The sequence below is a fragment of the Eschrichtius robustus genome, chromosome 18 (assembly GCF_028021215.1).
Source record: "Eschrichtius robustus isolate mEscRob2 chromosome 18, mEscRob2.pri, whole genome shotgun sequence".
Classification (NCBI taxonomy): Eukaryota; Metazoa; Chordata; class Mammalia; order Artiodactyla; family Eschrichtiidae; genus Eschrichtius; species Eschrichtius robustus.
The window spans coordinates 81,383,612-81,489,574 of NC_090841.1; the positions used below are offsets into that span (position 1 = coordinate 81,383,612).

At 50.0% G+C, this 105,963-nt stretch overlaps 4 protein-coding genes across 7 annotated transcripts in view; 3 read left to right on the top strand and 1 right to left on the bottom strand.

Annotated features, from left to right (window-relative positions):
• Positions 1–12,898, top strand: part of F10 (coagulation factor X) — an 18,618-nt gene extending 5,720 nt beyond the window's left edge. The window contains exons 3-8 of one of the 3 annotated variants that reach the window (XM_068526645.1): positions 4,772–4,796; positions 5,765–5,878; positions 7,207–7,338; positions 9,002–9,243; positions 11,211–11,328; positions 12,153–12,898. In XM_068526645.1, coding sequence (XP_068382746.1) covers positions 4,772–4,796; positions 5,765–5,878; positions 7,207–7,338; positions 9,002–9,243; positions 11,211–11,328; positions 12,153–12,733 — 1,212 coding nt within the window. In that variant the 3' untranslated portion in view covers positions 12,734–12,898. Of the gene's footprint in view, positions 1–4,771; positions 4,797–5,214; positions 5,545–5,764; positions 5,879–7,206; positions 7,339–9,001; positions 9,244–11,210; positions 11,329–12,152 lie in introns of those variants that run through there. The other 2 variants (XM_068526646.1, XM_068526647.1) reach the window with 2 other exon arrangements.
• A 2,737-nt stretch (positions 12,899–15,635) lies between these two features.
• PROZ (protein Z, vitamin K dependent plasma glycoprotein) lies at positions 15,636–25,668 on the top strand. Its single transcript, XM_068526769.1, has 8 exons — positions 15,636–15,760; positions 18,682–18,845; positions 20,127–20,151; positions 20,605–20,718; positions 21,672–21,803; positions 22,257–22,342; positions 23,844–23,961; positions 24,993–25,668. Exons 1-8 carry the CDS (start codon positions 15,679–15,681, stop codon positions 25,565–25,567), a joined length of 1,296 nt encoding a protein of 431 aa, XP_068382870.1. The 5' UTR covers positions 15,636–15,678; the 3' UTR covers positions 25,568–25,668.
• A 2,680-nt stretch (positions 25,669–28,348) lies between these two features.
• Positions 28,349–47,948, bottom strand: PCID2 (PCI domain containing 2). 2 transcript variants are annotated; one of them, XM_068526343.1, is made up of 14 exons: positions 47,868–47,948; positions 42,173–42,262; positions 40,308–40,381; positions 39,179–39,246; positions 38,093–38,132; positions 36,816–36,870; positions 33,925–34,028; positions 33,551–33,626; positions 32,856–32,997; positions 31,164–31,264; positions 30,122–30,195; positions 29,866–29,991; positions 29,024–29,147; positions 28,349–28,747 (listed from the first exon to the last, which is right to left on the bottom strand). In XM_068526343.1, the coding sequence occupies exons 1-14, from the start codon at positions 47,901–47,903 to the stop codon at positions 28,658–28,660; spliced, it is 1,200 nt and encodes a 399-aa protein (XP_068382444.1). In that variant the 5' UTR covers positions 47,904–47,948; the 3' UTR covers positions 28,349–28,657. The 2 variants fall into 2 exon arrangements, with proteins under 2 accessions (XP_068382444.1, XP_068382445.1); XM_068526344.1 differs by lacking the exons at positions 36,816–36,870; positions 38,093–38,132; positions 39,179–39,246; positions 40,308–40,381; positions 42,173–42,262 and having other exon boundaries at positions 47,868–47,936.
• Positions 47,949–48,353: 405 nt separating this feature from the next.
• Positions 48,354–93,391, top strand: CUL4A (cullin 4A). Its single transcript, XM_068526378.1, has 20 exons — positions 48,354–48,587; positions 49,268–49,383; positions 58,546–58,649; positions 60,536–60,605; positions 61,768–61,841; positions 63,998–64,160; positions 64,549–64,638; positions 65,606–65,688; positions 67,682–67,749; positions 69,950–70,068; positions 73,123–73,315; positions 74,631–74,735; positions 75,032–75,142; positions 75,225–75,310; positions 75,893–76,000; positions 85,569–85,682; positions 87,982–88,087; positions 88,212–88,384; positions 90,994–91,146; positions 92,149–93,391. The coding sequence occupies exons 1-20, from the start codon at positions 48,434–48,436 to the stop codon at positions 92,242–92,244; spliced, it is 2,286 nt and encodes a 761-aa protein (XP_068382479.1). The 5' UTR covers positions 48,354–48,433; the 3' UTR covers positions 92,245–93,391.
• The last annotated feature ends 12,572 nt before the right edge of the window (positions 93,392–105,963 follow it).

Below are 105,963 nucleotides of genomic sequence, written 5' to 3' on the forward strand. Positions count from 1 at the left end.
TAGCAAATTGAATAAAGCAATATATGTTAAAAAAAGAAGAATACACAATGACCAAGTGGGTTTATCTGAGGCACACAAGGCTGGCTCAGTATTTGAAAATCAACAGTGTAATCCACCAGTTTAAAGAAGAAAAATCCACACAATCATATCAACTGATAGAGAAAAAGCACCTGACAAGATGCAACATCCATTCATGATAAAAACCTTCCAGTGATTTCCCTGGTGGTCCAGTGGGTAAGACTCTGTGCTCCCGACGCAGGGGGCAGGGGTTTGATCCCTGGTAGGGTTACAAGATCCTGCACGCATGCCACAACTAAAAGATCCTGCATGCCGCAACGAAGACCCAGAGCAGTCAAAAATAAATAAATATTTTAAAATAAATATTTTAAAATAAGTAAATAAAACAATTATTTTAAAAAAAACCTTTCAGCAAACTACAATTAAAAGGGAACTTCTTCAACATGATAAAGATTATTAACAAGGAACCTACAACTGATATCGTGGTGAAAACTGAATGCTTTCGCTCTAATACTGGGAAAAAGGCAAGGATGTACATTTCTAATACTCCCAATTCAGCATTGTACTGGAAACCCTAGCCATAAGGAAGGTTTAACAATAAGCCAAGATAAAGAAATAAAACTCCCTATTTGCAAGTAACGTGATTATCTACATAGAAAATCCCATGGAATCTGGAAAAAATACTCCTAAAATGTATGTGTCTAGCGAGGTCACAGAATACAAGGTCAGCACGCAAATATTAATTGTATTTCTGTGTAGTAATAATGTGCAGTTAGAAACAAACAAAAAAATTAATGCCACTTACTGTTGCTCCAAAGAAAAATATCTATGTGTAAATCTAATAAAACATGTACACGACCTGTATGCTGAAATCTGCAAAACGCTAACGAAAGGAAGAGGACCTAAATAAATAGACATAGAATGTTCATGGTTTGAAAGACTTAACATATTAAAATATTGACTCTTCCCAATTTGATATATAGATTTAATGCAGTGCCAAACTTCCATCAGATAAAGACAAGTTGATTCAATATTTGTAATATGGAAAAACAAAGGAATTAGAATAGCTAAAACAATTTTGAGAAAGAAGATAAAATTGGAGGACTCACACTACCTGATAAAAAGACTTACTGTAAATCTACATTAATCATAGAGATATGGGACTTCCTTGGTGGCGCAGTGGTTAAGAATCCGCTTGCCAGTGCAGGGGACACAGGTTCAATCCCTGGTCCCAGAAGATCCCACATGCCGCGGAGCAACTAAGCCCGTGCACCACAACTACTGAGCCCGAGTGCTGCAACTAGCCTGCGTGCCTAGAGCCCATGCTCCGCAACAAGAGAAGCCACTGCAGTGAGAAGCCCATGCACCGCAACGAAGAGTAGCCCCTGCTCGCCACAACTAGAGAAAGCCCGCGCGCAGCAATGAAGACCCAACGCAGCCAAAAAAATATAAATAAATAAATAAAATCGTAGCGATATTGATGTGTGGTATTGGTAAAGGGATAAACACATAGATCAAAAGAACAGAATAGAAAGTCCATAAATAGACCCACGCAAATATGGCCAGTTGATTTTTTTTTTTATATTTATTTATTTATTTAGGCTGTGCCGGGTCTTATTGCAGCACACGGGATCTTCGTTGCCGCATGCGGGATCTTTAGTTGCGGCATGCGTGTGGGATCTAGTTCCCCTACCAGGGATCGAACCTGAGCCCCCTGCATTGGGAGCACAGAGTCTCACCCACTGGACCACCGGGGAAGTCCTTGGCCAATTGATTTTGACAAAGGTGCATAAGCATTTCAATAGAAAAAGAATTCTCTTTTTCAATAAATGGTATTGGAATAATTCTACATCTATATGCAAAAAAGGTCAGCTTTGACCTAAACCTCACAACTATACAAATATTATCTCAAAATGGACCATATAGCTCTAAAGATAAAACAGGAAACTTTTAGGAGAAAATTTTCATGACACAAAGTTAAGTTAGGCAAAAATTCTTAGACGTGACACCAAAAGCATAATCCATAAAAAACATATAGATAAATTAGACTTATTCTAAATTTAAAACTTTTGCTCTGTGAAAAACATTAAGAGAATGAAAATACAAGCTATTGACTAAGAAAATATTTGCAAATCACATATCTGCCAAAAGTTTTGTGGTCAGAATATATAAAGAACTCTTACAAGTCAACAGAAGAAAATAACCCAATTAAATACAATGAGCAAAAGATTTGAAGAGACACTTCACCAAAGAGGATGCATGGTTGGCAAATAAACATATGAGAAGATATTCAATATTATTAGCCATTACAGAAATGCAGATTAAAACCACGATGAGGGACTTCCCTGGTGGTCCAGTGATTAAGACTCCATGCTTCCACTGCAGGGGACATGAGTTCGATCCCCCTGGCCAGGGAACTGAGGCCCCACATGCCACAAGTTGGGCCCCCCCCCCCACAAAAACCAAACAAACCACAGTGAGATGCCACTACACACCTAGAATAAAAAACAAGCGCTGGTGAGGATGTGGAGCGACCACCACTCATACACTGCTTGTGGGACTGCAAAATGGTACAGTCAGTCTGAAAACCAGTTCGACAGTTTCTTATAAAGTTACCATATGACTCAGCAATCCCATTCTTGGGTATTTACTGTAGAGAATTGAAAACTTTTTTCACACAAAACCTGTACATAAATGTTTATAGCAAGTCTATTCATAATTGCTGAAAACTAGAAATAGTATAAATGTGCTTTGTCGGGTGAATGGATAAACAAACCGTGTTCCGCTGCACAGTGGAACACTGCTCATCAGTAAAAGAGAACAAACTATCGACACGCACAGTAACGTGAATGAGTTTCAGTTTCAGAGGCACTATGCTGAAAGAAGGAAGGTTATATTCACAAGGTTATATCACATGTGAGTCCATTTACAGGACATCCTCAAGAAGTCATGACTATAGTGACACAGAGCAGACTCGTGCTGGGCATTCGGAGCGGGGGCGGCCAGTGGCTGGCAAGGTTGGGGGAGACGGAGCTCTTCTGCGTCTCGGTTGTGGCGGTGATTATACAAATCTATACGTGTGATGGCTTTTATAGAATTGTACACCAGAAAAAGTCCTTTTTACTGTGTGATAAATTTTTAAATAAAAAATTTAAAAGACAGTGTAGTCATTTCTTAGGCCTTCTGTAACAAAACACCACAAATTGGGTGTCTTAAAACAACAGAAATTTACTCTCTCACAGTTCTGGAGACCACAAGTCGAAATCAAAGTGTCACCAGGCTTGGTTCCTTCTGGAAGGTCTGAGGGAGGATCTGCTCCATCCTCTCCCCCAGCTTCTGGGGCGACCAGCAGCCCTTGCTGTTCCTTGGCCGGTAGATACATCACTCCACTCTGTGCCTGCACCTTCACAAAGCCTTCTCTGTGTGTGGCCTGTGTGATATTTTATGTCTCTTATAAGGACACTCTCATTGATTGGGGGTCCACCCTAATCCAGTACGAGCTGTTCTCGATCCATAACTTAATTACATCTGCAAAGACCCTCTTTCCATTAAGGTCAAGTTCTGAGGTTGCACCTAAGTTGGGGCCGGGGAGTAGGGGGAGACACTAATTCACCTACTATAGATAGCAAAAAATTGTTTTAAGACTACGAACATTTCTTTTCAGTGTTACATAGGCTCTTGATGCCCTATTTTAAGCTAATTACCAATTATCTTTTTTTCCAAGTAACATAATGATTATTCTCCAAGCATCTGATCCTGTTTTGAATCTTTGACCCAGGTATCTTAATGTAAAACCACTTATTGATTGGCTTGGGGGTAGCAAATAGAGCAAACCATTTTTGGTACAATCCGTTTCTTGGTAATTAATTTGAAAATAAATTTTCAATATTTAACAAAGTTGTGCAATTAAGATGATCGAGCGTGGCACCTGGGAAACATTTTGTAATATTAAATGATTCATATTAATCTTAAATTGATATACATGTAGGTCTAGATGTAATATGTGTGAAGTATAACACTGATTCTTCATATAAAAGCTTGGATATAGGTATTGATTTAAGAGAGAGTAAAAAATTATATGATAATGTTGTATATGATGAAATTAAAATATTTTGTCTTAGCAATTACAATTATTTGTCATTATGAATTTATTACAGTGTTTGAATGTGATACATAAAGTTTACGGTTTGCTTCTGAATCTAAGCAATTACTTTAGAGATTTTACTTCAGTTGCTGTTGTCTCAGCACAGTTTCTCCAAACTGAGATTAGTGAAAAACAAACAAATAAAACCTATATAGAAACTTTTGTGGTTCAAGAAAAGTAATCTAATTTCGAATTACTTAACAGTTGAAGCAAATAATGTGAAAATCTTGATTGTGATCATATCGTTAGTGATTTTGCTAGGATGAAAGTTAGAAAAGTACATTTAATATTACAAAATGTTTCCCAGATGCCATGTTCAACTGTGTGAGCAGGCAAGAAAATGGACGCTAGGCCGTATTGGGATACGATCATTTATTACACAAACATGTATTGTATTAAAAAAAAAAAAAGATGAATGAAGCCACAGCTTTACAAATGCAGGAGATCTGAAAACATTTCCCTTTTAGATTGAATAGTTCTAGAGCATTTTGTTCCAGAAAATGACCTGTTTGGGAAATAGCCTATTCACTTGAGTTACTAGATTGTGGCTGTTATTGGTGTAAAATGTCTCTTTTCCATAATGCATTTAAAATTTTTTTTCCCTTTTAGAATGAATTCTGGAATATATACAAAGGTGAGATGTTTTCTATTTCAGTCTTGAGTGAGAGGGGTTCATCAGGGTATTTAAATCGGGAGAGATTGTATTCAAATTTTGAAGATGTTTCCTGAATTTCCTTTCTGCTCTTGTTTAAATTTTACTTATCTAAGACATTTCCCCTCTGAGTGTTTCCATAATAGTTATCGTAAAATAGTTTTTTATAGTAGCTTTATACTAATTCTAGTTTTGTTACTTATATACATTTAAATCAGTTCATTCCCATTTGAGGATGCCAAATTCCATGATAATTTTTTTAAACCCAAGTATTTTAGGTAGAAACAAAAAATAAGAGTCTGAAACACTGGGTCCTCTCATAAGGTAACCACCTTGATTTAATGCTTATAGCATCTGAAATGGTATTTGTCATAACTAATGTTTTCACTCTGGTAACAGTATTCAGATTTCTCAAAATGACAATTGGACCTATCTCTAAATTATATTGTACAAATGCCCCAAGAAATGTGAAGTCCCATGTTAGTGCTCTACAGGAGCTTTTCATTCTCCTTTTACACCCAAACCATAGAAAATAGGAACCCTCTTGTCGATGCCCAGCCCAGAAACAAGTGTCCAGCAATCACTTATCCGCCCTCCTTCCAGCTGACCCCATGTGGTCACCAGCACAGGGCTCCTCTCCGTGATGGAAAAACGTTGTCAGTGATTGTAAAAACAGTCAGAGGTCTCAGCAAAAACTGGAAAGCTCAGTCAGCAACCCAGCTAGATAGAGGTATCACGTGCACGTAGCCACAAAGCCAGGGAGGGGGGGGTGCGGGGGAGGGCAGTGGTAACGAAGTCCAGATAGGACAACTTGTTTACAGGAAAACAGGAAGAATCCCAGGTTCATTCAAGTTAGCTGAGAACTGGGCGCCAGAATCAACACAGCAAAATCGTTTCCACGATGAAGGGAATCACCTGCAAGCTCTGGTTTCCAAATGTTTTCTTCGCAGATGGTGACCAGTGTGAAAGCCGTCCTTGCCTGAATCAGGGCAAATGTAAAGATGGCCTCGGGGAGTACACATGCACCTGTTTGGAAGGATTTGAAGGCAAAAACTGTGAATTACGTGAGTTCCTCTTCTTGGTGTACCTTCAGGTCAGAGCCCCCTGCGGAGGCCAGGTGGGAATGCGGGAAGAAGCTAGAGGCCCAAGGAAACCCTCCCGGTCGCGTGGGGTTCAGCCTGTGCTCCGTGAGGCTGTGCCGCTGCAGGCCGCGGAGCACGAGTCAGAGTGCCCAGCGTGGAGGCCGGGATACCGGGCACTCCTCTGCCCCTCTGAGGAGCGGCTGTGGAACGAACGTTCCCGAAGGGTGGGGCCCCTTCACGTGGAAACGAGAACCGACGTTTCTTTCCTCGGAGGAGGAGGTTTCTCCTGCTTCTCCAGATCCTGGAAATTCGTGCAAACGTCAGTGCTGAATGCTCGGGATTGTCCAGTTATAAACATTTGGTACAGTTAATTCTGCATGGAAAACTCACTGAGCTTTCCTATACCGTGATTAATTTTTAACAAAACTTAGGTTAGTATTAGGCCAGTTTTCCCTGAGGAGACAGATTCGCGCTTCTTTGTTGATTTCTTAATCTGTAGTCTTTAGAGCGAGCTCTTCGATTGGATACTTCGGAGTTTCCCCGGTGGGAGTATCAGTCCTGCCCCCTTCCACCCACCGCCCAGAGCTGCTTCCCCAAATACCGTTTGGCTGACGCTGGAATGTTTTCTAAAGTTTCTTTAATGTTTGCCCCGTAACTATTCTTTCATCAAAACCCAGTGGAGAAATGTAAAGTCAGCTGCCAGGGCGGCATGACTGATGAGTCTGGGGTCTGATGTCCGGTGCACGCTGGCAGGGGTGACGCTGGCACAGTCCGGCGGTGAGATTCCCTGTGCCCGGCGCCTCGCGGGACCTGGACGGCTCTCCTGGGGGCTGGGTGGCCTCCACTCCTCTACAAGTGATGCGGCAGGCCGTGGGCGTTAAATAACGTGCCCAAATCACACAGCTAGAGGCCCACGGCCAGCTGGGAGACGGCCTGAGTCCGGGACGTGGCTACCACCCCTCTTTCCCGCCGCACGGGAGCCAGACCCCGTCTGGGGATGGACCCCAGGTCCTTTATGCCACGGGGTACCGAGGCCTCAGAGTGGACGGCGTGGGCTGCTCCCGGCTCGGCCCGAGCTCCCACCTCGCTGGCCAGCGCCACCACACCCTTCTTAGGGCTGAACTTGAGACCCTCCAGCCTCCAGGCCTTCCCTGGGCTTGTGCGGGCTCCCTGGCCCCCCGGGGCCCCACGTGGGCGGGGGAGGGGCCTGCCCGGGGCGCCGGCCCTTTGCTCCGGCTGGTGGGCACCGTGGCACCGGCGGGTGAGGGCACGTCCCGGGCCGCGCCCTCAGCTTCCCGGCTCTTCCGCAGCCACGCGTGAGCTCTGCAGCCTGGACAACGGGGGCTGCGACCAGTTCTGCAGGGAGGAGCGGAGCGCGGTGCTGTGCTCCTGCGCCAGCGGGTACGACCTGGGCGACGACGGCAAGTCCTGCGTCTCCACAGGTAGGAGGGGCGCAGGCTGGGCTCCCGGTGGGGCTCGTGGTTTGGAGACAGACCCACTGTTTCTGTGAACCGCCTGAGAAACGGGCCAGTGATGTCAGCTCTCCTGGGGGCACGTGGAGCGTGAGGGTAACATGTGGAGGCCCCTTTGCCCAGTGCCCGGCTCGCAGCGAATCCCAAGTGGCCACTTTGCAGCTGCCACGATGGCGTCCCCATCCCTCTCGGAAGGGCGGGGGCTGGGGAGGCTGGAGTTACAAGGGCCAGAGCCGTGGGCCGGCCAAGGAGCCGGGGAGGCGGTGCAGGGGCCGGAAGGGGAACCCAGGGCCCTCCAGCACTGTTTCGGGTTGTGTGGGTCCCCATGTTAATGGAATTTTTTTTCCTTGATAAAAGCCAGATGCCATGCATCTGGCCCAGAAGCTCACGGAGGGCTGAGTGAGGGCCTGGGTCCTGGGGGTCCTGGGGGTGGGAGAGGCCCCGTCTCACACCCCATGGGGAGTCCTGCCTGACCGGGACTCCTCTGCTGTGGGGCGGGGGCCGGCCACGCCCCTCTCAACTCGGGCTCCTTCTTGGGGGGACCCCAGCTCCTCCTCCAGTAGGCCCCAGCTGGCCCGCAGCCTTGGCATTACCTGGGGTGGTGAGGCATGCAGAGTCCCGGGCCCACTGCAGAGGTGGGCATATTCCAGGGCAGCGGCAATTGTGTAAAATTAAATCTCTCAACAGGTAGAGGACAGTGAGATTTACATTTCTATTGGTAATGAGATTTTAAACTTAAGCTGGTCCAAAACATATTTTAATTGAAGTCGTTGCTTGACTTGCTTGCAAAATTTTTTTAATTCCAGGAATAATTACAGGTCAATTTAAAATAAAGTCAGGTAAACTACTTCCTGGTGCAGAAAGTTCTGTTCTAAGTCATGGACGAGCTGATGCAGAATTTCAAGGGGGCAGTGGTCACAAATGTTAAGGCAGAGGCGGCTGGCGCGGGAAGAGCTCTCCTCCCGCCAGCGAGCCAGCACTCCCCCAGTCCACTCGCGGGCCCTGCGGGGCGAGCGCCACCAAGAACACACACGGGGGACCCGCCTCAGACCTGCGGCCCCCAGCTGCCCCGCCTGTGTCCTGCTTCGCCCCCGCTCTGCCTCGGTTCCCTAGTTGGTAAGGATACGAAAGGACGCTTTTTGGTATTTCCTGGCCCCGCCCCTTGCGTGGCGCTCGTAAGGGTCGCTGTCATCCTTCAGCTGTTGCCTTACAAAGCTCCGCACGCTGCTCCTCCTGCCCAGAACACTTCTTTTTCTTCAGCGTTTCATTAGGAAACGTTTCCAACACACAGCGGGGCTAAGGGAACTTTGGGGGTTGAGCGCCCCAGCCCCCCTTTCTGCCATCCTGGTCTCCGTGTACCAGTCGTGTCCCCCGCAGCCCCGCGGTCCTCCGTCCAGCCACAGCCACCCGACTTCTGCAGGCGTCCCAGTAGACGGTCCGCACGCTGGCCGGCCGGAGGTCAGGGCTCCCACCCGTAGCCCAGCCCCGAGCAGGACACAGGGCACCCCGCTCCCCAGAGGCCCCTCTCGGCCCCGTTCCCGGGGCCCACTCCTCCGGCTCCTCCTCGGAGTGGCCTGCGTGGGCCCCGCAGGGAGGCCTCCGCGAGGCTGAGGCCCGACTGCCCTTCTTCCAGAGCCCTTCCCCTGTGGGAAGCTCACGCAGGGACGCAGCAGGCGCTCGGCCGCCCACGGCAGCGGGGAGGCCCCCGAAGCAGGCGTGCCGGAGCAGTACGACGGCGGAGACCTGGGCCCCACCGAGAGCTCCCTCCACCTGCTGGGCCTCAACGGGACGGAGCCCAGCCCCGAGGAGGATGAGAGCCACCTGGTCCGGATAGTGGGCGGGAGGGACTGCGAAGAGGGGGAGTGCCCCTGGCAGGTAACTGCGCGGAGCTCAGCGGCCGGTTAGCTGGGTGGGGGGCCGTCCCGCCGGGCACCCGGCCCACGCGGGCCTGCAGCAGACTTGAGCGGGCAGCGGTGGAAGAGGCCGGGCCTCTGCCCTCCCTGCCCGGCCGCCCCTCCCGCCCAGGCAGAGAAGGGGCTCCAGCTCGGGCGGCAGGGCGGGCTCCGCGGGCGGAGGGCGGCGCCCCTGAGGCCTCTGCTTGCTCTTTGGTTTGACGGAGGCGGAAAGAGTTGCTCTCCTTGTTTCATTTCTAATTTGGTAGATTTTTTTTACCCAAACACCCAAGTCCTAATGAGGCAGACGGTACCTTAGCAAAAAGTATATCCATTTGTTTTCAAAGGTAAAAACTCACTCTTTGGTTGTTGATTTGGACTAAAGTTGCCAGACTTAGCAAATGAAAACACAGGTTTCCACTTAAATTTGAATTTCAGATAAACAATAAATAACTTTGAATGTGAGTATGTCCCAAATATCACACGGGACACACACTGAAAATGATTTGCTATTTACTCGAGTCAGATTTCACTGGGGGCCTCTATTCTATCCAGAACCCTCACTTGGACTGTAAGTTTTTAGTGTCCAAAGCCAAAATGCCTTCTCCTACAAGTAATATTCCCAGAGCTGCCCACAACCCTTAGGAATGACGTCAGCTGGCCCCCACCGGCCACAAGGCAGGTGTGCGTTTATCTGAATTATCACGAGCCCGGGCAAGGACACGCGGAAACCTAGTCACCACGCACGGAGAGCGCGCCGCAGGTCAGGGCTGCCTGGGCGCCGTGCGTGTGGGTCTGAAAGCGCCAGGGCCTCTTCTCTCCCGTGTGGCGTCACGGCCTACGAAGGGAGGGGAGCCCCCGCCAGATCCCCACGATTCAAGTTGCTGCGTGAGAGGGCCAGGAACGTGGTACCCGTGGAGCATGTGAATTCCCACAGGGCGGGGGCGGACACGGGGCTCTGAGAGGGGCTCGCGTGGGGCTCTCCGGGGAGCGGGCAGGAGGAGCCTCACGGGAGGGTCCCCAGACTTGGCCAGTTGCCTCATGTCCGTCTCCAGGAAGGACGGTCAGTGTCCCAGGTCTTAGGAAGACTGACCCTCCTCACTTGTCACACAAGTGGGGTTATGAGTTGATAAGTTATGCAAAAACATAAACAAAACATCACGACTTCGTGCTAGTCATGAAAGTCCTCCAAAGTTCTTTTAGAACTTGACATTGTTAAGAGTTTCATTAACTTGCACCCTCTCAACCCATGGCTGTTGCTTAGAGAAGGGCGAGTCCCCAGAGAAGGGAAAGCAGAAAGCGCTCTCTCCGCACTTGCCGGCCCAGTTCTTTGGGGAAAAGGAAAATAGGGGAAGGGTCTGTGCTCTCACTCGCCCAGTCAGCACCCCGTCCCGGTGGAGTGTTCCCCGCCCCACGTCCCGTCAGGAGCAGCCACGTGGATCCCAGGAACCGGCCTTGAACGGTAGTACCCGCAGCCGCGGGAGGGGGGTCCGGACCGTGCAAGCGTCCCCAGGCCCAGCGTAGCAAGTGTCTCATCCAGAGCCTGGCGTCTGCCTGGTCTGGGGCCTAATTCACACCAGAGACAACAGACAGCAGTTCTGCTGCACATAGAGCTGCAGAGGGGCCTTCCGGAGCCGGGAAATACAGGCGGGTAGGGCCTGGCTGGGCGAGTCTGGAGTTTGGGTGGGGAGAACCCCCTCAGCCGTAGCGCTGGGCCCTTGGCAGGGCCGTGGGGTCCACGGTGGGCCAGCTCCGAGCACGGGCGGCGCTGGGCAGCACGGCCCCGGGGGTGGGTGCTGGGGTGCGCTGGCCTGGCCCTCGTTCCAGCCCGAGGACCCCCACGAGTCCTCCCGAAGGGCAGGCCCGCGGTGGTGGGGAGACGGGGAGGACGCTTGGGCTACAGGTCTCAAAGGCAGGCTCCACCTGGCGCCTCTGGCCCTCCCGTCGCAGGCTCTGCTCGTCAACGAGGAGAACGAGGGCTTCTGCGGGGGCACCATCCTGAGTGAGTTCTGCGTCCTCACCGCGGCCCACTGTCTCCTGCAGGCCAAGCGGTTCACGGTGAGGGTAGGTGAGTGCCGCTCACCCCCTGCGGGGCCCCCCCCCCCCCCCCCCCCCCCCCCCGGTTTCAGAGGCACTAGGACTGATAGGCTGGCCGGAAGCGCTAGTTCAAATACTGAGGTCCCGAGGGGGAGAGGGAGGCCGGGGGAGGAGGGGCGCCCCCGCCCCATGCACGCAGGGTCCGCAGTGCCCTCTCCTCCGGGAAGCCCCCCAGAGCCCCCAGCCGTCTGAGCAGCCGGCACCGCTGCCCCACGTTTGCATCTGGGGGACTGTTTCCTAACGTCCCCCTTCTCACCACACCCTAGAGCTGCTCCATGACAATCCAGTGCGAGCCACGTGCCCGAGCCACGGCTGTAATGTCTAGCTTCCTAGTTACATTACATCTTCTAGCGTACGTTTTAAACGTCCACAGGTGACACTCATTTCGGTAACACACCTCATTACCCGGTAAAGCCAAAACAGTGTCAGTTCGACCTGTAATCGGCCTGTAAAGTACTCTTGAGCTATTTTGAGGTATTTTTCATTCTGAGATTTGGCGCTCATGGCACATGTGGGCTGTGATCAGTGCCCACTTGGCCCCGTGGCTGGGGGTCGGTCTGGCAGGTCAGACCCGGTGCCCAGCCCCACCCGCGGGCAGACCAGGGGAGGGTGGCCGCTGCCCCCGGCGGGGAAGCAGAAGGCTGTCACACTGGCCTCGCTCTAGTCGCCTGTATTTCACATTTCCTAGTGACCACGTGCCAATCTCTAAGCAGAAAAAAAGTGGGACTGCTTTAACGCGTCAGTGACGTGCAGGGCCTGGCGGCCCCACGCTGACGGCCACGCCCCCGTCCGCAGGCGACCGGAACACGGAGATGGAGGAGGGCAACGAGATGGCGCACGAGGTGGAGGCGACCGTGAAGCACAGCCGCTTCGTCAGGGAGACTTACGACTTTGACATCGCCGTGCTGCGGCTCAAGACGCCCATCAAGTTTCGCAGGAACGTGGCGCCCGCCTGCCTGCCGGAGAAGGACTGGGCCGAGGCCACGCTGCTGACCCAGAAGACGGGCGTCGTCAGCGGCTTCGGGCGCACGCACGAGCGGGGCCGCCTGTCGTCCACGCTCAAGATGCTGGAGGTGCCCTACGTGGACAGGAACACCTGCAAGCTGTCCAGCAGCTTCACCATCACCTCCAACATGTTCTGCGCCGGCTACGACGCGCAGGCCGAGGACGCCTGCCAGGGCGACAGCGGCGGCCCCCACGTCACCCGCTTCAGGGGCACCTACTTCATCACTGGCATCGTCAGCTGGGGCGAAGGGTGCGCGCGGAAGGGCAAGTACGGCGTCTACACCAAGGTCACCAACTTCCTCAAGTGGATTGACAAGTCCATGAAAGCTGGGCTGCGGGCAGGGGCCAGGGCGGAGCCGCGCCCCCAGTGAAGCCCCCCACCCCACCCCACCCCCGCAGCCCCTGCCTCTCCTCCCTCTCAGCACCGGGGCTCTGAGCCGGCTTCCCTCCTGCCGTGATTAGAGCCGGGTCGATTCTCATCCTGCTTCTGTCCTTGCCCCACCGAAGTGGGAAATGAAGGTCCATTTGGAACCCGGGACCCTGCCTTCCCGTCGCCAGCTGGGAGGTTTCAGGATTCGGGAAGTGCTACCCACATAGGATGGGCCAGGGCTCCCAGACCAAGTCTTAAAACTGAGGGGCCTTTTCTGTTCACAGCGCGTTTCTCTGTCCTGGAGGCCGCCAGCTGCCCCCCTGGCTCCTCACAACGCTGCTGAGTAAACCAGCGGGGTTCTGGGAGCACAGGGGCGCCAGGGCCAGCACCCCTCCCTGGGGTCGGGTGGGGCTTCCCCACGCCTGCCCTCCTGGCCCCCAGTCACCTCCCAGGAGAGGCAGCCTCCCTGGGAAGGCAGGGCCCAGAGGGCTCGTCTGGCAGGGGCATTTTAATGTTGACCTAAAGACAGGCTCTCTACGTGGCTTCACAGCCGCGTCCCAGGGAGCCACGGGCACGCCCCCGGGTGTGACTGTCGCCAGGCCGGGGCTCTGGAGTCTGCCTCTAGGCCACAGCCCAGAGCACGAACCCAGCTCTGGCTAGCCCCTGCCACCCCCCTGCTACCCTGCTCGCGAGGTGTGTGCTGGGGGGCTGCAGGAGGGCTGCCCTTCCTCCAGCGGTCACAGCCCACGTCGAGCCCTCCCGTCCTCACCAGCTCCAGGCCCTCAAGCCAAACGGCCAGGAAAACCAGACATGCTTCTAGAAAAAGCAGTCACCTCAGATGGGACCTGCCGTGTTTCCCGGTACCGTTTGCATTTTGCGTAACTCGGCTAAGCAAACTTTCAAAGTTCCAGTACGAGAGCCCCCGAGGTCACTGGCTGGGCAGTTGCGTAAACAGGAGATCTGCACGTTTGCAAAAATCAACGCAAACGGGCTTCCCAGAAACGGTCAAGCCAGTGAAGGATGGAAAGGCCGAGAAGGCCTCGGACGGCCAGGCCCTGCGTGCTAGGGACGGGGGTCTCTGTCCAGAGCAAACCTGGATGGGCTGTCAGCCCACAGGTTGCTTGGGGTCCGGAGAGAGCTCTGGGGGAGCCCTCCTTCCCACCAGGCTTGCATCTCTCACCAGCGGGGCCGAGCCCACGGGTCAGAGAGCAAGGGGAGCTGGGCACCTGGGAGCGGAGGGCAGAGGGGTCCCCACCGCCCGAGGCGCTGAACCTTCCCCGTCGGGAAACAGAGCTGGACTCAGTGAGGTTCCAGAGGGAATTCGGGCAGCGTTGTAGGGAGGCCGCTCGTCTGGGTCGCACGGATGCTGGTTCCGTGGGCCCTGGGACCACCTGCCTCAAAGCTCGTCTCCAGGTGGACCTGAACCAGGCCTGTGCCCTGTGGGCACGGTCGGTCTCGCTCCACTGCATGTCCCCTAGAAAGTCTCCTCCGGGGACAGACGTGAGCAGGAAGCCGACCGTGAGGAGCCACGGGGGGCGGGGGGGTTCAGGGTCTGACTGTCCCTCCCGAGGGTGAGGGACCGCTCACCTGTACCCGCGGTCCCTGAGGGGGGAGGGCGAAGACACGCCTGGGACAGAGCCGCGTTTGGAGGGGGGGAGGGCAGAGCGGCTGTATGGCTGCGGGGTGGCAGGGGGAGGGGGCGGGCTTAGAGAGCCGGCGACCTGCAGACGCAGGGTCCCTGGAGGCCTCCGCCCGCTGCAGGTGCAGCCCCGGGCCCTCGGGGCTGGAGGGTGACGTTTCCGTTCTAGAGGGACCCTCACGACAGCCACCACGAGACCCTGATGGAGGTACCAGAGCCCTGGGGAAAGTCATCCCGAGCGAGCATCGCCCGGCGCAACTTGAATTACAAACAGGACGGGGTAGCTCTGCATCAGGGGAGCCCGGGGCGCATCACCGAGCGGGGGTGTGTCCTCACCGACGACGCGGAGGGGAAGCAGGGCTCCTGCCAAGAACGCGGTTCAGCCCTGGTCGCCGAGGTGCCCACGTCAGAAAGAACAAAGCAGCTGGGAAAGCACGCTACACGAGCCTTCGAAGGAAACCAAGACGATGCGGGGGGAGAGGGCACCGTGCGGGTTCTCGTCAGGGACCCCTTAACGGGAGGGAAGCCCGGGGTGCGGGCTGCCGGCGGAGGGAGGGAGACAGACAGACAGACAGAGACAGAGAGTCAGAGACTGAGACGGACAGAGGCAGTGCGCCCACAGGCGGGGCCCGTGCTGACACGCTCGGTGAGGGGGGATGAGTTTGCTGTCCCCTCGGACGGAGGTCAGAGTGTCTACCCCCTCGTGGCGCTGAGCGAGGCTCTTCCCGAGCGTCCCCCAGGCCCGCTTCCCCGTGGCACTTGGTGCCCCAGGAGGGCTGCTCTCACCGGGAGGTGGTGGGCTCCCCAGCCCTTCACAGGAGCCCCGCTGGCCCGGCCCGGTGGGCGCCCGCCCCCGGGCAGGGGGCCGCTGCCCCGCTCTGTTCGGGTTACCCCCCCAAAGGGAGCCTCTGCGCCCGGCTTGTCCGAGACAGCCCCACCGCGCTGTGCCGCCTCATCTGCTCTGCTTTCCTTGACGGCGAGACGTGCCCCTGTGTCTCCCCGCCCCCGCGGTCCAGGCCCGGTTCCCCGGGGGACGGCTCCCGACCTCCGACCTCCGACCTCCGACCTCCTCCCCAGGAGCCGCCCCAGCTCCGTCCCTCTCGGCCTCGGCCTTTCATTTCTCTGTCTTCCCCTCTCTTCGCCTTAAACAGAAAAAGACAGGACTGAAGCCTCTATTTAGGACACTGAATTATCCGGTAAAATATCCAATAAACCCGCTGTCCTCCGCGGGCCGCCTTTCTCTGCGGGGTCGGTTTCCCGTCGCGCCGCGCGCCGAGCCGGGCGGGGCCTCTGGCCGCGGGCTGAGCATGGCCGGCCGCGGGCCGCTCGCCCTCCTCGCCCTCCTCGCCCTCCTCGCCCTCCTGGCCCCGCGCGGCGCCCAGCCCGCAGGTAGGCGCCACCTTGGGCATCCTCTCTGACTCAGGCTTGCGGGTGGGTGGGTGGGTCGGGGGCTTTTGCTGGGAGCCGAGGGCCCCCGGCGGGACCAGCATGATCTGAGCCCAGCTCCCGATCTCTTCGCCGTTCGTGACAAGTATGTTGGAAGTGACCGTGTCCCTCGGGGTCCCCGGGGGCCCAGGTGGAGCCGGCCGCCGGGTCCGGGGCTCAGGACTGGGTAGGGCACGGCTTCTGGGGGAGCCGGGAGGGCACCCCAGCCCCTCCATGCCCCCCGCCCGCGGGCCCCTCCCCGTCCTCAACCTTCCTTCGCATTCAGACCCAAACCAGCGGCCGCAGATGGGGGGCCCTGGAGCCCTGCCGCCCGCGCGGCCAATGCGCCCCCCGCCCCCCCCGCACCCAACCGGCGGCCAAGGTCAGGTCGCCAGGAGCTCAAAACACACCAGATTGCAGAGGTTTAGCACAGAAATCAGAATGCAAACTCAAATTAATAGTTTTTGTAACAACTGTTGTGTGTTGAAACAATTATTTTGGATCTATTGGGTTAAATAAGTATATTATTAAAATGATCATAACCTCTTTCCTTCGATGTCCTAAATGTCCTGGGACACTCGTGACCGCAGGGCCTGCATCCACTTCTCTCGGCTGCGCTGCCCACCTCAGCCAAGGCTCCAGCCACCGCCCCCCTCCCTCCCTCCCTCCACGCAGCAGACAGGGAGACAGGGTGACGTCAGATACCTCTTACAGTCAGTCGAACCTTTAGAATAAAACCCAAAGCTCGGAATGAGGCCTCAGTAAGAGACCCCCCCGCCCCGCCCCCGGCAGCACACAGCTCACAACCGCGTACAACTGTGCACAATCGTGTACGACGTAAACCGCTGAAGCAGCCTAACAAAACAAGGACTCGTGAAACCCTGTCCTCGAGGGGCCATAGATCAGATACCCAGAAAAACCCTCCCGGTAACACTGAAAGCAGAGTAAATATTTTATCCCATGTTTGCTACATGCCCCTGCCTGGCACAAGGGAAAAGACCAACGGGAGCAAAAGAATGAACGAGGCAGTGGAGCACGCCCACCACCCTTGGCTCCCCTGGGAACCCGGGACCTCGCAGCCCCAGGCGCAGAGCCTACACGGCCCGAGGGGACCCAGGAGGAGACCCCACCCCAGCTCAGACCATGCTTGGCACCACGTGGAGGAAAGAGACAAGCTCCCCGGCGGGACACTGGTGCTCGGTGGAGAAAGAGAAACCTCTCCGGAGAAGCAGTGACTGCAGTCGGCCCAGGGGTCTGCGGCGACTGCTTGTGACTGCAGTGACACCCCAACAATCCAGTGTCACGTCGGGGGGAGACATGGGTCCTCGTTGCCTCGGGCTCCCTTCTCAACCTGGGGCCTCTCATGGTAAAAGAAAAACCCAAACACACAAGGAAACAAGACAACCAGAAACTTGCAGGAAAAAGAGTAGAATCAGACTCACAAAAACCTTGATACCCAGACACAGAACACAGGAGACGTGATACAGATACGACAAGAAAACAGGAGGGCTTCCCTGGTGGTGCAGTGGTTGAGAATCTGCCTGCCAATGCAGGGGACACGGGTTCGAGCCCTGGTCTGGGAAGATCCCACATGCTGCGGAACAACTAGGCCCGTGAGCCACAACTACTGAGCCTGCGCGTCTGGAGCCTGTGCTCCACAATAAGAGAGGCCGCGACAGTGAGAGGCCCACGCATCGCGATGAAGAGTGGGCCCCACTCGCCGCAACTAGAGAAAGCCCTCGCACAGAAACGAAGACCCAACACAGCCAAAAATAAATAAATTAATTAATTAAAAAAAGAAAAAAAAGTAATTCTTAAAAAAAAAGAAAACAGGAGACATTAAAATGCCCAAACAGATGTGAAAAAGAATCAAACAGAACTTCTGAAATGGAAAAAATATTCATTGGAATTTTAAAATCCATTCAATAAATGAATCAACACAAAGCATTCGGGGAAAAGATTCTCCTTTACAGCAGAATGCCGATTAGTAAGTGCAGAAGGAAGGAGGGGTGTAAAGTCACTCTTCTGCAATTAAAATGGTAATAACTGATTCAGGAAAAACTACTTCATTGACGCTGAAAACACTCGGCTAAAGACTGTTGGGGGACAGGGCATTCCTATCCCAAAACATCTTCCTCACAGTGGAGAAATCTGTGGACACCATCTATGCAGTGTCCCCCAAACTTCATGTTCACCCAGAACCTCAGAATGTGACCTTAGTTGCCAGTAGGGTCTTTGCAGGTGTATTAATTAAGAAGAGATCATCCTCAGTTAGGGTGGGCCCTAAATCCAATGACCGGTGTCCTTATGAGGAGGCTCTACTCAGTCCTCCCCGCCGTGATCCTCATCCTCATATTCCAGAATGACACTTAGAGCTCCAGCCATCACATCTGTGTCCCAGGTAGCAGGATGGAGGGAGGGACAAAGAAACGGCCAAGGGCCACGCCAGTTGTCTTTTTCAAGAAGGTTCCCAGGAACCTGCTGCCTAGCCCTTCTGTTTGCATCTTGGTGGCCAGCGCTCAGCCATGCGGCCACCCTTAGCACCAGGGGAGTCTGTCTGCGCAGCCGTGTGCCCAGCTAGAAATCGGGGGCTCTTGTCCTGGCAGAGGACTGCCCAGGGGGCAGCCTCTCAAGCCCGGTCTCCACCCCTTCCTCGCGGGCTCCCACCCTCCTGTTCTAAGCTCACTCCTACTCACCTGGCTGCACGTAAGGGGCCTGGGGCCCAACGTCGTGGTGAGCAGGAGGTAAACTTCTTCCCGGGTCTGAGGGTCAACCGCTGGGTCTGCCCCTCCCAGCACCGCAGAGCCTGGCCCTCAGGACGCGGGTGGGAGTTCTTGGGTTGCCCACCCACGCTGAGGCGCCTACACACCTGTCTTGCTCTGCAGTGTTTCTTCCCACCTCAAAAGCAAATGAAGTTCTGGTGAGATGGAAACGAGCCAGGTCCTACCTTTTGGAAGAGCTCTTTGAGGGAAATTTAGAAAAGGAATGTTACGAAGAAATCTGTGTCTATGAGGAAGCAAGAGAAGTATTTGAAAATGACGCATCCACTGTATGTATCCCCCCTGCCACAAACTCACACGCTTTCTGATTATTCCGCTGCCTTAGAGGACGTATTTTCTCAAAGAGACTAAACTAAATTAATTAACCTATTTACTTACCTGGGAGGTTGATCTAATCTTAATTGTACAGATGAGGAAACAGACACACAGAAGTGAAATCACTTTCCCCAGCCAGTTAGTGGGGCACCCGGGATGGCAGCTCAGTCCCACCACCTAAACTCTTTCTTCAGATTAAGCAAATTAGCACATTGAGTGGCCGGACTCCTCACAGAGGTCATGCAGCTTGACAGGACTCTGACAGAATTTAGTATTTTTAATAGAGATGCAATTGTTTCAATGTATCAGCAACGCAAAGATCCTCCCTAGGATGCCTACATGGTAAGAATATCTCTCATAATCTATAACTTGGATTACAAGCGACAACACATACACTCTAAATAATACAACTGAGACCTTGCCATTCTCAATTACTCATAAGCTTATCAATCAGGAGACAGAAGGGCTGAATATTTGTGTGTAAATATTTCAGAATAGTACAATATGTAATAAAGACTTCCCAGTTTTACATATTAAAGCAGCAATATTTAAAGGTGATTGTGAACAAAATTTTGACCCGTTTCTCTAATATATTTTTAAAGTATTTTAAAATCATAATTTCTTAAATGCCCATGTATAAGAAAATGAAATAGACCATCTTTAATCAAACTAAGAGAAATTAAAACTTCCTGGTAAAGTTGTGCTTGAGTTGTTAGAAGTCCGAGTATGATTTGGGGAGATGCAATTACTTATATGTTTACCCTCCAGGCCTTAAGTCTGAGTAATTCTCCTAATTTTAGGTACCGCCACCCCAAATTAACATCCCCCCGCATACACACTTTAAAATTTTTAATCCTTGTTGACTTGGTTTATAAAAACAGAAAAAGTGATGTGAATTTTTTACATCTGCATCAGGCACTCTGCAGAGCGGGGCCATGGAGACAGGCCCGGGAGGGGAAAGGGCCTCGGGAGGCCGTGGTGTTTGTGCCATGTCTTAGACTGTTTTCCCTTCCTCAAATGGGTCACTGTAAATAAATACTGAATGGGACATGGGACATGGGTGTATTAAAGATGATATTAAGTGGATGTAAAGAATTTTACATTCTTTGTTTCAACCAGTATTTTCCTATGAAGTGAATAAAATCAACATTTTCTTATTTTCAAGCCCAGCCACAGGAGAAAACATGGAAAAACAGATGTCCCATTTGTAACACTTTTATGTTTCTCTTGTACAGGATGAATTTTGGAAGACGTATCTGGGTAAGTGTCTCCTCCACCTACTCCAGAATTCTCTCCTCTTCTCCTCCCTTTAAGGTCAGGGGAGGCAGTTGGCTCACGAGGGCTGCTAACTTGAGGCCAGTGGATTCCAGATTTCGAGCCTTGGGCTCCTGGGACCCCTGACCCAAAGGAAGGGCCTGGCACTGCCTGAGGACGAGGACGAGGACGAGGGTGGGAAAGGCCCCGGGGTCCCGCCGGGATCAGGGGGAAGCTGGAGCGGCCTCCCGGGCTCCCTTGGGCCTCGTGCTGAAGGGTCAGACCCGGTTGAGGAAGGCGAGGCTTGGGCGATGCTGGGCGTCCCTGCGGGGACCACGGTGAAAGGGGAGCTCGAGGAGGCGCCGGCGCTGGTCACGCGGCCGCCCAGCGAGGAAAGGGGGTCTTGGAGGGACGTCGGAGGGTGTTACCCGCAGGGTGTCCTCACGTCCCTATCGGCAGGCGGCTCCCCGTGCGTCTCCCAGCCCTGCCTCAACAACGGGTCCTGCCAGGACAGCATCCGCGGCTACACCTGCACCTGCGCCCCGGGCTACGACGGCCGGGACTGCGCCTTCGGTGAGCCCCCCGGCCTCCGCCCCGCCCCCCCCCGGCCTCATGCCCCGCCCCCGCCCCTCCCCGGCTTCATGCCCCGCCCCGCCCCCCTCCTGCCCCGCCCCCGGCCTCCGCCCCGCCCCCACCCCGGCCGCACCGAGCCCCGCCCCGGGGATGAGCAGGAGGAGGCCCGTGGGAACCCGGTTTTCCGCCGGGAATCACACCTTGTGAACGGCCCCCTGTTTCCCCCATGGGGTCCCCTCTTCTTCCTCCCAGCCCCCCGCCCCGTCCAGACCATTCACGATCTACTCTCCGCTCTCCCGGGGCCCGGCTGACCCCGCTGGGGGTGATGGGCCTGGGGGGCCAGCCTATGAGGGGGCCGCACCCGGCTCTCTGGGTCGTGGGTGCGTGACCCGGCCTGCAGCTTCATCAGCTGATGTCCCTTCAACACTGTGAGACTGTATCGGTGGGGGGTGGGCGGCGCCAATTCCCGTCAGCGGTCGTTGGTGCGGCAGTGAACTCGCTTAACGCTCCCGAGGGTCGCGGAGCCCGTTTCCGGGACGAACGTTAACGTCCAGCCTGGATCCCTGGCTGAGCGCCCCGCCCAGTGCTGTGTGGACGCCCCAAGCGCAACTCGCGCCAAAGCAGGGCTTCCGGCTTCATCCCGCACGTGTCCCCTCCCCCGTCCCAATGCCCACCTGGAAGAAGCCCCTTAAAGGGAGCGGCTGCTGCGGCGGGAAGTGAGCCCACGGCCGGGAAACACGGATCCTTGCGAGGGACTTGCAGACCCGGCCCCGCAACCGAGCCGCTGCTCTGAGGACGCAGCCCTGACTGCTCCACGCCCCTTCCTGACGCGGGAGTCCAAACGCTCCCCTGGCGACGTTGGGAATGAAAAGCCAGAGTCCCGGTGCGCAAGGAGATTTCAGAACGGCGATTTCCAGGGTAACATGTCCGGTTTTCCCTTTTTCCCTTTTCAGCTAAAAATGAATGTCACCCTTTGAGGACGGATGGGTGTCAGCACTTCTGCCACCCGGGGCCGGGGTCTTACACGTGCAGCTGTGCGAAGGGGCATAAGCTGGGCCAGGACCGCAGATCCTGCATCCCCCACGGTGAGTGCCCCGCCCTGGGCCTCCTCCTGCAGGGACCTCTGACAGGCCACCTCCTTCTCCGTGGCTGGGCGGGGGGGGGGGGGGCTCCTCCTCCGTGGCTGGGCGGGGGGGTTCTCCTCCTCCGTGGCTGGGCGGGGGGGGGGTCTCCTCCTCCGTGACTGGGCGGGGGGGTTCTCCTCCTCTGTGGTTGGGCGGGGGGTTCTCCTCCTCCGTGAGTGGGCGGGGGGCTCTCCTCCTCTGTGACTGGGCCGGGGGTTCCCAGTCCCCTTCTGGGCTTGCCCGGGGCCTCCGCGGTCTCTGAGAGCAGGTCGTTTAATCTCACCTGCTCTGTGTCTACACGAATTATCTCAACCTAGTGGGCATCCAGGAATAGGCTGAAGGGTCAGCGCCACGGATAAACCCGACGTCTGCCCTGGGAGGCACTGACTTTTCTTTTCCTGTGGCCACATGAAGACAGGTGTGCGTGCGGAGCCCTCAGCTCTGAGTGCCTTCTGACGTCACAGGGATGCGAGCAGGACCTTCCGACTTTCCCGTGGCAGGTAACAGAAACATTTTATGAACGTGTTTTAATCTTTTGTTACAAATTTCATCCTATTTGTCATCTCCACCGTCTTTGATTTAGGTGAACTACTTACAATATCAACATCACACTTCAAAGCACTTTCTCATTCTGAACTTACAGCTTCAGTGTCTTCATTATTTGCACCAAATAAAAACAGAGTTTTATTTACAGCCATCCAAGGCCTTTCTTGGAGTCCAAAAACCGTTTCCAATGTCACTGCTCTCGGAAGATAAGCATCCTGGCAGCGCTCGGGTGGACATGGTGGGTCCAGAGCCAGAGCAAGGCCTGGGCCCTGCTCACAACCAGCTGGCCGGAGTCCAGCTCCACTGCCATGTTCAGGAAACTTCTCTTCTTTGGCACTATTTCTGTTATTTTCCTGTTTCTCCCTTGCCTGGTTTGGAAGCCAAACATTCTGTTCATCCAGTGACAACTCTTGCCACTGAAACGTTCGTATCTAACTTAGCAATACCTGAAGTTATTATGTTTACCCTTCTCCCAAATTATTTCAAGCACCTCCCACTAGGCTCATCTGCTATTTTGACCAATATTTTCTTTTCTTGCTTTTTTAGTAACTCCACAAAATAAGTATTATTTTTAATCATACCGCCAACATGGGTTTGGATTTACCTACGTTTTGCATTTTCCTTGCATCCCAGGCCCCTAATGCAGATCATCCCCTTCTGCCTCGTCTGTCCTTTAGAACAGCCCTGTCAATAGAAACACAATATCGGCCACAGACGTAACTTAAATTTTCTAGTAGCCACGTGCATAAAAGTAAAAACAGGTGAAATTAATTTTGATAGTGTGTTTTACTTACCTCAATACATCTAAATATTATCTCAACATGTAATGAATAGTAAAAAATGAGAGACAGTCACATTTTCTCTTTCTACTAAGTCTTTGCCTTCTGGGGTGTACAGCCTTTTACTCTTGGAGCACATCCTGGCTTGGACCAGTCAATCTCAAGTGCCCAGTAACCACAGCGACCACCACGGTCGACAGAGAGCTTTACAGGGCCCTTTGGTGAAGGGGCCGCCTCAGCCCCGCGTGCGTGCGCGTGTGCGCATGTGCAGAACGCGTCTACTTCGCCCTGCTGCTCGCAGGCAGGCGGAGCCGGGCAGAAGCGTCCGGCCGCTGGGTGGAGGCCCGGCCAGACGGCGGACACAGCTCAGTGACCAGCGGACCCGAAAGGACCGAGGGAGGGGACATCAAGTGAGAGGCGGGGTGGGGGTGGGGATCTGTCCCCAGCGGGACCGTACCTTTGCTGTCTGTCCTCCTGAGCGTCCGTCCATCTTCCAAGTGTCCGTCAGTCACCCCTTCCCGCCCCTCCCCTCCGTGCGCTGAGGCGGCCTCAGCAGTGGGTGGGCTGGGCTGGGCTGGCTGGAGGGGTGTGCGCCCATATTCTTAACCACGACACTATACTGCCCCGAATCCTGCAAACTGGCACCAACTCTTTATTGTCTGTTTGGTTTTTAAAGGTAAAACTAACAAATTCCGAAGGAGAAGACTTCTGTGGAGGTGTTCTAATACAGGACAATTTTGTACTGACAACAGCAAAATGTTCACTCTTGTACAGAAACATTAGTGTGAAAACAAGTAAGTATTTTATCATTCTTTTTAATAAAAAAATTTATTTATTTATTTATCTTTTAATTTTTGGCTGCGTTGGGTCTTCGTTGCTGCGTGCAGGCTCTCTCCAGTTGCGGTGAGCCGGGGCTACTCTTCGTTGCAGTGCGCGGGCTTCTCATTGCGGTGGCCTCTCTTGTTGCGGAGCACGGGCTCTAGGCGCACGGGCTTTAGTAGTTGTGGCACGTGGGCTCAGTAGTTGTGGCTCGCGGGCTCTAGAGCGCAGGCTCAGTAGTTGTGGCGCACGGGCTTAGTTGCTCCGCGGCATGTTGGGATCTTCCCGGGCCAGGGCTCGAACCCGTGTCCCTTGCATTGGCAGGCAGATTCTTAACCACTGCGCCACCAGGGAAGCCCTATCATTCATTTTTATAAGATCACGTTGGAAGTAAAAACTATCCTATGTAGAAATAAAAATTTTAATCTAGAATTTTTGCTTCTAATGCAGTACAGACTGAGCTTATCTTCCTACTAGTGAGATCACTCATAAAGTCATAAAGCAACGGGGGATACCTAGTGGAACTCTGGGCACAGCAAGCAGACAAACGCGGAATATTTAGTCTAAGGAGGAAACCACGGCTGATGAAACTGTCACTTAACTTGACACCGACATGGAGCAGCTCAGATCCCCGTCCGCCCCGGGGCCTGGGCTGTGCTGTGAACTGCTCCACAGTGATTCCCAGGACCCGCAAATCCACGCTCCATCCCCAGACATTTTTCAGTCAACAGAACGTCAGCCTAGAAAATGACATCAGAAAAGCCAAGCTCTGATTGGCTTGGAGAGGTTCCTCCTAATTTCTTCCTAGTCTTCCGACCGGTTCAGCAACCCGCACTGCGCTCCGCGCCCGCGCCCGCGCCCGCGCCCCCGCCCCCGCGAACACCTCGCTGGGTTTCCTAGAGGAGAGTGTGGGAGAGGCCCCTCCGTGGGGTAGCCCCTGTCCCCTGCGCGCAGGAGCCGGGCGGCGGGGCGCACGGAGTCACCTTGACCCCCGGCCTCCTTCCAGGTTCCCGCTGCCGGGCGTGCGAGGCCCCGCCGGCGGTGGAGGTGAAGGGCGTCCACGTGCACACGAGATTCGAGGCGGACACGGGGGACAATGACGTGGCCCTGCTGGAGCTGGCGCGGCCCGTGCGCTGCCCCGACGCCGGACGGCCCGTCTGCACTGCCGAGGCCGACTTCGCCGAGCGCGTGCTCCTCCCGCGGCCGGGCGTGCTGGGCGGCTGGACCCTCCGCGGCCCCGAGCTGGAGCCCGCGCGGCTGCCGGTCACGCACGTGGAGCCCGGAGAGTGCGGCCGGGCCCTCAACGCCACGGTGACCACGCGGACGGGCTGCGAGCGGGGCGCGGCGGCGGCCGGGGCGGCGCGGTGGGCGGCGGGCGGCGCGGTGGCCCGGGAGCACCGCGGCGCCTGGTTCCTCACCGGCCTCCTGGGCGCCGCGGCCCCCGAGGGCCCCGGGCCGCTCCTGCTCATCAAGGTCCCCAGATACGCGCTCTGGCTCCGGCGAGTCACGCAGCGGCCGAGCTCCGCCAGCTGGAGAGGCGACCACGGTCACGGACGCGACAGGGAGCCGGTGCTGGGGTGACAGCGCCCCCAGCCCCTCCCCCGGGACCCCTCGTCTGAGCAGAGCCCCGGAGAGGAGGGGGGAGGGGCGCGCGTCCAGCAATAAAAGCAGAGCTGCCGGCACCGCACGGCGCTTTCCTGAAACGCCAGGGAACAGGGGGCTTCAGTCCAACTGCGGTCGCGGGGGCGGCGGCGTCACAGCGACCTCCCCGCCTGCCCCGGGAGGGCGGAAGGGGCGGGGAGCGCGAGGGGCTGGACGGCAAACCGCGGGCCTCTGCGCGGGCCCGACCCCGGGGCGGGAGCCGCGGAGCGGCTGGGCCGAAGGGCCGCAGCCCCACGAGGAGGGCGGCGCAGGGACCGCGCGGCGAGCCCCGCGGCCCCGTGACGCCGCCGCCTCCCCCCGCGCAGACGGACCGCGAGTCCAGCCCGAACCGCGCTTCCCGCAGACCCGACCCGGGGGGCGCGTGGGTGCACATCACGTCTATTTCCCCGTTAATTTCTAAGCCGGAGGTGCCCAGTTCCCCCGAGGGAGGGAAGGGCTCTCACGGCTGACAGCTCCGCGGCCGCCACGGCGGGGCCCCCGAAGGCAGCTCCCGCCAAAGGCACAGGCGGGGGCGGGCTTCTTCCTGACCCGCTGCTGGGGAGCGGAGGATTGTTTTAAGGGGTTAAAACTGTGACTTATACACTCTCCTCACTGGAAAACGGAGTTTAAACACAATTCAGATTTTTAAGTAACAATTCTTAAACTTACACAATGCTTGTTTCATTTCTGATATTATATACTTCAGTAAGAAGTATAAGAGTTAGCCTTTTTTTGGCCAATCTGCAGATGCACTGGCCCATTTCTTTGAAAGGACCTTGGCAAAAATAAATATGTGAATCTGACACAAACTAACGGACAGGGCAGTGGAGGAACAGGAGTGGACTTTGAAGTCTTACTGAAGTGTGGCTGTGTTATCTTCAAACTGCCATAAGGTCATCAGGCCACTGCTCTGAACGGCTACCAAGGATTTAAAATCCAGCGGATGAGCGCTGCAACTTCTACATAAATAATTCTGTAAAGATACCTGCAATCTCGCTGATGGCATTAATTTGCCCTACAAATCTGGATTTGCTAGAGTAGAAACCCTACCTGGAAATTATGACAAACACACACAGCACAGGCAGAGGTAAGAATCTCCCTACAGCACTTATGGGCTCTATAAAAACAAGGACCACTGCAGAGAAAGATACAGGCCTGCAACGCAGCTGAGACGCAGAGGGCCATGCGAAAGGAAAACTGCTCTAGTCACGTGTATAGCTTAATAAATGGTTAGAAACCACACGAGGTAAGCACATCAAAACAATAAAACTCAAGAAAAGGGAACTTGATTAGATGGCCACACCCATTCACGCTGGGGTACAGACGGGCTGCTTCCACATTTGGGGGCGGTGCGAACAACCACGCCAGGCCTGTGTTCACACAGGCCTCCAGACCAGTGGGAACGCAGGATGCTCGCGCCCGAGGTTCTGTTTCTTTCATCGCCAAGTACGACCTCGTGTTGTGGTTCACGGTCAGTCCCTGATTTTCGGTGTCACAATCAATCTACTGTTCAAGAAAATACCTGAAAGTGCTGAAAATGCCCAGCTTTCTACGCTATGAAATCCAGGCACGCTCCCAGAAGTCCAGTGCTCACCCTGCAGCGAGGACGCAGCTCTCGTCCGTGAGGCCGTGCCTGGCCCCGCGGAGCAGCGATGCCGTGACAGCAGTGCCCCGGGAAACACGGACTGTCTCCCCGTGGCCGCCTGCGCCTCCCCCAGGCCACGCCCTCCTGCTCAGGGAACTGGTGGGGGGAGGCGGCTGGGGGCCTGACACCCACGGCAGGCCGTCCCCATGCCCAAATCTGGACGTGCCCAGGGCGGAGGGCACGCTGTTGGCTCGAAGCCCAGCTCACAGGAGTGGATCCAGCTCAACCTCTTCTTTGGGGCCCTTGCTCTCGGAATGCGGCTCCATCCCACTGGAGAGGCCCACGTGGAGCCCGGCTGAGCGCCAGTCAGAGCCCCGGGCCGACGCCCTTCAGGGTGGGTCACTCGTGCAGCCCGGGAGAGCCCTGCAGAGGAGCCACGCGGAGCACACTGCACACTCCTGAGCCAAGCGGGACACTCGGGCTGGCAGCCGGAGCAGCTGACGCAGGGGGCCAGATGGGAGGCCTCGGCGGGGTGTGTGTGTGTGTGTGTGTGTGTGTGTGTGTGTCTCCACGTCCCACAAGTGGGACAGTCGGGCTGGCAGCCGGAGCAGCTGACGCGGGGGGGCCAGATGGGAGGCCTCGGCGGTGTGTGTGTGTGTGTGTGTGTGTGTGTGTGTGCCTCCACGTCCCACAAGCGGGACAGTCGGGCTGGCAGCCGGAGCAGCTGACGCGGGGGGGCCAGATGGGAGGCCTCGGCGGGGTGTGTGTGTGTGTGTGTGTGTGTCCACGTCCCACAGTGGCTCTTCTCCGCACAAAGGGCACAAGCAGCCTCCAGGTTTGGTGCCTTTGCAGCGATGAGCAACTATAGCCCATGACATTTCCTTCTTTAGTAAGTTTTGCACAGACAGAGGAAATACGCATACTCTGAAAAAACAGCTATGACACCTGGAAAATTTAAATCAAAGTAAATTCAGTTTGTAAAAAGAAGCATTAAGTTAACCCAGCATTTTGATCACACAAAATGTTCAAATTTAACATAAAAATAGACGTATCCCAGAAGATATGGTAAAGAATACGCCTTTTTGTATAAATTCAGATCGAATATGCCTTTTTGTATAAATTCAGATCGAATACACTTTTGTATAAATTCAGATCACCTTTTTTTATAGAAAGAGTTAAAAGATGCCTTCACGAACAACACTCACGAGAAGTAAACAGTAGCTGCCTCGGAGACCGTGCCCCTCGCGTGAGTGTCACCAGCACCCCAGGGCCAGCGGAGACGGGCTGCGCTGAGAAGGGGATTCCAGGCCTTTGTGAGGTGCATATTCGTCAGCCGTGATGTCAGAGACACTGAGGTCTCAGCATCCCCAGGAAAAGACCCGAGAGGCTCCAGCTGCAGAAAAACCAGGATGGCGCGCTCCCTGTCCTCGGGGCCGGGGGCGGGGTCAGCACACCGTGGACAGCGGGGGGAACGGGTTCTGCTTGCTGACGACCAGCTTCTGGTGCTGGTGCGAGATGTAGCCTTTAATGTGACCCTGTGGGAGAAGGGCAGAGGCGGCGTATGTTTCTGGGCCTGGGTCTCGTCAAGCCCGCGGGGGTGAAGGACCTGGTGCTGTGGCACAAGTATCCCCCCCCCCCCCCAGTCACCGTGCAGTCAGCTCCCTGGGAGGACAACGAACGAACACGCGCAGGGGAGAACAGAGAAATACGTGCCGTGTGCATCCACCCCACCCGCACAGAGCCCTCTGGGAACAAGGAAGGCGTCAGAGCTCCCGGCGAAGACGGGGCCCAGGGGAGGCGCGGCCACACACCATGTAGATCAGGTTGGCCAGGATGCACTGGACCTCGGCGATGTCCACGTCCTCCACCTGCATGAACTTCAAGGCAACCAGGAACGCATCCAGAGACAGCTGGTGTGTCTTGAGTAACAGGTACCTGGAAGAGGGACAGAGCTCACGCTCATCAGGGACGGGATGTGAGGACGGAGTCAGTAGGAGAAACATCTGCTGAGAAACCTCTGTTCAAGAGGAACAAAGCATCTCCCACCTGCCAGATACACTTGAAAAATAAGAGCTTTTCGTTCTGACTTTCCAATTTTAAAAAGCCACTAGTACAAATATACTTTACGTTAACTGAATATTTGCTTGAATCTCAGACGCACGTGTTCTCACACTTTAACATCCTTAAAATCGAGAAGCACCTTACGATGGACAGTGTCTCAGGTGTGATGAACTGGGGTCCTTGCTAATTTTGATATATTCCTCACAGCCAGAAAAAGTCTGACTTTGACTGAAGTTTAACTGAGAACCTGCTGGGACCAGGCCTCAGAGAAGAGTCAACTTCCAGAGTGACACGGAAGGAAAGAACAACCTCTGACGGACAGGGGTGGTGGGGAGGGTCAGTGGGTCACCAATAGAGGACACGGGCAACGGGTCCCACACTCCCGGCAAAATGGGAAACGCCTGGTTCTCAGGGCTGGCGCTAAAACGTCTGTTACAAGGTCTTCACCGCAACCCGAGTTATTCCTCCCGCAAGGGCGGGCGGACCTCCGCTCCCTCACCCGTGCAGCCGTGGCGCCAGGGCCCAGGGCAGTGCGTGGGCTGCGGAAGATGGATTTTATCCCACAGGATGAAAAAGAAAGGACTCTGCTTACACTTTCTTAAAAAGATTCCTGTAGGTGATAATCTTCAGCTTCTCGAGGATGAGGAAAATGCCGCACCGGATGAAGAAGGTCTCGTGCTTGGCCAGAGCCTCGTTCAGGAGGAGGAGGTTGCCTTCGCTGGGCGGTGGGACAGATGCACAGACACAGTCAGAACAACGTCCAGGACGAGAGTGTTCCCTCACAACATGAGGACGTCTGTGATTTTATCTTCCAAGAGGTCTCAAATGGAAAAGGAAAAATACTCTACCTCACAGCTTTGGTCACCTCCGCAAACTGCATGAGATGGTACTTCCTCAGGAGCTCAATGGTTGGCATGTGACCCTAAGAGTAAATTTCCAGAATAAGAACCCTTTCACTTTTAACCAAATTGTCTTCGATAAAACTCTTATCAAGGAAATAAGTTTTAAAAACTTGCAAACTGCGTTTCTTAGGCTTTCTTCCTAAGTTGCTGAACGAGAACTGAAAGCGTCCTAGTCTACTGGAAAAAAAAAAACAAAAACAACGCTGCTCTGGAAATCAGAAAACCTAGCCAAAACATGGTTTTGTCGTCAGTGACATCTGACCTTGACCTCGACCTTCTCATTACTGTCTCGTAGGAGGCGGTGACACCTGAAGCAGTACTAGGCTACAATTTAGGAATTCAGAAACAGCTTCCAGAAGAACCAGCTGAAAAATCTAAAACTGGTTGTTCCCGTGAAGTCAGGTTAGCAGTGGGGAGGGAGGTGTGACACTGTCTCTTTCCCACTACAAGTCGCCCTGAACTAGGTTAAGTATGTGTGTGTTGTTTTGATAATTTTTAAAAATTTTTACATGGGAGGAAAGGAAGCTCTATCTATTACTTTGAGAACGTTTTAGTCAAATAAGTTGGCAGCTATTTGTCGTTTCTTTACAAATATCAAAACCAATTTTCAGTGACCAAGTAAGATACCTACAGACGGGCTGGAATGACCTTTTTCTTTCTTGGTTAATCCACTTCTATAAACTTAGATTGTTTAGGGGAAACAAAAACAATATGCCCTTAGTTTACTCGTCTTATACATGTTAAACTTTTGAGGTAGGGAACTTCAAGAGAAAGGAAACACAGGCAAGCCTTTCCAGAAGGATCTGGAAGTGCCAGTCGCGGAAAGAGCGGTTTGGGCCACACCCAAGGCTCACTCCTCCCCAATTTTTGGGGTGCGCTCATGTGCAGCTCGGACTGTGACCCATCACACACCACTGGCTGCGCTGCAGAACATCTGCCCACTTCCTGTAGGACAAGAGGACCCGTGAGAGCCGCTGAGATCGCTTACCAGGAGCATCTTCACAGGAAGCAGGTAAATGAGGACCATCCTTTTGTTCTTCTGGCTCAAACGGTGGCAGTGCTCAAAAGCAAAGGACAGGTACTCCTCAGCTGCAGAGTCAGCCACAGACATGGTCACCACGGTCCCCACCCTGTGCCTGATGCTGCCGCCCACCCTTACGTGAAGGCCCGAAAGGTTTCAGGAACTGCAGATATCGACCGTCAACGTTAACAAATAATTTCCCGCCGTGTCAGGTATTCAAAAATACCACTCGGTGCGTATTCAGAGGAAAAGCACAGCAACGCCTTCAGAGACTTCAGCTGAGAGTACAGGTGACCCCTGAACAAGGCAGTCCGAGCTGTGCGGGTCCACCTGTACACGGGTACTTGCAACGGTAAACACTATGTTACCACGTGGTCTGTGGCTGGCTGATCCGTGGACGTGGAGGAACCGTGGGCACAGGGCTGACTGTGAGTCACACGGGGCTTAACCCCCTTGTTGTCCAGGGGTAAACTGTAATTTAAAAGCTTCTCTTCTTGGACTTCCCCTGTGGTGCGGTGGTTAAGAATCCGCCTGCCAACGCAGGGGACGGGGGTTCGAGCCCTGGTCCGGGAAGATCTCACGTGCCGTGGAGCAACTCAGCCTGTGCGCCACAACTACTGAGCCCGCGAGCCACAACTACTGAGCCTGCACTCTAGAGCCCGTGCTCCGCAACAAGAGAAGCCACCGCAATGAGAAGCCCGCACACCGCAGGGAAGAGTAGCCCCCTCTCGCTGCAGCTAGAGAAAGCCCGCGCACAGCAACGAAGAGCCAACATGGCCAAAAAATAAATAAATAAATAAATTTATTTTAAAAAAGTAAGAAATAAAAGCTTCTCTTCTTATGCTTGATATTTAAAGGAAAAAAAAAAAGATGGGGGAACTAACCAAGAAAAGCCCTCTTTCGAAAGCTGTAGATGTATTAAAAATTCTGTGAAAGAAAATGAAAAGTTGGTCTACACAACCCTACAGAGTAAAAAAACAGCACTTATTATGAGAGCGCTGTTATTTTTGTTATTGGAGCATCCACGGCCGTTGACACATGGAGAGGAGGTGCTCCTTACGTCTGGTGTGTTGCCTGAAGTCACATGCCTTTGCGTGCAAATAACTGTCGGAGAAGTGAGTTTAGAAAGTCTGGTCTGAGGACGAGAGAAGAATCATAACGGACCACCACATGCCAGCTACTCGAAAAGTTCAGAAACAAAAAACGTGGCTTCCCGTTCTCGAGAAAGCTAATGACACAAGCCACATAACGTGATTTCACGAAAGCGCAGCTCTGACGCGGCACCGATCCGCCACACACGGCCACAAGCGCCGAAGATGGCACCAGTGCAAAGCTCGTCCACCGCGGCTGGAGCTGAGCTACGCGCTGCCGGATCTCCACGTCCTGGGCCAACGGGACCAGCAGAGGCCATGGGGAAACACCAACTGTAGCCTGCGCCGGAACACCGGTGCCCAGAAAAGGACATGCTGGTGCCCGTCTCAGAGACCTGGCGCGGAGAGAGGAACTTCCCGTGGGACTTTCCCTCGTGGAACCAACGTAGTGTCAAAAATAAACACAGCCTGGACGCAGCCAACACCCGCGGTCCACCTTCAGCAGTAACAGGAGGCAGTGACCATGTGCCCTGAACCCAGCCCCAGCTGCTCAGAAGCAGTGACACACCTTGCTTGAAGTCGCTGTCGAACATGGCCTTCCGCCCCACGTAGTACCTGTACGTCACCCGCTGGGCGGTGCTGTAGTCGTCCTTCAGGTTGGAGCTGTCGATGGCTCTGATGAGCGGTTTACACAAGTGGAGCTTGTTGATCTGTAACGAGCAACCGTCTACCCTGAACAGCATTGTAAATAAGTAGGCAGGACAGACGTAAGCTTCTGGTTACGAAGTGCATGCCTCCTTGCGGCGGGATTCCCGTCATCAGAACCGACGGCTGGATGCTAACCTCGCACCACAGCCGCCCGGCCTGACCACGCCCACCGCGGAGGGCGCCCCCGCACGGGGTCGGACCCCGCGCCCCGCGCCCGCGCCCGCGCCCGCGCCTCTCGCCTGGCCGTCCCCGCACCGACACCGGTGTGAGGCGCTGGCACCTCCCTTCCCCTGGAGCCGAGCGCGTGCCTCGCCGGGCGGAGGCTAAGAGGACCACGGGCGTGAAGCGCTGACAGCAGCCCTCGCGCCGGGCAGCCCCTGGGCGCACGCCAGCTCCCAGGATTATGTGAGCAGCCGGGGGGGGGGGGGGGGGCGTGGGGGGGACCGCTTCCCGGCCATGCCCGGGAAGCTGGCTGACACTGAACAGAAGGGCTGTCTGGGAAGACAGGCGGAAAGCAGACCCAACAAAGAGACGCAGCGCTCTGACAGCATTTACCTTAAAATAGATCTTGAATAACTGATTCACCAGAAACAGCATGCCCCACTTCTTGGAGTCCTCTATGCCCGCACGGCTACGGGGAGAACGGTTATGTTAAAGCTGCCCAGGAAGTAAAGATGTCACGTGTCAACGCAAAATCAGCTTCCGCAACAAATTAGCGTCTTAAGATAGAGCCCCACGGCTCGAGTCATGTGCACGGAAGACTACAACGCCACGAAAGAAGACGTCTTTAGAAGTGCTACATGTGTGCGGAAGCATAAGAGGTGGTTCTTTTCTCTTATTTCCTTATGAGACAATGGACTATTTGAAGCAAAAGCTAACAGCAGTCGTGGGGCTAAGGCCAGCGCCGGGCGGGGTGGCGGGGCGCTCACGTGTCGCTGGCGCAGACGCGGAAGCAGCTCATCAGCAGCTCGGCCGCCTTCTCCAGCATGTCCCCAACTTTGCTCTTTCCTTTCTTTACCAGCTGCTGATCTGCCTGATAGAAGATAAAAACCTTTACTTTTCATCTCCTCTAGACGCCTCGATTAAACAGAAGATCACGGCACAGCTAGAAGCAAAAACGTACAGCTGAGGGTCGTCCCCAAAGGTTCTGGCGAGACCATCTAGCCTGTGCTACTACGTTTTCCAAAACGGGGGCGTCTACAGCGTGTTCCAGCTCTTCCACAAATCAAACTGCTCTTCAACCAATTCAAGCCCGTAAGTCGGTCACGGACTCCTTGAGCCTGTGCCATGCACTAACTAGCCTTTTCTTACTTGGCCGCGAAGCCCCATCTCCCACGCGCGACGTTTGCATGGTGCAGAGGACGGCAAGGGACGGGACTGGCGCCTGCCTGGCGGCCCCAACAGAACTCGAGGCCACTGTGTCCTGAACCCCGCGCACCCGCGTCCTCCCATCAACCAAACAATACAGCTAACTTCACTTTAGAGGGTCAGTGAGGATGCAGTAAATATTAACATTAGTAAGTCTTAGTCCTTGAATACATGTATTTTTAGAGTTCTTTGTGATGAAGCAGGAAGTCCACCTACAGCACGTCTGTTTTTAAGGAAAAGCACTGGGGCCACTGTCGAGGCCGCAAGCTGGACCATGGAACAAACAACCTCAAAGCCTGGCCAGCCAGCGTGGGCCACTGGCCAGCGCGGGGCTCTGGAAAGTGAATGAAGCAAGCCTGTCACTCCCAGGCAAACACTAACCATTATCTGCTGCCGATGACATTTGCACTTTTAAGACAAACTTAGAACTTTGGAAAACTTGTATTGACCACCAAGAGCCTAGCGGCTTTCCATTGCTTCATGACTTCTCTGATGAGGTCACTGGAGATATTAACAAATGTAGAGTTTTCCTGGTTTTTGTTTTTTCACGTAATGAAATATGTCAACATTTGGAACATCTGGGTAACTCAGTGAACCAAAATTCTCCAAATGATCAATGTACAACATTACAAAATCCTACAGGGGTAAAAGATCCATTCACCGTGCAGGACACACCAGTGGGTTTGGATGTAACAGGAAACGGTCACTGCTAAGCTTCAAGAGGCCACATTGTAACGAACCTTAAAAACTACTCTTGGGCTTCCCTGGTCGCGCAGTGGTTGAGAATCTGCCTGCCAATGCAGGGGACACGGGTTCGAGTCCTGGTCTGGGAAGATCCCACATGCCGCGGAGCAACTGGGCCCGTGAGCCACAATTACTGAGCCTGCGCTTCTGGAGCCTGTGCTCCGCAACAAGAGAGGCCGCGATAGTGAGAGGCCCGTGCACCGCAATGAAGAGTGGCTCCCGCTTGCCGCAACTAGAGAAAGCCCTCGCACAGAAACCTAGACCCAACACAGCCATAAATAAATATATTAATTCATTTAAGAAAACAAAAAACAAAAAACTACTCTTGTAGTTTTAAAAGGTGTAGCTCAGAGAAGGGCATCTACGATCACCTGAAAAGGCTACCAGAACAGTCCTCCCACTTCCATGTACATCTACGTGAGGCCACACCTCATATATTCAACCAAAACAAGGTACTGCAAAGAGTGAATTCAGAAGCAGACATAAGAACCCGAGCGGCTTCTGTTGAGCCATACATTAAAGAGATCAAAATGGAAAAAAATGCCACCTTTTAGTACATTTTGTTCACTTTGAAAATAGTTTTTTTTTAATTTAGAAAGTCAATTATGTTACCACATAAAAGGTTTATTATTTCAGGTGAACAGTATTAAAAATTTTCCCAGTTAAAATTTCTAATACAGTAAGTATTGATATAACCCATACGAACAGAAGCTTCTGGGGGTCCTCAATAATTTCTATCTAAGTTACTATATTTTTCAGTTCTAAAATTTCCATTTGGTGCTGCTTTATATCTTGCATTTCTTTGCTGAGATGTCTCCACCTGCTTCAAGCGCGTTCGCACCTGCTCCCAGGGTTTTATGGCGGCGGGGGTGGAATCCCCATCCCATCCTCAGTGTCGGGTGCTTGCTGACTATCTCCCCCATTCAGAGTCTCAAAGGCCAAGAGTCCCGATTCCTGATATGACAAGGGACTCTCGATTATATCCTGGATGCCCGGGATGTCATAAGACTGTGGCTCTTCTTGTTTCAGCCAGGCCTGCGCTCACACCATGCCACCCACTGCTGACAGGGCTGGGCCTGCAGGCCCCGGGCGGAAGCAGCTGGGATGCTCCCCGCCCCAGAGGTGGGGTGGAGGGGAGGGAGCCGCGTCGTCTCTGCCTGTCAGTGTCCCGGGGTTTCAGGCTTCGCCAGACCGAACCAGGACGCCCAGGAGACGAGAAGGAAACAAACGCAGGGAACTCGCTGCTCTGCCCCTTCTTCTCTCCACCTCTCAGAGCCACGCTGGCCTTAAAACTCCCAGCAGGAGGGAGAGAAACACGTGCCTACCATGTCTTGTCCAGAACCAGAAGTTATCAATAGTTTTTAAAACTGTAAAGGGGTGTCAGGACCAAAAAGTTAAGAACTGCTGCTCCCAAAATGGCTTATGCTGACCCCAAGGGGAAATCGACTCATAAAATCCTCCTCGTTCCAGAGAACCCTCAGCACTCCCTGAATCTACACCAGGGAGAGGGGACGAGGCGCATCTCCGCAGCTAACGAGAGCGCGGTCCCTCATGCGTGAGCCCAGCCACCCCCGTGCCCTTGCTCTCCACGCCGGATTCACCAGACCCCACGTGTTCCTCAAAGTTTGTGGAAAGAATGACATGAAATTAAGCAACAGATAGATAACGAGTTTGGGTTTAAAACAACAGTGACAGAAACTGAACTTACATTATTGGCAAATATTCGAAGGTCAAGTGCCACTGCATACATGACAGGCAGAGCCCTACGGGGCAAAAACAAGTACATTTGAAGAAGCTCTGAGGTCAGAGGTTCCATTACCAGAGGTGGGGACGCCAGGGCTACCATCCAGAACGGGGGTCACCAGCCCACGCCCGGGGGCTGCTATGCTTTCCCTCCCCCTCCTCCTGGGCAGGCGGCAGCCCCTCCCCATCTGCACGGAGACGCGGGAAGTCCACGGGCTCAGCCCCGGCCGCACCCTCCCCCTACGCTGGGACAGGAAGTCTCCCTCCCCTCAGCCCCTACCACCAGCCAACAGCTCCACTAAGACAAGACGTGGTTCACAACGATCTCCTAACAGGGCCCGAGGTATGTAACAGACCAATGCCATAAAACGACTTTTCAAAATCTAGCTGGCAGTGTTAATTTTATGTGTAAGAGAGATCTTCACTTAAAAAGGGTTTTTTTTTTTTTTTTTTTTAGTAAAAGGTATTTGCAAGCCTTCAGTTATTTTAGTATAAACAAAATTTCAGTATTTACCAAGATTTTTAATAAATCATAAAATAGTTTACCAAGGAATTTAAAATAACCCAGTTATCATGTATTCTATCATCCCAAATGAACTGTAATTGATCTACATCTTTTATCCAAGTTTAAAACCAAAAGTAAGTTCAAAATTGACAATTAAAGGGAAAAAATAATATTTAATAAATATTTGGGGGCATGGAATGGCTGAAATACTTCATATTTACAGAAAAACACTGCAAATAATCTGGCTCACCTGCCATTTAAGTTTACACTGACTATTAAAACTCCATTATCTGTGTTGATATTATCACGTCAACACACAATATTACATACCAACACAGAAAACACAATTAAAACTTCTGCTTTTAAAAAAGAAAAAAGTGGGGCTTCCCTGGTGGCGCAGTGGTTAAGAATCTGCCTGCCAACGCAGGGGACACGGGTTCGAGCCCTGGTCTGGGAAGATCCCACATGCCGCGGAGCAGCTGGGCCCGTGAGCCACAACTACTGAGCCTGTGCGTCTGGAGCCTGTGCTCCGCGACGGGAGAGGCCGCAACAGTGAGAGGCCCGTGCACCGCGATGAAGAGTGGCCCCTGCTTGCCGCAACTAGAGAAAGCCCTCACACAGAAACGAAGACCCAACACAGCCAAAAAAATAAATAAATAAAATTTAAAAAAAAAGAAAAGAAAAGAAAAAAGAAAAAAGTCATTTGCTAATTTCCAGCTGTTTCTGTTTGTACTTACCAGTTTTCTTCTTTGTGGGCCTGAAATGCCCGTAGGAATGATGTAGTATATTAAGGAAGGTCCGACATAAAAAGTTCAAGTCATGCTACAACTGAAAGACTAAAGAACAACGAGAGTTCTAAATTGTAAGGGCTATAGCTCACCACTTAAAAGATTATGTATAACAGCAGCAGGTTCTTGAAGGGAAAAAATACATAAGCCCACATTACAAACGCCTGAGTATCATTAGGTATAAGTAAATACATTTATGTCATACATACTTTCCCCAAAGTAAGAAAAAGACTGTTATAAGATTTTTAAAAGTGGCAATTTCACACATTTTATTTGGTTTCTCTGAGCCCAGATGATCACAACTTATATATAATGTGCTTTAGAATCTGTAGTGTCAAGTTTATTTCATTGATTACAGAATTCCTGCATTCAAAGGAGACTTGGCTGGTCAGTAACCAATTCTCTTCTATGTATATTAAGCAAGATGGTTAAAAAATTGGCAACTAAAGGGAATTCCCTGGTGGTCCAGTGGTTAGGACTCGGCACCTTCACTGCCGGGTTCCACAAGCTGTGCGGCTTGGCCAAAAAAAAAAAAAAGCAACTAAAGTCTGGAGATACATATAAACAATACTAGAATACTCACTGACCAGGGCCTTAGCCATAAGATATCACTTAAATGATTTAAATCAGAATTGGCTTGATTAAGGCCCTCAGTGACCACAATTCAATGATGCTGTGTGTGGCGTCCACTCTTCCATCTGTGCCCGGATCTGCAAGTTCTTCTATTTCTCCAAGGGGACTAACCCATCCCTGTAACTATACTGACTGTTGGAAAGGCAACAAAATATTATTCTTCACAATAGAATTAAATAAAATCCTTAATCATAACCAATGTTCTTCCCTACCATATAGGTGACTGGACACCAGTCTGAAGGCCATGCTAAATTGAAGTACCTGAGTGGAAGAGCTAAATGAGCTTCTCCTGCTTTCTAATTGAAGGTGTGACTAAAACTGGCCTGATGTTTCAAGATCTTAGCCCCCAAGTAACCCGCTGTATCTGTCAGACATTGAACAGTAACGCACACGACAAAAGATATTGGACAATGACGGTCTGGCACTTGTACGCCTCTATGAAGTCGTGGTTCCCCGCCGCGTACGTGCACCTGGAAAGGAAGCGGTGGACACTGAGGACGGCGGGGCAGAAAGTGCGCGTCCTCGCTGAGAACCAGCATGAACCCCGCGGACCGCACTGCTCACTCCCAGCACAAACGCCCTGCTCGCAACCGACCCAGCAGATTACAAGGAGGCTCACAAGAGACCACAGGGTACAAGAGGAAATCCCACGCTACATGCTGGGCCTGTTCTTTCAAGTCCCAGAATGAGAAGCCCAGCTGCAGAGGTTCCACTAACAACACGCAAATGGCCCTTCTTGGGCATCAATGGGCAAGGACACTCTACCCAGACGCCCGGCTGGCATTGTCACTCTCAGTCAGTCCGTCCCCAAATCTGGCGCCTCATCCATGCTGCAAAGAGCTAGGAAGTTGCTACAAGAAACACAGCAGCACTCCAACTTTTCCAGAGATCTCAGGGGCCCCGCAGGTCTGCCCCGCCCTGCCCCCGCACCCCAGCCCGCTCAAGACGCCGGAGAAGAGGGCAGGCACGAGGACAACCAAATACCACACACTTTAAGACCTAGAGCTTGCCTGAATCGAGGCTTTAGAGGTGAAAACGGCAGACATGACATGTGAATAAAAAGCAGAATTTCATCTGCTCTGCTCTGCTCCAGTTTCTTTCCCAGTAAGGCCAAGAGGTTAAAAACCGGGCGTTTCCATGAAAAACGCAAGTCGATAGTGGGCGCCACATCCTACTGCACAAAAGACCACTACACAGCCAGTAGGATGAATATCAAATGCTTTTTAGAGCATTACACAGAAGACACACACACATCCATGATTACCATTTCATGCTAACTTTTGAAAACATACGTGGTCCCTGAATAAAAAATTTATTAAAATTCTAAAGTATTTCATTTTATTTTTTTTTAAGTATTTTAAACTTCACAAGATTTTCATAGGTGTTACCAAAGTGAAATTACAAACACACTTTTCTACTTTTTCAAAGGAAATTTTTCACTGCTTCAAGCATAAAATGATGGTAAATAAAACCCCTAGTCAGTTCAGCAATTTTCAGATTTGCTTGTTTTTCTTCCTCACTCATGGATTACCTTAAATGAGCTGCAAACATTTCATCATAAGGGGGTTCCAAAACTTGTTGACACTTCTCTTCTGGAGAGGCCATCTAAATGATCGTAAGAAAAATGGTAAAAATAAAATTAACTGGGACAGAAAGAATGCAACATGTAGGAAGAGATTCAGACAAACCTTTGTTTCAAAAGAATTTACACTTAACAGTTGATAGTAACTCTTCACACTTTAGCACTTCAAAAAAAAAGGTTCATTTCTTCCACACATATTTATCAAGCACGACCTACGTACAGGGCAGGAGATGAACACAATTCGCTTTGTCTACCACAGGCCAGGAAATACTCTAGGCATGTTCATATACATCTTAATCTATTTATTAAGCAGCTACTATGTGCCTCGTGTGAGGTCGAAGGAGCTGGAGACAATGCCTGGGGGAAGGGGGGTCGGGGGGTCAGGAATCGCTCGTGCTCACTTCCTGCTGACAGGACTGCCCACTCAGGGTCCTGAGAGACAGCAGACATTCACCTCGAACTTGCCCTCGCCTCTCAGTGGCCAAATTCTGGATAACACGAGCATCACAGTGGATTATGCAGTGCACTGAATTTAAAAGAAAGGGACTCAGTGAATCCACACTGATACAGCTCTATAATGAGACAGGGAGAATGGCAGCATGGGAAGGATCACCACCTTACAGCCCCTGACGAAACAATCAGGCAGACAACGGGCCCAGCGAGGCAGCTGTCACATGGAAGCACGTGGAGTTCTGGAGCGAAGGAATCAGTCTTAGGTCACAAACGGGCGAGCAGACGTGTACCAGGGACAACCTGCCAGCAAGCTGAACCCGAGTCCCATCAGGACTCCGAGCACTTTCTTTTTTTTTAATTTAATTTAATTAATTAATTTTTGGCTGCGTTGGGTCTTCGTTGCTGCGCGTGGGCTTTCTCTAGTTGCGGCGAGCGGGGGCTACTCTTTGTTGTGGTGTGTGGGCTTCTCACTGCAGTGGCTTCTCTTGCTGCGGAGCACGGGCTCTAGGCATGTGGGCTTCAGGAGCTATGGCACGTGGGCTCGGTAGTTGTGGCTCGCGGGCTCTAGAGCGCAGACTCAGGAGTTGTGGCACACGGGCTTCATTGCTCCGCAGCATGTGGGATCTTCCCGGACCAGGGCTTGAACCTGTGTCCCCTGCATTGGCAGGCGGATTCTTAACCACTGCGCCACAAGGGAAGCCCAGGGCACTTTCTTTCGAAAGAAAAATTTAGGTCCCTGATAGGACACTCCAACATTGTAACGGCTATCAACGAGGAAATGGGTGTTACAAAATATCAACAATATCTTCCACAGAATCTATTGCTTGGAGAGCATTTATCATCTGAATCAAGAATGCGTATATTTTAGAGCAGGGGCTGGCAGATGCTCACATAAACGGCCAGCCAGGAAATGCTGCAGGCTCTGCAGGGCCCATGTGCCTCTGTGGCAGCCAGCGCGGAACGCAGGCGGCTGTGCTCCAACAAAACCTCACTGGCAGCAACAGGACACGGCTTTGGGCTCCAGGGACAGCCAGGCCTGGGCGGAGCCCGAGCCCCACTGCCTGTCCGCTGGATGACCTTGGATGACCTGGCCCCGCTACTGCACTTCTCTGAACCCCAGAGAGTCGTGTGGGAATTAAATGCAGGAAAACGAGCACAGATCTCAGCACAGACTCTGAGACACGGTGCTCAACTGATGCTCAATGAATGAACTGGAATTAGACAAACTGTGAAGGAACTTGGCAATTTTCAAACAAGAGTGGCAATATTGGTTTCCTTCCTACTCAAAGTCTAAACTTTTCTCAGGAAGGCGGTGACCCTGTAACCCTCTCAGACACCTGTGCGTGTGGTGCCACACCTACCTGAAGCCGTGGGTTGGCAACATGAGGGTGCTTGAAAGACACCAGCTCTGCAAGGGATGACCCGTCTCTGGTGTCAATTGCTTCATAGACCTGAAGCGTTTGGAAAGAGAAGAGCTAAGTGGAAAATAAAACACTCTGTCCTAATGGAACCTAGACAGCACACTGCACACCCCTAAACTTTCCCTACTTTGAAAGGAGTCACAATGTAACAATCAGTACTCTCCTTAGCCAGCAAATAATCACTGCATTTGAAAATGAGATCTCCTGGAGGCAAACAGGTGACTTACCGTTAAAAACAATGAAAAAGCAGAAAAAGCCAGCGGCTTATTATTTGCTTATTAATGAAGGTGAATTATTCAATTTTACTCAGTCATACTAACAAACATTTGAAAATCCACTTATACAGCTTATGAAGAAGAAAAAAGAGCTTGAAAATCACATATGTCCAAAATTCAAAGCACTTCCACTCAACCTAAATTTAAAATAAAAATGGGAAGGCAATGACCAAATAAATGTCACAGTCACACAATAGGACGCCTGAGTGTTGTGAAAGAGAATCAAATAGATCTACTTGTGATAACATGGAAAAGTGTCCACAACATACTTACTGTTAATTCCAAAAAAATAGTTGCAGAAAAACTGTACAACTTGATCTTGGAGAAAAAGAAAAACTAAGTATCGATATGACGTGTAAGCACAGGAAGAAATGTGGGGCCCCAGGCCGCACCAGCTGACCCCTGGCCAGTGGAGTGGGAGCCGGGGTGGCCGAGGAGAATTTTATTTTATATATTTCTATACTGGAGGCCTGCGTTACAGCAGAAATTTTGTAAATAGAAAACCAAATGATATTTTAAACTTATATTTATCAAAAAATGACATAAAAATCCTAACCATATAAGTGAAGACAAAGCCAAGCATAAACCTGCACGTACTACAGCATCATTTATCCACAGAAAATTAGGTACGGAAAGTATATGCAGGGGCGACGTGAGAGGACACACGAATGCACACCCACGAGAGGTGCTCACATCACCGCCCACCAGCAGGGTTAACACTGAAAGGCCGACCACCCTGAGCGCTGCTGAGAACACAAAGCGCCTGGAACCCCAGCCACCGCTGGCGGGAGGGCGAAGGGGTGCAGCTGCCTGGGGAAACGGTGAGGCACGCGACCCTCCCACCCGGTGACCCGACGGCCAGGAGGAACGGAGGCCCATGCTGCCTGGACACCTCCAGGACCCAGCTCCTCGTCTGCTGCACACGCAGCATCGACTGGGAAAGTTTCACCACCGTCTCTAAGGCATTTCACAGAATAAAGAATTTGCCACTTGACTATTCAACAAACTACATATGCGCTTATATTTTGAGCCAGCAATCCCACTTCTGGGGATTTACCTCACAACAAGAAACAAGATATTCGTGCAGGCTTACTTGCTGATGTATTATAATGAGTAATCACAAAATACACAAAATCAGCGCCCCTGCCTCCGAGAAGCTGATAAAGCCCACGACATTCCCGTCACAGGGGGTGTGACGGAAAACAGAAGGCTGGCGACAGACTATGGGCAAGTCTTAAAGAACTGATGCACTGCTCGGCAGACACTAGAATCACAGGCAGGCCAGTCACCCGCTCTGGTCACCGTTAATGTGTCACGCCCCAGAACCTTTGGCCCTTTCACTTAACACCCGCACTGGACCCTGCGGCCGGACCCCAGGTCAGCCTGTTGAGCAGTACCTGTGGGCCTGGACCAGGGACTGCAGACCTCACCAAGTGAAGCTCACTAGCTCTGGGCGCTCCCAGGAGGAAATTCTCTTCCCGGGATGCTGCTGGTCACCTTGCATTCTCCAGGTTCCAAGCTGGTCCACAGGGGGATCATCTACTCATGAACTCATAATCCTTTAAAAATATGTTTTCTAGCTCCAGCCACTGAAAAGGCATAGAATTAATGACTCCCCAGTAGCAATGGGTACACCTAGCACTCAGGTTTGTTTTCTAAATTCTATTCCCCACTAAGAGGAACCAGAGCTCCCTGGGGAAAGGGCAAATCCAGCACTGGGACAGGGAAAGAACTAGGTGAGCCTGGAGTATATATTATTGTGCCAGAAAGCAAGGCAAGGCTCAAAGAAGGACAGAGGCATGTCAAAAAGCCACAGAATGGGGACATATGTATAACGGATTCACTTTGTTATAAAGCAGAAACTAACCCACAATTGTAAAGCAATTATACTCCAATAAAGATGTTAAAAAAAAAAAAGCCACAGAAACCAGTTTGAATGGACTCCCAGTGGTCAAATCTGGGACAATTCGAGCTTCAAAAAGAATAATAACATTCCCACTATTGGTACTGGATTATAACTAGGCATTAAAAGTAATCTATAATGATGCTTTCAAAAAGAGGGGCATAGAGGAAAGCATTGTTTAACTGCTGAAACACTAGCTAGTAAATGTAGAAAGAACGATAGGCAATCACCACTTGGCAACCACTAACGTAATAACTGACTTGGGAAAACCATTTTGTGGGAGGGTGTAGGGAACAGGACACTCAGTGGTTTTCAGGGTCCGTCCAACAGCCCACAGGTTAATCGCAATGCGGAAAGGTACCTCAACGGCGGAGTCATCTGATGGGCAGATGCCTCCTTAACCAAGTGGTCCCGTCAGCATCCCCAGCACTGGGAGAGGCCGCAGGAAATCCACACGATCCGACTGAACCCGGATCTAATCATCAGGAACAGCCAAATAAAGGCAGCTGGTGAGGCATTTACAAGTCACTGGGCCTGGACACGTAAGAAAGGTTAAATGTCATAAAAGCCCCCTTCCCCAAAAGGCAAGAGGACTCTTCTAGAAGACTAAAGGGCAAAGCACCCCAATGCCATGTGATCTGACTGGACCCTGGGTTTCAAAAAAGAGGTTCCAAAGAAGATTGGGGGTGGGGGGGTGTGGATTAAACTACGGATTCTACACTGGAAAATGCTGATGTTCAGTTTCTCGGATGCACCAAAGGCGCTGCAGTTACACAGTGGACGGCCTGGGTCTCAGGCGCACGCTCAGGAAGGTGAAGGCCACGGGATCACCGGGAAGAAGCGCGTGGGCCCAGAGGGAAGGATGAGCGAGCACGGTGGGTACACGCCCGGGTGAGGGGTACACACCTCTCCATTCTATTCTTTCAACTTCCCTGTAGGTTTGAAATTTTTCAGGAAAAAAAAGTTGGAGGAAAAAAATTTTAATGTAGACACAGCTTTTAAAAAGTAACCTGCCGTGTGAAATAAGAGTTTGTGTAATGGACAAAAGAATGAAATAAAAGACACTAAAAAAAAATAATACCAGCCCTCAGAGAGATACTAGAAGTGATGGAGAGATCCACCTCGGGGAGAAGCATGCAAACTGATCTTTTTCTAAGGAGAACAACAAATCTTTAAAGTAAAATATATGGGGAAATGTAAGGTAAATTAATTCAAAAAGAAACTAAATGGAATGCCTGCTGAAACTCGAGTGCTGAGCAGAAAGGGGGTGTCGCCGCGGGCCGGCTATTCAGAGGCAGCCCTCCTGGGCCCTCGTGCTGGGGGTCCCACACTACAAGACTCTGACCACTGGCTCTTTCACTAGGGCCGTTACTCAGGGCTGTTCATGTGACGAGTTACCTTGAGAAACGAGATAATGTCTCCCCCATCCCAACCCTAGACAAAAACCAGGCTTGCTTACTGCCTGCTACAGGACAGGTAGATTCCCCAGGTTCTGTCTCTCTCAGGTACATGTGCAGCCGCCCTTCTGGGCCTGTCACATCGCCTGTGGGACTTCGGGCCCAGGGAACCACACCAGCACGTGATGCTGTGCCGCTTGCCACACAGAGTAATAAGGTCCCTGGTCTCTGACCCAGGAATCGCACGTGTTCTGCCAGCATCCAAGAAACTAACAAGAGACCTCATGGGCTACTGAGGGTAAAATCAAATCCCAGACCCAACAGCTAATGGAAGTTATCACAGAGACCACGGGAAATGAACGACATACGACTTGTCCACAGGTGGTTGCTGGCCGAGGATGTTGCAAAGGTGAGAAATAAGTCCAAGCTGACAGAGTCACTGAGATTCAAGCAACAATAAACTTTGGAAGCTAAGGAATAGGCAGGTTCTGACTCGGACAGGAAGTGGCTGAAGCTTGGGCTAACAGAGGTAGTGAGCTTGGTGTCACAGTGTGGACTCTGGGGCCAGGACTCCCAGTCTGAATGTGCCACTTACTAGCCCAGTGACCTTGGAAAGTCACTTAACATCCTCTGTAAAATGGGGCTTTTGCAATGGACCAACCTCCTAGGGAAACAGTGGCGATGACGCGCTGCCGGGTACCACGGCGCCTGGCTCTCGGTAAGCCTTCGCCAAGCACTCATCGTGCCTGGTCTTCTCACAGCCACCCCGCTGTCCCGTGGGGTGGAACAGAGAAGACAGACAATTACAGGAGATTCTCAGAGTGCTCCTCTGGGAAGGCAGGGAACAGGACCGAGCGGTAGTCTGGAGAAACAGAGGCACAGGAAACGGAGACACAGGCCAGCACGAGTTCTAGCTCACTGCTCACTAGAACGCGGAGGTCCGAGCACTGGTACATCACTCGGCCTCACGCCCCTCCACCTGCCTGCATCTATCCAGCCCACACACTGTGCTGCACACCGCGTGGCTCAGACACTGTTCAAGGCACACACAGTGCCCCTCCCCCCAAACCCTGGGGTTAGGTGTGGGCCAGAAAACTGTAAGAGATTTAGAAATATACAAAAGATACAAATATACAGAAGATAAAAGTTATAAAAAAGCATGAAATTCTGGAGAGGCTCTATATTCACATTGGTTCTCAAATGTCTACGTACTTGTTCAACTTTAAATAAAAACTGATATTGAAAAATGTTAACTCTGCAAAGGTAAGGCCAAGGTGGACTTTTCCTTAAAGAAAAGGTCTTAGGCCTCATTCAGAAGACTGCAAACGAATGTATATTTGTAAGCTTTAAGTTAAGATTAAACCATGTATCTGTTTTTTCATGATTCCCGTTTTAACCAACTTTCTCAACTAACCAAACAACTAATGGTTCCAATCTTGTTACACTATATTCAACTGACAACTAGATATCTTGGCCTGGTTGTCAACAGACACCTCCAACTCGACACGTCCAAGACTACATTTGTTTTTCCCTCCAAATCTGTCCTGCTCATCTGTTGCCCAACTAGAAACCTGGTAATCATTCTTGACTCCTCCCCGTCCCCCAACGGCACATCCTTATTCACCAAGCCCTGGTAAAGTATCCTTCAGATATTCTAAAAAGCCCACTCCCCCTTTTCCTCATCCCTATTACCACGGTTCTAGTTCTGCGAATTAGCACAGCTCAGAGGGAAGACTACAAGCTTTGAATCCATAATTACCTATGTTTGCGCTGTGCTGCTGCGTTCACAGGCTGTATGGACAAAACCCTGAGAGACACACTTCCCAAAGGATGTAAGCAGCGGATCGCTAACACAGACCGGCTCGCAGCCGGACCACTTGCTCTGTCCCCCCGTTACTTCCACCACTTTGTCCCCCCTCCCCACACGCCCCTAAACTGAGAGCGCGGCCAGGGGCTCCAGCGCAGCCGGTGGACAGACTCGCCCGGGCTCCCGCTCCGGCCCGCAGGCCAAGACAGCGGGAGGACAGCTGGCAGGCGGCCCGCTGGCCGAGGAAAGTTACCTGCTGCAGGTACTGGTTGATGGTGATGTGCGCCATGACCGCTCCCGCCGCCGCCCCGCGGAGCTGCGCGCCCCGTCGCCGCCGTCGCGTCACTTCCGGGCCGCGGTCCGGTCCCGGCCCCGCGCCGCCGGCCCCGCCTTCCGCGCACGTTGGTTCCGGAGGCAGCGTGTGCGCGGGAGTGCGAGCCCCGGGTCGGCATGGCGGCGCGCCCGGGCTGAGGAAGGTCGGGGGCTGCGCTGCGACTCCCTGCCCCCCACACGAGGCCGCCTCGTCGGCGCCCCGGTGCCCAGGCCTGCCGGGCCCTCGACTGTTGCGGGTTCCACACGGACCGCGGCGGACGCGGACTGCGGCGCCCGCGAGCTCGGGGCTGGGTCGGGTCGGGGTCTGGCGCGCTCCCGAGGCCTGCGGCGCCGGGTCTGGTCAGGGCGGGTCGGGCGGCGGTTGTGCCGGGCCGGGCGGGGCTGAGGGAGCGCAGCGGAGGGAGGGCGAGGCCGGGCGGCGGAGACCGAGGCCGAGGCCGAGGCGGAGGCCGGGCGGGCGGCGGGCGGGCCGCTGCGGCCGCGGCCATGGCCGACGAGACCCCTCGGAAGGGCAGCTTCTCGGCGCTTGTCGGACACACCAACGGCCTCACCAAGCCCGCGTCCCTCGCCGCGGCCGCCGTCACCTCCAAGCCCGGGGCCGCCGGCGGCTCCAAGAAGCTCGTGATCAAGAATTTCCGAGGTGGGTGCGGGGCGGGCGGGCGGGCGGGCGGGGCTGGGGTCCCTCCTCTCGGCCGCTCGGGCTGCGACGTCGGCGGGGCGGCGCGGGCCGGCGGCGGCTTCCCCTTGGTCTGTACAGTTGGTCCAATGGCATTGAGTGACGCCAGGTAACTCAGGTGTCCCGGTTCGCACGGCCGAGCCGGACCGAGTAGCAGGACTGAAGCTCTTCGTGATGTAATTTAATTACTTGCTCCACTTCTCACCAGCTCTGTCGCTGTCACTGTCTCAGAGCAGGCGTCTTCGATGCAGACACACCAGTTACAAGCTTATTCTTCGCCTTCCTCCCAGCTTGGAGTAGTTTCAGTCGACTTTAAATGTTGTAGAGAGCTTAACTATTCCACGTTTATACGTTTGTGAAACCCACTTGTTACGTAAAGGAATACTGTAAGATTTGTAGGATTCCTACGTGTGCTTATCCTAAGTATCAGTACTAGACGTATTTGTTTAGCCAATCGAGGATGGGATGGTTGCATAGTCTGTAACCCAAGAAATTTATAAATATGGTACTTGCATTGGGAAAACCTAATTTTTGCGTTCCTCACCTATGTGTATTTTAAGTACTTTTTTTGTGGAATAGTTTTTTAAAGATGTGTGATTCTTAGCATGGATGCCATTACCCACTGACTCCATCTGCATTTACAGACAGACCTAAATTGCCTGATAACTACACTCAGGACACCTGGCAGAAACTTCATGAAGCAGTGAAAGCCATACAAAGTAGTACCTCCATCAGATATAACCTGGAAGAGCTCTACCAGGTAAGGCTCCACATGTGCAAAAAGCAGAGCTTGTTAGAATTCTCACTGAGATGTAAACGCGCAGTTTTCTTAGGGAGAACTTTAAGACCTGAGGGGGCCAGGGTCCGGTTTTTCACTTACCTGATTGTTTCTTATAGTGTCTAAATAGCACAATTATCCAGCTCCAGTGAAATGTGACCCAGACGTGGATTTTGTGCTTCTCGGTGTTGTTTCAGAGTCAGTAATGAAGGGGATAATAGAAATCGACTCTGCCTGCAACAAGAACAGTAGGAGTTCTGTGGCAGCGTGTTCCAAGTGGAGGAGGGTTTTCCGTTTTTGGTGGTTGTGGGATTTTTATTTCATTTTCAGGCCTCAGCTGTCTAGAAGGGTATTTAAAGTTAACCCATTACAGGAGAGAAATGCGTTTCTAAGAGTCACATGACTTTTAATATTTTCCAAATATGCAGCAAACTATTATTATAATTCCATTATGTTATATATGAAAATCTGATTATAGTTTGACTTGTTAATGTGGATTTTCCCCTTTTCATTGTGTTTTGTGATTAATTGTTGCAGTTAAAATGTGCAGACTGGTTTTGTTACATTTAATTTGAGATAACGATGTTCCTTTTCTAACACCAGAAGAAGTGATCAGAAGTACGTTTCACTGTTGGGATATTTCAGTTACACACAGACTGGTTTTCCTGATATCTTGTTTTTAAAGAATGACATTCGCTAACTAGTCTAATATTATCTACATTTTAGGTAATTTGATAACACAATTTCTACTAAGAGACTTAAGTTAAAAAATTTTTTTCTGTTTACATAAGTGATTACGTTATAAAAATTATGCAAACTACGAAAAGTGCAAAGAAGAAAATAAAAATCACCTATATTCCTACCACCCAAAGAAGACTACCATTGACAGTCGATGGACACCTGTCCCTTCTTCGTCTTAAGTTTGTGTGAGGTTACTGTATTGTTTAATCGACTTAATTACAGTGAAAAATATGTACTTCAACAAGTTTTAACAAATGTATCCAATTGTATAACCACCACACAAGATACAGAATGTTTCTGTCACCCCGAAAAGTTCCCTGAGGCCCCTTTGCAGTGGGTCCTGTCCTGTGCCCTAACCCCCAGTCCTTGGCAGTCACTGATGTGCCTTGTGTCGGTATGTTTTGCCATCTCTAGAATCTCATGTCAGTGGAACCGTGCAATTGTGCCTAGCTCCTTTTGCTTAGGGTAGGGCTTGTGAGTTAGGCGCGTGCATGCGTCCTGACAGTAATTTGTTTCTTTGTCGCTGAGTACTCTGGGACCACCAATTAGTTATCCTGAGGTGATGGACGTCTGGGTGTCTAGTTTTGGGTTGTTATGAATAAAGCTGCTGCAGACATTCATGGGTAAGTCTTCGTGTGGACAAAAATTCTCATTTCTCTCGTATGAACATCTAGAAGTAGGTTCTCAGAGTAAAATGGAAAGTGAATTTAACTTTACAAGACATTTCCTAACTTTTGTGGACAAAAATTCTCATTTCTCTCGGATAAACATCTAGAAGTAGGTTCTCAGAGTAAAATGGAAAGTGTGTATTTAACTTTACAAGACATTTCCTAACTTTTTCAAAATGGCTTCACCATTTTGCCTCTGCCAGTGGTGTGTGAGCGTTGCAGCGGCTCCGTGTCCTTGCTGACACTGGGTATCGTCAGTCTTTTAAATTTTTGCTATTCTAGTAGGTGAGTAGTGGAATTTCACTACGGTTTTAATTTGCATTTCCCTAACGATATTAAGTATCTTCTCTTGTGCCCGTTGCCATTCCATACACCTTCTTTAATGAAGCGTGTGTTCAAATCTTCTGCTCATTTTTTATGGTGGTGTTTATTTCCTTATTATCGAGTGTTTGAGTTTATTATGTGTTCTGAGCGTGCATCCTGTACCAGGTATTTGCCCTGCAAATATGTTCTCCCAGTTTGCAGCTTGTCTTCTGATTCTCTTTTAACTATGGCTTTCAGAGAGCAGACGTTTTAAATTTTGATGAAGTCTTTGTATCAGTTTGGTCTTTTATGGATTGTGCTTTTAGTGTCTCTCTGAGAAGTCTTTGCCTAATCTAAGGTGGTAAAGATTTTCCCTTGTATTTCCTTCTTTTAGCGTTTTAGGTTTTACATTTAGGTCTGTTATCTGTTTTGAGGTGAATTTTTGTATTTGCTGTGAGGTATAAATCCAAGTTCACTGTCTTCCCTGTGGAGGTCCAGTTGGTCCAATGCCGTATGTTGAGGTGTCTGTCTTCCCCAGCAAACTGCCTTTGCTCCTTTGTCAGACGTCCTTGCCCCTGTGAGTGTGGGTGTCCTAAGTCTCCAAGTCTGGAGCGCTGGCCCTGCAGCTTTATCCTTTTTTGGGTAAACTTGTTTTGGGTGTTCTAGGTCCATTATATTTCCATAAGAATTTTAGAATCTGTTTGCCAATTTCTGCAAAAAAGCCTCCTAGGATTTTGGTTTGGATTATGTGTAATTGTAGGTGAGCGTGGGGAGAGCTGCTATCTTGACAACACTGAACCCCCCAGTTGACCACAGGGGACAGCTCTCGCTTAGTTAGGTCTCAGCAACGTTTTCTAGTTCTGCTGTGCGGGTCTTGTACATCTTTTGTGAAATTTATCCCTAAAGCATTTCATATTTTTATGGTATTGTAAAAGGTAGTATAAATTTTAATTTCTGGTTGTTGATAGTACATAAAAATACAACTCATGTTTATATATTGATCTTGTATATTGCTGTCTTGCTAACCGCTCTTATCTCTAGTAGCTTTTTTGTAGATCCCATTGGATTTTCTGTGTAGACAATCATGTCACCTATACACAGAGATAACTTTACTTCTCCCTTTCTAATCTGCATGCCTTTTATTTCCTTTCTTGCCTCATTGCACCGTATAGAACCTCTGGTGATTAGTACGATGGTTAATAGAAACGGAAAAAGCAGACATCCTTGTTTTGTTCCTGGTCTTAGGGGAGAAAGCTTTCAGCCTTTCATCATTGAACACCATACGATGCTAGCTGTGGGTTTTTCAAAAATACCCATTATCAGGTTGAGGAAGTTCCTTTCTGTTCCTAGGTTGTTGAGAGTTTTTATCAGAAATACATGTTGGATTTTGACAAATTCTTCTGTGACTGTTGAGATGGTCATGTGATTTTTGTTTTTTAGTTCGTTAATTACATGGATTGATTTTTCAAATGTTAAACCAGTCTTTCATTCTGGTATAAATCCTACTTGGTCATGATGTATTATCTTTTTTATGTACTGTTGGACTCAGTTTGCTGACATTTTGTTAATTTTTGCATCTGTGATCACAAAGGATATTGTATTATTCTCGTGTAATGTCTGTGTCTAGTTTTAGTATCAGAGTAATGCTGGCCTCATAAAGTGAGTTGGAAATGTTCTCTTCTTTTCATTGTCTAGAAGACTTTATATGGAATTGGTATTATTTCTTTTTTGGTTTTTTTTAAATAAATGTATTTATCTATTTTTGGCTGTGTTGGGTCTTCGTTGCGGTGTGTGGGCTTCTCATTGCGATGGCTTCTCTTGTTGTGGAGCACAGGCTGTAGGCGCATGGGCTTCAGTAGTTGTGACACTTGGGCTCAGTAGTTGTGGCTCGCAGGCTCTAGAGCACAGGCTCAGTAGTTGTGGCACGCGGGCGTGGCTCATGGGCTCCAGAGTGCAGGCTCAGTAGTTGTGGTGCACGGGCTTAGTTGCTGTGCGGCACGTGCGATCTTCCTGGACCAGGGCTCGAACCCGTGTTCCCTGCATTGGCAGGTGGATTCTTAACCACTGCACCACCAGGGAAGTCCAGAATTGGTATTATTTTTTTCTTAAATGTTTGAGAGAATTCCCCGGTGAAGCCATCTTGGCTTTCTTTGTGGAAAGATTTTCAACTACAAATGTCATTAGTAGATATAGAACTATTCAGTTTATCCGTTTCTTTAAGTTCACTCATCTTCTGCAATGTCTAATCTGCCACTAATACCATCTGGTATAATTTTCACCTCTGCATTGTTTTCCTCTCTAGGTGTTCAATTTGAATCTTTTTTTGTATCTTCTCTTTGCTTAACTTTCTCTAACGTGTGGAACACAGTTATAGCTCTTTTATGTCCTTGTCTGCTGATTCTGTCAATTCCAGGTTGCTTTGACTGACTGATTTTTCTCCCCAGTAAAGGTTGTTTTCCTACTTCTTTGCATGTTTGATAGCTTTGATTGGATGCCAGACATTGTGAATTTTGACTTGTGTGGTAGATGCTTTTGTATTTCTCTGAATATTCTTGAGCTTTGTTCCAGACTTGGTTAAATTATTTAGAATCAGTTTGACCTTTCAGACTGTTGCCTTTCAGCGTTGCTAGGCAGGACTAGAGCAGTGTTTCGTCCAGGGCTAATTGCCCTGCTGCTGAGACAAACCTTCCTGAATCCTCTGCCCGGTGTCCTGCTGTGTTCCCGCCTGGCTGGTGGGAAGTGTGTGAGCACCAGAGCCCAAGGTCTCCAAACTCTCGGGGGTTTTTCCCCTCACCTCGGCGGTCTCCTCCCACATACGTGCTGGACAGCCCTCTGCTGAGCACTGGAATTGGACCTGAGGTCACCTCCCCTCGGGGCCTTCGCCCTGCAGACTCAGGCCTCGGCCCGGGGCGACTGCTCTGTGGCCTGGACGCTGGATGCCAGAGGCCAGAGTGGTTGGTGCTTGTCTCTCTCCTGTCTGCCAAGGCCACGGCCTCTCAGAGCCCAACGAGCAGCGCTTCGGAAACTGCTGCTTCGTGTATTATTTCAGCGAAGGCTGAGTCCGCTTCCTTTACTTCGTCTGGACCAGGAGCAAGAGTCCCACCGAGTGCCCAGACTCAGAGGCTTTTGATTTAATGAAATATTACGTCTTCCAGCTAGGGTTCATTATTGCTCTTTCCCTGGAGATTTGACTGTCTGGTATCAATTGCCCATCAGTTTTCTTAGTAGAATGACTTTGCTGGACCTTTTACCCAGGATGTGTTTCATAATAGTCACCATAGATATTATTGTAAACAGTGTTTCCAGATGCCCTGGGTATCGTGGGTGTCCGTGTGGGTGTATGTGAGACCCTGAGGGCTAGGGCTGCTTACCCCCAAAGTGGCACTCATTCCAGGGGACGTCTCAGGAGGGCCCGTGTGGGGGGCAGTGGATGGGCTTTTGGACGCAGGTGCGCGGGCGGGCGCCTGGTCACTCAGAAGTTCTAGCAAGTCTAAGTACATCTCTGCAGAGTGAGCCGCTCACATCTTGTGGAGCGAATGGGGTGGAGATAGTAAGTGATGTCACGGTGAGACTATCCTGGTCTCCAGTAGAGTGGACAGTGCACTGGACCTGGTGTTTCAGAATAAAGCCTCAGTTTCTGCTGAGGTGGTGTGGTATATAATTTGCCAAAGAATCTTATGTGCAAGGAACAGTTCTCACCAAAGCTGGAAAGGTTTTTTGTTTGTTTGTTTTTGAGGAGGTTTTCAGGATTATTTGAGGGAGAACTTCTTGTTTTGATGTTGATCAGTTTCCCAAAAGTGGGGTCTGGCATCTCCCCGTGCCAGGTCTGAGGAGGCCTCGGTGGAGGGAAAGGTCAACTCCAGCCTGTCTGCACAGCCTACCTGCAGTTTCTTAGTTACTTTGTTTTTGTTAGCTAGAAAGGGATATTCAGATTACATGAAAAAGTCTTAGTAGATACACACCCAGCTGAGAGTCATTCTCTTATTGTAACGCGAGGAGGAGGAGATTTTGAGTGCATAGATCTTTTCTGAATTTAGATCTGAAATCTCAGCTTGCTGAAGAAAGTATATCTTGTGTGTCTTAGGTCTATATGTTTTAGTCCTACTTGTCATCTCAATGAGGCAACAGAAGACAGAAGACTACATTTTCAAGAATGGTTTCGGGGAAGGCTATGTTGTTGATTTCAGACTAGTTTTTTGTTTGTTTTGTTTTTGGCTTTTTTTAATTATTGAAGAACAGTTGATTTACAATGTTGTGGCAATCTCTGCTGTACAGCAGTGACTCAGTTATACACATAGAGATATTCTTTTTTAAATACGCTTTTCCATTACCATTTGTCCCAAGAGATGGGATATAGTTCCCTGTGTTATACAGTAGGACCTTGTTGTTTATCCATTGTAAATGTGGTAGTTTGCATCTACCAACCCCAAACTCCCAGTGCATCCCTCTCCCTCCCCCCTCCCCCTCGGCAACCACAAGTCTGATTTCTATGGATTTCAGACTAGTTTTGATGCACAGAATCAAACCTGTCACAGAGAACTTGCGCTTGAGAAAAGCTGTGCTGCTGACCTTGAGTCACGGGGTAAATGTCTCCAGGAAACCCTGTGCCTGGTGAGAGCTCGGTGAAGGAGAATGGAGTGGAGTCAGGTCCTGACGGATTAATAGGGTGGGTGAAAGTGATGCAAGCGGGTGAGGAAGCCCAGAAAATGGGAAACAAGTAGACACTTTATTTGATGGACCAATTTGAGAATGTAAATTAATCAAGAGTGAATTCAATGCATAAGTTATTCAAAAACAGAGAATATTCAGGTTCAAATATCTTAGGCCTAATAGGAAGGATTTTGTCAATTCAGCAGCTTTGGTCACTCAGCGAAATCAGTCATTTGTACGAGGGCATCACGTCCGGCATTCGCAACGGGGGCCGGGAGGGTGGACGTCTTCCTGGGACACCGCCCCCCCTCATTCTTCGTCCCACGCTCAGGCCCAAGTCCTTGTCTCCTTTTTACGTTGCCCTTTGCTCGTTTCTTGTGGGTGGGAACCGCAGTCCTGGTGGCGGCTTCTCCTGTGTGGTGTGCTTGTCGCGTTTAGACGGGCCTGCCACCGAGTAGGGTAACCCGGGGCCCGGCTGCTGCAGGAAGCCGCTCGTGGGTCCTCGGGATAGTCCACGGGGGCGTGGTTTCCCCGGGCGTGGGGGCAGGGCTTTGTTTTTCCTTTTTCCCCTTCATTTACCTAAGTAACTCAGAGTACTTGCCTGCTCTTTCCCTTACGGTTTCTCACTCTGAAACGTCCCGCTCCGCCCTGACGGCAGCTGTCGCCGTAGCTACTGGCACCCGAAGCGTGTCGTTGCCGGTGCCGCGTGGCTGTTTTGCTCCCTCAAGGCCCTGGCGGGGATCCCCACGGAGGGGCGCGCCCTCGCAGGCATGGGTGTTTCGCTGGGACACTGGTCTGTCCTGAGACAGATAAGCGTGTGCAGAGCGGGCGTGGTGGCAGGGCTGGGAGGCTGGGGCGAGCAGGTGTTTCCACTCGGCTGCGCTGGTGTGAGGAAAACCTCTGTGTCCCAGTGCTCGGAGGGCCCAGGTCCTGCCGCTCCCCTCCTCCAATGCCTGGATCCAGAGGTGTGCTCGGTGCCAGTACCGGTTCCGGTCACGTGAGGTGCTTCGTACACCACGAGGAGGCATTTCTAAGCGTCCAAGTGTGACTGAATCTCCTGAACGTGTTCTGGGGAGGGCCTCCTGTGTTGGGCCGCTCCTGCAGCCCCAAAGAGCCTGCGGCGTCCCTGCCCCCCCCCCCCCCCCCGTGGGGAGCGAGCCGGTGACAAGGTGCCTGTAACATGAAGACGCCAGCAGTGACTCAGCAAAGACCCGAGAGGTGACGGCGCCCCCAGCACGCCTGGGTGCCCCAGGGCTTGGCTGGTGGTTTTAAGAGGCCTCCAGATTCTCAAAAAAGAAATCTCAGTGGGCTTCACGTAAATAGTAAGCATGTGCTCAACAGGACATATATATACGAGGGAGAGTTGGCTCTAGCGTTCAACCAAAAAAGTCACAACTGGGAAAAGATTGTTTTGAGGACATTGACACCTGGTTCAGGAATCGGAGCATTCAGAAAATGGTTCTAAGATGTCCTTTTATGAAGGACACGTACCACTAAGCTTATCTTGATTTTTACCAAAGAAAAATGTTTTCTTCGTATATTATATTAAAAATTTACTTGGTAATAATTGTTTGTAATGATTAACTACTGCTGCAAAGGCCTTTGTTAGGAGGTTATCTTGGTTTTTTTTTTAAGAAAGAGACAGTGGATCTTGGGCTGAATTATAAAAACATGAAGCTTTTGGGAAAGGCATTCAAGGATGTAAAAACAAAATGTGGATGGGGATCCCTTGTTCTAAGTAAGGCAGAATGTAAGGGAAAGGTATTTTTAGTCTCTTAATTATTGTTATTAGTCCATGTTCTCTTTGACCTTTTATAAATATGCATGTGTTTTATGTATTATATATTTCTTTACATAATTATTAATATCTACAAAAATTTAAGTTGCCCTTTTTTCCCCTCGGGAATATAGTATTTGAGTTAAGATTCCGAAGTGTCTCCATTCTGTATATCCCCCATATATTTTAAAATAGTTCAAAAATAGGCAGTAGAAAAACTACATTTCTGTTTACAATATTTCGTATTTGGATTGAATCAGATGCTGATTTTGTACATGAGATTTGACAGAAAATTTTATTGGAACTGGTAAGAACATACAAGCATTATTCCTTTGATGTGGATCAAAACAGCTAATGAAAAATATTTCTGCCTCAAAACCTTGTTTCTTCATTAATTTGAGGCAGACTTGGCCCGTGTTCCTTCAGCTTATTTGGGACAGAATCATCAAACTCATGAGCGTGAAAGGAACTGGAATTCGTGTCGTTCTCCCCCCACTGGAGGGTGGTCACCAGGGTCTGGAGCAGGGATTTCCGGCTCTGGTTTCACATTGGCGATCGTCAGGGTCAACTCACACACCTTCCTGTGGCTCCACCTCAGACCAAGGAGTCATCCAGACACAGGCCGGGGGGGCTCAAGCTGCTTTTGAGTCCTCGGGGGACGGTGTGCAGCCAGCTTGAGAGGCTGTTGAAGAGGGAAGCTTCCAAGTATCATGAGAAGCCCAGACAGGCGGGCCCACCTGGGGCCTGGGTGTCCTGGGGCTGTCAGCGCGGCGCCGTCCCATCTGCACTCCAGGTTCACTGTTGTTACGGACCATTTTTGCCAAACTTTTACTGGATTCTGGCGTTCCAGCGATAATTGCCCTTGACCATGATAACTTATTTGTGGATTACGTAAGTGGTGGGCGTGGCTTTGTTACGATTAGAGCTGTTTGTACAGATGGGTTGCTTTTAAAGAACAAATTTGTCGTTCACAGTGAATAACTCATTTATCTCTTTTGTTTTCAGGCTGTTGAAAATCTTTGTTCTCACAAAGTTTCCCCAGTGCTCTACCAGCAGCTGCGCCAGGTCTGTGAAGGCCACGTCCAAGCACAAATCCTTCAGTTTAGAGAATATCCTTTTTATGGCTTGTGAAGTTCCTATTTATTACCTAAGTATTTTGAAACTGAACATTAATAGGATAAAGAACTAATGAGTATCCTTAATATTAAAGCAAAAGCTTTTAAAATTCTCTTTTATTTATAGAAACAAAACCTTACATTTGTATCATACAACCCAACGTAACAGATTTTTTTAGGTGGAGTTTTTACTGTTTAAATTACTTGGCTGATCTGATTAAAGTCAGAGTGTCCATTTATCTAGTCTGTTTTGGAGTATTTAGGAAGAGTTCTGAAAAACATCTTAAGGTTTGAGTGCTGCTATTCTTTATTCTTGTTTTTTAAAAGTCTGTGTTAGTTTTCTGTGATTATAACCAATTCCCACAAAGTTGGCCGCGTGAACCAACCCCGGCCCGTTGGCTCACGCTCTGCAGATCGGCTCGCGGTGGGCTCGGTGGCTCTCGGCTCCGGGCCTCGCCGGCCCAGATCACGCTGGATATTTGGTCCCGACGAAGCCTTGCCCCAGGTGGGGCCCCACCTGGCCGCAGCCCCCGGGCCTCCCAGCACCTCAGGTTGGCTGGCGTGGGCTTGACCCTGTGCAGCCTTGCCTTCGGGCCCCCGCTGGCCACGGAGACCGGTCAGGGTGCCGCCACGTGGTGAGCGCCTCGGCTCGGCACTGGGCACCGGAGCTGCCGGGCCGCTGCCGAGGTGGCACCTGCCTACGTGTGCTTACGACGCAGGCCTTTTCAGACTGTTCGTGGAAGGTCTGATACTGTGAGCCATTATAATTGTGAGCAGTTGTAATAGTTCTTCCAGAATTACTTGTTAACCGTTCAGCTATTCGGTCTGTGCTGTGACTCGCTCTGTTTTTAAGTTAGGAGCAGACCCTCGAGAAAATGAGTGAGGCGCTTGGCTGGGACCCCTGTGGCTGTGGTCAGTGCGCCCCCAGCCCCTGCCCCTCCCAGCGGCCCCACCCCCGCCGGGCCTCCTGCCGCTGAGGACCCCAGCGCCTTCCGATTTCACACGCCAGATACGGGCTGCTCTGTGTTGCCTCCTCTCTCCGTGCTCAGAATGTCGCACGTCACCTCGCAGCCGCGCCGAGCCCTGTGCCTGCTGCACCTCGGCCGAGGGGTGGCGCTGAGGGGTGCGCCTGTGTCCGGTGCCGCGTCCGGTGCCGCGGAGCTGAGACAGGCTGGAGCAGGGCTGAGGCCCGGGAGGCCGGGTCCTTGCCTCCTCCAGCTGCCTGCGCACCCGTGCAAAGGGTGTGACGGTGCGCCGTGTGGCTGGGTGTGAGGGTGCTGTGTGGGCCGTAGGCGGTGTAGACGTCGTGACCGTGGGGCTTCGATGAACCCGTGCGCGCAGTGCCCGGGTGCTTGGCGAGGTTTGCCCTGGGAGCCCGCACCGGGTGTCTTTTGCTGTAAACAGCGTCCTGAGAGTCAGGTCGTGCACGTGGTGCACGGATGAGGCGTGACGTCCGTCTCTGTGAGACCGGAAGTGACAGTTGACGCTCAGCCCTTGTCCTCCGTCTGCCCGTCCCCTGGTGCTGTTCACAGTGACTGGCTTCCTCGCCTCGGGGACAGCATCTCCAGAGCTGCCCTCTGGGCGGGGCCTTTGGTCCACCCCCCAGCCCACGAAGCCGCAACAGGCAGTGGGGTGAAAGGGAAACGGGGAGGGGCAGGAAGAGATGGAGGACGGTGAGTGCAGGCAGGTTCATCACAGGTAGGCAGGGAGACACGGAGGCTGGAAACCACGTGTGTGGTTTCTGAGCTTCTGCCCTTTCAATATTCTGATTACTAAATAACATGTACTATTCGGAGGCGAAGAGAGCAGAAAGTAAGGGGTTAAAATTGCAATAAGTAAATTGGCCGGTGTTTCTGAAGTTTTCCTTAGCAGGTCTGCACAGACTCACTAGATAGTGTTTTGTTTTTAAAGAAGATTAACACATGCTGGCAGGATCACTGCAGACAAATGGTAAGCCTGCTGACACGCTCCCTGAGGGGGTCTCAGTGCACACGCCCTTGTGGGGCTTTTCCTCCAGCCTCTGGCTCAGCTGGGTGGAAGGCAGATCTGAGTAGCTGGGAGTATGTGCCCCCTTTGCATCCAGCTGTGTTGTTTGTTTTTCTTTTTTAACAAAAGCGTGGCTCCATCCATCTTCCCTCAACCCCCAAGGAAGGCGGGGCCCGGTTGGGAGCTGGGATGGGGAGTTCTGTTCAGGTCAGATGCTGCCATCCAGCTCCGACAGAGCTGGACAGTGGGTGGAGAAGAGTGGGGACGGTCTGCTCTTCTGGGGTGGGGCTGGCTGCGAGCTTGGCCTTCAGGCCGACCGCACAGGTAAATCATGGTGCCTGTGATTCCCCGTGGGTCTCTGAAGTTTTCCTTGATCTCAGTTTATGCCTGAGAATCAAGCCTGAATTCCATGAGTTTACTGTAACTAGACGACCAGGCTTAGACTTAGTAGATCTATTGATTCTAATTAGATTTTATGTATATGAGTTTTCAGGGTGACCTGACTGAAAATTATGTAAGTGAGAGAAAAGATAGTATCAATAGCTTTCCTAACTAGGTTGAATTCTTTTGTTTCCTGACTGAGGTGAGTAGGCGACAACGAATGAGTCTCTCTTGGGCCAGGCACCAGGGGAAGGTAGAAACAGGTGAATGTGCCGGGAAGGTTCTCTCTAGGTGTGTAAGCAAACCTCCACGACACAGTGTGGGGCGCTCGCTGAGAGAGAGCCCTGGGGCCACCGCCCACCACGTGAGCCTGCAAAGTAAAGTCGAGTACACACACGTGGCTGAGAGCCTCATGCCGAAGTGATGAGCCGGAATGCTGGAAAAATTCAGCTTTAGAGCATCTCCCAGCCTAAGGAGATTCCCCACGTCAGTCAGGAAGTGACTGAATTTCAAAGGCATCTTCGAGGCGAAGTGCTGTACAATCCCTACAGTCAGATTTTCTGGATAAAAGAGATGAAAAGCAAACACCAAGGGGAACGTGTAAATTCAGGGGAAAATCAATCATGAGGGTCTTGAAGATAAAAACATCTTTTCATTGAGAATCATGTTAGATGTGAGACAGCTAGGGTTGAATGTTTTGTTGGTAAGGTACGTAAATAAGTCAAGTCCTCCTCTTGCCCTCCAGATCATGATCAGAAGTATCTTCCTGTTTCTGGATCGTACTTACGTGCTTCAGAATTCCATGCTTCCTTCTATCTGGTGAGTGTCCCCCGGTCCTGGTCTGTGGTGGAGGCTGCGGCTGACCTGTGTGTCCGATGGTTGACTTGATGACACGTGCCAGGGTTGCTGGCACACAGGCCTGCCCCTCGGTGGCTCTCGGCCCGGAAGCGTCTGTCACCGTGAGGGGCAGCTGCCAGTCCAGCACGTTCTCCTGCGGGCCTGGAAGTGCCTTGTGAAGCCAGTTTCTGTCACCTCTTCCACCTCTGATCTGGGAAAGGCTGGGGAGCCGGTCACCCTCTGATGGCGCCTCCCGGTGCTCTGCTGACCGGCGGGCACAGGGCGTTGGCGTCCATCTGCTCGGGGCAGTGTTGAGTCGGGAATCCCGTGCCCACGTTGCCCTGGGTCCCTGGTCCCCGACTTCCAGCGTCATCCCGAGCAGCTCAGCCTTGGTGACGGGGCCTGTCTGTGGTCTCGCCCTCGGTCCTCCTGGCCTGTGCCCACATGGACGTTCCCTCCCGATTCAGCATGCTGTGCCCTCTCGCCACCTCTAAGTGCCGTTCTGTAAAGTCGCTTCCTTTTCTAGCTTCCTGGCCGTCCGTTCACTCTGACCCAAGGCAGTGCGATTTCTCCTTCTACCACCGGGGAACCGCTTGTCTTTGTTTCCTGTAACCCACGCATGGGGCGGCTGGGGCCCTCTCTCCTCTCCGGAATTCCACGTCCCCTCTGCTCCTCTCTCGTCTCAGCCCCGACTCCTGCACGTCTCCTACTAGACACCCACGAACGTCTGCAGGACAGATCTTCGTTACTCAGAGAAGCAATCAGTTTGGAAAAGCTGCTGACGACAGGAAGTCACAGAGCTCCTCCTCTGTGCGGGGCTCTGTCCTAAGGGCTTCACCACCTCCTGATGGACTTCATCCTTAGTGCGGCTCCGTGAGGGATGACCGTCCTCCAGATGGAGAAACTGAGGCAGCGCGGCTGCCGCCGCAGGACGTTCTTCTGAAGCCACACTCTCAGCTCAGGCTCCAGCAAAGCCGCCAGGATGTGCCCGCGGCTTCCTCCTCCCTCGGCGCGCCTGGGCGCAGCAGGCTTCCCTCCCCACCTCCTCCCGTCTCAGCTAGTGGGCCGCTCCCACGGACTCTGCAAAGCTCAGGCCGGGGCTCCACTGCACACCCAAGTTTCTCACGCAGCCTCACAGCGATCCCTGCCGTCCTGCACGAGCACACTTGCTTCCCTGCCTGCTGCAGTGGACGGGGGCTGGTCGGGTTCATGCTCTGGGCAGTGCCTCCAGGTTAGACAGCAGGGTTACGTTATAAACTACGTTTAGACTATGGAGCCTGGCGAGCTGGGCACAGCAAGCTCCTTGTAATCTCTCTGCCTCAGTTTCTCCATCTGGAGGACGGTCATCCCTCACGGAGCTGCGCTAAGGATGAAGTCCATCAGGAGGCGGTGAAGCCCTTAGGACAGAGCCCCGCACAGAGGAGGAGCTCTGTGACTTCCTGTCGTCAGCAGCTTTTCCAAACTGGTTGCTTCTCTGAGTAACGAAGATCTGTCCTGCAGACGTTCGTGGGTGTCTAGTAGGAGACGTGCAGGAGTCGGGGCTGAGAGGAGAGAGGAGCAGAGGGGACGTGGAATTCCGGAGAGGAGAGAGGGCCCCAGCCGCCCAATGCATGGGTTACAGGAAACAAAGACAAGCGGTCTCCCGGTGGTAGAAGGAGAAATCGCACTGCCTTGGGTCAGAGTGAACGGACGGCCAGGAAGCTAGGAAAGGAAGCGACTTTACAGAACGGGGCTTAGAGGTGGCGAGAGGGCACAGCACGCTGAATCGGGAGGGAGCGGGCTGAGGGAGTGCGATGGACTCTGGTTTGCACCCTCAGTTCTGTCGTCCTGTGGCCAGGGCCACACAGGAGGAGCAGCTGGAGGATGGCGGCAGGGCAGGCGGAGGGTCCCAGGGCTCCCGGGCAGGACGGCGGGAACCCGCTGACCCATGCAGGAAAGAGGCAGCATTGATGAGGAAAGAGATACAAGGCACACCAGACTGTCCAGAATGAACGTTTTTCAAAAAAAGGAGTTCTTGACACCTGGACCAGGGAGTTAGCAAGTCAGTAGCTCGGGGGTGATATTCGTAGTGTAGCTGGAGCTTCACCCAGAACTTCTAAGAAGTGAAACTGAAAGTCTCGTCTTCTCTGTTTGTACAGGGATATGGGATTAGAACTATTCAGAAACCATATTGTTAGTGATAAAATGGTTCAGACGAAAACCATCGATGGCATCCTGCTGCTGATCACGCGGGAGCGCAGCGGGGAGGCCGTGGACCGGAGCCTGCTGCGGAGCCTGCTGGGCATGCTGTCCGACCTCCAGGTGGGCACCGCGCGCCCTCACAGCTCACGGGGGAAGCGCTGGGCCCCGCCCAACTGCTTGCACCCGGGGGACGAGGTGTCAAGGATGTCGGTGTCGGAACTGACGCCGTTAGAGTATTGGTAGGCAGTATGGGAGGGGAATGACTCGGCTGGCACTCACCCGGAGCCGGGGAAGGGGCAGCTTTTGCCGCACAGACGCAGTGCCCTGGGAGGCGGTTGGGGCCTGGGAGCACCCTGGGCAGAGCAGGGGGGCTGGGCGGGCCCGGGCAGCTTGTCGCGGGCACAGGTCACGGCAGCCGTGCGCACTCGACATGGGGCTGCACCAGCACTTCAAGCTGAGAGCTAGGTTTCTTCGCTGTAATTGGTCGTTAACCCTGCTCATTTTTTAGGTGTATAAAGATTCATTTGAACTGAAATTTTTGGAAGAAACTAATTGTTTATATGCTGCAGAAGGCCAAAGGTTAATGCAAGAAAGAGAGGTGAGACAACGAAATGTTTCTGAATTGCCTTATTTCATCTTCATAGATGTGCATCTAAGTGTGATTTCTAAATGTTTGTCTCTTCATGCTGGCAAACATCTCACTGAAAATCTTCCGAAAGCTACAATCTAGTTTAAATTCCTAGTGATGAGCTTCTTTGTGACTTTATTAAGGGCTTAATTTTTTTCTCCTAATTTAGAAACCCTTCTATTGCCCCCCGCCCCCAATAAAAAAGCTAGTGAAACAGCTTCTAAAATACATGAAGGAACTCAAGCTGAAACAAGAGTTTAAAAGATAATTCTTAAATATGAAAGAGAAACCTGACGTGTTAAAAATTTTCATCTCTGTGAGGCATTGAAAAGATTACCCAAAAAGCCACGGGAAAAAAACGTGTTTAGTAGTAATAAGAACCCAAAAACTTGATAGCCGGTTTCTCGGGTATCAGAGCCCAGCCCAGCAGGAAGCCCCTCGGGACCGTCACAGGATGGGGGGTCAGAGCCTCAGCGACCCCTGTCATGGGGCCTTTGCTGTGCAGGCAGGTGACCCTTCACCCCTGGAAACTCAGAGTGTGTTTTGAGATCTCCTGCGGCCACTCTCTTTGGGGCCTCAGAGGAACAGTCTGTTGATTGGCGTTTACCAACCCCGCCAAGCGTGGGTCGGGGGGTGCCGTGACCTGTCCCCGGGCCTCAGTGACGGGAGGACCCTCCCCGGGAGCAGGGCGGGACCGTGCTGTGCTGCCTGCCCCCATGCCAGACGTTACCTTCAGTCTCCAGGATTGGGTTGAAGGAAACCTCCTGCCATGTATCCCCCTTCCCCTCCTCACCACGCCCACTCCTGGTAGTCTGTTAACATTTTGGCCTGAGTGTACATTTTGCTTTTTTTTCTTAAATAAGGAAAACAGTGTTTCAGCTTCTTGGGTAACAAGAAGGTTTTTGTTGCTGATGTGTTTAAATGTTGTGTTTGGAAGGTTCCAGAGTACCTGAACCATGTGAGTAAGCGCCTGGGGGAGGAGGGTGACCGCGTGATCACGTATCTAGACCACAGCACACAGTGAGTACCACTCCCGCGCTCAGCTCCGTGACCCGCAGCCTCTCGTAGCCTCACTCGCTGCTCTCTGAACCCGAACGTGTTCTGCTCCAGGGACAGTTTGCTTGTTGTCTGTGATCACTCAGCACTTGTAAGTCACGCTGACTCGTGGCCTGTGGTGAGTCATGATTCAGGCTGAGATACTGGGTATTTTCTATAGACAATTTATAATTTATGTTGTAAACGTATAATAAATTTATAGAAGCTTATGTTAACGAGGTATCGTTGAATATAGGCAATTTCGGTTGTAAAGTTTTGTTGGACATGTGATATAGCTGTAATTTTTCCTTATAGTACTCAGTCACATTATTTTTTCTTTTAATATTTACTCATTATATTTGTTTTTGGTTGCGTCGGGTCTTAGTTGTGGTATGCGGGATCTTTTGTCGCAGCGTGCGGGCTTCTTTCTAGTTGTGGTGCGCGGGCTCCAGAGCGCGTGGGCTCTGTAGTTGCGGTGCACGGCCTCAGTAGTTGCAGCCCATGGGCTTAGTTGCCCTGCGGCACGTGGGATCTTAGTTCCCCGACCAGGGATCGAACCCGCGTCCCCTGCGTTGGAAGGCGGATTCTTAACCACTGGACCGCCAGGGAAGTAAGTCCCTTCTCTTTTCATCCAAATTTTTTTTTTCTCTAAACCTGAGGTCAGTGAGTAGCTAGGGAAAAGTACAAGGGCAGGTTTTGTGAATGTCTGCGTCAGGCACGTGATATTTGTTCAAGTGAGGAAGATTAGAGCAGAAACCTGAGAGACATAAAAGAGAGATGTTTTTAAGAGGGAAAGTGCTACAATGTGCAGAACGTGGTGACTCGCGGGGGTGGGGGGAGGGGCCAGGCAGGATGAAAGAAAGGGACAGGATGTGACAGCTTGAGAACATGGAAAATAGAGGGTCGTGAGGCAGAGGTGAGGCTGCTCTCAGACACCTGGAGCTGGAGATGCCGTGTGGACCTCAGGTGCAGGGCGGTGCCGTCGGGCCGAAGCGGGGTCCACGGGGGTGGGAGGGTGCGGGGAGGTGGAGGAGACTGTGTCCAGCGCCTGGCGGCGCTGGGCACCTCGGCCCCTCCTCCCCGCTCTCCGGCGTGCAGGTGCTGTGTTATAACTGCCCCCTCCCCAGTCTCGCTTAGGAGTGTCTGAGAGTTAAGCAGAGCAGAGGGTGGTCCCCCTCTGGGTTAGGGTTTCGAGGAGCGCTGCCCGAGGTGGCTCCTGTGGTGTCGGGCGGTTCAAAGGTCACCGAGTGAGAAACGGTTTTCAGAGAAACAGGAGGGAGATGGCAGATAAGGGAGCCGCGGCAGCCTAAGGGCTGCGCTCCGGGTGCCCCTTCCCGCCTCGCCCGTGCGCACCACCACCTTTGGGACGGGCACCGTGGGCATCGGTGCAGGCCACACCTCTGGGCCCTCCGTGCCTGGAGCCCGAGTGCCTGCCGCACCTCTCTCGGGGGTCGCCCTGAGGTTCACCTGAAATGGTGCGGTGAAAAGTTCCTCAAAATGAAGGCCAAGGTCAATACGCCTGGGAGTGAAGCGGGGGCTCTGATCTCCTAAAAGAAGAACTGAGCGAGCAGGGGGTGATGAATCAGGAGTAGCAGCTGTGTGTCCTGCGTGACATTCCCGCGGCCTCTCTGAGAAGTCAGATTTTGAAGAGTGATCCTGGGGGAAAACGGGCAGGAAGAAGTGAGGGCAGAGGGGCAGCTGTGGGTACAGGAGGCCGTCTGTGGGACCCGGGCGGGGCAGGGTCGCGGGCAGCCCGCCCGGGTCAGCCTTCGTCCCCAGGTGCGGTGGGCGAGGGCGCCTCCCGTTCGGTGCTGTCCCCCTCTCCCGGGGCCCCGGTGACCTGAGTCTGTGTCAGCGTCGGCGATGGCTGGGCGTGTGCTGACTTGGGCTCATCTGCGTGGATGGGGGTCCCCGTCCTCCACAGCCGACAGGCTCTCCCCTGCACTTCCTTCCTGACACGCCTCTGTTTACTTCCCAGGAAACCACTGATTGCCTGTGTGGAGAAGCAGCTGTTAGGAGAACATTTAACAGCGATTCTGCAGAAAGGTAGGTTTTCCCAGCTCTGTGTCTCTGCACTGATTGCTCGTCCCTGATTTGGTAAGAGAGTTAGCGGAGCATTGTAAGCACGCGAGGACACTTGTTGTAAGAAGACAGACACTAAAATCATCGGAAAAATGATGGACACTAGCCCCTGAGGGGAAAATTGATTACACACAATAGTGAAAGGCGCGCGTAAGAACCACGGTTTAAGCTAAAATCACGTGAAATCCTCTCCGGGCTGAGAGGTTGGTTGCGAGAGGCCCTCTGGCCGGCAGACGGCCTGGGCTGTGCTCACAGGCCCCATCCTGTACAGTGACATCCCTCCTGGGCACTGACCCGCAGGTGTGGACACGTGCGGTCTGACAGGCTGGGGGCGCCCGCGGGCTGCATCCCTGCCCTGCGTGCAGCTCCGCGGCAGACGAGCTGCTGGAGCCATGGTCCCAGGACAGAGGCGGACCAGGCCAGCGCGGCATACGGCCAACGGTGCGGTTTTAGCGCCGTGCTGTTAGAGGTGATGTGACGTTTTCACTCCCACCCTCACTGTAATGAGCACAGTCTAACCTTCTTGCACACTTCAGTGCTTAGTGTTGCTTTTTATATCATTTACTGTTACGTTTGAAAGTCATTTTGGAGCCACGGGATCTGTTTCAAGCTATTGGAAACCTTAAAGTCTAATTTTGGGAAGGCCCAATAGCTCCCAAATGCGTCTGGTTGGGGTCTGCTTTGCCGGATGGTAATATTATCTCTAATGAGACACTAAACGTGGGGCTTCCAAGTGAAACCAGAATGAAGCCGAAAGGAGAGAATTAGTGTTCGTGAGCATCTGCTGTACTTCATGTAATGCCTTCGGGTCCTAGAACAGCCCCAGTTTACAGGAAAACCGAGCGAGACACTAGTGCCTCAGATCATGGCCCGAAAGCCAAGGGCCAGGGTGCGAATCTGGTGTCTCCTGCTCACATCACACTGGAGCCCACACACTGGCTACGTTTCCACGTGGATGGGGCCTCGATTTACTGTCCACCTGAAACAAGTGTCCTCCGATTTCATACTAGGTGTTTATTAATAAAAAGGAGTCACTTTTTTGGGGGGGCGGGGGGCCACGCCGTACAACATGAGGGATCTTAGTTCCCCGACCAGGGATCGAACCCTCACCCCCTGCAGTGGAAGCACAGAGTCTTAACCACTGGACCACCAGGGAGGTCCAAAAAGGAGTCACTTTTAGAAGAAAAGGGAACTTCAAGTAGACAGTAGAAATTTGGATGAATCATTTCAGTGTGTATTTTGATAAGCAAAATTGTTTCAAGAAAATGGTAAATTATATATATGTAAGAGCATAGTCTAAATTTTATTAAAGGCATTTGAAAAATTAAAAGCTATAATATTTGAATTTTTAAGTCATCGTTCAACGTTTCAGTAGATCAGTTGTAGAATAAGTTATCTGCATCAGTAGATCAAATCGTAATTGAGAGAAATACAGACATTTGGAGCCTTGCTCAGGGTCCGTCAGCACAGCCGACGCGTTTGTGTGTCTTTGACGTGTGGACAGCGTGCCTGATTTACAGCAGAAGCTGAGGCTGCAGTCACGTGACTGGCTCACAGCTTCTCTGCTCTAACCTCACTGCCTCCCCACAGTTATCAGAAAGCAGGTGGTTAGAAAATCCTTCATGAAGCTCTTCTGATTGTGGTGGTTTTAGAAAATCTTTGTAAAATGTTAAAACCTGAAATAGTAAAGACCTAAGAAAATGCTGTTAAGCACCTCCCAAGTATCTGATAAACAATACATGTTTTCCTTCCACAATTTATTATACAGGTGAATAAAATAAATCAACTAAAAGATTAGATTTGATAGCTTATCTTAGGCACATATACTTTCTGGCTGATGGACTAAATCAGAAGTGACTTGGGGTCGTAAAGCTCCCAGGTCAGAGAGTTGGTGTGAGCGTTCTTCGGACCTTTGCTGCATTAGCCAAATAAGGGGCCTCCGAGCGGGGAAGGGGTAGGAACTACACCTCCCAGCGTGGTGCTCAGGGAACAAGACTCACCTGGTGGGCTGCGTCACGGGGCCTTGCCCGCGTAGGAACCAGCCGACCCCTGGGTTTCCGCGTCCGCAGGGGCCCTGTGTGCCGCGAGCCCCGGCCCAGCCTAGCTTTTGCTAGTGCCACCTTCCCACCCACCCTGCCGAACTAACATTGCCGTGTGATCTCAGGGCTGGACCACCTGTTGGATGAGAACAGAGTGCCCGACCTCACTCAGATGTACCAGCTGTTCAGCCGTGTGCGGGGCGGCCAGCAGGCGCTGCTGCAGCACTGGAGCGAGTACATCAAGGTGCGTGGCCGTCGGTCGGGCTCTGCGAGGGACGGGCGTGGGGCCGCCGTCACCCATCTCCCTCCAGGTCACTCGTGCTCAGGATTTTCAGGGATGAATACCGTCTGGGTGTAAACACGTTTTAAAAGCTGCCATTTGGCCGTTTGTTGTCAGCGTAAGTATTGGGTTGGCCAAAAAGTTCCTTCGGTTTCCAAGTAGAAATAAAAGACACATTTTTCATTTTCACCAAGAACTGTATTGAACAGCTTATTCACTGTTTTGTTCCACTACCTTCTGCCATTTTTCAAGCAACTTCATAATTCCGTCGTCCCAAAACTTTTTACCTTTTTGAGCAAAGAACTGTTCAGGTGCCTTTCACTGTCTCCCAGGGAATTGCATTTTTTTTCATTAAGAGAATTTTGTAAAGACAAATAAATGGAAATCTGAAGGTGCAATGTCTGGTGATACGGTGGATGTATCAGAACTTCCCAGCCAAGCTGGAACAGTTTTTGCCTGGTCATCATAGAAACATACGGTCTTGCGTCATCCTGATGGAAGATTACGTGTTTTCTGTTGAGTAATTCCAGACGCTTTTCATCGAGTGCTGCTTTCAGTTGGTCTCATTGGGAGCAGTACTTGTTGGAATTAATCGTTTGGTTTTCTGGAAGGAGCTCATAATAGAGGACTCCCTCCCAATCCCACCATATATACAACATCACCTTTTTTGGATGAAGACTGGCCTTTGGTGTGGTTGGTGGTGGTCCATTTCACTTGCCCCACCATCTCTTTACTGTACAGTATCCACTCATTACTGTACAGTATCCACTTTTCATCGCCCGTCACAATTTGTTTTAAAAACGGAACGTTTAAGTAGAGAATTATATGCGGAAATACCGTCAAGTAGGTTTTTTTCACTTAACTTACGTGAAACCCAAACATCAAAGCGATTCACATAACCAAGCTGGTGCAAATGATTTTCAGCGCTGGATTTGGATATTTTGAGTATGTTGGCTGTCTACCCCGTGGTGTAACGTTGACTGTTCTCAGTTCATGTCTCGACTGGGTCGCTCTCAACTTGAACTGGTCTGCTCGACCGTGGGGCGTCGTCCGGCAAGAAAGCTCCAGCACAGAACTTCGCAAACCACTTTCGACAGGTTCGATCGGTCACAGCACCTTCTCCATATACTGCACAAATCTTTTTTTGTGCTTCAGTTGCGTTTTTACCTTTCTTGAGATAATAAAGCATAATATGCCGAGAATGTTGTTTTTTCTTCCATCTTCAGTATTAAAATGGCTACACAGAGATTCACCAATTTTGGTAAGTCTTTTTTTAAATGCACGCTGATATGACAGCTGTCACAATACAGTCTAACAAAATTGTTTTGAATGAAGTTAAAGACAGCTAAGTGCTACTAGAGCCATCTTGCAGAAAAAACTGAACGAACCTTTTGGCCAACCCAATGCTAGCTGAGTTCTACAATCAAGATTTTCAAAAGTTGTTTTTGTGAATCTACTGTATAAACGTGATCTCATGCCTTTGCTCAGTGGGAACTCTCACACGTTGTGGTATGTCAGGTGGGTGTGTATGCTACTTTGTTTCCTAGAAATCCAGGACTTATTACGGAAGCATGTACTTGCGGGTTTCTGCGTGTGTATGCATGCATGTGCACGCGTGTATGGTTATCAAAAGGCAACAGGAGAGATCCTTGTGGTGCTGGCTGCTTGGCCTCTTGGCCGTGGGCGTGGATGACACACACAGGTGATGCCTGCCCAGGTGACGCACGCACAGGGAGCTGCAGGCGAACACAGCGACCCGTCGGGGTGGGCCGGGCGGGCTGTGTCACGGCCAGTGTCCTGGCTGGGGCGCTGCTCCGTAGCTTCCCCCAGGGCACCGTCGGGGAGACGAGGCTTAGTGTGCGCGGACGTCGTCGCTGTTTGTGCCGCACGCGAGTCTGTGACTGTCACGGGGAAACTTCAGCTGAGGAAAAAGATAAAGGAAATAATCAGGCCTGAAGTTGCACGTTGGTCTGCGTGTGGCCAGCTTGGACACACGCACACGCGCATGCACGCACACATGCCCCCAGGATATTGTGCGGTTGCATTGAGCTGAAAGGCATAAGCGACTCACGCTGGGTCAGCACTGGAGCTTTATGTTAAGAAAGGCCAGTGGAGATTTAGGGTTTTGCCGACCAGTAGTCCTGAGAGAACAGGAGCAGGTGCTGAACACGGGAGTTCACCTTTGCAGTGTCCATTCTTGGCAGGGAAAGTCAGTGTGTGAACACGGTTCCGAGGGTCCACTAATGATAAGCAGTTACGCTGTGACAGCACAGTTGTTTCCTCACAAAAGAAAGCTGACCCTCACGTGTCGTGGTCTTACGTATGTTATTTTAACATCCTGTCAGTATGAAAGGGTACAGAGTGAAGAGTGAGTCGCTCCCGCCCCTGCTGGTCATGCCCTGTCCCTTTCCAGAAGGTCTTTATGCCACGTCATTTGTACCTTTTCACCAGCGATCAGCCTCCACGGGCACCTTTGACGTGTAACTGTGTGTGTGTGTCCTGTGAAGACGTGTCTTACATTGAACCACGGTTGTGTTCAGCGTCTCTTCAGCTGGTAGTTTTTCATCAAATAGCGAACTGTTGTTGTCACGCACAGACTTTTAGTAATGTTTAAGTAGCATCTTTAAATTAAAAATACAGGCTAAAAACCAGGCTCTAAACCACCCACGGTTAGAAGTGAAAGGGAAAGAAAACTATAGTCAGGAAGTCCAAATAGGTGTATCAGGTTAAGGGGGTTACTTTCTATTTGAGGAATTTATAAGTAAAAGTTCTTAAGAAAGCAACAGACATTTCCCCAGTAATTGATAAATTCTTCCAGAAGCAGAATTGTAACCCTAAAGCATTAGTGGCATATCCACTTAATTTTTAGAAGGACTAAATTTGTGAAACTTTTGATATTATTTAGTGTTTTATACCAGGAGTGATTAATTTATATAAAACTGTCATGATTGTTGGATAGCAGGAGAAAAATTGTGTTGTATCAGAAAGCTGTTGATGACTTGGGGTTTGTTTTCGCAGACTTTCGGGACAACGATTGTTATCAATCCTGAAAAAGATAAAGACATGGTGCAGGACCTGCTGGATTTCAAGGACCGAGTGGACCACGTGGTAGAAGTGTGCTTCCAGCGGAACGAGAAGTTCATCAACCTGATGAAGGAGTCCTTCGAATCGTTCATCAACAAGAGGCCAAACAAACCTGCAGAGCTGATCGGTAGAAACACATACTCCTATACCTTTTCTTAACACGGGAAAATAAAGCAAATCTCAAGTAGATTTTTTCCCCAAAAGTTCAACTTCCTTATGGGGAGGGCAGGGAACATGCCTTAACAGGACACACCTTTTCAAAAAACCACATACACAGGTGTGTGCTTATAGATATATTAAATACATACGTAAGTGCGTGGTACTTTCATAAGGGTGAATGTAGTTGTGATTTCGTAAGGAAATGGAGCTTGACATCATAAGAGAGGAAGGGACATAAAGATTTATCCTAGTTTGCACTACTCACAGCTCCAGAGTTGTTTTTGTAAGGATGAGCCTTGATTCTCTATGTTGACTACAAGCCAGTGATTTCTACTCAGAAGTTGGGTTGAGGTTTGTTACATATGAACGTTATGAGGTCATGAGGAGAACTGTCAGTCTCTAGATAATACTTAACTGGAGATGCTGTTTAGTCACTGTCTTTGTATCCTCCAGTCAGTATTCAAGTACGGTAGAATTGAATGACATCTCAGGAGGTAGCATATTTTAAGATGAAACAGTTTTAAAATTATCACTTTATATGATTATTTCACGATAACATCAAAATATTTTAGGATTCACAATTTCATTAGCGAGTAAATTTTTTTTTTTTTTTAAATTGACAGGAGGCAAAGGGCAGGGAAGGTGTGACGCAGACTTGGGCTGTTGAGGGTTGTTGAAAATGTGGTGGGAACGTGGGGTTCACTGGGCAAGTGACTGCTTCTGTGCATGTTCAGAATATTTCATAATAAAGAATGATAAGAGGAAAAAAGCAACAAGAGGAGACATTTAAAGGCAATTTAATTTGGCCTTTGATCCACTTTATGGATTGCGGTTTCTCTAAAGGTGGGTTCGGACTCTTGGGAGCTTGGGTTCTGCCTTCCTTAAGCCAGGTCATGGTTGGTTCGTGTATCTTAGAAACAAGAAGCCCAAGCAGAACTGCTCTGTCCCTGCATTGTCAGCCCTGAGAAAAGTTCTTTCTCTTGAGAAAGTCTCACCCGGATGTAGCACACCACATCTTGAAGACAGGGTACTGCAATTTCTGGAGCACTCATGTGTCATGAGCCCCAGCATGGGATCAAAGTGTTTGTTCTTGGTGCCCTGAAAGTACAGATCTTAGAAAATCAGGTGTTTGCCTTTTTGTCTCATAATAATATCATTTTGGAAAGGTTCCAGAGTGTTACTGTTCAGTTTTTGCGTGGAGAAATTAAAGATCTTCCTTCATCTATTTAGAATATGTATTACATAATGAATGCTTATTTTTCAAATAATTTAACCTCTTACAGCAAAGCACGTTGATTCAAAATTGAGAGCAGGTAATAAGGAAGCAACGGACGAGGAGCTGGAGAGGATCCTGGACAAGATCATGATCCTATTCCGGTTCATTCATGGTGAGCGGGGCTCGCGGCATCTCCTCACTGCCGGGCACAGAGGACGCGGTGTCCGCAGAGCGTCTGTAGTCGGGCCCCGTCTTCTGTTGAGAAAAACGGGAATGTGTCCGCTTCCCTGTTACCACAGGGACTAGGGTGACGGCTGCCACGGACTGAGTGAGGTGTTTGTGGGGATTCAGTGGGTAGAGCTGGCTTGTGTCAGGGTGGACGCCCCGCTGGCCGTTTCAGCTGTCGAGGTGAACGTTTGCATGGTAGCTATCTAATGACTTACGTTGTTCTCACTTGCTCGTAAATAGGTAAAGATGTCTTTGAAGCATTTTATAAGAAAGATTTGGCAAAAAGACTCCTCGTTGGAAAAAGTGCCTCCGTTGATGCTGAAAAGTCTATGCTGTCGAAGCTGAAGCATGGTGAGCGCGTGGGGCGGGGGTGGGGCTCAGTGCCCGATGGGTGTCCTCCCAGGATGCTCACCTGCAGCCCGTTTGTGTCCAGAGTGCGGGGCCGCTTTCACCAGCAAGCTGGAAGGCATGTTCAAGGACATGGAGCTCTCGAAGGACATCATGGTTCATTTCAAGCAGGCGAGTGGTGTTCTTGTCAAGTAAAACAGCTTTTTAAAAAGTATCCTATTTTAAACTGTGAGAAGTGATTATGTAAATTATGTACATAAGTATGTGAATTATGTACAATCCTCGTCCTTAAAAATTACACCGTTAACGTTTCACATATTCAAAAAACTTAAATTCAAAATGAAAAAGAAAAATAATCCCTGGGAATTCCCTGGCAGTCCAGTGGTTAAGACTCCACTCTTTCACTGCCAAGGACCCAGGTTCAGTCCCTGGTTGGGGAACTAAGATCCCGCAAGCTGTGCAGTACAGCCAAAAAAAGAAAAAGGGAAAATAATCCCTAAAATTGCACACTAAAAATTTGACTTAAATGAGTTTAATGATCCTTATTTGATACAAGACTAAAGAAGAGAAAACATTTCTAGTGACTTTAGAACAGGGTGTGTGGTTTCGGTGAAATATGTTCCAGGGACTAAAATAAATGAAAACACAAGGTAAACTGTACTTTGAAAATGACACCATTTACTTTTTAATGAATTAATTCCTTTTGGTGATATTCTAAAGTAATCATTCTGTCCCGATTTTCTTTGTTTTTAGTATATGCAGAATCAAAGTGACCCGGGCTCTATAGATCTGACAGTGAACATACTTACGATGGGATACTGGCCGACGTACATCCCCATGGAAGTACATCTAACTCCAGAGGTAAGCGTTTTAAAGCCCGAATGCCCTTTGTTATTCATATACTGGTGCTCCAGAGCCCCACGGACCTCACCCTTGTAGCACCCATGCCAGCACAGATGTGCTCTCTTTCAGGGAGTGTTTAAATCACACACTCGGTCAAAACCCCAATCGTCCCTGTCTAAACAGTGTTTGCAGTGGACGCTTTTTGTCTCCATGTCCACCGGCCGCCCATCAAGAAGGTGCTGGCACAGGCGCTTTTTTAAAAAGTTCCTGCGTGCGGAGCCATGGGCCTCCTTGTCTGGCTGCTCCTCCCGCCCGTTGTAGACAGCGCCAGGGTCCCGTGAGGGGCAGGGGACGGTGCGTGTGTCGGCCGTCACTCTGGTTCTCTGGGGACGTGCGGGTACTGGAGAGAACCCTGGGCTCGGGCACAGAATGTGCAGAGAAGGAAGCAGCACCCGGACCACTGGTTGGGGCGCTGGCTGGCTGGTGCCAGGCCTCCAGGAAGAGAGCTGGGCATGGAGCCCTGGACCCTGGGAGCCGGGGCAGAGCGCTGCCTCTTGGAGCCCTTCTTCCCGTTTCCAAGACAGTATCTTTCTTTAGCGGTTCTTCTGTTTCTGACCCCACTAGTCAGTTGCCTTTGTGGTTTTCTTCTCTTTTTTCCCTTCGCGTCGGTCCTGAATGCGGATGTTCTCTGGAAGCCCCCTCAGCTTCCTTCCCCTTGCGCACATACCCCACTCAGCCTCCAGCCTATGTGTCCGCTTGCCCCACGGGACCTCCACGGCCGTGGGCTCGGCCCTCCCTCCCTGAACCTCTCCACCCGATGGGAAGACTCTGAGGCACCCCACATGCACCCGGTTCTCTTGTGCTCCCGGGCCCAGGTGTGACCCTCCCAGTGGAACCTCTTCTGCAGAAAACCGCCATGCCCCCCCACCATCTGGGAGACACTCGTCTCCCCGGTCACCTTCGCCAGAAGACACCCCTTACCTCCTCCCCCCGGGCCTGCCCTGCTCATGGTGCTGCAGGTGTGTTCAGTTGTTGTATCAAAATAGTTCAGGCTGAGAGAGCCTCATGCACCAGAGGGCAGACAGCAGAAGCAAGAAGAACTACAGTTTTGCAGCCTGTGGAAGGAAGACCACATTCACAGAAAGGTAGACAAAATGAAAAGGCAGAGGACTTTGTACCAGATGAAGGAACAAGATAAAACCCCAGAAAAACAACTAAATGAAGTGGAGGTAGACAACCTTCCAGAAAAGGAATTCAGAATAATGATAGTGAAGATGATCCAGGACCTTGGAAAAAGAACGGAGGCAAAGATCGAGAAGATGCAAGAAATGTTTAACAAAGACCTAGATGAATTAAAGAACAAACAAACAGAGATGAACAATACAATAACTGAAAGGAAAAATACACTAGAAGGAATCAATAGCAGAATAACTGAGGCAGAAGAACGGATAAGTGACCTGGAAGACAGAATGGTGGAACTCACTGCTGCGGAACAGACTAAAGAAAAAAGAATGAAAAGAAATGAAGACAGCCTAAGAGACCTCTGGGGCAACATTCGCATTATAGAGGTCCCAGAATGAGAAGAAAGAAAGAAAGGACCGGAGAAGATATTTGAAGAGATTATAGTCGAAAACTTCCCTGACATGGGAAAGGAAATAGCCATCCAAGTCCAGGAAGCACAGAGAGTCCCAGTCAGGATAAACCCAAGGAGAAACACGCCGAGACACATAGTAATCAAATTGACAAAAATTAAAGACAGAGAAAAATTACTGAAAGCAACAAGGGAAAAACGACAAATAACATACAAGGGAACTCCCATAAGGTCAACAGCTGATTTCTCAGCAGAAACTCTACAAGCCAGAAGGGAGTGGCATGATATACTTAAAGTGATGAAAGGGAAGAACCTACAACCAAGATTACTCTACCTGGCAAGGATCTCATTCAGATTCGATGGAGAAATCAAAAGTTTCACAGACAAGCAAAAGCTAAGAGAATTCAGCACCACCAAACCAGCTCTACAACAAATGCTAAAGGAACTTCTCTAAGTGGGAAACACGAGAAGAAAAAGACCTACAAAGACAAACCCATAACAATTAAGAAAATGGTCATAGGAACATACAGATCAATAATTACCTTGAACGTGAATGGATTAAATGCTCCAACCAAAAAACACAGGCTTGCTGAATGCATACGAAAACAAGACCCATATATATGCTGTCTACAAGAGACCTACTTCAGACCTAGGGACACATACAGATTGAAAGTGAGGGGATGGAGAAAGATATTCTATGCAAATGGAAATCAAAAGAAAGCTGGAGTAGCAATACTCATATCAGATGAAATAGACTTTAAAGAATGTTATAAGAGACAAGGAAGGACACTACATAATGATCAAGTGATCAATCCAAGAAGAAGATATAACAATTACAAATATATATGCACCCAACATAGGAGCACCTCAATACGTAAGGCAACTGCTAACAACTGTAAAAGAGGAAATCGACAGTAACACGATAATAGTGGGGGACCTTAACACCTCACCTACACCAATGGACAGATCATCCAGACAGAAAATTACTAAGGAAACACAAGCTTTAAATGACACAATAGACCAGATAGATTTAGTTGATATTTATAGGACATTCCATCCAAAAACAGCAGATTACACTTTCTTAAGTGTACATGGGTCATTCTCCAGGATAGATCACATCTTGGATCATAAATCAATCTTTGGTAAATTTAAGAAAATCAAAATCATATCAAGCATGTTTTCCGACCACAACGCTCTGAGATTAGAAATCAATTACAGGGGAAAAAACGTAAAAAACACAAACACATGGAGGCTAAACAATACGTTACTAAATAACCAAGAGATCACTGAAGAAATCAAAGAAGAAATCAGAAATTACCTAGAGACAAATGACAACGAAAACACACTGATCCAAAACCTATGGGATGCAACAAAAGCAGTTCTAATAGGGAAGTTTATAGGAATACAAGCCTACCTCAAGGAACAAGAAAAATCTCAAACAATCTAACCTTACACCTAAAGGAACTAGAGAAAGAAGAACCAAAAAACCCCGAAGTTAGCAGAAGGAAAGAAATCATAAAGATCAGAGCAGAAAGAAATGGAATAGAAATAAAGAAAACAATAGCAAAGATCAGTAAAACTAAAAGCTGGTTCTCTGAGAAGATAAACCAAATTGATAAACCATTAGCCAGACTCATCAAGAAAAAGAGGGAACGGGACTTCCCTGGTGTTGCAATGGTTAAGAATCCGCCTGCCAGTGCCGGGGTCATGGGTTCGAGTCCTGGTCCGGGAAGATCCCACATGCCATGGAGCAGCTAAGCCCGTGCACCACAACTACTGAGCCTGCGCTCTAGAGCCCGCATGCCACAACTATTGAAGCCCGCGCGCCTAGAGCCCATGCTCCGCAAAGAGAGAAGCCACCGCAATGAGAAGCACGCGCACCGCAACTAGAAAAAGCCCGTGTGCAGCAACGGAGACCCAATGCAGCCAAAAATAAATAAATAAAATAAAAACAAAAAAGAAAAAGAGGGGGAGGACTCAAATCAGTACAATTAGAAATTAAAAAGAAGTTAAAACAGACACAGCAGAAATATAAAGCATCCTGAGAGACTACTGCAAGCAGCTCTGTGCCAATAAAATGGACAACCTGGAAGAAATGGACAAAGTCTTAGAAAGGTATAACCTTCCAAGACTGAACCAGGAAGAAATAGAAAATATAAACAGACCAATCACAAGTAATGAAATTGAAACTGATTAAAAATCTCCCAACAAACAAAAGTCCAGGACCAGATGGCTTCACAGGTGAATTCTGTCAAACATTTAGAGAAGAGCTAACACCCATCCTTCTCAAACTCTTCCAAAAAATTGCAGAGGAAGGAACACTCCCAAACTCATTCTATGAGGCCCCCATCACCCTGATACCAGAACCAGGCAAAGGTACTACAAAAAGAGAAAATTACAGACCAGTATCACTGATGAATATAGATGCAAAAGTCCTCAACAAAATACGAGCAAACAGAATCCACCAACACATTAAAAGGATCATACACCACGATCAAGGGGGATTTATCCCAGGGATGCAAGGATTCTTCAATATATGCAAATCAATCAAGTGATACACCATATTAACAAATTGAAGAATAAATACCATATGGTCATCTCAATAGATGCAGAAAAAGCTTTTGACAAGATTCAACACCCATTTATGACAAACACTCTCCAGGAAGTGGGCATAGAGGGAACCTACCTCAACATAATAAAGGCCAAATACGACAAACCCACAGCCAACATCATTCTCAATGGTGAAAAACTGAAAGCATTTCCTCTACGATCAGGAACGAGACAAGGATGTCCACTCTTACCACTATTATTCAACATACTTTTGGAAGTCGTAGCCATGGCAATCAGAGAAGAAAAAGAAAAGGCATACAAGTTGGAAAAGAAGAAGTAAAACTGTCACTGTTTGCAGATGACGTGATACTATACATAGAGAATCCTAAAGATGCCACCAGAAAACTACTAGAGCTAATCAGTGAATTTGGTAAGGTTGCAGGATACAAAATTAATGCACAGAAATCTCTTGCATTCCTATACACTAACAATGAAAGATCAGAAAGAGAAATTAAGGAAACAATCCCATTCACCATTGCAACAAAAAGAATAAAATACCTAGGAATAAACCTACCTAAGGAGATAAAAGACCTGTACTCAGAAAACTGACACTGATGAAAGAAATCAAAGACAACACAAACAGATGGAGAGATATGCCATGTTCTTGGATTGAAAGAATCAATATTGTGAAAATGACTGTACTACCCAAAGCAATCTACAGATTCAGTGCAATCCCTAACAAATTACCAGTGGCATTTTTTTATAGAACTAGGACAAAAAATCTTAAAATTTGTATGGAGACCCAAAAGACCCCAAATAGCCAAAGCAGTCTTGAGGGAAAAAAATGGAGCTGGAGGAATCAGACTCCCTGACTTCAGACTCTACTACAAAGTTACAGTAATCAAGACAATATGGCGCTGGCACAAGAACAGAGATACAGATCAATGGAACAGGATAGAAAGCCCAGAGATAAACCCACGCACCTGTGGTCAACTAATCTATGACAAAAGGAGGCAAGGATATACAATGGAGAAAAGACAGTCTCTTCAATAAGTGGTGCTGGGAAAAGTGGACAGCTACATGTGAAAGAATGAAATTAGAACACTCCCTAACACCATACACAAAAGTAAACTCAAAATGGATTAGAGACCTAAATGTAAGACCGGGCACTAGAGAACTCTTACAAGAAAACATAGGAAGAACACTCTTTGACATAAATCACAGCAAGATCTTTTTTGATCCACCTCCTAGCGTAATGGAAATAAAAACAAAAATAAACAAATGGGACCTAATGAAACTTAAAAGCTTTTGCAAAGCAAAGGAAACTACAAACAAGACGAAAAGACAACCCTCAGAATGGGAGAAAATATTTGCAAACGAATCAACGGACAAAGGATTAATCTCCAAAATATATAAACAGCTCATGCAGCTCAATATTAAAAAAACAAACAACCCAATCAAAATATGGGCAGAAGACCTAAATAGACATTTCTCCAAAGAAGGCATACAGATGGCCAAGAAGCACATGAAAAGCTGCTCACCATCACTAATTATTAGAGAAATGCAAATCAAAACTACAATGAGGTATCACCTCACACCGGTTAGAATGGGCATCATCAGAAAATCAACAAACAACAAATGCTGGAGAGGGTGTGGAGAAAAGGGAACCCTCTTGCACTGTTGGTGGGAATGTAAATCGATACAGTCACTATGGAGAACAGTATGGAGTTTCCTTAAAAAAATAAAAATAGACCTAACATTTGAGCCAGCAATCCCACTACTGGGCATATACCCAGAGAAAACCATAATTCAAAAAGACACATGCACCCCAGTGTTCATTGCAGCACTATTTACAATAGCCATGGCGTGGAAGCAACCTGAATGTCCATCGACAGACGAATGGATAAAGAAGATGCGGTACATGTATACAATGGAATATTACTCAGCCATAAAAAGGAACGAAATTGGGTCATTCGTAGAGACGTGGATGGCTGTAGAGACTGTCATGCAGAGTGAAGTAAGTCAGAAAGAGAAAAACAAATATCATATGTTAACGCATATATGTGGAACCTAGAAAAATGGTACAGATGAACCAGTTTGCAGGGCAGAAGTAGACACAGATGTAGAGAACAAACGTATGGACACCAAGAGGGGAAAGTGGCGGGGGGTTGGGGGGGGTGTGATGAACTGGGAGATTGGGATTGACATGTATACACTGATATGTATAAAATGGATAACTAATAAGAACCTGCTGTATAAAAATAAATAAAATAAAATTCAAAAATTCAAAAAAAAAGCCCAAACAATTCAGGCTTAGAGGAATTTGCAAGAACGGTTCAGAGTTCCCAGTACCCTCCCCCGCTCCCTAGCGCCACCAGGTGTGCCCATCACACTCCCCATAATGTGCGTTGTTTCCTGGTCCATTTGAGAGTAGGTTGCATTGTGTCCTTTAACCACAGTACGTTAGTGGGGCTTTCCTGGGAGTAGAGCCGGAGGACACTGTCAAGTGCAGAGAGTTGACGTGGATGTGCCGCCCCCATCCTGCACGTCGCCATATTCCGATTTTGTCAGTGTCCCAGCTGCGTCCTGCGTGGCGCTTTCTCTGGTTGCCAGGCCCAGCCCAGGCCCCCACGTCGCCCGCGACCGTGTCTGCAGTCCCCTTCAGCGGGGGCGGCAGCACCCCCGTCCTTCGCCCTCACGACGCAGCCCTTTTGGAACTGCAGGCGGCTCTCGCAGGCTCCCGGCTTGCTGGTGGGTTAGACGCCGGCCGTGCAGGTCCTGCCACAGGCTTCTCGGTCCCTGGGCCAGGGCCGCACGCTGTTCCTTTGCCCCTGGTGATGACGATGCCTGTGCTCACCTGGTTAAGGTGGCAGCCGGTTTGTAGTTACCAGGTGACTTGCGGGGAGAATCCGAGGACGATGTGAACCTCTTCATCCCCGTCAGACTCACTTGCCCGGGTCCATGCTCACCTTACGGGCAGTGATCCCGTCCCACCTCCTGTTTCTCTCTGTTGAGAAGTTGGCGTCCTCTTCCAAGCACGAGCCTTCCCCTCTGCCCCACGAATTTACTTATTTTTCCTCTGTCTCTGTCAGTGTGCACTCCTGGATTCTTACCTGTTTGATGTTGAGATTACCCCTCCTTTGGCTTGCAGGGGCTCTTCTAGCTCCTGTGCTTCAACACGTACCCCTGCACTCTTGAGAGCCTTGGTCTTCTAGCAAAAGGTGTTTGGGGCTAACCAAATACTCGTACTTGGTAAAATACACCTACAGTTTTGTGTACAGCTCAGTGGCATTAAGTTATGGAAAGTTCAGAACTTTTTCATCATCCCAAACAGAAGCCCTGACCCAGTATGCAGTCCCTCCCATCCCTCCATCCCCCCACCACTACACACACACACACACACACACACACACACACACACCCGCCCTGCCCCAGACCTAGGCAACCACTGATCTGCTTGTTCTGGACGTTTGCTATAAATGCTATAAATGAGATCGTACATTGTGTGGCCTTTTGGGTTGGGCTTCTCTCACTAAGCATCATGTCCTCAGGGTTCATCCACGCGGTCGCGTGTGGCATCTTCATGCCTATTTAAGGCTGAATAATGCTCCATCGGGTACATGGACCACATTCGTTTATCCATCCATCGATGGGCATGTGGGCTGTTTCCGCCTTCTGACTGTCGTGAAAGGTGCTGTTGTGAACATGAGCGTGCCGTGTTTGATCACCCGTTGTCGGCCTCTTGGGATCTGTCCCTAGGAGTAGAATCGCTGGCTCGTGTGATAATTGTTCGACTTTTTGACGAACTACCACCATTTTTCATAGCACCTACGCCATTTTATGTTCCCATCAGCAACTCACAGGGGTTCCAATTTCCACACCTCCTCACCAACATTTATTATTTTTCATTTTTTATGACAGCCATCTTAGTGGGTATGAATCAGTATCTCATTTTGGTTAGACTTACTTTTGCCTGTTGACTGATGATGTTGAGCATCTTTTCATGTGCTTATTGGCTATTTGTAGACCTTCTTTGAAGAATTGTCTATTCAAGTCCTTTGCTCATTTTTTAATTGTGTTTTCTGTCTGTTAAGTAGTGAGAGTTCTTTCTGTGTTCCAGACATTAGATCCTTGTCAGACATGTGACTTGCAAATATCTTCTGTGAGTTGTCTTTTTCTTGATAGTGTCCTCTGCATAAAAGTTTTTAATTTTGATGAAGTCCACTTAATCTATTTTTTTCTGTTGTTACTTGTACTTTTGGTCATATCTAAAAAACTATTGCCAAATCCAAGGTCATGAAAATTTGTGCCTATGTTTTCTTCTAAGAGCTTTATAGTTTTAACTCTTACATTTAGGTCTTTGATCTTTGTTGAGCCTAGAACGGTAACTAGCTAGTAAGCACCCATGTTAGCTGCTGCTACCTTATTGTAATCATTATTATTATTTCCACTCCTGGGAGTTAATCTCCAGGAAATAATTTTAGGAGAGGTCTGCATTGGAAGCTTTATCACACTGTTGACTTTTTTTTAGGTGTGAGATGGTACAGTAGACCCGTTTTCTAGAAGAGCCCTTGTCTGTTAGCTGTGTTCTGAAATACTTAGAAATGCAGTGACATCATGCCTGGGACTTGATGTATTGAAGATGGGTCATGGGTCCATGGGGTGACTAGGAGCTGAGTTTGGAAACATGAAGAGGAGTTGCCAGGCAGCCTCAAGCCTGGCAGGCCTTCCCGACAGAGGGCCCAGGCCCTCATCCCTCGGCACCTGCTTTGCAGTAGCGCAGAGGCAGCCCAGGTCCCGCTCCCTTAGCACCCCGTCCAGAGGGCTGGTGACATGGTGACAGTGCTGGCGGAGCAGCTCCGGACCTGGCAGAGGGCTGGGATGAGGAGGTGCGCGCCATGAAGTGGGGAGGGCCGGGCCCAGGGGAGAACTGAGTCCTCTCCTAGGAACTGGGCCTCAGCTGGTGACACTGCCAGGGCCGAGTGGAGTGCGGGCCCTGGGGCTCCAGGGCGAGAAGACAAACCCGAAAAGACCCAGAAGGCGTGGTCGCCAGTTGGAGACAGGAATCCTCGTGCTGAGGGTCTCAGGCGCCCGGGGGCAGGGGGAGGCTGCAGAGGGAAGCTGTTGAGAGGGGTCGTCTCACCAGATGAAGCCTGATGAGAGCCGCGGGGGCTCCTGGGCGCAGAGGCTGCGGGAGGGGCCGAGGAAGCCTGCGGGGGCCCAGGAGGGAGGTCCCGGCCGCACACCCAGCGGGGGCTGGACAGTGTCAGGAGCCCTCCCCGAAAGTACCATTGAAATCGCGGCAGCCTCAGGGCCCGAGCAGGTGGCGGCAGCTGTCAAAACACAGAACTGACTTTTCATTCAGCCGTGAACACTGCACAGTATGTGGTTCTTCAGGTTAAAGGTGTTCAGCATAATTAAATTTGTGTTTTCTTGGCTTGACAGATGATTAAACTTCAGGAAGTATTCAAGACGTTTTATCTTGGAAAGCACAGCGGTCGAAAGCTTCAGTGGCAAACTACACTGGGTCACGCCGTGTTGAAAGCAGAGTTTAAAGAGGTAAGTCCTATGTCTCCTCCACTTTTTATTTTTCTTAAGTATGTTAATAGAATGTTTTTTGATTGTGATTGAACTTTGGTAGCAAAGAAAGGAAGCCGTTATTCAATATAACTCAACATTGGCTTTTCAAAGGTCAATAAAATGAAACAGTCGAAAGATTACTATTCTAATCAATAAAAATTAATTAGAGTAGAAAAGCATTTACCTAATTAAAAATAGAGCTAAGGCTGTGAAGAGGCAGTTCATAAAAGTGAGACTGAAACATCGCTATCCATGAGAACGTGTCCACTTCTCTGCCAGTCGAAGGGTTACAGGTTAAAAACAATAAAGCGCCACTCTTTGACTAGGAAACTGATAGAGGCTAAAACGAAAAGAACGGCAGCCTCGCCCACTGCTGGAAGGAGCCGTGAGCTCTGCAGAGGGCAGTGTGGTGCTGCGTCTCAGAACCGGAGACCACGGGCTTTGTTGCGAGTAGTTCCAACTCTGGGAATTCAGCTTAATAAAACATTCTCACAGATTAACGAATAAGAATATTCGTTTCAGTGCTGTTATTAAAAGTGATAATTTAGGAAGGGAAAATGCATACAATGTATTGATAAATGAAAGAAGCATGTCACAAAACAGCCCATATTCGAACTTAACTTCCATTTTGTAAACAAAATTCAATTATGTATACTGAGCCAAAAAATTACAGAATTACTGTTTTGCAATTGTACTACGTTAACTATGCGTTTTCATATAAATTATATATACATATATATACAATTACACATAAATTATCTGTACATATTTCATTGTGTGTTATTGTACAGGGTCATATACACAAAACCACACACACTACATATAGTTCTTGTTTTTTTCTTTTTTTTTTTAATAAATTGATTTATTTGTTTCATTTTTGGCTGCGTTGGGTCTTCGTTGCTGCACGCGGGCTTTCTCTAGTTGCAGCGAGCGGGGGCTACTCTTCGTTGCGGTGCGCGGGCCTCTCATCGCGGTGGCTTCTGTTATTGTGGAGCACGGGCTCTAGGCGCGCGGGCTTCAGTAGTTGTGGCTCATTGTTTCAGTAGTTGTGGCTTGCGGGCTCTAGAGTGCAGGCTCAGTAGTTGTGGCGCACAGGGTTAGTTGCTCCGCGGCATGTGGGATCTTCCCGGACCAGGGCTCGAACCTGTGTCCTCTGCATTGGCAGGCAGACTCTTAACCACTGCGCCACCAGGGAAGTCCTCACATACGGTTCTTTTTTTTTTTTAATTTATTTATTTATTATTTATTTATTTTTGGCTGTGTTGGGTCTTCGTTTCTGTGCGAGGGCTTTCTCTAGTTGCGGCAATTGGGGGCCACTCTTCATCGCGGTGCGCGGGCCTCTCACTGTCGCGGCCTCTCTTGTTGCAGAACACAGGCTCCAGACGCACAGGCTCAGTAGTTGTGGCTCACGGGCCCAGTTGCTCCGCGGCATGTGGGATCTTCCCAGACCAGGGCTCGAACCCGTGTCCCCTGCATTGGCAGGCAGATTCTCAACCACTGCGCCACCAGGGAAGCCCCACATACGGTTCTTTAAGGTGTCGTGAGAGTTAAATCCCACGGTCCCCTTACTGTCCACACCCCCGGCTGGGCCCAGAGCAAGTGCTTGCACGGGGTGCCCCTCCCCACAGTGACCACGTGGCGAGTGTCCGTGGCAGGGGCTGGGTGATAGGAGGTGGGGCCCATGTCAGCTGCCGCAGTGGAGGGAGTATCGCGATAAGGCAGGTCACTTGGCTTTGAGTGTGCGACAGCGCTACGTCTGAGAAGCCATTATATACCTTAATTTAAAAATACTTCATTGCCAAGAAAATGCTGTCATGTGAGCCTTCAGCAAGTCCTAATCCTTTTCTGGTGGAGGGTTTGAAATACTGAGTCACCGACATGGGACAGGGGCACGGAAGGAGCAGGTGCTTGGAAAGGGAGCCGACAGACCCCCAGACCTGCAGTCGAGCGAGGTGTGGCGTGCGTGCCTGTTCCCGGTGGTCCTTGTTCTCTCCATGCGGGATCGGCCGCGCCTCCTGCCAGCTTCCCCTCCATCCAGGCCTCGTCACCGTGCTTTCTCGTGCTCTGTCCAGAGTGTTTCAAGAGAAGAATTAAGTGCAATCCTGAGTCATTTTATTCTTGTATAACTAGTAACTTAATTTCTTCTTATTTGGTGTTTAATTAGTAACTTCTTACCATTCCCCGCACACACGAAGTTTGAGAGCAAAGATTAGCCTCTTAAAAAGGTCTGCGGAGTGTGCAAACACAGCTTCCCACGTGAGCTGTCCTTCTCTTTAAGGGAAAGAAGGAGTTCCAGGTGTCGCTGTTCCAGACGCTGGTGCTTCTCATGTTCAACGAAGGGGACGGATTCAGCTTTGAGGACATAAAGATGGCCACTGGGATAGGTAGGCACGCCTCCTCAGCAGCGGGCGGCTTCTGGGGAAGAGGAGATGGAGACGCGGGCTCTGTGGGTCGCCCCCGAGGTCGTGGCTGCTCGGGGTCCTGACCTGCGCGCATTCTCCCGCTCAGAGGACGGCGAGCTGCGGAGGACGTTGCAGTCCCTGGCCTGCGGGAAAGCGCGCGTCCTGGTCAAAAGCCCCAAAGGAAGGGAGGTGGAAGACGGAGACAAGTTCATCTTCAATGGAGAATTCAAGCACAAGCTGTTTCGGATCAAGATCAATCAAATTCAGATGAAGGAAACCGTACGTATCCACTTTCTCTTCTTGTTACACGGCATTCGCCAGGGAATCACTGGCTTTAGAGTAATGTCTCGACTGTAGGGTTCCAGAGCATATTCTGAAGTGTCTAATTACATAGTCACGTCTATGAGAGTGCTTACTTTAACGTAACTTTCATTACTTTTATACTCATGACAGGAGCAAAAATCAGAAAGAAATGCATTTAACAGTTATGGTTCCTATTCACAGAAGTGGTGGATAAATCAGATCTTCCTAGACCGCATGCCGTTAGCGTGGAGAGCACGTCATTTCCAAAACCTGGTGACGTGTCTCTTGGATTTCTGCACAGCACTCAGCCATTCTCTCAGCCTTGCCTCCACCAGGTCCTGGGGTGGAAGTGGTGAGGGTCCTGGGAGTCGTGGACCCACCGGCAGCGCCTCTGGGATCCACGTACAGGTGGAGCGTCTGTAGCTTTGATCAGGCTCTCGCGTGTCACGTGTCCGGAGCAGGTTCTGGACCTGCCCTTGGGCCTTCCTGATGCAGAAGCCCTGGCACCGCAGGGCTGTGGTCAGCGTGCGGGCCAGGCGGGCAGGCTCACCCTGGGGCCCACCTACAGAGCAGGTGTCAGCCGCCCCCTTGTACGTGTGGATGAGCGAGGCAGGGCCTTGTGGGGAGGGAGGTAGTCCAGATGATGCACGGGCAGCTCTGAAGGTCTGAGGTGGCCTCATAGACGCTCCTACACCTGCAGCGGGACTGAGGCCTGCTGCCCTTCCCCAGAGGAGCTCGGTGTTGCCCAGTCGGGAAGTGTGTTCAGATCGTGCAAAAGAAATAGACCAATAAATACGTGAAAGGTATTCACTCTCATCAGTAATGTTTTCAATTCAAATTAAAATAATATTCTGTTTTTTGGCTATCAATTTGGGAAATGTTTAGAAGTTTGATAGTATCTGGAGTTGGCAAGAATATGAGAAAACGGGAATTTTTATGTTTTTATTTTTTAAGAGATGTTTGGATTGGCACAGCGTTTTTAGTGGGTAATTCGACATATCTGTCACAGGCTTAATGCACATAGCCTGTGTTCCAGCTTTCTTACTATTAGGAATTTATACCAGAGTGACTAAAGGGTGTAAGATTCTGGAGTTACAATTCCCAAGTGGGCCTGTCTGTCACCTCTTTCCTCCAGAGGTGACCTCTCCTGCCACTTGAGTTTGCAGCTTTTTTGCAGGCAGCTTTTTTCTCTGATGTACATGTGTAAACTTGTCTTAATGGGATCGCTCCACGTGCCATTTACATGCACCATTTTGTAAGCTGTTCCTCTTCTTCACCCTGGGCCTCTTTCCATGTCAGGACTTGGTTTTTAAGGGTGCAGAGGGTCTCACACACACACACCGAACATCAGCTTCTGCCACCGAACATCCGTTCTGTGGCTCGAATCCGTGGGGCCCATCTGCAGGGCCTGGCAGTGCCCTTGCTGAAAGGCAGTCAGGATGTTTCCATTCCTGGAAATAGGGTTATGCTAACCATCCTGTACAAAACACTCCTGTTTCCCTGGCTGGGTTGTTTCTTGAGTATAAACTCCTTGCCCTGGAATCGCTGGGTCAGAGAACGTGAACTTTGTTGATTTGACCCCTCAGCCAGTTTCCAGTCTCTGGCTCACGGGGGTCCTGACCTCCGCCCCTGCCGTTGCCCACCCCGTTCTCAGGCACGGAAGTAGCTCACTGCCATGTTAGTGTGACTTCCCGTGGTCCCTCTGAGCATCGTTTTGCCACTTAGGAGCTCGTACGAAGCAGGTAACCTTTTCTAGTCCTCAGGTCTTCATCTCTTAAAGTAAGTGCAACACCATCTCAGGGTGTGAGATCGCAGTGAGAACGCTTGCTTAAGACTCTCGGCCAAGCGCCTGTAAGCCTTCATGGCTGTTGGTCCTGCTCTCTCGTGGGTTACCATTTGCGTTTTTCTCTTTTTAATTCATCGCTTGAATTCGAGTCACTGGTACATTTATTGTAATATTCCACCTCTGACTTGTGGGTATCCTGTTTATATTGAGGAGATTAACCTTTGTCTTTTGTGCACATGATTTTGTCGTTCTGAGAGCGTTTCCCACATGACTATAGTGGGAAGTAGAGTCTTTTCTTCCACAGTTTCTGACTTGGGGGTCATCCTAAGAAAGACCTTCCTCTAACCCAAATTTTAAAAAACATTTACCTCTATTTTTCTAGTAGTTTATACATTTAAATCTTTCTCTGAGCAGTGTAGAAATTATTTTAGTATCAGAAAACATTGTAACCACCCTCCCTACTTTAAAAAGTGAGTTGATTCTCTGATAACCTATTGGAACTGTCACCTTTATTATAATCAGATTCACATACTATGGGGAAGTTTCTCATTTCTGTTCTACAAGTTCTGTTGATCTATTTCATAGCGAGCACCCAAAGTCTTTTAATTAATGTACCTATTCCTATAAATTGACTTATTTTGGTCCTGAAGTTAAACGGTTCTACTAGAACAAAACTGCAGCACAGAACACAATCCACCTGCAGTGTGGCCTTTCTTTCAACAGAAGGTTCTCACCAGACTCCACAGTCGGAGATAATTAGCACTGAAATACACTCTGGCATCCGGCTTCTCCTGTGCAGGTTGAAGAGCAGGTCAGCACCACAGAGCGCGTGTTCCAGGACCGGCAGTACCAGATCGACGCCGCCATCGTCAGGATAATGAAGATGAGAAAGACGCTGGGCCACAACCTGCTTGTTTCCGAATTGTATAATCAGCTGAAGTTTCCCGTCAAGGTGAGTGGGTGTCAGCTTGATTAAGTCGCAGCACTGGGTACACCCTTGGCAAAGCGCATACGAGTCTCACGACCTTTAGCATCGGACCGTCTGTCCTCCGTTATAGCTGGTCACACACTACAGAAATCTCCGTGTGTGTGTGAGAGTGGGGCTCCGCCTGACCCCCGGTCACCGCGGCAGGGACGCTGGGGCCCGGCTCTCTCTCCTCCCGCTGTTGTCACGTTGCCTCTGCCCGAGGACGTCTGCCCTAAAGCCTTCCGGCAGGCGTCCCAGGACCGCCTGTGCTCCTGGGCAGAAGTTCTCTGAGGCCGTGTCGTCCAGCCCAGGCGGACCGGGGAGTGGACGGACACTGGACGGGCCAGCAGGCCCTGCTGTCCCCAGGGAGTCCTGTGCCCCGCCATGCTCTGCACCCCGCGGGGCCGGAGTCCCTGCCCCTGCACAGGAGGGGCCCAGCGGTTCAACAGAGGCTGCGGAAGCGCCAGCTCTGCTCTGACAGGTGCTGGTATCGGCCCATCACTTGGGGTGGAGGGTCCGCTCGGGCTCGCAGGCGACCGCGCAGACGTGCCCGGTGCGTCCCCTCCCCACGGGCACTGCCCACCCGGAGCACACGGTGATGGCAGGCGGCATCGGGGGCATCGTCCTCACAAAGGAAGGACACGCCCCAGGCAGGGGCCGCCGGGCTGTGGTGCGCAGCGACCTCGGTGCCGTGCTCACCGTTCACGGCCTCACACCCCCAGTGGGCAGCCCTGCTCGGAGGCCTGCCACACGGAAGGAAGCCCTTTGCTCACGATGCGACGTTAACATTGTCTTTGGAAGCAGGGAGTTTTGTTTTAGCGTTTTATAATTGGCTTCTGATTATAAACACTTCTTTGTAGATGGGTGTGTTGATATGTGGCATACGCACATAACTGTAATCCCGTGCTTCGAGCGTGGTATCTTACATTCCCCTATGGTTGTAAATTTAACGCCACTGTAATTGGGGCTTTTGTTCTTCTTTTCCAGCCTGGAGATTTGAAAAAGAGAATCGAATCTCTCATAGACAGAGACTACATGGAGAGAGACCAGGACAGTCCCAACCAGTACCGCTACGTGGCCTGAGGCTCGTGGCGGCTCCTCCCATGAGACACTAGAATGTATCTTTAGGGCAGAAACACTTCTGTGCTGTCTCCAGGACCTTCTGGGACTTAGCAGCGTGGCTGCTTCGGGCCTAGCAGGAAAGGGGGGGTCCTTGGATCCTCCTTCACAGGCTCAAGGGTTTGCAGATGGCTTGTGTACCTTCCCTCCAGTTCCTCCTCCTGTTCTTTAGGCGTCTGGATGGTTCCGTGGCTCTGCAGAGTGACTCTGAGGTCGGACAAGCAGATACTGGTTTCTTAAAAGAGGCTCCTCTGTAAGCGGTGTTCTCGTGGCAGAAGCTGATGTTCGGTGTGTGTGTGTGAGACCCTCTGTGCTGCCCTTCTGTAGCTGCAGGGACACAAGCTCTTAGACCCAAAACAAGAACCCTTACTGGTGAATATTAGGGAGAAACAGTCAGTGTTAAAGCTGGCTGGTCGATTATGCAGCCTGGATAGTAGCATCTGTTCCAGGTCTTTCAACAAGTGTTAGCCTCTGAGGACTGGTTTTCAGGATGGGGCTCCTTGGCGAGACCTCCGATGCACCAAGAGGACGCCACGTCCGACGTGTGTGATGCCGCGAGCCCATCAGCGCCTTCACTTTACTTCCACTGCGTCCCTTGTGGATTTTCTGTTGGAGGGTTCGAGGGGGGCAGTGTGTGTGTGTTTGCTGTTCTAAGATTGAGTCTAGCAGCCCCGTTCTCTGCATTGGGGAACTGCTGTTTGATTTTTTCTAATTGCAGTGTTTGTACGATTGCGACAATAAAGTTTGGTTTTGTTTTCACGGCCCTGGGCAGGGTGGCTGTCCTCTGCGGTAACCCCTGTGAACGTTTCGGAGGAGACTTGACATTGTGGGCAGGGGTGCGCTCGGCGGCGCCTGCTTTCGCGTTGTGTGTGCGCAGCTGAGGCTGAGCAGCGGACGGTGACGTCCGTGTGGTAACTAAACAAAGACGCTTTCCTGAGAACATTTACGAGTGCTTTATATTCTACAGGACAGCGTGCTTCGTTCTGATTAAAAGCTACCAAAGGGATTTTGATCATGGTGTAACTGTTGAAAGCAATATTTTCTGGAATATACCAAGTTTATATAATTTGATTTTTGTGCTAAATTATTAAAAGATTCTCCCTTTTTGAAACGTGTGTTTAAAATATGACATCTTATGGGTTTCCATAGGAGAATCCTCACTCTTTAAGTATCATCCTTATTTCTATATTTGTAAATTTTCATTTGTGAGTTCAGTAACAGGTGGTCGATAAGAGACCAGATAGATTCTACTTCTTAGACTTTAAGTTCATTATCTCTTGATTGTTGACATTGTAATTTAATGTAGACTTACCCTGAATAAAATCAGTTTAATTGGCCTTAAAATTACATTAATGAAGCTGTGGTGTGCAAATGACACATTCCTCCTTGCCCTTGTAGCGCGCAGACAGCAGGGCGGGGTGGGCCGCAGCCCCCGGCCCCCCGCCCCGACCTCACTGTGTTTCGCCTGTGCGCTTCCTTCAGGGTCACGTCACGTCTCATTACGGTTAAAGGTCAACGTGGGAAACAGGCAGTCGAGGAATGATTGAAAAGGAAAAGACACGTAGGCAAAAAGCTACTAAATTGGAAGGAAGAAGGTGAGATGCTTTGATGACTTACACGGGGAAGCCCTGAGCTTCAGGCAGGAGGTCCGGGCAGCGCGGGATGGTGTCAGACGTCCCCTTTAAAACACAGACACGGTGACTCTACAGTAACAGCAGGAAAGAAACAGGCAAGAGGAGCCGAGCGTTGTTTCAGACGTCTCCTGACGCAGGGCGACGACGGGGGCAGAGCGGTCCGTGTGGAAACCACGCCCGCGGGGCTGCAGTGGGGCGGGGCTGGGGACAGGCACCGTCACCAAGGGTCCAAGAAATGAAACTGTAAATAGAAGAAAAAAACGTGAGATGCATCTTTTTTGGAGTGGAAAAAAGTCTAATGAATTAAGATCCCTTTTTTAAAAGACAGATAAATGACATTCTTAAAAATCGGGGGAGGGGGGAAGTTTTTAAATGAAAACTGGCAAATTTGGGGGTCAGAATAAGGCAGTGCTGAGCATTTTCGTGTGCACAGAGCTGCCAGCCAGCCAGCCGTGGCTGTGCTCTCAGTGAGTCTGAGCCCAGAGCAGCTGGGGGGCGCCGCCGTGGTCCCTGGCCCAGGAGGGGGTGGGTCGGGACGGGCGCTCGCTGGGGCTGGGGCTGGTCTGGGGGGGCGGGAGGGGCTGAGGTAGGACCAGAGCTGGAGGACGGACCCGATGGGTCAGGAGGAGAGGCACTGAGTGACCGTGATGCCGAGGGTGGCCAAGCCCCCTGCCTCGGGCCCCGGGGAGACGTGTCGGGTGACAGGTGTCGGGCGGGCAGGAGCTCTGCTGCCCAACACCTTGTGCCCCGTTCCCTCCCTGGGGTGGGGGCACCCTCTGATGAGGTCGGCCCTGGTCCAGCTCTGGCCTGGAAGCGGAGCCTGCCCATCAAGAGACAGAGGGTCGAGGGGTCAGCAGAAAGGGCTGGGGGGACCGGGCGCCTGTGCTCGGGCTCAGACCCGCGGGCCCTCAGGACGTGCCCCTCGGTTGCAGCCTGGAGCGGTGGTCTCGCGGCTGAACTTACAAGCACATTGTTCGAAAATGCCCGAACCCGTGACCCACCGAAGTCCACATCCCTTTCGATGTCCTGCCGCTCGTGGGGAGGGAGGCCTGGCACCGGAACAGCACGCACAGAAAAAAGCCTGAACGTCCTTGGACAGGACTTAGGTGGTGTCCGTCCAGACGTGCGTGACGCTGGGTCCCCCAAGCCTTCCCCAGAGTGAGATCCAGACGCTGATGGCGCGGATGTCGCATGGGAGGGAGAGGTGTGGCCCCGGGAGGGGGCAGCGCACCGCCCCTGTGCACGCGCATGTGTGTACGTGTGTGCGTGCGCACAGGTGCACGACAGCACACAGCCGTCCCCTCACGATGGACTTCCAGGGCCAAGGGGAATTGTTCACTGCATACTTTGTACTGCTTGAATTGTTGTCAAAACAAAAAGTGTGTAAATAAAATTCATCCAAATTGTTAAGAAAAACAAAATGGCCCCACATACCACACCCATAGCATCCTGCCCCTACCATGGAGGGCGTGGGTCAGCCCACCCAGAGGAACCCCAGCGCCCCTCGCCCCTCCTCCTCATCTGGTCAGTTGTGTCCCCTTCAGTTCCTTTATAGTAAGTCACACCTTCCAACCTCCATTTACTTGGCTCAACTGTTTCTCAAGAGTATCTAGTATGAACATGAGAAAATGAAGGCCCGTATTCTTCCCCACGATTCCTCCCCCTTCCAGTTTCTGACAGCTCTTGTCGTACCATGTTTATGTATTTATACATATTAAACTTTGCATGTTTTGTCTAAACGTTGCAAACTCACGAAAGGCATTTACGATCATCTGTTAACTCACCCTGGAACCCCGGAGTGAAGTGTGATTCTGTACCCGGGCAGCTCAGAGTCTGAGCACAGAGACGAATAAGCTCTCTTCTTCCAAACACCATCAAATGCTCAAAGTTCATGTCATATTTTAACTTGCTTTATATTTGGACTCTGGTCCAGCTTTTTGTCTTCCCTGGACATTTTAAAATAAAAATTTTAAATAAAAATATAGCAATTTTTAATGCTATTGTTGACAAAAAAACCCCCACAAACCTTTGTCTTATCACCACGATCTGCAATTTTCTTATTAAACTCTGCACGAATCCAATTTCTTCTCAAAGACCTTTTCCTCAGAACCTGATGCCTTCCAACCGGCCACGAGGCTGGCGTCCCCTCCTCCCCAGACCCCAGCCTTCCTTTTACTTATTTTCCTGATTCGTTTTTACTAAAGTGATCCTTACATGACTTCCTCAGCAGAAAGGCATGGGAGGAAAATGTTCTGAATCCTTGCTTGTCTGACTTATTTTGCCTTCGTGTTAGTAGTTTGGCTGCATGTGAAGTTCTAGGTTCGGGACTTCCCTGGCGGTCCAGTGGTAAAGAATCCGCCTTCCGATGCAGGGGACCGCGGGTTCGATCCCTGGTCGGGGAACTAAGATCCCGCAAGCCACGCGGGGCAACAAAGCCCTCGCGCCACAACTACCGAGCTGGCGCGCCACAGTGAAAGATCCCGCATGCCACAACTAAGACCCGACTCAGCCAAATAAATAAATAAATAAATAAATGAAGTTCTAGGTTCACGTCCTGGCCCAGAACTCGGAAGGACTCGCTTCCCAGCCTCTGATTTCCAGCTCTGAAGTTGGCTGCCGTTGTGTAACTAACCTGTTTTTTTTTTGTTTTTTTTTTCCCACAGAATTTTTGAAATCTAGTCCCAGGTTTTCGTATTTCACAAGATTGTGACATGGGGCCCATTTTCCTTTGTTCTGACAGGACCCAGTGAAACTCCCTCCTCAGGAGACTAGCGACTCCCTTCCGTCCTTTCTCCACTCACCTCCTCAGGGCATCTTCCTCTCTGATCGTCCCGCTCTCACTTTCTTCAAGAGGAATTTTGTGAAGAAAATAGACCCAGACGATCTTGAATGGAAACCCACAGCCCCCGCCCATCCCTGCCCCGCCGTAAACTTTCCACTTCTGTTTCTGGTCAGTTCTTACCCCGTGCAGCGGCCTCTAGATCAGGCTGTCACTTCCTGTTTCCTGATTACCCCCAATTTTAATAGGAGATTGTTCCTTTGTTTTGTTTTTATGGCTACAGTATGTTCTTGAAGTTCTGAGGGCACTAATTCAAATTTTTGAAGTTCTTTTCTCTTTCTGCACGTCTAGGGCAGGGTTGTAAACCTTTTCTGTAAAGAACCAGACGGTAAACAGCTCCTGCTTTGTGAGCCGCGTAGAGTCACTGTTAGGTGTTCTCTATCCCTTTCAAACAACGTTACGTAAAAACCATCCTTAGTCCTCTCACACCAGCCACGAGCTGTGGCTTCTCAGATCCCCTCCAGGATCGGGGGTCGGGGGTTCTCTGCCCACCGGTCCCCAGCACAGGATGCCCCACATTCTCTTGGTTGCTGGGGTGCATGTGATTTGTGTGTGTGTGTGTGTGCATGTGTGTGTTCTTACAAAGACAGGAGGACAGCATATAATGGGAGGTACAGATGTAGATCAATGTGAAGCAGCGACATGAAAAGCTGAGAAGGTTTTTACGGGTCCCCACTTAAGAATCAAGGTCAACTGCTCTGTAAACGGAGACGGCGCTGCATCTTAGAGCAGACGTGCTGTCAGCTTCTCACACCTTGGAGGCCCCTGGGCTGGCAGACAGAAAGGGTTAGGGCTGGAGCTTCTCGGTCAGGTGGTCCAGGGGTCAAAACCTGGCTCTGTCGCCATCTGGGTGCCCTTAAGAAAATTACACTCTCTCAACCTTGGTTTTCTTATCTTTTAAAAGAAGATAATACTCCTTAGCGGTGGGGTGGTTCTGAGTTAATACGAAGGTACTTAAGACGGTGCCACAGGCCAGCACATATGACAAACGGGGGCCTGTTCTGATTCGGTATAAATCTTAAATCTGCCCAAAGTGGGGCAGGAAAGTGGGGGAACGGGAATAAAGAACAGAAATAAAATGATCGAAACACTCCAACTAAAAGGCAAAGACCTTCAGACTGGATAGAAAATTAAGACCCAGGTAGGTATACGTCATCTACAAGAAAGTCATTTTACACGTAAAGACACAGACGGGTTTAAAGTAAAAGATGAAAAAAGCTTTAGCATGAAAACTAATCATAGGAAATCACACACACAGAAAGCTGTGTGGCTATATTAGCATCTAGTAGACTTCAGGACAAGGAGTATTTGCAGAGGTAGAGGGCATTTCATAAAGATAAAAGAGGTGCTCATCAGAGCCAACCCTAAATGCACAGACCTGTAGTAACAGAGCTTCCAAGTAAATGAAGCAAAAACTGACAGCTGAAAAGAGCAACAGAGGCAGCAGACAAACCCATAATTGTGGTCGGAGATCTCAGCGCTCTCAGTGGCTGACAAGTAGACAGAAGAACAGGAAGGACGTGAAACGTTATCAGCCGACCTGACCTCGTTGATAGTTACAGAATAGCACACTCAACAACACTCTTCCCAGTTCGTGGGGACTCTCACCGAGGTAAGCATATGATGTGTCATAAAACAAGTCTCACTGCACTTTAAAGGGCTGAAACTATACAGAATATGCCCTAGATCACAATGCAATTAAAGTAGAAATATAACAGAAAGATAATTGGTAAATGACTAAATGTTTGGAAATTAAGCAATACACTTCTAAATAAATAATCCAATAATTCTAATATAAATAGATAACATAAATAACACACTTTTAAATAAATAACCTATGAGTCAAAGAAAAATCACAAGAAAAATTAGAAAATATTTTGAATTGAATGAATAGGAAAACAACATATCAAAAATGTGTAAGATAACAGCTAAAGAAGTGCTTGGAGGGATATTTATGGCTTCAGATGCTTACGTTAAAAAAGATGAAAGTTTTAAATATAATGATCTAAGCCTTAAAAAGCTAGAAAAAGAAGAGCAATTTAAATCCAGAGTATAATAGGCGGAAGGAAATAATAAAGGTAAAAGTAGAAATCAAAGAAATAGAAAATGGACAAATAGAGAAATCAATGAAACCAAAAGCTGGTTCTTTGAGAAGACCAACAAAATCGATAAACCTTTATCTAGACTAATTTCAAAAAGAAGAAACAAAAATTATCAATATTAGGAATGAAAGGACATGACAACAGATCCTACAGAGAATATTATGAATCAGTTTATGCCAATAAATTCTATAACTTAGATCACATGGTCAAATTCCACAAAATTTGCAAATTATCAAAATGGACACAAGAAGAAACAGAAAATAAAAACCTTACACCGTCTTTCAGAAACAGAGGAGGGAATAGTTCACAACTAAAATTATGAGTCCAGCATTACCCTGATTAAAAAATCAGACAAAAATATCACAAGACAACACCGACCAATATCCCTTAACCAAATATTAGCAATTTGAATACAGCAATATATAGAATCAATAATATACCAAAACCAAGTGAAGTTTTCTTCAAGAATGCAAGGTTGGTTTAACATTTGAAAATCTAAAAAAGAAAAGAAATAAAAATGTAATCATCTCAATAGATTAAGAAGATTTTGATGAAATTCAACACTCGTTGATTTTATTTTTTTTTTTAATATTTATTTATTTGGCTGCTCTGGGTCTTAGTTGCGGCACGAGGGATCTTCATTGCCACGTGTGGGATCTTTATTTGCAGCATGCAGGATCTAGTTTCCTGACCAGGGATTGAACCCAGGCCCTGCATTGGGAGCATGGAGTCTTAACCACTGGACCACCAGGGGAGTCCCAACACTCGTAGATTTTAAAAACAACTCTCAGAAAACTGGGAATAGAAGGGAACTTCCATAACATGAGAAAGGACATTTACATAAGATTTAAGCTAACATTATGCTTAAGAGTAACAGACTGAAAGCTTTCCCCCTAAGGCTGAGACAAGGCAACCTTTATTCAATATTGTGTTGAAGATCCTAGCCACTGCAGTAAAACAAGAAAAAGAAGTGAAAGGCATATAGATAGGAGTGAAGAAGTAAAATAGTCTTTATTTACACATGACATGATCATATAGGTAGAACATATGAAAAGATCTACAAAAAATGCTAGAACTAATAAGCCAGTTTAGCATGGTCCGAAGATGCAAGGTCACTAAACAAAGATCAACTGTATTTCTACATTCTAGCAACAAACAATTGGAAAATAAAATTTTAAAGTACAATTCCATTTGAAATAGTATCCAGAAATGTGTGAAATACCTGGGGATAAACTACAAACTATACAAAAAGATGAACACAGAAAACTATCAAGCATTGCTGAAAAAAATTTAAAGAACACCAAAATAAATGGAGAACAACAGCATGTCATTGCAAGATGCAATATTGGGGGGGGGTTTGTTGTTTATTTTTGTTTGTTTTATTTTCTTTTATTTTTGGGGGCTGCATCGGGTCTTAGTTGCAGCACGCGGGATCTTCATTGAGGCACGAGGGATCTTTCATTGCGGCATGCGGGCTTCTCCCTAGTTGTGGCGTGTGGGTTTTTCTCTCTCTAGTAGAGGTGCGTGGGCTCCAGAGCACACGGGCTTTCTCGTTTAGGTACGTGAGCTCAGTAGTTGTGGCACACGGGCTTAGTTGCCCTGCAGTATGGGGGATCTTAGTTCCCTGACCAGGGATCGAACCCGCATCCCCTGCATTGGATTCTTTACCACTGGACCCCCAGGGAAGTCCCAAGACCCAATATTGTTAAGACGTCAGTTTTCTCCAATGCCCACCAAAATTCCAGCAGGCTTTTTACTTTATAGAAAAATGATTAGCTGAGTCTAAAATGCCTATGGAAATTCAAAAAGCCGAAGCAGTTTTTACAAGAACAGTTGGAGAACTTTAGCTAATTTCAAGACTTACTATAAGGCTACAGTAATGGATACATGATGGTATTGGTGAAATGATGGACATGTACATCAACTGAATGGAACAGAGAGCATCGCAATATATCCACTTATTTGGGGCCAACTTACTTTTGACAAAGATGCCAAGGTAATTTAATAGGTTAAGAAAAGTCTTTTCATCAAATAGCTATCCATACTGGGGCGGGGGGAGGAATGAACATTGACTCTTATCTCACACCATCTGCAAAATTTAAATTTAATTTGATCATAGGCCTAATTGTAGAAGCTAAAACCATATACCTTCTAGAAAAAAAGAAAAAAAACAAAACCACAGGAGAAAAATCTTTATGGTGTTGGGATATGCAAAGATTTCTTAGGCTAGAAAAAGTATGAAGCATAAAAAATACCAATAAACGGGATTTTCATTAAATTTAAAGCTTGCTTTTTAAAAGGTACTATTAAGAAATAAAAAGGCAAGCCACATAATGGCGGAAAATATTTACAATACATCAGAGTATCTGTATCCAAAATATATAAAAACACTTAGAATTCAATAACAGGAAAACTAGTCACCCATTTTTAAAAATAGGACAAAGTTTGAACACTTACCCAAAGCAGATATGTGAATTATTAGGCACAGGAAAAGATCTTCGACCTCAACAGTCATCAAGAAAATGCAAATTACAGTCACAATGAGATACCATTAGACAGCTACCGTAATTTTTTAAATTTAAAAGACTAATGATACCAAGTATTGGCCAGGATGTGGAGCTACTGTTGGGGGGAACTTACAATGGTACAACCACTTTGGAAAAGCGTTTGACAGTTTCTTTTTAAAGCTAAACATACACCTACCATATGACCCAGCCATCCCACTCCTAGGTGTTTACCCAAGAGAAATGAAAGCATCTGTCCACACAACGATTTGGTGTTGAGTATTTATAGCAGCTTTATTTGTAACCACCAAAATACTGGAAATAACCAAAAGTCCTTCAACAGGTGAATGGGTAAACAGGTGTGGTAGATCCATACTGGAATAAGCTGCTATCAGCAATGAAGAGGCATGAACTAGTGGTTCTCACGGCATGGATGAATCCAGATACAAAAAAGTATATACCATGCCACTCCATCTATATGAAATTCTGTAACATGAAAAACTAACCTGTAGTGACAGAAAGCAGATCCGTGGCTGCCTGGGGTTAGGGATGGGGGAGAACCACAAAGGGGCACGAGGGGCCCTTTGGGATTGAAGAAAATGTTTTCTATCTTGATTGGGGTGGCGGTTTCATGGGTGTTTGCTGTTGACTAAGAAAACGCAGAAGGCTGCATATAAGAAAAGAACTTACTTGGGATCTTTAAGAATTTCAACTTGGGAAACACAGATTTGGGTAAAGCTAAAAGAGTGTTCAATAGAAGAGAAAGAGTCAGGGGTTTACAAAGGCGAACGCCATGAGCTTGTTTTTGTTTGTTAATTTACCATCCTAACCATTTTTTAAAATATTTGTTATTTATTTAGGCTGTGCCGGATCTTCGTTGCAGCCTGCGGACTCTTAGTTGCAGCCTGCATGCAGGGTCCAGCTCCCCGGCCAGGGATCAAACCCGTGACCCCTGCACCGGGAGCGCGGAGTCTCACCCACTGGGCCGCCAGGGAAGGCCCCGTGAGGTTGTTAAAGTCCGGCAAGAATTATGATTGACTCTGACACAAGAAAGGAGATACTTGTCCGTAAGGGATAGGCTGTCACAAGTTATGTAGGCCAGGGGTCCGATAAGTGTCTTGAGTTTCTGGAACGTTGTGCAGATGTTCCGGACGCCTGCATCAAGACACTAAGTGGTCAGAGCTCCGATTCCATCCAGACTGAGATGCGTACAAACCCCACTTCCTCAGCGGTCCATTTAGAGGCTCTCTCGGCAATACTGGTGCCATTTTGATTTTCCTCTCACACTACACTTGTCAAAATTCATCAAACTGTACACCTAAAATGGTATGTGTATTTTATATAAACTAACCTTTAAAAAGTTGATTTGACCAGGTAAAAGTTACAAGAAAAAAAGAAAATGAATGGGACACCTTTACCTGGCTCTACCTGGAGAAATGAAAAGGCAAGAGGAGACTGGTCTTAGGCTTTTTTTTCAGTTGGAATCGTGGTCATTGTGACCTTTCTTAATGTTTCTATCTTGGTCCTAAACTTTTCTTTTGTAGTTAAGAACAGACAACGCCCAGATTAACTGATTAATACTCCAGCCTTCATCTGTCTGGAACGGAAGCTCCCTCTGGAGCTCTGCGGTCACGCCCCCTCTTGCTGTCAGCCTTCCCAGCCATATGGCCGCAGACTTGTGGGTTCGCTGGCCACACAGAACCGCTGTATGTTACAATCATGAGTTACAAACGTGGAAGCAGCTTCATGTGCACTTCAGTTCCTGTCCTGTGTCGCCCACGACTAGGAAGAGGCCTTGCTGGCCGCATCTCATTTCTCAAACAAGCTCAGGCCCGAGTCACACCACCTCAGACCAGGGTCACAGGCGGCGTCCAGGGGATTGCAACCGGAAACTCCACGTGACTGAAGTCACACAAGTTCTCGTGCTGCAGGTGACTTGGAACTACTGGATTTAATCTGCTTTCTAAGAATGCAAAAGTTTTGGTTCTTTTTTATGAGGATCCCTTTTTTGTAACCTTCTAAAAGGAAGCCTACTGTGGTTGAAGAATTTCGAGGAAACTAACAAAAGGAAGTTCTCCGAGAGGTGCATGGGACGTGTATAAAAGATGTTCTCAATGGCCTTACGTTTAGTAGCGAAAAAGGTGTGAGCAACCTGAAGGAGAGGCTGATTTTTTAAAAATATTACATGATGGGAGTCTGACTTCTTTCCCCACTTATTAGCATATATGTCACTTGAAAGCACACTGTTTTCTATTTTTCTGACATGTTATTCATTAATACTAGTCTTACACTTACCAGCCATGATTCCCTTGCCTTTTGTTTCATTACTGGACTAAAAGTAAGTATTTTTGAGCTAAGTGGGCAAGAGAACGGGAAAAGAGAAGTGAGAAGTCACGGTCCCCGGGAGTGTGGTGCAGGCCCACGTCTGTGAGTTGTGCCTATGGAGCGCCAGGGGCCCCCTAGGCTCACAGGGCGGGGCCCCACGCCAGGCAGCGCGGTGGCACCCGCGTCCCCCAGGTCCAGGGCTGGGGACTCCAACGTCTGCAAACAGTGGTCCCTTCCGAGGGGAGCTCTTGCGCAAAGCAAGAACGACGGGCAACTTGAGTGAAACAGAAGCACGAGCACACTACTCAGCCCGTGAGGAAGGGCAAAGGGAAGGATGACCCCTCAAGCCCTTTTATGGTCGCTGGGCGCGTACACTGGCAGGTGTGTATTAAACACCATTGCTTCTTACCTACTCAATTTAATCTACAGGGGAAATGAATCTCAAAGAAAAATCATCAACGGAAATAATTTATCCTCAAAATATTTAGCATAGTATTTGTGAGATAATAGAAAATATACATATTGGTCTCAGCCCCCGGTTCCTGGCACAAGGTTCCTGAAACCCTTGGAACGTCCTGACAAGACCACTGGGAGCATCTTCTGTTCTAATACTAGGTCTCTGACCCTGTTCCTGACACACAGTCCCTAAACCCCTTGGAGTTTCCTGGGTGATAGGAGCGTCCTTTGTTCTCATGAGGCGACTCTAGGTGGGCTTCTGGATGGCTCCTGGTCACCACAAAGACCACGCCATGATTAGAAGCTCGGAGCTTCCAGCCCCACCCCATCCTCGGGAAGGAAAGAGGGCTGGAGATTGAGTTAACCATCACTCATGCCTCTGTGATGAAACCTCCGTAAAATCCCAACAGCGTGGGGTTCAGAGAGCTTCCAGGTCGGGGAACACACCTACGTGCCAGGAAGGTGGCACCCCAACTCCACGGGGACAGAATCTCCTGCGCTTGGGACCCTTCTGGACCTCGCCCCCTGTGCCTCTTCACCCGGCTGTTCATCTGTGTCCTGAACCATGTCCTTTCCTACGGGATAAACCAGTAAACCTGAGGAGTGCTCCCCCCGAGTTCTGTGAGCCCTTCCAGCAAGTTAACGGAGGCCGAGTCGGGGGCAGGGACAACCGGTTTGTAACTAGTCGGACAGAGGTTGTGGGTAACCTGGGGACCTGCCACTGGTGATTGACTGGCATCTGAAGGGTGGGACTGAGCCCTTGACCTGGGGACCTCGGGTAGTGTCGGGACTGAGTTCACTTGCAGGACAGCCGTCTGGCGTCAGGAGTGCTGTGAGTGTGGCAGGTATCGGAGCAGAGACACAGGAGCAGCGAGGCTTTTCCTAAACAGCGTCACTTATACTGGGGGAGGGAGGCATCATCGAATAAAACACTGCAGTCAAATGATGTAATAACAGATACTATTAAAAGTATATTTATAGAGTTTGTAATAGCATGGGAAAATGTTACAAGTGAAAAAAGGAGGATACAAAATGCAACAATAATTTTTTTTAAAAAAGCACAAATATATGGAAAAGTCTTTAAAATATCACAATACGTAGCTGGTTGACGTAAACATTGAATTTTCCCCTTTTTTTCCCAATTTGTCTATCACAAGCACCTGTTATCTTCACACAGTAAGACAGTAAACTCTCTAAAAGCAGCATAAGCTAGACTTCAATGAATTATAGTGTAAAACAAAGGATGTCCCCACCATCTGGTTCCCCGAGGATCAAGCCATGGGGCACCGGGCCCCACAGCGCAGCCCGAGGGGAGCGCAGACCCAGGACGGGATGAGGCCTGGCGCTTTGGGAAAACAGGCCCTTCGATGGTTACACTTTAGGAACAACATTTACAGACCGGATCCTTGCATCTTCCCACCCTTAGGAAAGCGCTAGAGTCATTCACGGGGATACCTGTCCCCGTGACAGGCAGCGACCCTCCACGAGGCCCCCCTCCTCGGAGCGGCTCCCCGGAGCTGGATGAGGGGCGGTCCCCGAATCACGCGGAAACTTGGGGCTCACGTCGTGCGTCCTTTGCAGGGGACAACAGGAACACCGCAAAGACGTCACATGCCCACAGCTGACTGATAACCACAACGTGATCCCAGTAAAGATTCTTTTGGTTTTGGACTCACAGAAGAGCTGCAGGGGCACCAGAGTCCCCTCCCCGGGTCTCCACGCTTCCCGGGACATGCGCCCCTCCCGGAAGGAAAGCGTGTACCATCGGGAACGAGGGTGGCCCTGCTCCGACGCTATTGGCTAAGCCACGTGGTGGGGGAGGA

What these genes read in the sequence shown, in the direction of transcription:
- PROZ (XM_068526769.1), top strand. Translation starts at nt 15,679, where the DNA reads ATGGCCGGCCGCGGGCCGCTCGCCCTCCTCGCCCTCCTCGCCCTCCTC. An exon ending in ATTTTGGAAGACGTATCTGG is followed by an intron (nt 20,152 to 20,604) that starts GTAAGTGTCTCC and finishes CCCTATCGGCAG; the next exon opens with GCGGCTCCCCGTGCGTCTCC. An exon ending in CAGATCCTGCATCCCCCACG is followed by an intron (nt 21,804 to 22,256) that starts GTGAGTGCCCCG and finishes GGCCACATGAAG; the next exon opens with ACAGGTGTGCGTGCGGAGCC.
- PCID2 (XM_068526343.1), bottom strand. Translation starts at nt 47,903, where the DNA reads ATGGCGCACATCACCATCAACCAGTACCTGCAGCAG. An exon ending in TCAACCAGTACCTGCAGCAG is followed by an intron (nt 42,263 to 47,867) that starts GTAACTTTCCTC and finishes CAAACGCTTCAG; the next exon opens with GTCTATGAAGCAATTGACAC. An exon ending in TTCCTGTGAAGATGCTCCTG is followed by an intron (nt 30,196 to 31,163) that starts GTAAGCGATCTC and finishes ATTTACTCTTAG; the next exon opens with GGTCACATGCCAACCATTGA.
- CUL4A (XM_068526378.1), top strand. Translation starts at nt 48,434, where the DNA reads ATGGCCGACGAGACCCCTCGGAAGGGCAGCTTCTCGGCGCTTGTCGGA. An exon ending in CAAATCCTTCAGTTTAGAGA is followed by an intron (nt 58,650 to 60,535) that starts ATATCCTTTTTA and finishes GCAGGTCTGCAC; the next exon opens with AGACTCACTAGATAGTGTTT. An exon ending in GCTGTCGAAGCTGAAGCATG is followed by an intron (nt 75,143 to 75,224) that starts GTGAGCGCGTGG and finishes GTTTGTGTCCAG; the next exon opens with AGTGCGGGGCCGCTTTCACC.